The sequence below is a fragment of the Notolepis coatsorum genome (assembly GCF_963971535.1).
Source record: "Notolepis coatsorum genome assembly, chromosome: 8".
Taxonomy (NCBI): Eukaryota; Metazoa; Chordata; class Actinopteri; order Aulopiformes; family Paralepididae; genus Notolepis; species Notolepis coatsorum.
The window spans coordinates 63487837-63632015 of NC_140172.1; the positions used below are offsets into that span (position 1 = coordinate 63487837).

At 42.2% G+C, this 144179-nt stretch overlaps 3 protein-coding genes across 7 annotated transcripts; all 3 read right to left on the bottom strand.

Moving 5' to 3' along the window:
- Positions 1–11048: 11048 nt before the first annotated feature.
- On the bottom strand, positions 11049–53834 carry fam76b (family with sequence similarity 76 member B). 4 transcript variants are annotated; one of them, XM_084320798.1, is made up of 10 exons: positions 53407–53834; positions 26767–26831; positions 26208–26262; positions 25161–25316; positions 21349–21530; positions 19621–19671; positions 15988–16065; positions 15060–15192; positions 14870–14971; positions 11049–13076 (listed from the first exon to the last, which is right to left on the bottom strand). In XM_084320798.1, exons 1-10 carry the CDS (start codon positions 53491–53493, stop codon positions 12987–12989), a joined length of 999 nt encoding a protein of 332 aa, XP_084176924.1. In that variant the 5' UTR covers positions 53494–53834; the 3' UTR covers positions 11049–12986. The 4 variants fall into 4 exon arrangements, with proteins under 4 accessions (XP_084176924.1, XP_084176923.1, XP_084176922.1 ...); XM_084320797.1 differs by having other exon boundaries at positions 15060–15195; XM_084320796.1 differs by having other exon boundaries at positions 15979–16065.
- Positions 53835–57990: 4156 nt separating this feature from the next.
- On the bottom strand, positions 57991–98497 carry mtmr2 (myotubularin related protein 2). Of its 2 annotated transcripts, XM_084319921.1 has the most exons (15): positions 98283–98497; positions 84448–84514; positions 82147–82210; positions 81836–81930; positions 81305–81409; positions 79052–79156; positions 78458–78541; positions 76941–77090; positions 69724–69912; positions 68663–68848; positions 67216–67422; positions 65549–65641; positions 64635–64748; positions 62494–62670; positions 57991–61740 (listed from the first exon to the last, which is right to left on the bottom strand). In XM_084319921.1, exons 1-15 carry the CDS (start codon positions 98360–98362, stop codon positions 61579–61581), a joined length of 1878 nt encoding a protein of 625 aa, XP_084176047.1. In that variant the 5' UTR covers positions 98363–98497; the 3' UTR covers positions 57991–61578. The 2 variants fall into 2 exon arrangements, with proteins under 2 accessions (XP_084176047.1, XP_084176048.1); XM_084319922.1 differs by lacking the exons at positions 84448–84514; positions 98283–98497 and adding an exon at positions 82301–82313.
- A 406-nt stretch (positions 98498–98903) lies between these two features.
- On the bottom strand, positions 98904–117785 carry cwc15 (CWC15 spliceosome associated protein homolog; the record flags this gene model as incomplete). Its single annotated transcript, XM_084319973.1, has 6 exons — positions 98904–102267; positions 104208–104335; positions 105893–106006; positions 107650–107747; positions 108269–108381; positions 117655–117785. 6 exons carry the CDS (start codon positions 117783–117785, stop codon positions 102138–102140), a joined length of 714 nt encoding a protein of 237 aa, XP_084176099.1. The 3' UTR covers positions 98904–102137.
- Between the last annotated feature and the right edge of the window lie 26394 nt (positions 117786–144179).

Consider the following 144179-nt stretch of genomic DNA (forward strand, 5'->3'; position numbering starts at 1 on the left):
ACGAATCATTAAAAAAATATACCGTTAACTGGAATATGTTGTTTCTTTACACATATGTTGGATTATGTAATTGGTTTGTCATGACAAACCAATAAAAATCGCGAATTAGCCGGTGGCTACAACAACACACAGTAACTACATGCATCATTGTTTACAATGAACGGTGGGGCTAATCGAAAGGACTGGACACGGCGTGTTAAACAGCAATCAATTAATTTAATATAACAGTCCGGTTCTGTGTTTGTTTGTGTCTGTAGATTGTTGGCGAACAACTAACTTTAGGTTAGTTTAACTTGTCCGTGTCCAGTCCTTTCGATTAGCCCCACCGTTCATTGTAAACAATGATGCATGTAGTTACTGTGTGTTGTTGTAGCCACCGGTTAATTCGCGATTTTTTATTGGTTTGTCATGACAAACCAATAATTACATAATCCAACATATGTGTAAAGAAACAACATATTCCAGTTAACGGTATATTTTTTTAATGATTCGTTACGGCGAAATCAACACTTCCATTTGTATAAATTGCATTAAACGGAGCTTAGTATTCCTGCCTGCTTGAGGAGCTTGTCGCGGCTCATGCGCATGCACGCGCTCGGCCAATCAGAGCAATGCGGAAGGGCTTGTTGCTTGCCGAAAGGATACAAGCGGCCTGCTTGGCCTGCTTCTAAGTTCAGTGGCCTGACTGCATTAAAAAAGATTTTTTTTAAATTTTATCTGGCGACAATTTTTTATCTATAATATTTTTGCACAGAATTCCCATTCCCAATTGGGTCGACATGTATCTTCAGGTGGGCAACAGTAAAACGCTTCTTAGCTAGTAGAAGCAGAGGAACTGGTCATCAGGTTTCCCCGCCCCCTTTCCTACCTTTTCTCCTCCCATCTCCCAATAGGGAGGTGTAGTCTGACGTCACTGGTTGTTCCACCCGTATAGGGATTTATCATTGGGAAAATGGATTATCGGCTATTGTAACAATTCTGCCGCATGAACATTGGCAAGCTTTCCATTTTTGCACAAAATGAGTTCCCTTCTACCACTAACATGATTGTTTAAGCATTTTTGGTTGAAACAAAGGTTTTTTGAATAAGGTTTTTAATTTGTCGTAAAAAAATAACTACACTTACCACTAGGCAGCCTGTTTGTTCAGTACGCTATGCGTTATTTTTTTCCATAGCCGCATTTTGCGGAGACCCTCTCTGATTGGCCACTGACTGACGCTCTCTGATTGGCCACTGACATGTGCTCCCAATCGCGTGACGACGAGCTGTGTCTTTGCCCATTTCCGGGTCTAACAGCCTGCAAACTACCTAACGCCTAGTTTATCACTGGTTAAGCTTAGGCGACTCTTTCAAAGTTGGTTATGGTTATAGTTTGGAATCAGGGCTGGTGTTCTTTCGCCATGCTCTAAGACAAACTCTAACCTTAACCAACTTCGAAAGAGTGCCTAAGCTTAACCGGTGTAGAAACAGGCGTCACACGATTGGGCGCACATGTCACATGAAGTGGCCAATCAGAGAGCGTCTCCGCAAAATGCGGCTACGGAAAAAAATAACGCATAAGCTATAGACCACCACAACACTTCCGGGATTCTGAAATCGGCGCGACCCATTCCTAATCGATTAGAACTAAATCGGCCGAGATCAAGTCCCTTTTCCAGCATCTACTCCCCATACACATGCGCAGATTGTCAACGGAGTCTGGACGACGCGAGATGACGCACGAATGAATGTGGACTGTTCCATCAGAGGGCGGAGCTTCGGTGGTAGTGTGAGTGGCTACAGACCACTGCACTTAAATATAAACATTAGTCTACCTGGAGACTCAATGAGGTAATTGTAGATGTCGCCATAAGACGCGTCTGGCCATTTAGTGGGATAATTTTTTCATTATCCTGTTCGGCTGAAAGGACACAGACCAGAGAAAGACTTTCGTCTTGTTTACATCAGGGTCCCCCATTTTCAATAGTCCGTAATGACAGAAACAAGTATGGAGGTGGTGTTTGTATGTACATTCATAAGGACACCAAATTCATTAACCGTACTGACCTGAAACTATGGGTGGAAATTCTATTTGAAAGGGCTAAATCTGTTCTAGTCGGCACAATCTACAGACCGCCATATCAAACTGGCTTTTATGATACTCTGGATGTGTGCTTAGCTGGAGCTGAGGATGCTGAAAAGATTCTTATTGGGGATTGGAACACGGATATGCAACAAAAAGATGCACCCGTCTTCAAATCCTTCAATAGGTTTTGTGATCTGCAAGGCCTCAGCCAGCTGATCACCCAACCCACACGTATATGTGAATCAACTCAGACTACCATTGACCTCATCCTGACCTCTGACAAGTCCAAGATCTCCAATAAAGGGGTTATAGCATGCGGGTTAAGTGATCATTATATGATATTCTGTACCAGCAAAAAGCTAAAACATAAGGCCGGCTGTCACAAAACAGTCACATCTAGAGACCTCAAAACCTACTCTAGCGAGGCCTTTAACCTTGAACTGGAGAGTCTGGACTGGTCAGATGAGCTCAATGGTACACTGGTAGAAGAAACATGGCTTGGTTTCAAAACCAAATTTTCAACAACACTAAACGACATGGCCCCCCTAAGAACCACCAGGGTAAAAAATTGCGCTGAGCCGTGGATGCACTCCGAAATATTGGCCGCTATGAAAACCAAAGACAAAAAATGCTCTGAGTTTCGTAAAAGTCAGTCAAAGCTTACAAAAAGCACGAGCAGTGAACTCCAAGCCCACATGACTGAACTCAAACTGGAAAGAAACAGACTAAGAAACAACATAAACTCCATGATCAAAACTGCAAAAAAGAACTTCATCAATGACAAAACTGAGGAAAACAAAAACAAACCATGTGAACTTTGGAAATTACTCAACAATCAACTAGGCTGCAGTAAAAAACTTAAAACCAGATTCTCACACATAAACATAAAGACGGACAACACACTCATCACAGAAAAGCTAGATGTAGCCAATTACTTAAACATTTTCTTCACAAACATAGCCACAACACTGGTAAACAAACTACCCTCCCACTCAGGGCATTATGGGGTAGAACACATAGTAGCTTACTACAAAAACCTAGGGGTCCGCAAAGATGACTTTAAACTGGAAATGGTAACAACAGATGAGGACGGGTACTCAAAAAACTGAGCGCCCTCCAACCTAACAAGGCCACTGGCCATGACAACATCCCCTCCAAATTCCTCAGAGACTCAGCAGCTGCCATCACCCCAGTCATCACACACATAATAAACCTCTCCATAAAACAGGGACACGTCCCCAAGGACTTCAAAATTGCGAGAGTGACCCCTCTGCACAAAAAGGGCAGTAAATTAGACCCAGGCAACTACCGCCCTGTTTCTATTCTTACCTCCATCTCGAAAGTCATGGAAAAAACAGTCTACGAACAGGTTGAAAAGTACCTAGCGGAAAAAAATCTAATCTACGAATTCCAATCTGGCTTCAGAACATCCCACTCCACTGACACATGCCTTCTCTATTTGAACAACCACATCAAACAAGAGGTAGACGTGGGCAAATACTGCGGCATGGTCATGCTGGACCTACAAAAAGCCTTCGACACTGTCAATCACTCCATTCTGATTGACAAGCTAAAAGCAATTGGTTTTGATAGTCTATCAGTGAGCTGGATGCAATCCTACCTGGAGGGGAGAGAACAGATGGTGGAGGTAAACGGCACCCTATCTCCCCCCTCACAGTGAGCTGTGGTGTTCCACAAGGAAGCATACTAGGACCGCTACTGTTCCTAATTTATGCAAATGACATGTCGTCAGCTTGTGACTGCAACTTGTTCTTGTTCGCAGACGACTCAGCCCTGCTGGTCTCTGACAAGAACAAGTTAAAGGTTGAGAAAACCCTCAGCTCGGAACTAGGCAAAATCTGCATATGGCTCGCTGATGACAAACTATCATTACACATTGGCAAAACAGAGTCCATTCTCTTCGGTTCAAATAACAAACTCAGCAAGACCGACGGCTTCTCAGTTACAGTTACTTACTTACTTACGCCTGCTACCCCTTCTGGGGCATAGGCCGTCAACAAGTGATCTCCAAGCATCTCTGTCTTGAGCTGTTCTCTCCAGTTGGTTCCAGGTCATCTTCATGGTCTTGGTGTCTGCCTCCAGGTCTCTGCGCCAGGTGTTTCTCGGGCTGCCCCTTTTCCGCTTGCCCTGCGGGTTCCATGTTAGGGCTTGTCTGGTGATGGTACTTGCGGGCTTTCGCAGGGTGTGGCCTATCCAGCGTCATCTGCGTTTCTTAATTTCTTCTTCTGCAGGCAGCTGGTTTGTTCTCTGCCAGAGTTCGCAGTTGCTGATGGTGTCTGGCCATCGGACGTGGATGATCTTCCGCAGGCAGCTGTTAATGAAGACCTGCACTTTCCTGATGGTTGCAGCTGTAGTTCTCCACGTCTCTGCTCCGTATAGTAGGACTGCCTTGACGTTGGTGTTAAAGAATCTGACTTTGGTGTTGGAAGTCAGTTCTTTTGAGCTCCAGATGTTCCGCAATTGCACGAATGCTGTACGTGCTTTCCTTATTCGTGCTCTAATGTCAGCATCTGTGCCTCCCTGCTTGTCAGTAACACTGCCAAGGTAGGTAAAGGCTTCAACTTCTTCCAAAGCCTCGCCATCCAGCATGATTGCGTTGGTGTTGTTTGCTGCATTGGTCTTGAGGATCTTAGTCTTGCCTTTGTGGATGTTGAGTCCCACTTGCGCGGAAGTGGATGCCAAGTTGTTGGTCTTCTCCTGCATCTGTTGTTGGGTGTGCGACAATAGTGCCAAATTGTCAGCATAGTCCAAGTCGTCCAGTTGCGTCCAAGGTGTCCACTGAATCCCATACCTTCTCTGTGCTGTGGAGGTCTTCATTATCCAGTCAATGGCCAGCAGGAAGAGGAAGGGCGAGAGCAGACAACCTTGTCTGACCCCGGTCCTCATTTGGAATGCCTCTGTGAGCTGCCCTCCGTGGACAACCTTGCATGTCAGTCCCTCATAGGAGTTCCTGATGATGGAAACAATCTTGGCCGGCACCCCGTAATGTCGGAGAAGCTTCCAGAGGGTCTCTCTGTCTAGGCTGTCAAAGGCTTTTTCATAGTCCACAAAGTTTATGTACAGGGGCGAGTTCCACTCTATCTACTGCTCCATGATGATGCGCAGCACTGCAATTTGGTCTGTGCAGGATCGGTCCTTGCGGAAACCAGCTTGCTCATCGCGGAGTTGTGCATCGATGAGGTCCTTCATCCTGTTCAAGATGACTGTTAAAAACTTTCCCTGGCACTGATAGCAGTGTGATCCCTTTGTAATTTGCGCAATTGCTAAGGTCGCCTTTCTTTGGGATCTTGATGAGATAGCCCTCTTTCCAATCTCCTGGCACGTCTTCTTCCTCCCATATCTTCATGAAGAGTGGGTGGAGCATCTTCACCGTGGTTTCTATATCTGACTTCAGTGCCTCCGCAGGGATGTTGTCTGGTCTTGCAGCCTTTCCGTTCCTCAGCTGCTTGATAGCCTTCCTAATTTCTTCCCTGGTTGGTGCGTTGGAGGCTATGGGTAGGTCTGTGTCAGCCTGTGCGATGTCTGGTGGGTTCTGTGGTGCTGGCCGGTTTAGAAGTTCTTCAAAATACTCCATCCATCTGTTCTTCTGTTGCTCCTCTCCCGTTGTTATCGGTCTTCCCTCTTTGTCCTTCACAGGTCGTTCTGGTTTGCTGTACTTTCCTGCCAGCTTCTTGGTGATGTTGTACAGTTCTCTCATATTCCCCTCTCTTGCTGCTTGCTCTGCCTCTGTTGCCAGGTCATCCATATACCTTCGCTTGTCTGCTCTGATGCTCTTCTTTACTAGCTTGTTTCCTTCTGCATACCTTTCTTGTGCCTTGGCCTTCTCTGCTCCTGTCCGGCTGTTGTTCACTGCCACCTTCTTCTCCCTCCTCTCTTGGATCTTTCACAGACTGTCCCCTGAGATCCACTCCTTGTGCTGGTGCTTCTTGGGGCCAAGAACTTCCTGGCAGGTAGACGTTACTGCCTCTTTTATCTCCTTCCAACTGTTCCCCAGGGTGCACTCGTCCTCTTCCAACAGCTCCTGTAAAACTTGGAACTTGTTACTCTGAACTCTTCCAGCTTACTGGCGTCTCAAGGAAGCTGTGTTGTACCTGTGTCGTGTTGTATGTGCCGACATCCAGTTCTTTCTCAGCTTCAGCTTCAGGCTGGCTACGACAAGGTGGTGGTCTGAAGCCACATCTGCTCCTCTCTTTACTCTTATATCCTGCATGGACCTCCTGAATTTCTTGCTGATACAGACGTGGTCAATCTGGTTCTCGGTTATGTGGTCTGGCGATACCCAAGTGGCCTTGTGGATGTTCTTATGGGGAAAAACACTGCCGCCAATGACCAAGTTGTTCATAGCACACAGGTCCGCCAGCCTCTCCCCATTTTCATTCATGGCCCCCAATCCGTGTCTTCCCATTATATCTTCGTACCCCGTTGTCACTTCCGATCTTGGCATTAAGGTCTCCCATCAGGATTGTGATGTCTCTCTCTGGGTGCTTTTCTATAATGGACTGCAGTCTGTTGTAGAACTGGTCTTTGTCTGCTTCCTCGCTGTCATTGGTAGGAGCGTAGCACTGTATGATGTTCATATTGATCCTCTTCTTCTTGGTTCGAAAGGATGCAGTGATGATCCTTGGACCATGGGCTTCCCATCCTATGAGCGCTGTCTGTGCTGTTTTAGATAGCATCGGTGCTACTCCTTGGGTGTGGGAGGCATTGTCCTCTTCGTGTCCGGAGTACAGCAGTAACTCTCCTGAGGCCAGTCGTTTCTGTCCGGACTGTGTCCATCTTGTCTCACTTATTCCGAGCAGCGTGAGATTATAGTTCCTCATCACTGCTGCTACTTGAAATGTCTTCCCCGTCTCATACATGGTTCTCACGTTCCACGTACCGATATAGGCAGCCCTGGATGAAAGAAGGGTGATCGGCCGTGTGGCTTCCAGAGACTTCTGGCTTTCACCACATGGTGTCATAGACCTTCTTATCGAAGACCCTTCTCTTCCCTGGGCCAAGGTGTTGATGTCTTGTTTATCTCTTGTTGGCGTTTCTGTAACAATATAGTGTTTTACAGGGTGGGGATGTTAGCACCTCGCCCAACCCCCTGGAGGGCTTTTGGAGTTGGCTTGTTAGTCCTCTTCCCACGCCTATTGTCTTCCAGGTGATGGATTGCAGCCTCATACCACGTGAGGCCAGACAGGCTGAGGGTTGTGTACAAGCTGTCTCGGCACGTCAAGCCCAACCAACTCCTGCTACTGTGTATTGAAAGCTGCACTAGGCGAGCTAACCCTACCAGCAACGCAAGACAGTTACAGTGGGTGACAATATTGTCACAAGGAAAGATGAAATTACCTACCTGGGTTCCATCCTAGAGGCTAATCTTTCCTGTGACAAAATGGCATCCAATGTAATAAAAAAAGTCAACCAACGAACTCGATTCTTGTACCGGATCTCCTCTCTGGTAAACAAGAATACCCTGAAGACTCTGGCAGGAGCACTCATTCAAGGGTACTACGACTATGCTTGCACCTCATGGTACCAAAGCACCTCAAAGGCGCTAAAAACAAAATTACAAACATCTCAAAACAAACTGGTCAGACTACTGCTTGACCTTACTCCTAGAACCCACCTCACCCCTGCCCACTTTGACAACCTATGATGGCTTAGAGTAGACGACAGAGTACAGCAACTTGCAATGGGCCTGGTCTACAAGATACACTACACGACCAAGGTACCCATGTACATGTCAAAATACTTCCCAAAGGTCAGTGAATACCACGATCACAACACCAGAGGGAGCTCCACAAATCATGTTAAACCCAGATTCGGCTCAAACAAGGGACTAAACACGTTTCGCAATTATGCCACGTCAATGTGGAACGCCCTACCCAAAGCTGTAAAGGAATGTGAATCACTACCCACTTTCAAAACCACTCTCAAAGAACACCTACGGGGGACTGCAATTAGAAACTGGCCCCTGTAAATGTCCTAACCTAACCCCCTCCAATGTTGTCAATATTCCAATGTACAGTTTTGCTTGTACAGTGTTCCCCACCCACCCCTCCTACCCAACCAGCTCCAATGTACAGCCCCCCCCCCCCCCCCCCCAATGTAGTTTTTACGTCAAATGTATATACTCTTTTTGTATCACAAACAGTACTGTATTTGCAAATCTGGTATGTCATAAATGTATAGATGTAGCAGTACTGTCTATCTGTATGTCATATATGTACTGATGAATTGAAAATGGGGGACCCTGATGTAAACAAGACGAAAGTCTTTCTCTGGTCTGCATCCCCTTAACAATTGTGTGTATTGAGCTGTACTGTATTGTACCCATTCTGCAATCTGTTAATACAGTTTTCAATCAATTCAATATAACATATATGACACACACGACATACCTTTACGATTAATTGCGAATATATTCATGTTGAGCTATAGATTGTGGATAAATACGGACAGAAAGGTACACCATGCCAACGTTAATGCTTTATCTAAAACGAGCCGATTTAGAAATGGTCAATGGGGAAATACATTGCATTCCAGAGGGTGGAACAGGAAAAAACAAAAATTTAGTCACTATGCTAATTCCCTCCTAGACGTTATGCTGCCCTACTGGTCTGGGGAGGTTGTACCACATGCCTCCTCTGTCGTAATGGGGAGGGTGTAGACTACCACATGCCTCCTGTCGTAATGGGGAGGGTGTAGACTACATGCCTCCTGTCGTAATGGGGAGGGTGCAGACTACCACATGCCTCCTCCGATTCATGTGGAGTCACCAGCGACTTAATTTCACCCGACAGCTAGGAGTTTCACTGGGAGAGCGTAACGCGCCTGATGGCCTGGGGATAGAAGCTTCTTCTGAGTCTTTCTGTGCTCGCCTTGAGACTCCGGTATCGCTTGCCTGACCGCAGCAGTTCAAAGAGGCAGTTGTTCGGGTGACTGGAGTCCTTAATGATTCTCTTAGCCTTGCCCCTGCACCGCTTGTTTTAAATGTTCTGGAGGGTGGGGAGCCCCCCTCCAATTGTGCGTTCGGCTGAACGTGTCACTCTTTGTAGTCTGCTTCGGTCTTGTGCAGTGCTATTCCCAAACCAGGAGGTGATGTTGCCAGTCAGGATGCTCTCTATTGTACATGAGTAGAAGTTCTTAAGGATCTTCTGACTGACTTGGAACTTCCTTAGGCGCCTGAGGAAGTAGAGGCGTTGTCGTGCCTTCTTCACAACACTGTCAATGTGTGTGGTCCATGTCAAGGCCTCGGATATGTAGGCTCCGAGGTACTTAAAGCTGTTCACTCTCTCAACCGGTGCCCCGTCGATGCTGAGGGGGCTGTAGTCCTTGACCCCCGACCTCCTGAAGTCCACAATCATCTCCTTTGTTTTGCTGACGTTCAGGGAGAGGCTGTTTTCCTGGCACCATCCCACCAGGACCTTGACCTCTTGTCAAGTACGGGCAATCAAACCGGAGGTACCGCTGACACTGGGATTTTAAGACTTTGGCTGCCATGGGTTAAATTCATCATCAACCGTAGGTTGCCGGCTCTATTTGTCTATAGAGAAAGTCCCCTTCTTTGCAGGGCTATAACTTTTTAAATTCTATTGCTACATTGCCATTATTAGGGCCCATTCAAAGTCCTATATGTATTGTTCATTGTGTAGCAACGTTAAACTTTTTCATTCACATATTCATAGTAAAGTATGGTCTAATGTATAAGTATGTTTTCATCTCTTTCTGCAGCTTTCTCCAGAACGTGATCTATAGCCCCAAATACATTATATTGATGATGCAATACAGTTTTATGGCAATCAGCGAGATATAAAAAATTCCAACTAGACGTACTTCTAGAAGTTACTACACGTCATCTGATGTTGACCGGATGGGCTAGGGGGCTTTTATTATTCCGTGGGCAGCGTTATACCATTCATCTAATGTGGGTAAAATGTTAATAGCAGTTAGTATCGAAGACGGTAACTTTATACGCTAAAACTCACCCCAGTCTCCGCGCGCCGTTGGGCGATCATCGTAGAGTAGAAATGTTATCATTATGGGATGTAGATTTACCCGGTCCATCTCCAGCTTGTATAATGGTATATACGTCCAAATCATGTTGTTTATCGAGTTATTGGCAATCGATCGCTATGTAGTGTATCGAGATCGAGTCCTGTGACCTATTAGCGAGTGCCCGGAAGTAATACGGCCGTCCAGCACAACCTCTACGGCACTTCCTGTTAAGCGATTGCGCCGATCGGCCACCAGATGGCGCTCCTGAACCGCCAGAGAGCTCAGTGGGTCCTCCTGGTGGATCTCAGGCCAGCGGAGGGGACATATGAATCCGATCCCAGATTTTTGAAATATTGATATTAAAGACGCTGTAAGGCGTCTTCGGCAACTTGAGCATGGCCGGGAATGACGTGTTTAGGCGTTTCCCGGCACCCAAAGTGTTAAAGCAGTCAATGTTTTGACAGCTCTGCGGATACTGGACACCATAATACTGACATTATGGCCACTAAATGTGATGCACCATCAAATCTCCATTGTATAAGTTAAGAGTAAGACAAGTGGGGGCGGCTGGGTATGTGTCCTGGTCGTTGTAAACTGCGACTCGTACTGGTCGGTCGGGGCGCCTGTTCAGCAGGGAGGGGATCTGGGGAACTAGCGTGAACCGCCGCACACGTTACGTTCCCCCAGTGAAAAGCAGCTGGCGACTCCACATGTATCGGAGGAGGCATGTGGTAGTTCTACACCCTCCCCAGGCTGACAGTGGGGCAATGCGCGCAACGACCAGGAAGGGAATTGGCATAACGACTAAATTGGGATGGGTGAAAAATACAGAAAGCTCAAAAAAGTTTGTGCACAACATGAAACCAGTAAGGTCCCTGAACAGTAAATAAGCAAAACATTCAAATACTTGATGTTACTGCTTTGTGGTTTAAATGTAAAAATAAAATAAAATAAACACACAACACAACCTTTAATAAGCCTTTAACCAGTTTAATAAGTCTTAAAACATTGGGTTTGGAAAAAAGTACAAAAGTGATCCTGTACGCCACAGTATGAAACCAGCTCAGTAATGCAAGGTGAAAGGTGTGTTCCTTTTAAAAAGCATATTGTAGACGTGTTAATTTCAACTGGCCTTACCATACACACTCACTAAAACACATACAAGCATTACACTTTAAATACAGAGGCTGACCCCAGCAAATACCTTTACAAGTTGATTCTTAAAAAAAAAACATATGTCCAACAGTAACAACGCCGGTGTCTGGCAGTTAAAATCATGCAGTATTACAATCGTTCCACTAGAGAGACAAAACACTACAGCTGGCGCACAGCGAAATGTGTTCACATGCGCACAGTATTCCAGATACTAGCCGATAACCTCTCCTGACCCTCGAGTATTCCTGTATACATCGAGGAAACAACATTCCAAATGTTACCATAGAAACGTAACATTTAACATTCCTGAAAAAACCCTGACTGTAAAGAGGATCCATGTGTCCTCATTCTCCTGTCGATTGTAGGATCAGGAATACAAGTTTATTATTTATTTACCGGTTATTGTAAAAGGGATGTGGCGTTTGAGTGCCAAAAAAATTACGAAAACAGAATATATGAGTCCTGAATAATATGTAAATAATAAAATCTAAAATATTCATGTGCATGTGAATACACTCTGCGAGTATTAAAAAAAATTATTAAAAGTTTGTTGGTTGTTTTTCATACGGATGTCAAGAGAGCGCTCTCTGCTGCGGCCACGCTTCCCCATAGTTGCATACATTGTACAGGGCATGGACAAAACTAAAAAAACGACAACATGGAAAACAATTTTTTTTTGCTACGAAGTTATCGCAAAATCAAGAAACAAAACGTTTGCCATTGAGGCAATTTAGCCTGAATGAAGCAAGGTGTCTGCATACTAATATTAGATTTCTAAGTTATTTGAGTTTTATACTTTTAAACATACTTTGATAGCATAGAGTTCTTTGCATAGGACTCAAACAACAACAGAAACAAACCTAAATTAATACATTTTTGACAATAGCTTCGTAGCGACATCGTTTGAGGTGTTCTCGTTTTTACCCCATACCCTGTAAAGTTGAGCAGAGTCTCCACCAACCAGGAGAGCTTCTCTCCCCCCACAAAGAAATTACATCCATGGTTTAGAAAAATATAACTAATATAGTACACAAATTGCTATTGAAGAAACCCCCCCAGCCCAAAAAATAAATGTGATATTCTCTCTCAAATATGGTGAGAAAACTGAAAAAAAGAAGCTAAAAAATACACTTGAATAAATAAAATGACATCCATAGAAATCAAAAGTCAATACATGGGAGTTGACAAAATGCTATATCCACATATGCAAACCACGCCCCTTTGGCCCGGCAGTGTTTAAAATGAGGGCTCCTCCTCTCCGACCACAATACAAATTCATCCAGTGGCAAAGTAGTAAATTCAAAGTCCCATTAAAATATTTAAGATATATATATAATGTGTTCTATCATTCTCAGTCAGAAGTCGCAAGAATATAAATATAGTTGGTAACACTTTAATGGCCTTATTCCAGTGTATCAACATGTTTTAACTTTGATGGGGATTTAAAAAGACAAGACTGGGATGGTATGATATTTAAGATGTAGTTAGAAAGCTGTCATTCCTCTTTCTGACAGTGGATAAAAAGACTCAAAAGTGTGTCTGGGGGCAGGTGAACGTGACTGAAAATGATAGAGTGAGCCACACAGGAGATCAGGAGGATGGTCTCTACAGTTTCCATGTTATAGCATGGTCTCTGGGATTAACTAATTTAAAAAGACGTAACTGAACGCAATGGCAATGATTGAGGAAACACAGGGAGACGTTCACAGTGACTATGATGATGAAGGCCCTCTGTGTCGTTACTTTGCTGGAGCCGTCGTTAGGGTATCAGCAGTGAGCTCCCTGACCGGTCAAACTTCTTTCCTTTTGAGAGACCGGCCACCTGTTTCAACAAGTCTCTGTTCTTAGTCTGTGGAAATGAATAGGAAACTGGGTTAGAAATACACCGATATGCTGATGACCCTTCCTTTTTTAAAGGTAAACCCAGATGGAACCACGCGCAAGGTATACATTTTTGGTTGTGCATCAAAGAAGAAAATCGGCACACCGTATATTATGAAGAAAAGGCATATCTGCGCCATGATCACAAACGGCCATCAAGAACCGTTCCTTTTTCATGCAACACGTTTGTTGCCCCGGTCATTACAGATGCAACAGAAACCACCTAGACTGCAGTCTGTTAAATCCAATGTCAATTGACGTTGATCATTGGATTATATGGCAGCCAACTTGCCAAACAAGTTCTTACCTGCTAGCTAACATTAACCTACGTAAATTGTCGTCTGAAACTGAAATTACGCTCACAACACCACACAAAAGTACCCCATGTCCATATTTATGAGTGGTTCTCAAGAAAGCTGCAAGCAGCAATACTACGGGCCGAGTGGTCTGACCGTTCTGAACAGGCATGATGGGACTCGACTAGTTACGATGAATTTGCAATGGAAAATACAATTTATGGCCGTAGATGTTCTTTTTTTTTTATCTACTTTTTTCTCCCATCCCAATTTCGTATTGTCCAATTCTACCCTCCCCTGTCTCGAACGCTGTTAGGCCATGCCTCCCACTGGCCGGCTGCAATGTGGACGAAGCCTTGCATCACGTGTCCCCTCCGGTACACGAGGAGGCAGCCGACGCATCTTTTCACCTGCACAGCGCGATCTTTCAGCGGCGAGGGTCTGCGTGAGAGGGTCACGCCGCCCTCGTTGCTTCCTGATTCTGCTGCGCAGGCGCACCAACCGACCTGTAGGAGACGCTGTCCACAACGTCCGATCCCCACCCACCAGCTTCCCACCCCTAACACTGCCAATTGTGTTAGTATGAACGACCAGCCAAGCTGGTAGCAATGCCGAGAGCTGGGCTCGAACCCAGCATCTCCTGCACTAGTGGCGAGCGCCTTGCCCACTGCGCCACTTAGCCGCCCCATGGCCGTAGATGTTCTAACCAAAACTCTTTTAGTGTTGCAGACTATAAAATATATGAACAGATCTTGCTTCCTGATAAATGTACATGGGGAGGGATATGGGCAGGGTAGGTTACATTGTAATTATACCTGCGAGGGGGTATTGCAATTGCAGGTATGTGTGTCTGTCTGTCTGTCAATCCGTATCAATATTTTTCAAATCGGTCAATAAAATATTTCTTTATTTTATTTACAAGTTAAAAAAATATATATAAATATCAATTTCCATCATTGTCCATTGAAATCAATGAGGGTAAACATAAATGCAAGAGGGCACTACGACACAAAGCTTCACCCAGACTCCTGTAATCAGGTCTCTCATATTGTAGGTGAAATACCTATGCATTATTAGAAACATTCTTTTCCCAGCAAGTATTATAAATCTAGTGCTCTATGCACAAAATCTATTATTTACAATATATACAATATCTATTAAATCTCTTAGTTACAAGAAGATTGTGCTAGCTAGGCAACATTGTGTTTAAAGGTGAAGTATTTAGAATGTTCTCCCATTTGGCTAGATACTGTTTTTTGTGATATGGTAATACTGTTTTAGGGTTTTCTTCCAGTCAGATACTGGTTTTTGTGATATGGTAATACTGTTTTAGGGTTTTCTTCCAGTCAGATACTGGTTTTTGTGATATGGCAATAGTGTTTTAGTCCAATCTGACTTGCTGACAAGGCCTCAGGCGCTGCTTTCTGCCCGCAGCGTGTCAGCCGTGCTGTGCGGAATGTAATACCTGTTGCATCTCCATGGCCTCTCTGTGTACTTTGTCCATGTTGTTCATCTTCACTCTCATGTTGGACTCCTGGTATTGAAAGTCTGCTTTGATCTCTGTGAGCTGGGAAAGTAAATATACTAAAATCAATCAATCAGTACATTTTAAGTAAAGTGATGCAGCATCGGTTCAGGTGAGATGGTCACTGCACCTTGCGGTCCTTCTCTAGCATGGCCAGGTCCCTCTGCTGCAGGAGTCTCTTTAGTGCCATCACTTCCTCCTTCAGCTGGCTGATGAGAATGAAGTTGTCTGTTCCGCTAGAGTCCATAGACTGGGTAAGGGAACTGCTGATGGGGAGAACGGGACAGAGTTTATAAAGATCCACTGCAAGGCACTTCAGTAATTCAGCTCAGGGTAATACAATCAAGAGATTTATATGCTTTCTGGCACAGCTATGACACTGCAACCAGTGTGCTCTGGGTGTACTGGTGTTAACGGGTACAGTCGAGACCTGGCCTATTGTTGCAGATATCCTCCGTTAACATCTGAAGCTAAGTTGGTTCAAGTTCGCCACAAGCCTAAAGTTGTCCGAATTCACAAAAACCTGCTTGTTGAGGTCTGCCAATTTGTTTTACGTGAGCACAGGTGGACAGAGGAAAATATGTCTTAGGTTCAGCAGAGTAATGAGGAACCATGTAGAACAGTTTGATCAGGTAATTTTTCTCTCTCTTTATGTTTCGCTGAACAAATTAAAACCCTGTTGACGAGTGTATGCTGCCCTGCATTCGTCCTTTATATTATTATTATTACCTTTATTTAACCAGATAAAACATTAAGAACAGGTTTCTTATTTACAATGTCGATCTGGTCCAAGAGGCCCAGACAGGAATACAACAATATATATATTATTATTATAATAAAATAAAAACAGTTAAGAATCATACACAAACAAATGCACAGCCTATGTACAAAAAATATAAACAGGGGAGGAGTGAAAGTATGCGTGTGTGTACGCGCATGTGTATGCAAACAGATGTGTGCGTCTAGGTGCGAGTATGAAGATGAATGAGTGCTTGTATTGTTTTGTGTATAAAAGAAAATAGGAACAATTTAATAAAAAATTATAACACCTTCCGTACCTGTCCCCGTTGGATGGCTTCATCTCCAGTTTTGGTTTCTTCTTTGGAGTCTCCTTCTGGATTGAAGAGGATTTATGGCTGGAAAGACATGCATGATGTTATTGTTAGCCACCTAAATACAACCAGTACACCACACAGGTCACAACCACACAGGTCACAACCACAGTACACCACACAGGTCACAACCACAGTACACCACACAGGTCACAACCACAGTACACCACACAGGTCACAACCACAGTACACCACACAGGTCACAACCACAGTACACCACACAGGTCACAACCACAGTACACCACACAGGTCACAACCAGTACACCACACAGGTCACAACCAGTACACGACACAGGTCACAACCACAGTACACCACACAGGTCACAACTAGGGCTGGGCGATTCTTGCTCAAATGTGAATCACGATTTTCTCTAAGAATTGAGATCATGATTTTCTCACACGGTTCTTATTTTTTCAATAAAATCTTTTATTGCACTCTCTTAACACTATGGCGTCCGTCCACGTATATATACAGGTTTTGAAAAAGCGCGATGTGGACCAGAGCCACGAGTATATACGTGACGAGTTGTTATTGTTTTATTCCTTATTTATAGCGCTTCCTAGGTGCCCGATCCACTACCAGCCTCTTTTCAGATATTTGATTTTCTAAACATGCAGTACCGGCCAAACCCGCTTAGGGGCGCCATCGCTCCACTGCAGTATCATTGTGCATTTTTTTTTTTTTTTTTTTTTTTATTCTGTGGGCGGATCATACTTCCCTGATTCCAGCCGAACATCCTCCATCTTAGATTAGTTTGGCGAGAGGTTTTTTCAGCGTGAAATAATGGGATTTATGATTGGCCAATGTGCATATCGATCTACCAGAATCCGATGAGTGATGAGGAAATGCTGCCGGCAATCACATGGCCTGACGGTAGGATAATATTACCCCAAATTACAGCTGGATTGGACATTGTTTTATAACGTAACGTGATCGATCAGTGAACATGGCTGATTGAACGCACACTATATTGCTAATCAATAATAGTAATCGGCGTTCCCCGCCGCCCCCATTTCATCCATAGATGCTCTGTAATAGTCGGATGCTACGCAGTTTGTTTTATTTCATTCGTATATATCCAGCAGAAATGACGTTTGATATAACGGCGCCAACTAGCCTATTATCTCGCTCCCGGGAAAAAAGTCTAGACGGAAAGTGTGTTATACCCAGTGTTGTGCTAGTTACTGAAAAATAGTAACTCAGTTACTTTACTAGTTACTTCATTTCAAAGTAACTTCGTTACTGTACTAGTTACTTACACCCAAAAGTAATGAGTTACTGTGAAAAGTAACTATTTAGTTATTTAAAAAAAATAATAAAAAAAAAAGATTGCTCCCGAGTCCCATGCCCCAGATAGTACTCAAAATCGGTTGATCAACTTGACAGTTTCCATTCACATCACCGAACTCTGCTAAGCAATGTGGTCTAGATACAAACACAAATCTGACACAAACAAATGTTGTCCCGAGTCGATATAATAAGAAGTGCGCCGGTTGAAGGAACAGCCTTGATGTCGCCGGAGCGTTTCATTATAACCATTATAATTCAAGGGTACTACGACTATGCGTGCACCTCATGGTACCAAAGCACCTCAAAGGCGCTTAAAACAAAATTACAAACATCACAAAACAAACTGGTCAGACTACTACTTGACCTGAACCCCAGAACCCACCTCACCCCTGCCCACTTTGACAACCTAGGATGGCTTAGAGTAGACGACAGAGTACAGCAACTTGCAATGGGCCTGGTCTACAAGATACACTATACGACCGGGGTACCCATGTACATGTCAAAATACTTCCCAAAGGTCAGTGAATACCACAACCACTACACCAGAGGAAGCTCAACAAATCATGTAAAACCCAGATTCGGCTCAAACAAGGGACTAAACACGTTTCGCAATTATGCCACAACAATGTGGAACGCCCTACCCAAAGCTAGGGGTAACAGTACTGTATATTTGAATACCGTTTATGTCACAAATGTATCAGTACTAAATACCTATATGTCCCTATGCCATAAATGTCATGTATGTTGTGTATGTCATAAATGTCTATATGAATTGAAAATGGGGGACCCTGATGGAAACAAGACAAACGTCTTTCTCAGGTCTGCATCCCCTTAACAATTGTATGTATTGAGCCGTACTGTATTGTACCCATTCTGCAATCTGTTAAATAAAGTTTTCATTCATTCACCATCTTGCAAGTTGCAACGTTGTTTAAGATATCAATCAAAGCATTGCAACGTTAGAATAGTTAGGATATCAATTGTGCATGAAAGGACTATATTTATATTGTTTGATTAGTATTATGAGATTCCCTGGCAGATTTCGTAAAGTCAAAATCCGTTGATCAACTTGAGTTTCAGTGAACACATTGCACTCAACAAAGTCTGCGGTGGTCGAGATGTAGTAACGTTACGTTAGTCCAGTTGACTCCAGCAGCGCCTCAAACATGTTCTTTATCTCGTTTCCATGTTGTATATTAATTATCTCTCCAAGTAGTTGCTAAATGGTTTGTTAGTTTGTTACTGCGTTCTTTTTATGTAGATTCATAGCGAGCGTTTGTTTTGTTTACAATAGAGAGGGTCTATTTCTTTCCGTAGCCGCATTTCTGGTTTGCGCATTTCTGATTGGCCAGTGGCCAGACTCGCCTCGTATCATTCTACGCGGGTGGCGAGTGGATTTGGATGAGTGACAGTCCTCGTAGTTAACGTTAGACTCCAGTATCTTTGAGCCAAAACACAAATGACATAACTAAAACGTTATTTTCTTTTCGCGCTGCCATTATCAGTCAGGAATCTCAGGAATAGTAAACAAAACACGCCCCCAGCATAGCGTTCCCCGCAGCCAGGCAGACAGGATATGAGGATAATAATAATAATCACTACCGCTCGCTATCAATCTACGCCGTATATAACGCAAATAACACAGTGACGAACCATTCAGTAACGTAAGTAGCGTTACTGAATTTCAAAAGTAATGCGTTAAAGTACTAGTTGCGGCAAAAAGTAACTTCGTTTCTGTAACGCGTTACTTTGTAACGCGTTACTTTGTAACGTGTTAGTCCCAACACTGGTTATACCTTATATTCACGACGCTATAAAATGACAACCAACCGATGGATTTTTATTTTCTTTAAGCCATTATGAAGGCACGGTTTATGCACTCAAGTGACAATGAGAATGGACAGATACCAATACTATAAAGCATAGATATAGTTCAAACAAAACCAACACGTTTGTTTACATTCCGCGGTCCCCTGCACCATATTAGACGGGTCCAAGCCGGTCGTCAAAGTGTTAAACAGACAACATATCAAAGTGCTTGACTTAAACATAACATATATGAAAGTGCTTGACTTAAACTTAAAAGTCTCTTGTAACATACAAAATAACTCAAGTCAGAATCATCAGTTAAAAAAGTTAAGTAAAAAAAAATTCAATTTGATTTTTTATTAAAAAAATCATAATTTTTAAATGAGATTGATAGGTCTATGAATCGAGATCGCGATTTTATTTCGACACAGGTCACAACCACAGTACACCACACAGGTCACATGAAGAAGCCATCTCACCTCTGCTTCCACAGTCCCTGCTCCTGCTCGGGACTCAGGCTCCCACTCAGCCTGTAAAATAGAAATAGCTTAGATGTAGGACTTCTGTTCGTTCCACTAAGTCTACGAAATAAATAGCTTAGATGTAGGACTTCTGTTCATTCCACTAAGTCTATGAAATAAATAGCTTAGATGTAAGATTTCTGTTCATTCCACTAAGTCTATGAAATAAATAGCTTAGATGTATGACTTCTGTTCATTCCACTAAGTCTACGAAATAAATAGCTTAGATGTAGGAGTTCTGATCATTCCACTAAGTCTATGAAATAAAAAGCTTAGATGTAGGACTTCTGTTCATTCCACTAAGTCTATGAAATAAATAGCTTAGATGTAGGACTTCTGTTCATTCCACTAAGTCTATGAAATAAATAGCTTAGATGTAGGACTTCTGTTCATTCCACTAAGTCTACGAAATAAATAGCTTAGATGTAGGACTTCTGATCATTCCACTAAGTCTATGAAATAAATAGCTTAGATGTAGGACTTCTGTTCATTCCACTAAGGGTGTTTTCACACCTGTAGTTCGTTTGCTTTGTTCCGATTCAGGGACTATTATGATACAATTGTTGCACTTGATTCTTAGTTTGTTTGTGTTCACACGGACCAAAACAAACGCACGCGCGAGCAAACTATCACTCATTGGTCAGATTTTGGGGTGTGCCCCCCCCCCCCCAACCCTGAATCTCCACGTTACATTGAAATCGGGGAGGAGAGAGCGGGGGAGCAAATGAATGAATGTGGATGAGAGCCGTGATGTAAGTGGTTGCAGATACGGCTGTGGGGGTGCTAGAGACATGATCGAATAGTCTTTTATGCGCCTCAATCTCCTGAACACGGCGCGAGCCATTCCTAATCGATCAGAACTAAATCGGCAGCGAAAAAGCCCATTTTAAAGCACCTATTATTACCCATGCAGAAGCGTCTTATGGCGACATCTACAATTACCTCATTGAGTCTCCAGGTAGACTAATGTTTATATTTAAGTGCAGCGGTCTGTAGCCACTCACATTACCACCGAAGCTCCCCGATGGAACAGTCCACATTCATTCTCTCGGGGTGTGTGTGTGTGTGAGTGAGTGAGTGAGTGAGTGAGTGAGACCCGCACGGTGCTGCTGCTGTCACTACAGAGACCCCGGCTCCTCTCTCCTGCGCGCGGCTGACTGATATCAACGACGCAGTGTACCTCATCGCTGCTCCATGTTGACCCACGACGTATTATTATTAATTGTGTCGGTTTGTTAAATCGATTGCATTCTCACAGCGTACGAGTCCGCTTCGGGTTCGGTTGGAACTGCGCCGAGACCACCCTCTCCAGGTGGTCTCGGTCCGCTTGTTTTGTTCCGCAACAGAATGTAATTGCTGTGTTCACATATGCCCAACTGAACCGAAATAAGGGGTAAACGCTCCAGGTTCCGGAATAACAGCTCCAAACGAGCTAGGTGTGAAAACGCCCTAAGTCTACGAAATAAATAGCTTAGATGTAGGACTTCTGATCATTCCACTAAGTCTATGAAAAAAATAGCTTAGATGTAGGACTTCTGTTCATTCTACTAAGTCTATGAAATAAATAGCTTAGATGTACAACTTCTGTTCAGTCTGTAAGAAATGTAAATTCCACTAAATCTGAGAAATTAGCATGGCCTTTTTTGTGTGCATTTTTCCATACATTGTATTAGGAACCCGGCTTACTTGTGGTGAGAGCTGCTGTGTCTGTGCTGGTGGTGGTGATGCTGCTGCTGCCTGGAGTGGTGGTCCTTCTCGTTCAAGGAGGATGAGTTGGAGGATCCGAAGCCCTTCCTCTGCTCCTTGGTTTTCTGCAGGACCCGACGGTAAGACAGAGTACAGAGCCAGCATAGCAGCTTCCCATCCACCTAAACACAACACACAACATACTAAGGCCATGTCCAGACGAAACCGATTTCGGTCGTATCAGTCAAAGTATTTGATCGTATGCACCCTTCATCCACACGGAACTGCATTTCTGGGAGCCTGAAGACGCTATTTTCTGAAACCGGGTCCCAGAGTGGGAAATTCTGAAGACGCTGCCCTTGTGTTGCAGTCTTTACAAGGGATACACGTCTTTTCCTGAACCGATTACGCGATAGCCCACCTCTCCCTTAACCCGTATGTGCAAACTGCCAACATCACAACAATAATGGCATCGTACAGAGTAGTTGCGTTCGTGTTACAGAAGCTATTGAGCTTGATCGGGCTTTTACAGCTAAATGTACTGCGCCTGTACTACCACCATCGACAACAGATTGACATCTCCCTTTTAATCCGCATGCAAACCCAGTAGGGCTGCACGATTTTGGGAAATAATCTAATTGCGATTTTTCTGACAGATATTGCAATTGCGATTAAATTTGCGATAATAAAAAAAAAAAAGCAGCCCCACAGAGGTTTATTGTAAAATGCGGCTTGCATCTGGCCTACGCGGTGGGTCTTTTTTCCCCCGATTTGATAATTGCATCATTCCAAATCGCGATTTCGATTTAAAATCGATTAATCGTGCAGCCCTAAAACCCAGCCAAGAAACATGATACACATGTCTTATATGTCCAGATATGTCCTGGCTAGAAGTGTTTACCGGGAGGCGACTGTGACAAAATACACGATACTAGCTAGAGATTAGCGTCACATAGTGGGCCTTTTTCTGAAAACCCAAGTAGTAGCCAAGCACATACTGTTCCATAGCATACGCCTTCAGTTGATTATGACAAATCCTCTTACCTTGACGATTAAAAAGCCTCCATAATTTAGTAAATATTATTCCCATGGCTGGTGTTGAGCTGTAGCCAGCCAGCTAGTGTGGATGCTATTCAATGCTATCAACATTAGCTAAATAGCTAACCAACTAAATACAATAGACAGTGGTATCCCGAGGGAACGTTAAATGTTTGATAGTCGAAAGACTGGACACAGGGACAGTTAAACATCAATCAATAAATTTAATACAACAGGTAGTTTGAGCTGCTATATACGGCTTTGACACGTTCCGTCTCTCCTGCCGATTAAAATCCTCCTCATCAATTGCTGTAGGCTGTAGCTGCATTTTGTGCATGTGAGCCGCGGTCTCTCTCTCTCCACTCCTTTGGAAAGTAGCATTACGTTAGCTCAAAAGCCCAGAACCGGACTACAAAAAGTGATTCTGCCAGCAACAAAACAACGATATCACTTCCGGTCGGGGGGTTTCAAAATAAAAGAGTGACGTCTAAAACAGGAAAGACATTTATTTTGTAAATTTGTGGCACGCACTTATTTCTCGAGACGATTTTGATTTTACAGAAACTTTTTTTTTTAAATGAAAACGAAATGAAAAGACATGGCCTAATAGAACAGGCTGCACAAAGTAGAGGAGGGGGGGTCTTAGGCTAAATTAAAATGTGTTTAATTTCAGTATTATTTCATTCCGCCTGCTTTTATAGTCTGGTTTTAGAAGACAAGGTACAATCTGCACTGCAGTCAAACAGTGACCTCTAGGCAAAAGAGCCCTGCTTGGTATTGCACTTTGTTTACATGTTTAGTGTGATATGTGGGTTGGAGTTAAGTGGGTGTAGGGCAGGAGTTGCTCTTGCTGGCTGCCTGGCCACACTGCCTGGCTCCACAGAGGGGTTTCCCACTGGCCAGAGCCACACAAACCAGAGCACAGCGAGCTGCTGCCAAATGCTCCAATAAATTGAACTTTGAACCCCTGACCTTTCACAACCAACAACTGTACAGTAGGCTGTTCTGCCGGTTGTAGTCACTAGTAGAGACAAATTAGCCTACTTGATGAATTCATGATAGCCTACATTACATTAAATATTAGCCTACTTGATGAATTCATGATAGCCTACATTAAATATTAGCCTACTTGATGAATTCATAGCCTACATTACATTATATATTAGCCTACTTGATGAATTCATGATAGCCTACATTATATATTAGCCTACTTGATGCATTCATAAGCCTACATTAAATATTAGCCTACTTGATGAATTCATGATAGCCTACATTACATTATTATAACCTACTTGATTAAAGGTCCCCTGTCTTATAAATTGCCCTTTCCTGTGTTTAGCATTGTTTTCTAGCAATGGGGGTTTGTATCAATGGTCTCTAATTATCATTTGGCGGATTGCTCCAATTCAGTTGAGTCAGACAATATCCTCCCCCAGTGAACTAAGCCATTCTGATTTGACTCGCTCCCTGACGTCAGTAGGTGCTGCTGATCTGCATAACTAACGCCCCCTCTATGGTTGTAGCGCAACCATTCGCTCAACAACAGAGTGAGTGGAAATACAGACACTTCCTCAAACGGGTTGAAGGTGCCGACAGAGAGAGCAGAGAACGAACAAGCGAGAGAGAGAGACAGAGAGACAGAGAGTGACAGGAGCACCCCATACACACTCCCGACCGCACGCGTGGGGGGCAGGAGCTTCTCTCGGGGAAACACACACGCAGTCGGGAGCACTCGCATATCACGGTCAACCTGCTGCAAAATATCATTGCGCGCGCCCGTATTCCGATCCGTGCAATAATATTCACAGGGGTATATATTGTCATTTGAAAGTTACCAATGCATTGTCCCGTGGGATTATGCCCCCCCCCCCCCCCCCCCCCGCGGCGGAATTAATTAGTATCCCCCTAAATCTCTCTATGTCTGCCAGTGCAGGCTGTGGGTGACTGTCACTCAAAGCGCTTATGGGCGGAGCCCAGCCCAAAACAGCTTGAAATCTTGAAGTGGAAAAATGCTGCTTTAGAGTACTTGATTAGAAATACAAAAACAAAAAAAACATAGACGTGTTCCATAAACTGACTAGAGCCATATGAAATCAGTTTTATTTTTTTCCAAATTCCATTTTATTTTTTTCCAAATTCCGTTTTAATATTTCAGAATTCTGTATTTTGCTTTGTACGCTCATTTTACCATCAGAAATAGTGTCTAATAAGTGGGAATGAATAAAGGTCCACAATCTTAAATACTTCGAAGCTTCGTTCGATGGGCATGGGATTCGAATATGAAAATAAAATTCGATTAAAATAAAAAATAATATTTATTTTTGCAAAATCAACTCTGCCTCGCTTTGTTAACACTTTAACTGCCGAGGTTAAATTCATGATATACCATCCCTTGCCAGCTCTATTTAACATGGAGAAGTTCCCCTTCTTTGCAGGGCTATAACTTTTTAAATTCTATTGCTAGATTGCCATTATTAGGGCATCGCTATGTAGGAAGTGAAACTGCTGCCATGGAGATTTGTGATTGGTTGAGAGGCTACATGCTAATGTAGGCTAATGTAATGTTCATTGGACTATTGATGGCGTCTCTTTTTCTATACTAGCTCCTCGAGAGGTTTCAAATTAAAATGATGACAGGAGCTAATGTGCAAGTTGTTGTAATTGGATTTACAGCTAAGCTAACAAGTTACGGTGGAGTATGTTAGCTTGCTTTTCTTTTCTTTTTTTTTATATCCAGTTAACCAAAATGTTTTCTATTAGAATATTGATATTACCTTTCTCCTGCCCTCCTCCTTGCGGTCGAAGGCGCATTGTTGTTTGCACTGCTCACAGGTCTGCGGAGGTCCATACTTCTTCTCAGAGTTGGTGCAACGCTGACACTTAGTCCCTATGAACGCTGCAATGATGTTACAGTACTGGCAGGGTTTGGGCTGCAGGGGGAAAAAAAACACAAAATACCCAATATTAAAAAAACACAAAAGACGCTACATTAACAACAACATAAAAGACCCAACAATTAAAAAACACAAAATACCCAATATATTAAAAAAAAAAACACAAAAGACAGAACATGAAACCAAACACGAAAGACCCAATATATAAAAAAACAACGGTCAATTAAAAAAGAAAATACCCAATATTATTAAAAAACACAAAAGTCCCAATATTAAAAAAAACACAAAAGACCCAACGTTAAAAAACACGAAAGATCCCATATTAAAAGAGGGGGAAATGCCTCAAGACCCAAGGATTGTACCAATACATGTAAAGACAATTGACAATATTTTTTAATCAAAATTCTTGTCTATTCCTAGAAATAAACAGCTAAATTTTATCACTGACCCGCTGTGTATAAAAATACTATTCAATAAAATATACCAATAACCAGTAGTTGCACGTGACTGGGCCCTACAGGTGGACTCACTCCATATTACGGAGCAAGGATGAATTACACACCCTATCCTGGGTGCCAGGCAGAAGGCCCCTCCAGGTACTTACAGTACACCTCTTTACCACGTTCATCATTCATTCTAAAATAATCCCAATTCCTCCTCTCATCATATTAAAAATGATTCCATTAAATGTCCATTGGAAACATGGAGTTGAGGCTATTATCAAGGCCACTCTATTTTGTTGTTATTTATAGTTTGGTGTAAACACAAGACCCTCATAACACCCACTAACTAATTTATTTTGTTTGGAAATGAATCAGAAACCATGTAGTTTGGATGCCATTTCATTGTTCTTTAAACCTAGACACAACTAGAATTTATATTGAGACACAACTAGAATTTATATTGCAGAACGCTGAAGTCACTTACTGTCCCAAACTGTTTGACGTTCTGAGCACATTTCTTGCAGATGGTGTTCGTTTTACTGTAAAAGGGAAAATATTAATTCATCACATCAAGTTACAAACAACACAATTGTAAACCATTCCACTGTGTCATAATAAAGAGCTGGATGCATCTCACCACAAGTAAAGTATTATATTAAAAGGTGCTATAGATAACATTCAGCCACTAGATGTCACACTGGAGCACCATGTAATTACCATGCATGTAATTGATCCAATCAGGTGCTTTCCACGTGGGGGAAATGGGAAGTAGGGAGGGGATGCATGCATGCAACATGTAAACAACGTACATTTTTGACCAGCAAATTTTTTTTTAATGATAAATGAATTAATCAATAATGTTTTGGGGGCATCTCTCTAAAAGCTCTGTAGATATATATATATATATATATATATATATATATATATATATATATATATATATATATATATATAAAAGATTACTCTACATAATTTTTTTTCTATCTATAGCACCTTTAATTAAGTATATTATATGAAGTATGTTAAGAGTTGAAGAGTCACACCTTTCCTGCTGAAACTCTGACCGGCAGTAGGTACACTTCACTATGGGATGTGCGATGCGACACTCCTACACAAGGGGAAAAATGTATTTGTGATTTTTGCCAAGGGTGTGTGTTGACATTGTGCAATGAGAGGATATCCACAAAGCAGTCAGGAGAGCTGCAACCTCTCATGAGCCAGCCAATTGACATAATCTTCTCAAACCAAGTTTGTCCAAGGAAAGCAACAGTTGGGATTGGAGAACCGAGAAAAGAGGGCAGGGTTGGAGATGGACCAATTTTTTTTGTTTGTTCCATAGCTCTATCTTGGAACAGTTGCTGAGAAATCTTAAGAGAAACACATATTAAAAGATACAATACATTTCTGCATACACAGGACATGACATGGACAGTTGGACACACTTTGCCTTACACTTCAGACCCATGGAACACTGGAGTGGATTTGAAAAAGATACATTCCAAAATGTTTGTGCAGTAGGTTTAGCCTACTTCACTGACCAGGTGCAACATTTAGGTTTTTTGTCAAATACTGATAGCATTTTACTAATTAAAAATGCATTTAAATCAGTGAAAATAGTCTATTTGGCAGTTGTTCCAATTTTGCACAAATCTGACTAATCTAATTATAGTGCAACCACCACGACAGGGTGGGTTAATTATGAAGCATTTAGAAACCAGTATTTACCAATATGTATCATGGCACAACATTATATTTACTCTGCCATGTAATAACTCAGAGAAATATAGTAATGGTGATGTCAATAGGGCTTCAGGGCATGCAAGGCTTGAACATCTAAAAATAATAATAATTATAAAACATAAAAAACAGTCCAGTAGAGCTGTGGTCCTCAACGTGGAGCAGGGAAAATGGGTATAGGAAAATTGGTTTAAAGTCATTCATTCACAAGAAGTTAGCCCAATGAGAAAATGTACAAGAGTGACTATTCTGATGGTTTCACTCTCTAAACTGTTACAGTATAGATATTTTAAGTTGCTAGGCAACAGATTGGGGCATTGTTTATTTCATGTGAGCCATTGATACAAAGACTGCAGCAGGAAATTAACTTGGTCCCATTTTAGAATGTTTATGACTGCGGCTCCCTGGGACTAAATCTTATTAACCCTTTAATCGCCAATGACGTGTTTAGACGTCATTCCGCACCATGCGTAATCCAGCGTTTCCGTTAGCCGGTAATTACCGGTATTTGACCGACAAAATCTGTTGAAGTCCGACATATTTAATCTCTCCGGTCTTAATGTCCGGTGAAAATAATTCCCTGAGTCTAAGCACAATTTGATAATTTGAATTGTATTAAAATAGGCTAAAATTAAATAGCCTATGCGATGAACGAAACAATCATTACATTTGTTTCATCGTTGCTTCTAATAATGACAACGACGTGGTCAGCGAGAGCTTAGTGCTGGGTGTGCGAACTTTTGTGAAGCTGCAGAGCCGGAGCAGCAGCAGCACAATGCAGTACTCCAGCAGTACTCCAATTCAGCCATTTTCAATTCAATGTTGGGTGGGGGGCGCTGCTGTGCGGTCCCCAGAAAAGAGCCAATAACAGCTGAATCTGCTGCTCTGCATCGACATACTCTCGCAAATAAGTCATTGGGAGGTGGAGAGAGAGAGTCGTCACGCAAACCCACGATAATGTTGCCGTCTCTCTGCCAAATTTCTCATTCTTCGCTTGATATAATTAATACAAATGTCCAATATAACGGAATTCGTTAGCTCATAAAAATGTGATTATAAGTTATAATCACATTTTTATGAGCTAACGAATTCCGTTATATTGGACATTTGTATTAATTTATAACAGACTGTTGTTTATTAATGTCGGGCGACTGCCCACAGACACCTATTTGATTTAAAGTGGGCAGCAGCACGAGTCTCGGGACTTATTTTATTTGGAATATAATGACTTTATACGCAAAAGTAGCCTAGTTTTAAGTAAAAATATTATAAATCTACATGCCTTGATGATGTCATTCTTTTGTTTTGTTGTCATTCTTTTGCCTATCAATTGTTTTTAAGCTCAATAAACTCTGACCGGAATTTCTCTCATTTGACCGGTAGATTGAAATCTACCGGACACTGAGGCCGGCAACAATTTTTTCTAACGGAAACCCTGGCGTAATCTGCCAAATGACGTTTTACAGCGTCTTTGAGATCAATATTTCAAAAATCTGTCATGGCAATCATATTTCACCCACGGAGAGTTGACGGGTGCTGTAGATCTCCTCTCAACTCTCCAACGGTTCAAGACCGCCATCTGGTGGCCGATCGGCGAGGTGCCAAAACCGGAAGTGAGCGACCGGAAGTGGTGCTCACCCATATTTCGTCTGGCCACTCGCTATCGTTCGCAGGACTCCATCTTTATACACTGGATATCGATCCGTTGCCAATAACTCGATAAACAACATGATAAGATAAGATAAGATATTCCTTTATTGATCCCCTTGATTTGGACGTATATAGTATTATACAACCTGGAACTGGACCAACTAGATCGACATCCCATAATAACGATCTTTTTGCTCCACGCTGATCGCCCAACGCTACGAGGAAGCTGCGGTGAGTTTCAGCGTGTTTGATTATTATTATACATACAAACTGCTCTGATCTATATATCACCCATACTACATAAATGATTTAACGTCGGCCACGGACTTTTTCTGCTGCGAATGTCTCGAGTTGATGTCGTCATCAGTCCGCGCACGTTAGCAGTTAGCCAGAGCGAGCAGTGTATCCCATGACTATATACTAAATATTAGGGGTGCACCGATATATCGGTCGGGTATCGGTATCGGCCGATAAGTGCCTTGTTGACTGCTATCGGCCTATAAGCTCAAATGTGGCGATAGCAGTCGCCGATAAATAACCATCAATTTTTGTAGCGTCAAACGGCAAAAAAAAAGTTCACTCGCGACCTACCTGCACAACGCCCGCCGTCCCCCACACACACACACAAGCTACTGCATCAAAGTTACTTTATGATTAACAAGGCATTCGTTTTGTGGCATTAACGTTATATAGTTAGTGTTACACGGACAATAACATCAGCATATTATTATTACCCATAGCAGCAAGGCATTACTCCGAGTCCGTTCATTAGCTACCGGGAGATGCAAGACTAACGTTACTGGTGAAAATGTGATTTGCGTTGGAATACTCCTTTGCCAACTTGCTGTACTTTGCTTGCAGGTCTGCAGCCATTATTGCTGGATTATGAATAGCCCCAACTTTAGCCAAGGTAACGTTATGGCTAAACCTTTAACAATAGTTAACGCTAGCTTTCGGTTAGCTGTTCAATGCTATTAATAACACAACTCCCCGTCAACACCCTCCCTCGGGAAGATGGCATTTAAGAAAGTATCTGCTGTTAAAATGACACAAACATTCGTTTTGTGGCATTAACGTTATATAGTTAGTGTTACACGTTCAATAACAAGCATATTATTTACCCGAAGATAGCAGTAAACAAGGCATTACTCCGTTAGTCCGTTCATAGCTGAGTTCCATTCCGTTGCTCATTCCGTACCAAACTACCCATTCTGCAATCTGTTAATAAAGTTTTCAACCAGACAAATGTATAGAAAGGCTTTGTTTTATTATAACATTTGTTGCAGTAAAATCATTATGTCTCATTTGGTCATGCTGTGGAGCGCTGGTCGGCGGGCCGGGCAGCTAACGTATTAGCTCCGTTAAGTTTGTTGTGCTCTGGGGCGGCTAGGTGGTGTAGTGGGCAAGGCACTCGCCACCAGTGTGGAGACGCTAGGATTCGCGTGTTCGAATCCAGCTCTCCACATTGTTTTCAGTTTAGCTGGTCGTCCGCAGTAATACACATTGGCCGTAGCCGTATTACGGGGAGGGAAAACTGAATGGTGGGGATCGGGCGTTGTGAACAAGCGACTCCTACAAGTCGGTTGGTGCGCCTGCGCAGTAGAATCAGGAAGTGTCGGGGGCAGCGTGAGCCTCCCACGCGTTACTCCTCGACACTGAGAGATCGAGCTGCGCAGGTGAAAAGATGCGACTGCTGTTACCTCAAGTACCGGAGGGGACTTGTGCTATGTATGACTTAGTCCACATTGCAGCCGGCTTGTGGGAGGCAAGAAACAGCGTTCGTGACAGGGGAGGGTTGAATTGGATGATACGAAATTGGGATGGGAGAAAATATAGAAAAATGGGAGAAAAAGTGGATCAAAAAAAAAAGTTTGTTGTGCTCTCGCAAACATGCCCGAAAGTAGAAAATGAATAAACGCTTGCCGATTGGTGGTAAGGACAGCAGGAGGTGGGTGCTAGCGGTAGGGCTGGGCGATATAACGATAACGATAAATATCGCGATATATTTTAATAATCGATATCGAATATCGAAATTAAAAAAAAATCGAAAAATCATTTTTTTTTTTTTTTAATTTTTTTTTTACCTGCAACAGGGCAGTTTTAAAACCAGAGACAGTGGACAGACTTGTCTTTCTTGCCTGCAACTTAAAGTAATGGCTTTGCTTGTCCAAATGACAATACTGACCAAATTCAGATTTCTTTTTCTCTTGTCCATTTATTTTGTTTGCTTTCTAATTTAAAATACATTTTGAAACCGTCTGTACACAGTAGGCTATGTCTGCTAGCAGAACTAGACTCCAGTCAGGAGTCACAGTGCACATGTGCGGTGGTTTGTCCACCAAAAAAGCGCCAAAAGATCGAAAATAAACTAGCAGAGCCAGAACTGTTCAACTCCTCTGGAGCCACAGCCAGCAGAGAAGCCGGTTTACTTTAGCTTTTAAACCAGCTGCAGCCTGAGAACTGGAGTGTGAGGGGATGTAACACTAAAGATGGCGGCAATGACAAAGAATTGCTGCAAAATAAACATACATCTGTTGTTAAAAAAAAAAAAAAAAAAAAAAAAAAAAAATTATGCTTATAACAATTCGATAATTATCGATATCGAGAAATAAAATAAAATTATCATATCGTTATCGCGATATGATTTTTTTCCATATCGCCCAGCCCTAGCTAGCGGTGTGGTGTAATTGGCCGAATCGACTGTCAATCAAAATGGTTCCATTGCATTGGTTGAAAGCTCTGGTTGAGAGAATAGTATCCCGCTGCAGGCCGCCAGAATGGTTCCATTGCATTGGTTGAAAGCTCTGGTTGAGAAAATAGTATCCCTCTGCAGGCCGCCAGACGATACTGGGAGAGAGATAGTGATACCATAAACATATTTCTTGATGTTTCCTTTTTTTAAGTAAGTAAAGAGGCCTACAAATACAAACACACATACAAATATACAGTAGTTTCATTAAAAAATAAATAAAAATTTAAAAACTTTTTTTTTTTTAAATTACAAATACTTATATACAAATATAGGTATCGGTATCGGCCGATAGTGTTAGTTGAACAATCGGTATCGCGTATCGGTGGCCAATTTTCATATCGGTGCATCCCTACTAAATATCCCTAAAATACTCTGTTCCGCCCCAATACATTGCAACGACGTCCACCGTATACCACACACTACTATAACCGTGGCATCAGAATTCACGCCACATACATACTCGGCACGTAAATATATAAAATAGCGCCGTGCAAGCTAATTATCCTAGCCAGCCAAACTATACAATTGCGCCGTGCAAGCTAATTATCCTAGCCAGCCATGTTTCCAAATGTACTAAATATCACTAAAATACTCTGTTCCGCCCCAATACATTGCAACGACGTCCACCGTATACCACACACTACTATAACCGTGGCACCAGAATTCACGCCACACACATACTCGGCACGTAAATATATAAAATAGCGCCGTGCAAGCTAATTATCCTAGCCAGCCTCGAGTCCTAAACCAAAATAGTAGCACATCTGGAGCTGTGGTGCGTAAGCACGTCATCACGTAACGTTGGTTGTTGTTAGTGAGCGTGCTGAGCCGAGGCTGAGCGGAGCCAAACTTGGAAAATCGATATATCGAAACTTTGCGACCACGTTTCATGTTTATTTCGAGGAAATAATTTATCGCAATATTTATCGTTATCGTTTTATCGCCCAGCCCTATGTTGCTACATCCTAAACGATAGATACTTGATGTTGAATGGGCCATAGTAATGTCAATTTAGCAATACAATTAAAAAAAATTATAGCCCTGCAAAGAAGGGGAACATCTCCATAGATTTACAGTGGTGGCAGAGAAGGGATTAAGATCAGAATAATCTCTGGCAGATAAAGCAAGCAAACACCTTGCTTTGCCTAATTCTGAGCCAGGATTTAAAAAAATATATATATATCAATGTTAGAGATTTAAGCAATCTAGAGCAACATGCCGTTTAAAAAAATATATATTATGTACAATATGGCCATGTAGCTATGGAACATGATTTTCTTTTTCTTTTTACAGAATTTACATGAAATTATTTTGCATTTAATCTCACACATTCAAAAACAGTTTTACACACATTTGTTTAGTTTGACAGTTATTAAGAGTAAATTCGTTTGAATATGGCCACCAGTGATGTCATCTGGGACATTGAATCCTTGTGTTGCGTTAATTACAGCTCAATGTAGATGAAAAAATAGCAATACTGTGTCTTATACATTATTTCATGACAGCTGCAATTAACACAACACAAGGATTCAATATCCCCGATGACATCGCTGGTGGCCATATTCAAATCCATTTACTCTTAACACTTTCGATGCCGGTCATGTTTTCCTTTTTACCCCCTTGAATGCTGCCACCCACTTCAATGTTAGCGTTAAAAACGCATAATCTATGTTTTAAATTATGGCTATGTGTCTAATCTGCCCGTCGCTTATCAATGACTTGTTTGCAGTCAACATTGTCGAAACGGATTTTTTTATTTAAATTTTTTTTATTAGTTCATATCCTTTTTATAACATTTCAAAAAGCTATCGTTCTCTCGAAAATTTTCGGAAAATAGAAAGATCCCCCCCATAACCGGCATTTATTGGAATATTCTCGAATACACTAGACACGTCGTCATTTGTCTGCCCATTTATGAATCGTTTTCAAATAAACGCTAGATTATCGATAGTATATGTGTACTTATGCACGCTATAGAAGCGAGCTGAGAAATCGATTATTTTTTTTATCTACTTTTTCTCCAATTTTTTTTCTCCCATCCCAATTTCGTATCGTCCAATTCTACCCTCCCCTGTCTCGAACGCTGTCTGGCCATGCCTCCCACAAGCCGGCTGTAATGTGGACGAAGCCATACATTGCACGAGTCCCCTCTGGTACTCGAGGTAGCAGTCGTCGCATCTTTTCACCTGCACAGCGCGATCTTTCAGCGTCGGGGGTCTGCGCTTTGGAGGGACGCCGCCGCCGCTTCCTGATTCTACTGTGCAGGCGCACCAACCGACCTGTAGGAGTCGCTGTCCACAACGTCCGATCCCCACCCATCAGCTTCCCACCCCCTAATTAGAGTTGTTCCGATACCAGTATCGGAAATGCCGCCGATACTGCCTAAAATGCTGGTATCGGCGAGTACCCTCTAATTCTGCGCTCCGATACCATATGACGTAATTATACATTATAAAACAAACGTGTGTTTAACCGACCGTGAATTAAATTATCAATGCCGTTTGTCATTTTAACAGCAGATACTTTCTTAAGAGCGGTGTTGACGGGGAGCTCTGATGGGTTCGCTTGGTGGTGTTATTAGCATTGAACAGCTAACCGAAAGCTAGCGTTAACTAACGTTAAAGGTTTAGCTTGAACGTTACCTTGGCTAAAGTTGGGGCTATTCATAATCCAGCAATAATGGCTGCAGACCTGCAAGCAAAGTACAGCAAGTTGGCAAAGGAGTATTCCAACGTAAATCACATTTTCACCAGTAAAGTTAGTCTTTTCATCTACCGGTAGCTCATGCTAGCTAACCTAGCTCACGTTAACGTCGTCACTAGTGATCGACCACTTCGCGTACACAATTAATGACATGTTGCGGACAGCCATATCGGTGACAATGTTTAGCTTTTAGTGCCAAATGATAAGAGTCTGAGGCGGAGTCTCAAAAGAGAATGTTGAATATTTATTGTGCAAAAATCACAACAGATCCTCTGCTACTTAACGGAGCCCTGTGGAAGCAAGTGCAGCAACGAATAATGTCTGTGTGGAACTAATGTGCCAACAACCTTTCCGTGGGTGAACTCATTGAGATAGTTTTCAATTACTGATACTAATACTAATCTATACAATCACCTGTTGAATAAATACCATAAATTTATAGTTATTACTAAAAAACAGTATATATAAAACAGTAGCTGTATATATAAAAAAAAAAGTTGTATAATTCTTTTTTAATTTTTATAATGTATGCACTGGTATCGGATCAGTATCGGTCGATACCCAAAGCTTAGGTATCGGAATCGGAAAGGAAAAAAATGGTATTGGAACATCTCTACCCCTAATACTACCAAATGTATTAGTATGAACGACCAGCAAAGCTGAATGCAATGCAGAGAGCTGGGCTAGAACCCAGCGTCTCTTGCATTGGTGGTGAGCGCCTTGCCCACTGCACCACCTAGCCGCCCCTGAGAAATCGATTCTCTCATTTCCTCAACATCACACACACGGGACATGCTGTTATCTCAGTGAATACTAGGGATGGGTACCGAATTCGGTACTTTTGAGGTACCGAACCGAAACACGTCGGTACTACCGAGTATCGATTCGATTGCTTTTTTCTTTTCAAGTCAACATTCACACGCACAATATATGCTTACCTAGGATTTGACTTGATTCAACAACAAAGCAGTCGGAGCAATGGCAAGCCGAAAACGGACGAAATTGTAGTTATTTGAAGTTTGGATTATTTTTCTCACGCTAATTTTTTTGAGACTAAAGTACCGAAAAAAGGTACCGTTGGGTACCGGTATCGATTCACAGGTACCGGTACCGTATCGGTTCAAATGTGAAAGGTACCCATCCCTAGTGTATACAGCGGATTATCCTAAAACTGGTAACATAGACTCCTTACCTTAGATCAGATATTCTCCAAAAAGATAATTCAAATTCCTGTTCGCCATTCCAAATATCGATCGCGTTTTTGGTAGATTATTGGCTGCTGTAAATATATATTCCACGTAGGGCTGGGCGATAAAACGATAACTATCGCGATAAATTATTTCCTCGAAATAAACATGAAACGTGGTCGCAAAAAGTTTCGATATATCGATTTTCCAAGCTTGGATATCAGCACACGCACTAACAACCAATCAGTGAAGGAGATGGCGACAGCGAAGGAAACCCGCAGTGCACCTCTGGGTAGGAAACAAGGCTGACTAGGATCATTAGCTTGCACGCCGCTATTTTATAGTTTACGTGCCGAGTGGGTGTGTGGCGTGAATTCTGAGGCCACGGTTAGAGTAGTGTGGGGTATGCGGTGGACGTCGTTGCAATGTATTGGGGCGGAACGGAGTATTTTAGGGTGATAGTTAGTACATTGTCATGGGATACACCGCTTGCTCTGGCTAACTGTTAGTTCCATTCTTATAATGCATAATGATCCAGTGGCGGTAGGTTGCCCCCTGGTGGAATATAATAATCTATGCACTGGGGTGTTTAGTATACTGCGTAGAAGAACGTGCGCGGACTGATGACGACATCAACTCAAGACATTCAGTTGTTTTGGTTGTTTGAAATCACGCGGCATAATCACAAGAAACATTCATTCAGACTGTGTTGGATATAACAAAATGGATTTATATGGATTATGGACTTGGACACATTCATGGAGAGTTCAAGCCGGGACCACAACGCTTCTCAAAGGGTTGGCTCGACACGCGACGGCTCTCCAACTCGTCTCCGTTCTACCGCTGCAAAACAAGTGAGTCTATTAATAGCCCGTCGGCGCCAGGCACAAGAAGTTAATTAAGCCTGACAGAAATTATATCGACGTTAATTATCGATAGTGATATGAAAATTATTTTATCGCGATAACGTTTTTGGCCATACGTTTCAGCCCTAATTCCACGCTGCTTTCCAACTCGCGATCACTTCCCTCATCAGATCCCTCGCCAGCATAATGGAGCTAGTAGGCTCCCCCCACACAGATCCAGCAGTATGATCGAATGGCCTGCAGTTACACAGGGATAGACGATAGGGGGCAGTATTTTCCTATCTGAGCTCCTAGAGAGTAGTGTTGTCACGATACTGGAATTTCGACTTCGATACGATACCTTGAAAAGTATCGATACTTCGATACCATTTCGATACCAAAAAAATATATATATATATTTTTAAACAAATTTAGCTTTTGTTGCTGGTTGATTCTCCTCAGCTTCTCTCTGGTACTATAAGATAAGATAAATATAACACTTTTAAAACCCTGTTTATCTTTAGATCACACATTTAAAAATAACTGTTCATCTCACTTCAATCATTTTTATTGCAGAAAATTTTTCTCAAGCAGACAGATGTAAACACTGTAATCTGTGTTGCATGTACCTGACAAACTGAACTGTTTGTATTACAGTTAGTAACAGTTTCGATTTTTATTTAAAGATAACGAGAGAGAGAGAGAGAGAGAGAGAGAGAGAGAGAGGCTATGCTCGGAGCATTTTAGTAACGTTACATTTTCAACAAGATTGCTATTTAAACACTTCATGGAAACGGGGTAATGTTAACCTTATGTTGACTGTAGTATTGTATGACCTCGACATAACGTTTAAACGTTAACGTTACTCCGTTTCCATGCAGTAATTATAAAAGTGGCCAGCTAAGCTAACGGAGCTAACGGCTAGCAGTAGCTAACGTTAGCTGAAAGCTGTAACGTTACTAACAACGAATCAGCTGTTGATATTATGCGCCAGTAGACAACATATCATGTATTAAACTAGAGTTAATGGTTTAATGCTTCAGTCACAGTGACGTTGAAAGAGCAGCTGTCACGAACCTCTTTCATTTCTTTATAGAGAGATCCTCGTTGGCACTGCTCTGTAACACCGCTTGCAAATAGCATTGGTGCATCTTTAGCTTGTCCTTCGTTGTTTACTTCAAACTAGGGCTGGGCGATATGACGATATTATATAAATATCGGGTACAGTTCATTAACAATACACTTTTTCAACGTATCGTGGATATCGTGATGTTTTGCCCAATAGGATTGTGTCGCATCAATCTGGTCCACACGTTACTCGTTCATATCTCAGCCTGTGTTGAGATATGCCCATTCCGCGGTCTGTTAATAAAGTTTTCAATCAGACAGATGTATGGAAAGGCTTTTATTATAACATTCGTTGAGGTAAAATCATTATGGCTCATTTAGTCATCCTGTAGTGCACTGGTCTCCTACTAGTCGGTTGCGGGGAGCTAATGTAAGTAGCTTTGTTGATGTCAGCACACTGGACATTCAGGAAGTCAAAAACGAATGGCGCTTGCCGATTGGTGCTAAGAACAGCAGGGCGGGTGCAAGCGGTGTGACGTAATTGGCAGACTCGACTGTCAATCAAAATTATTCTGTTGTCCGTCAGAATGAATGAATGAAAACTTTATTAACATATTGAAGAATGGGTACAATACAGTACAGGAGGATGAAGACCAGAAAAAGACTTTCGGCTTTTTTACATAAGGGTCCTCCATTTTCAATTCATCAAAACATTTAGAGACATACAAATATACAGTAGTTTCATAAAAATGCTAAAATGCTATTGATTGATTGATTGATTGATTGATTGAAAACTTTATTAACATATTGCAGAATGGGTACAGTACAGCTCAATACATACAATTGTTAAGGGGATGCAGACCAGAGAAAGACTTTTGTCTCGTTTACATCAGGGTCCCCCATTTTCAATTAACCACATTTCATATCTAAATGATATAATATCTCATTGCTAAATATATGCAATATATTATAATCTAATAATCCAATAATCTAAATCTAATATATAATATAAAAATGCTAAATGCATGGGTATTTTATTTTGTCTTTAATGTTAGCTTGCAAACTCAAATACCGTCTTGGTAAGCCTCATAATGAATCGTTTGGGGTAAAAAAGAAAAACATCGTGATGTGTATCGTGTATCGCCGAAAGGTCAGAAAATATCGTGATATCATATTTAGGCTAGGGATGTCCCGATCCGATCACGTGATCGGAATCGGCGTCGATCACGTGCTTTTCAGAGTATCGGGGATCGGGAAAAAATAATAATAAAAATCGGCAGTCAAAAAAAGAATTTTTATTCAACAAACATGACCATGTCCACGTCTTAAACTCATACGGAGGCCTTAGTTTTGGTTTTAAATTACATATAATATATCATCATTAATGTATTTATTGTCACACAGAGCAGAATAATTTTCCACAACAATTCCCCTTTAATTTTCACCGTTGCAACAAACACCCCTTTAATTTAGACGCTACACGCTACACGCTACACGCGGCTCGACCACAACAACAACAACACGTCGCTCCCGAAACACGGTTAATATCCACTGACTTGAGCAGCTAGACTTAATGTCAGAGGTTTGGAACTAAGCATTTAAAAATAGAAAGTCAAGCCAGTTGCAATGTTTGCAAGGAGGACAGCCGGCTGGAGGCGAAGTTTTCAGACTAACTTTGAGGATAACGTTACGTGACTGAGGATGATCGTCGGCGTTTCAGACCAGAATGGACCATTACGTAAGTCGAACACTGAATGTATACTAATGTGCAAACATATATTGAAACTTTTAATATTTCAGAAGCACATTTCTCAGGGTGAATGTAATAACAAACGCCTCCGCGCTCGCGCCCCGGATATAGGCAACAGATGGGCTTGTCTCGCTCCACCAGTTTCTGACAAATGCGTCAAAATTGATTACTAATGTGAAAGATCGGATCAAAACGATCGGATCGATAGATATTTAAAATCACATGCTCGGGATCGGATCGGAAGCAAAAAAAGGCGATCGGGACATCCCTAATTTAGGCCATATCGCCCAGCCCTACTTCAAACCCGAAGTACCTCCAAACAGCACTTCTGCTGTTTTCTTTATCCACAAGCACAAGTTGCGGAGGCTCTGCATTTGCCATCTTCAGCTAAAATGTTTGTTTACAAACTGAAGACGGCTCTGTGAGGGAGAGGGCTGGAGGAGGCGGAGGGGCAAGCGTGCTCTGAACAGCGTGTCAACAACTTGCGCTAGAACACTCGCCAACTGGTACCGATACTGCAGAAAGTATCGGTATTTCGGGAAATGAGTATCGAAACCATTTTAAATATTCAGTATCGATATGTATCGATACTTCGATATTTTTGACAACACTGCTAGAGAGTCTGCTGTACCAACGGGAGACTCGGTTGATGAAATATGAATTCAGATCGCTAATAAATAAAATAAAAACTACAATTCGCGTCGTCGGCACTCAACGGGGGGCATGAAAAGACGACAATACATGTCACTGGCACTCAAAGTGTTAACACTTGAGTGCCAGCGACGCTTTATGTCATTAGTTCATGCCGACCGTTTAATGCCAGCAACGCTATATAGCGTTTGTTTTGTCGTTTTTTTATTATTATTATTAGCGATTTGAATTCATATTTCATCAATCGAGCCTCACGCTAGTGCAGCAACCTCTCTCTGAGCTCCATTGGGAAAATACTAGGGGTGGGAATCACCAGTTTCATCACGATACGATACCGATTCTTTGGACAACGATACGATATTTTCCGATATCACAAAGTCTGCCACGATACGATTCAGGTGCCTGCGATCGATATGAGACGAAATTATATGCCCATTTAACACAATCAGTAACATTTAAAAACAAAAAAAAAGGCAATGGAAATATCATTTGACATTTTTATTTTTGATCTCTTCCAGACATTTAAATGAAAAACAATCTATTGTTTTTAATACAAATAGACCTCCTGTTCACTGTTTTTGGTTCGTTTTTCTTTTTTCTCTCGATATTAATATAGGGCTGGGCGATATGGCCAAAAACGTTATCGCGATATTATAAAATTATTTTCATATAACTCGATAAATCGATAATTATCGTCGATATAATTTCTGTCAAGTTTAATTAACTTCTTATGCCCGGCGCCGATGGACGGGCTATTAATAGACTTGTTTTGCTGCTGTGAATGTCTCGAGTTGATGTCGTCATCAGTCCGCCTTCTTCTACGCACCAGTGCATAGATTATTATATTCCACCAGGGGGCAACCTACCGCCACTGGATCATTATGCATTATAAGAATGGAACTAACAGTTAGCCAGAGCAAGCGGTGTATCCCATGACAATGTACTAACTATCACCCTAAAATACTCCGTTCCGCCCCAATACATTGCAACGACGTCCACCGCATACCCCACACTACTCTAACCGTGGCCTCAGAATTCACGCCACACACCCACTCGGCACGTAAACTATAAAATAGCGGCGTGCAAGCTAATGATCGTAGCCAGCCTTGTTTACTACCCAGAGGTGCACCGCGGGTCTCCTTCACTGTCGCCATCTCCTTCACTGATTGGTTGTTAGTGCGTGTGCTCATATCCAAGCTTGGAAAATCGATATATCGAAACTTTGCGACCACGTTTCATGTTTATTTCGAGGAAATTATTTATCGCGATAGTTATCGTTTTATCGCCCAGCCCTATCCTATTCACTGTCACAGCGCTGTATTTTGGCTGGAAAAGGCATATTGGGAGTCAGAAGGTGCAGTACCGGCCAGATCCTGTTAGGCGCCGGTTACACCTTTCGTTTCATTTTCGTTTCATTGTCAGATGAGTTTCGCCGCAACGTGGCAGCCTCGAGTCACACTTTCGTTTTTGTCACCTGAGCACACTGATGTAGTAAACTGCCAAAGCAGTAGGTGGCAAACATGAAGGCAATTTCAACCAATCAGAAGTTAGGGATGGGTACCGAATTCGGTACTTTTGAGGTACCGAACCGAAACACGTCGGTACTACCGAGTATCGAAAAAAAAAAAAAAAACTTTTTTCTTTTCATGTCAACGTTCACACGCACAATATATGCTTACCTAGGATTTGACTTGATTCAACAACAAAGCAGTCGGAGCAATGACAAGCCGAAAACTGTCGAAATTGTAGTTATTTGAAGTTTGGATTTTTTTTTTACGACTGAGGTAGGTAAATTAAATTTCTTGAGACTAAAGCAGGGCTCTACAGTGCGACCATATTGCTCGCATATGCCCCTAAAAATATGTGCGTGCGAACATGCAAAATCAAGTACTCGCACGGTGTGCGAGTGGGGCCAGCGAGTGCAGAGTACAGCCTCTCATTCGTCCTTTTTTTTCCTCCGCTGCGAGAATCGTTAAAAACTACAAGTCCCACAGTTCACAGCCACATAAACTTTCCAATCACAGTAGTTTCCTGTGGTCACGCGACTGGAAACCGAAAGTAATGATCAGCGGCTGCGTCACTGTCTGAGTCAAACAATAATACAGCCATGTCGAAGCCCATTCATTTTTATTTTGCGCGAAAGATACCGGAGAATGAGAAGTCAGACGAGGCAGCTCATGTTACAGAGGTGATGGTTAACGTTAACCAAGATACTGGCGCTAGCCAGCATGCTAGCGAAGTTGGCCAAGCTAGCGAGGCTACACCCACTGTAGCACCCAATGTAGCCACTGTAGCTAGCGAAGCTACACCCACTGGAGCCGGAGGGAAGACATACAAATTTAACGTGAATTGGCTAAACATTTCCCCATGGCTAGAGTTCGAAAACAATGTCATGTTTTGTAAATATTGCAAAGTAGGATCGATGCATTGCGATGCATTGTTACACCCCTACAACTGGCCCACTGTGTATGTGTGTACAGCTAACTTGGCTAGCGTTATCAACCGCAGAGGTGGGCAATGGGTCCAGCTGTAACGCCGGACGGCCAGAGTGCAAGCGGTGTGGCAATAGGGTCTAGCTGCATCGCCGGACGGCCAGAGTGCAACGGTGTGACGTCGTAATTGGCAGAATCGACTGTCAATCAATGGTCTACCTGACACGCAAACTACTGTACTGGAGGTGTACAGTATTTCAATAGGCAACCCTGAAAGGATTATTTTTCTAAAAGAGCAACACTAGCTCCCCCCTCTACTGATGGCCCTGGTTGTAAAGCCAGTGTCTCCTTTTTCCTTCAATATCACTGCCTTTCTTATTAGGCCTAGTTGTTGGCTACAACTTTGCCATAGTAGGCATTAATCACTTAATTAATAGTTCAAATGTCTGTCCCATTCCCGTTTGCACACGCAGATGATACACACACACGCACACAGTGGGCCAGTGACTTTGGTGGTATGTGCTATTGCACAGATGTGTCCCGTTTGCACATGCACGCACAGTACAAATTAGGGGTGGGACGATACATCGATCCAGATCGATACATCGATGTAATTATCAACGATCGAATCGGATCGATGCAATGTAATAAGATCGATTCATATCGATACTCTTATTTTGAAAATCCTGTGGCGAGTCTCATATCCGCCCAAGAACAACAGCAGTAGCTCCGTGTGTGTAGACGTTACAGCATAGCATTCTCCCTTTCTGTGTGTGTGCGCGCGTATTTGGAAAGACCAGATGAGGTCAGAGGAGTTTGATGTTTAAATGTTATTTAAACAGAAACAATATAATACATAATAAATGTAGGCCTATACATGATCATGCAACATCAACAAATTGTTGTAGGAACGTTTTGGGAGAGGAAGGTAGGGAGGGGTTTTAGGTTGAGGTTTGAGTTCCAAAAAATGGAGCTTAAAGTTTAAAGCTCAATATATCAAAACGTGGCACTTTACAGTGAACAGGAGGTCTATTTGTATTAAAAACAATAGATTGATTTTCCTTTAAATGTCTGGAAGAGCTCAAAAATACAAATGTCAAATGATATTTTCGTTACCTTTTTTTAGTTGATCTAAATGTTACCGATTGTGTTAAATGGGCATATGTTATCATCTCATATCGATTGCAGGCACCTGAATCTAATCTAATCGTATTGTATCGTGAGAGACTTTGTGATATCGGCAAATATCGTATCGTTGTCCAAAGAATCGATATCGTATCGTATCATGATGAAACTGGTGATTCCCACCCCTAGTACAAATATACATTTATTTTTGAAAAAAAATAAAAACTCTGTTACTTGACATATTTTCACTGTGCTCCTACATATTTTTGGGTGCTCCTAAATTTCTTTGTGTGCTCCTAAAATTTTTCATTTAGGAGCACCTGTGCCCCTAGTGAAAAAGGTTAGCGTAGAGCCCTGTAAAGTACCGAAAAAAGGTACCGTTGGGTACCGGTATCGATTCACAGGTACCGGTATCCAGGGGAGGAAATTAGGCCACTTTACTCGCCAAATGCGAGTATTTTTTACGTTTGGCGAGTAATTCATGAAGAGCACTCGCCAGTCTGGCGAGTACTTGTAATTACAAAACAAACAAAAAAATCATTCTGCAATCTGCTGATTCGCTCACTGGCACAAGCCGAACTCTGACTCCCCCCTTGATTCCTCCCAATCCGACCATAACCAATGAACATCATCGTTGTACAGATGCGCTCTAAGCTCCTCCAATGAACACTCATTTTCTAGAAGATGCCGCCCATCTAGGGGAAGTGGACAGATCACTGCGAGCGGACCTACAGACTCCTGCCACCGGCAGCCGGCTTGACAACGTAGACAAACTTAGACAAAAACACATCAGTGGATGAAAATAATTGCATGTAGTGTCGTCGCTTTCGGATATCAGTGCGGTCTGACATGGGGGCGAACAATAGCATGCGACGCGTCTCATTCGAGTCGGATGAGAATGACAAGTCAACCAGGCACCAGCATTAGCCGGCTAGCTACCTAGCATGTAACAAGCTACCATAACGCGCGTTCAACATAGTGGACAATACTGAGCGGCTTTGCTTAAATGCAGCCGAGTGACATTTTATTATTACCGGGTTTCCCCCCATATCACCACTCGCCCATATGCCCTTCACAACGGTGATGTTGTCATACTTGGCATTCAGAACACACCTGCTGAACCCCTAGCGTTGTCGATTCGGTTCCAATGTATTGTCATCTTACAGCACAAGTACAGTACAACCAGAATACATTTGGCATACAACCAGAGTGCAAATGTAACAAGTCAAGTTGTTTTATTTAGCTATTACATTACAGTGAAATGCTTGGTTCTTTCACTGCCCAACTCAGTCCAACCTAGACCAGTCCAACCTAGTCCAGTCCAGCCCAGCATCTTTCACTGCCTAGTTCAGCCCAACCCAGTCCAGAATAGTTCCCTCTTTCATGTTAATATGTGATATCCTAATATTTTGAAGAGTAGAGACAGTGTGATTAATACATGTTGTATGCTAATATTGTGAAGAGTAGAGACTGTTATTAATGTTTTATGCTAATAAATATTTTAAAGAGTAGAGACACGGTGTGATTTTTACTATGATTGAAAATCAATTTAGACAAAGACATACAAAGAAGTAATTATTACAATTAGCGTTTTTTTTGGGCTGGTAAAAAATCAGTTTGTCTGGTAAAAAAAATCAGATACTCGCCAGTTGGCTGGTAAGCCAAAAAGTTAGTTTCCTCCCCTGCCGGTATCGGTTCAAATGTGAAAGGTACCCATCCCTATCAGAACTTGAATGTGCCTGCAAAGCAAATGTCAACAAGGCGGGCGCCTATGGGCGCCACCATCTTTTGCCTATTTACCCAGTGCAGCACTTCTTTTTCAGCAAAGTCTAATAAAAGTGCAATAAACAAAACGGATACATTCACTGTGTGTTCTGCCTGTCATTTGTTGATGAAACAAAACTAACAACACAAGTGACCACCAAGAGCGGATAGTTTAGTCTAAAAAAAGATCGGTAGCTACATTGTTAGCTGCATGCTAACGTCAATGGAATATGCCATTCTAACAGTATAGCATTGTGGCTAGAAGCTAACGTTAGCTCACGCTAGTTAGCCAGCACCAAACTGATGATATCGGGAGCTATCAGTAGTTAGATAACATTAGAGACAACGCTGTGTGTATTAAACAAAGGTGAATAGATGACTGGGCCATTTTGTTTAATGCTTGTTAAGTTGAAAGAGGAGCTTTGAGCTAACAGGGTCTGATAGCTAGCCAGTGGTAATGCTAGCAGAATGAATGGATGTAAACTTTATTTAACATATTGCATAATGGGTACAATACAATACGGCTCAATACAAACAATTGTTAAGGGAATGCAGACTGTTGTAGCTTGGACTGGGATTAGGCCTGCCGCGATAAGCAATAAATCGATTAATTGCCGCGATAATTAAAATTAATGCAATGATTTTGACGGGCGCGATTAATTGCTATTTGCGCGTTTGTTTTAATGAGGCGGAACCAGTGCCCCTTGTCAGTCACTGTCCGTGTTGGGAGGCGGGCCGCTGGCTTTACTACAGAGCAGAGAGCACAGCACAGGAGCTCCGTGGGGCAACACCACATAGCTTAACTACATTTCTCAATAGTGTTGCTCCTTTTAACCAAGTAGCGTTATTTGTAGTGTAACGTTAGCGTTTTAACGTTAGTAGCTAACGTTAAAACTAACTTAAAGTTAGTTGTTCACCAACAATCTCAACATTTGTTTTATCATTAGCTCATGTCGATCTACTAGTAGCATCAGCAAGCTAACGTTAGCTGGCCCCAGTCCACTAGCAGCATGTCGATCTACCAGCAGCATCAGCAAGCTAACGTTAGCTGGCCCCAGTCCACTAGCAGCATGTCGATCTACCAGCAGCATCAGCAAGCTAACGTTAGCTGGCCCCAGCCCATTAGCAGCATGTCGAAGTAGTAGTAGCATCAGCAAGCTAACGTTAGCTGGCCCCAGTCCACCAGCAGCATCAGCAAGCTAGGATAATAACAACAATACTTCCGGTCCGGTCGGTGGGCTTCAAAATAAAAGTTTTGGGAAATAAATTTCTCAAAAAAAAATTCTCTAACCGGTCGCAATAATATCGCTTATCGCGATATTTTCGGGGGCAATTAATCGCCCAGCAAAATTTGTTATCGTGGCAGGCCTAACTGGGATCCTTATAACAATAACTTGACAACACATGGTAGCTGCAGCTATTTGGGACACGGAGCTATGTCCCAAACACACACACACACACTGTTGTCACAGGAAGGGCACGCAGATGGTATCTACTGCGCATGGGCGTTTTCGCAACAACGGCTCCGTGAAGGCTACACGACTGTTGTCGGCGAGTTTTTGGCATTGCTCAAAAAACGCAAACACAATTTAGCGTTTCAGCTGGGGCCACAACGTATCCAATAAAAAAACACCAAAAAACGCATTTCTGTGTAAAAGGGACATGAAACGCATTCAAAAACATAAAAACGAGCACAAAAACACTGTGTGTAACATGCCCCTTAGTGGGGCTATCTCGAGAATGCAATAATCCCCCCTCCTTCCCAGTCCCTAGTGGACCTCTGCTGTTCTCTTAGCTTAGTTAGCTTACGCTAACGCAACATTAATTTCGGTATTTAACGCAACGTGGGCATAAAGGAATGGCGAGGATGGAAAGCATGTTAGATGCATTTGAAAAAAACAACAGGCACTTATTTCGGGTCTCAAAATAGGCGGACTCTGAAGCAATTCTGTCTAACGTCTACACACGCTGAGCTGCGCTGAGCTAATGTTGTTGTTGCGGCCCGGCGGATATGCTCAACAGGGGATTTTCAAAATAAGAGTATCGCAATATGAATCGATCTTTTTACGTTGCATCGATCCTATTTGATAATTGATAATAGATCGATCTGGATCGATGTATTGTCCCACCCCTAGAAAATACCACCCCCTATCGTCTCTCCCTGTGTAACTGCACCCCATTGGATTAGACTGATGGGGGGGGGGGGGGTCCAGTTTCCTCATTCTACTTTTCGGCAAGCCATCTGAAGAGATCGAAGTGATTGCAGAGCCGGAAAACAGCGTGGAATACATATTTACAGTACCCAGCGCTGAATCAATAAACGCAATCGATATTTGGAACGGCGATCAGGAATTGGAATAATCTTTTTGGAGAACATCTGATCTGAGGTAAGGAATCTATTTTACCAGTCTTAGGATAATCTGATCTGTTTACACAGAGATATCAGCGTTTGCCCTATGTGTGTGTGCGCGCGCGCTGATCAGGAAATGAGAATAGATTTTTCAGCTCGCTTCTCTAGCGTGCATAAGTACTAGGGATGCCCCGATCGATTGGCCAGCGATCGGTATCGGCCGATATTCAGTATAAATATGAGATCTGTGAATTCCAATAATGCTTTATTTTCGCCGATCGTGAAAACCGATCGAAAAACATGATCCAATTCTTAGCGGAGATCTAACTCGCTGAGTTCTGTCTCCGACACAGAGCTACAAACTGCCGCTCCTCCTCCTCCTGCCCCTCCCTTACCCGTGTAAACACAGAGGAGGCTCCTCTGCTCTAGTCTAGTGCGGACCTCCGTGAGCTAACGTTAGCTACCTAGCTATCGTTACTGTTTAAACAAATTTACCCAGTCAACTAGGGGTGGGACGATATATCGATCTATTATCAATAATCAAATAGGATCGATGCCACGTAAAAAGATCGATTCATATTGCGATACTCTTATTTTGAAAATCCGGCGACGCAACGTCATCGCCCCGCGCCCAGTGTTGTGAAACTCAAACTCCGTTTAACATCAACAGCTGCCAGTAGCGTCTAGAGCGTCACTACTAGAGCAAGACTAGTGTGCCTATTCTGTGACCCAAAACATGTCCCTGCTGTTTTATTCCACAACGGGTCCAATGCATCTAACCTGCTTTGCAATCCTCGTCACTCCATTATGCCCACTTCGCGTTAAAAATCGAAGATAACGTTACTTTAGCGTGAGCTAACAAGCTAACCCAGAGCCATAGGCAGAGAGAAGTGGGGACTGGGAGGGTGCATTCTCGGGGATAGCCCCACTAACAGGATCTGGCCGGTACTGCACCTTGGGACTCCCAATATGCTTTTCCAGCCAAAATACAGCTCTGTGACAGTGAATAGGATATTAATAGAGAAAAAAAAATTAACCAAAAACAGTGAACAGGAGGTCTATTTGTATTAAAAACAATAGATTGTTTTTCATTTAAATGTCTGGAAGAGCTCAAAAATAAAAATGTCATGATATTTCCATTGCCTTTTTTGTTTGTTGATTTAAATGTTACTGATTGTATTAAATGGGCACATAATATCGTCTCATATCGATCGCAGGCACCTGAATCGTATCGTATCGTGGCAGACTGTGTGATATCGGATAATATCGTATCGTTGTCCAAAGAATCGATATCGTATCGTGATTAAACTGGTGATTCCCACCCCTACAGTCAACTATTCACTTTTAGTTTAAAACATGAGGCATTGTCTAACGGCTAGCTACTGATATCAACAAATGCTCCAGCAATAGTCTAGTAGTGCATGTTGATACCTCCGTTAGCTCACGTTAGCTCCCTGTTCAAAACTAAATGTCCATTTGTATAAATTAGGTTAACTCGAGGATGGTATTCCTGGCTGCCGGCATTATCGCGGCTCATGCGCATGCTCGCACGGGCGAAACGAGCGTAGATCGCTGGCCAATCAGAGCAACGCGGAAGGGAAAGTTTGTTGCCGAAAGGATACAAGCGACCTGGACCCCCATTTGATAGTATTGTCCCACAGACCCCCCCATCTGTCAAGATATTTGATGTGATTTAATCCAGAATTAAAGTTTATACTGTAGGTAGGGAGATAACAGGGGAGAGCAGAATAGCCACACATACATTCTCTCATTGTACCAACTTATTGAGAAGAAGTGATTAGTGAATTAGTTCCCTATTTTGAGAACCACTGAAATAGACTAACTCCATGACGACGAAGATCAACTAGATACCTGTAGAACTAGATAGTAGATACCACTCTCCCATGCAGAGCAGTCTCTACACCGGTATGTCGATCTGCAAAAAGTTAACGGACTATCTTTCCTGAAACCATCCCTTTATGGCTGCGTTCATAGACGCGTGATTACGAAACCAAGCCGCATTTCCCGGAGACGCTCTCTGATTGGCCGACGCCCGTTTCTACACTGGTTAAGCTTAGGCACTCTTCGAAGTTGGTTAAGGTTAGTTTGTCTTAGAGCGTGACGGCAAGTTCTTTCGACGGTTAAGCTTAGGCACTCTTTCGAAGTTGGTTAAGGTTAGAGTTTGTCTTAGAGCATGGCGATAGAACGCCAGGTAGTTTGCAGGCTGTTTGGCGTGGAAATGGGCAAAGACACAGCTCATCACGGATTGGGCAAACGCGTCAGTGGCCAATCAGAGAGCGTCTCCGAGAAATGCGGCTTGGTTTCGTAAGCATGCTTCATAGACACGGTGAATAAACAAGGCTGCACAGACGCCGTGGAATCTAATTATTTTACTTTTTCCAATACATTTCCGCTTCTTATTTATAAAAAGAGGGTAAAAAATATAGGGTGAACAATAGTACACTATTATTTATTAACACATCCTGCGCCAAGAACGAGTTACGTCGTTTTTGCCCGCCATGCGTTGAACGCCAAGAACGACTTACGCCGTTTTTGGGATCAATATTTAATTTTTTCGTCATGGCATTCATAATTCATCCAGCCAACCTCCGGACTCCAGCGGGACCCTGTATGAGATTGCAACGCCTCAATACCACCACCTGGTGGATGGTCAGGCGAGTTACACTCTCGCCAAAACCGGAAGTGCCGATCGGTCCGATTCGGTTGCGCCCAGGGGAGGAAATTAGGCCACTTTACTCGCCAATTGCGAGTATTTTTTACGTTTGGCGAGTAATTCATGAAGAGCACTCGCCAGTCTGGCGAGTACTAGTAATTACAAAACAAAACAAAAAAATCATTCTGCAATCTGCTGATTCGCTCACTGGCACAAACCGAACTCTGACTCCCCCCTTGATTCCTCCCATTTGCGCCACATAATAATCAGACCATAACCAATGAACATCATCGTTGTACAGATGCGCTCTAAGCTCCTCCAATGAACACTCGTTTTCTAGAAGATGCCGCCCATCTAGGGGAAGTGGACAGACCACTGCGCGCAGACCTACAAACTCCTGCCACCGGCAGCCGGCTTGACAACGTAGACAAACTTACAAAAACACATGAGTGGATGAAAATAATTGCATGTAGAGTCGTCGCTTTCGGATATCGGTGCGGTCTGACATGGGGGCGAACAACAGCATGCGACGCGTCTCCTTCGAGTCGGATGAGAATGACAAGTCAACCAGCATTAGCCGGCTAGCTACCTAGCATGTAACAAGCTACCATAACGCGCATTCGACATAGTGGACGACTATACTGAGCGGCTTTGCTTAAATGCAGCCGAGTGACATTTTATTATTACGGGGTTTCCCAGCATATCACCACTCGCCCATATGCCCTTCACAACGGTGATGTTGTCATATTTGGCATTCAGAACACACCTGCTGAACCCCTAGCGTTGTCGATTCGGTTCCAATGTATTGTCATCTTACAGCACAAGTACAGTACAACCAGAATACATTTGGCATCCAACCAGAGTGCAAATGTAACAAGTCAAGTTCAAGTTGTTTTATTTAGCTATTACATTACAGTGAAATGCTTGGTTCTTTCACTGCCCAACCCAGTATTGATTGATTGATTGAAAACTTTATTAACAGATTGCAGAATGGGTACAATACAGTACAGCTCAATACACACAATTGTTAAGGGGATGCAGACCAGAGAAGGACTTTAGTCTTGTTTACATCAGGGTCCCCCATTTCAGTCCTGTTTGCTTAATGCCTTGTCCACTTCCTCCACACTCCAATATGTTATATATATGAATTGAAAATGGGGGACCCTGATGTAAACAAGACGAAAGTCTTTCTCTGGTCTGCATCCCCTTAACAATTGTATGTATTGAACTGTACTGTACCCATTCTGCAATCTGTTAATAAACTTTTCAATCAATAAATCCCTTCAACCCTGCTCCTGTCAAACCTGCTCTTTCCATTCCCTCCATCATGTCCCCCCTTTCTGATGAATATTTCCTGCACTTAAGAGTCAGACACACATTCCTAGTAGTTGAGCTGTGATGAATGAAAACTTTATTTAACAGATTGCAGAATGGGTACAGTACAGTACGTACGGCTCAATACATGCAATTGTTAAGGGGATGCAGACCAGAGAAAGACTTTCGTCTTGTTTACATCAGGGTCCCCCATTTTCAATTCATTTTCAATTCATCATTCAGTATAACCTAGACCAGCCCAACCCAGCATCTTTCACTGCCCAGTTCAGCCCAACCCAGTCCAGAATAGTTCCCTCTTTCATGTTAATATGTGATTTAATGATGTAATATTTTGAAGAGTAGAGACAGTGTGATTAATTTACTATGATTGAAAATCAATTTAGACGAAGACGTACAAAGAAGTAATTATCACAATTAGCGATTTTTTTTGTCTGGTAAAAAATCTATTTGGCTGGTAAAAAAAATCAGATACCCGCCAGTTGGCTGGTAAGCCAAAAAGTTAGTTTCCTCCCCTGGTTGCGCCATACAAACCGGAAATGGATGTAGGAGATCGGCGTAAAATAATTGGGATCTTTCTCCTCCAGTCTCATCGGCGAACGGTAAGAGGACACTAACGTTATTTTCAGCCCGATTGCATTTCACTGCAAACCATCTGATCAACGTAGCAACCCATACTAAATAAAGCAGTTACTGACTATCAAGGAATTATAAACAACGCCACCCCCCTTTCCTTCACGCATGATGAAGCATAATGTATACCGATCATATACATTTGAATTTTTTAATGTAGCGTGTGTAGGAAAGAAACGCCAATCTATCATATGCGTCAGGGCCTATAACTCTCGTTTTTGGAATTACTGCTATACTGTCTAAACACACTTATATTCTCGACGGTATTAACACAACAATGTATGAATGAAAAAATATAACGTTCCCACATCCTGAACGATAGATAATCGATGTTGAATGGGCCATAGTAATGTCAATATGCAATACAATTTAAAAAGTTATAGCCCTGCAAAGAAGGTAAACAAGGGCTTTCAAAGGTGGCAGACTGGGTATATTGATGGATATAACCCCTGGCGCCCAATGTGTTAAGGGGAAAATAATACGAGTAATAGGTAGCATCGGTTCATTTACTTCCTCTTTGGGGATAGAAGTTTGGCCGTGTTTAAGTAGGAGTGGAGATGTGCCCAGCAGAACGTCTTGTCGCCCGAAGCCGCTTTAACGAAAGGGACAGTGTCGCCTCGCGTGTGGTATTATATATATATATTATTATCTAAAACAAGGTGCCAACATTAGCATCCCCAGGTTGGAGTCGGACAGATACAACGGTTACATAATCCGAACCACGCAGACTAGCAACAACAATCACATCCAAATATAGATACCGTCGTATAATAATAGTATAATAATAATAATAATAAATTTAATTTATATAGCGCTTCTCAATGACCCGAAGTCGCTGACAATAGTCGGGAGCAAAGTAAAAACAAAGAAACAAAGTAGGTCGTGTGTTCATTACGTGTGCGTGTTGAGTCAAGAGTTGTTCCATTACGTGCTGCTTGTTGTGTCAAGAACTGTAACGTTAGCTCGGTATGTTAGCAGGGAGCTGCCTCACGGATAAACACCCCCCCCCCCCACACACACACACACAGACCTTGCACAGTTGCTGTCCCTGCGACAGTTCTTCGAACGGGTACCGCTGGTTACACTTGGTACAGGCGTAGAGAGCCGACGTTGCCATGTCGTTAACTAAACCACGGAACTAAAACAGACTCTGGTCCAGCTGAGCTGATAACGTGATGCTTATCTCCCAGCAGCCAGTAGCGAGCGAGCTAACGCTAACCAGCGAGCTAGTAGCCTCGGAACAACTTAGCTAGCAAGAGAAGAACAATAAACTCCACTCTCTACAATCACCCTCGGTGGATTATGTTGCGCTGAGCGGAGTGACTTGGCATCGATGATTAAATATGCCGTCATAGAAGTGACCAGATATCAGAAATGAAACTATTTAAATCAAGTTTCCACCGCTCTTGCAAAGAAAGCTATTTTCCTGTGTCCATTATTTTCTTCTGTGTATCTGTTCACGACGTTGTCATTCTAACCGGAAGTGGGCAACAAACACAGAAGAAAGAGAAGCCCGTCGTGACGACACATCCGGGCGCGGCATTCACAGTTTGAAACAGGGGCAACCAATCAGATCCGCGAGTAATATGTTTCAAGAATAATTATGTTCATTGTAAACATGCAGCTGAATATTGTCTTGAAGCCTGACAAACTCAAGACAACTCAGACAGATTCAGATTCCTTTATTGTCACGGCATTCAGTACCTTACAGCAAAAAAAAGAGTGGAATTCACTTTGTTGTGGTTCCTCGACCAAGGTAGCAGCATCCAAGATAATATAAATCAAATAAAATTAGCACAGAATAAAAATAAGATAAAATATGACAAAAATAAAGATGACTATATAGTTCTAAAAAAGTGTGCAGTGCAGATAACAGGACAATCGTAGTAGAACACAACTGTTCCTGAAAGTGAACCAGGGAGGTGGCAAAAACAGTGATTATGTATGATGCGTTTGGGGAGCTGGGTGGACTCATTCAACTGTATAATAGGTAAATCACTCAGAACCGTTCTTGCAATCAGCAGCATTTTCAGAATCAGCATGTTCTTATTCTTAACCCATTGAAGTGTACAACCGCACTGGTGAGAACTGAATATTCTAATGATGATTTACAATAAAACACAAGATACTTATGCCTAGTGTACTCTAGACTAGTGAAAGTTAGATAAAAATAATTGCAAAATAGAATTCGGAAGAAACTTGAGGGAAAACAAACACTTCTCTTAAGCAAAGGTTTGTTTGTCCACTACTGGTTATGGCTAGGTTGGTGCTGGGAAGGGAGTGCTTATCATCCAGTTGTGCACAGCCTTGTTATTTTATTAGATTAAAATGTATAGTCATAGAGCACAACTACAGTACAACGACAGTAAAGTGCATTAACAATATATATATATATATTAGGGCTGTCAGTTTATCGCATTAATTAGATTAATTCATTACACAGCAAATTAATCGCGTTATGAAAATTAACTCAAAATGTATAAAAAAAATAAACTTAATTCCACAAGAACGTAGAATACACATTTACAGACTTTTTTTTAATATGGACCATTTGCATGTTCTTGGTATCTGATAGGGACATCTATGGATCTCAGGGAATGTATTCCCAGTGTCATAAATACTGTGTCTGTTACTAGGCTTGAGTAAATTGTAATGAACCAAATGAGAATATCAATAAAAAAAAAATGTAATCTTTATCTTTGACTGTGAATGCTAAAATTGACCAGACCTGAAAAATCTAAGCAAATTAATAAATGGAAGATGATTAAACAGAAGGTTTTGTAGATACAGTACTGAATTCTGCCATCCGGACACATGCAATTTGAAATATGATTATAGAATATCAGGAATAAAATAGTTATGCGATTAATTAATTACAAATCCTGTAATTAATTAGATAATTTTTTTTTAATCGCCTGACAGCACTAATATATATATATATATATAATGTACAATTGATTAAGTGTGATATATATAACAAGCTACTTGTAATATATGCTAAACTGATGTATGTACAGTATAATTATGCTATACAGTGATACAAGTATAAATATGTATAAAAGGTGAAATGGGTATAAATCAAATCAAATGTGGGCGGCTAGGTGGTGTAGTGGGCAAGGCACTCGCCACCAGTGTGGAGACGCTAGGATTCGCGTGTTCGAATCCAGCTCTCCACATTGTTTTCAGTTTAGCTGGTCGTCCGCAGTAATACACATTGGCCGTATTACGGGGAGGGAAAACTGAAGGGTGGGGATCGAACGTTGTGAACAAGCGACTCCTACAAGTCGGTTGGTGCGCCTGCGCAGTAGAATCAGGAAGTGTCGGGGGCAGCGTGAGCCTCCCACGCGTTACTCCTCGACACTGAGAGATCGAGCTGCGCAGGTGAAAAGATGCGACTGCTGTTACCTCAAGTACCGGAGGGGACTTGTGCTATGTATGACTTAGTCCACATTGCAGCCGGCTTGTGGGAGGCAAGAAACAGCGTTCGAGACAGGGGAGGGTTGAATTGGATGATACGAAATTGGGATGGGAGAAAATATAGAAAAATGGGAGAAAAAGTGGATCAAAAAAAAAAAAATCAAATCAAATGTATTTGTAAGGGCCGACAACACACGTTAATGTCCCCATGGGCCGGACACAAAAACACCATAAAGTCCACATTTTTTTAAATAAATGCAACACTCCCAAACATACCCCACGCGAAGGTAAGGAAAAACTCACTAAAACCTAGCAATAGGAAAAAATGCATCACAGGCAGTGTGGAGGAGAGAAACCTTAGAAGGGCCGTTCAAGGGGGGATCTCCCTTCTTAGATGTCGGTGATAGTAGTGTTGCAGACTGACAGTTGGTAAGCATGCACTCATATGTGTAATGAAACACAGATAAGTGCATGCAATAGCAACTGAACATTTTGAAAGATTAAAAATAGAGCTGATGGTGGATCTATTTGAGGCATGGGGGCGGCACAGAGAGGGTCGCATCCTCCCGGTCATCATCACGGGACGTCCAACACTCTGGTCATCACTACGAGACAGCCACTCACAGGGAGAGGGAGACGGGACAGGCGTTAGACAGTTCGTGTGATTGTGATGGGCGGATATAGCAATAGATACATAAGCATATTATGTGAATAGAATAGAAGTACTTAACCCAGCAATGAACTCAACGTCTAAACCACGTTGACAGACCACGGACAGAAGACGGCAAGAAACTGATCCATGGCCTCGGTGGTGCACGTAGAACAGTCACTGCAATCTTGGCCCAAGCCCCCGAGACATCCACCACCTTGGTCAACACTACGAGAGAACCACTCAGAGATGGGGGTGGGGGGGGGGGGTTGGGGGCACGGGTTAGAGAGTTCCCATGTTTGTAGTGGGCGGAGATGGAGCAATAAATACATGTAGTGAGCATATGCATACATGGTGACAGTAGAATCAAAGTCTATAAGAAAATTGTGAAATTGAGTAATAGATAGAACTACTGCAAGCGTAACTATGTATACAGGATGAGATACAAGACAATAGCTCAGGGCCGTATGTCCCGGGGGGCAGGAGAAACCACTCAGAATTGGTCAGGGCAGAGCAGGTAAGGTTCAGCGCTGCAGGCCAGACAGATATACTATGGTAGTAAGCCATACTCACCAGTGGTATAACTATTAAGAATAGGTATATACAGATATACTGTAGCTATTATACATGTATGTGAACAGGGATATATGCAGATATATACAGCAGTTGTAGATAAATATACATATGGTATATACAGTATAATGGAATTATTGTACATGGCTATCATACAGGTATATAAACAGTAATATATGTGTAGAATATTGAATGAGGTAGGTAGTTATGATTACAGTTGTAGACAGTGGGACACATCTCCCTCATCTAAATCGTTAGAAAGGCTTTGTGCGACTCATAAAAAGTGAAATAAAAGGCTAATTACATTCCTAATAGCAATTCTAGGAGTATGAGTTTCAAGTTTCTTTAATAGTTGTCATACAGAAGTACAGAATACTTTTATACAAAATGCTTCTTACTGTTACGCTCCAGAGACTGTGCTAGACAAGATAAGTATGAAATAAAATAGTATAGCATGTAAAATAGAAGTAAAAATAGAGGTCACAGTGTTCAGTATAGACATATGTACAATGTTCGATGCAGAATAGAAGTAACTGAGTTACCATACAATATACAATATACTATGCAATGTACTAATATACAATACTATATAGTGCAAAGCAGAAATGGGATGAGGTACAATTTAGGTACAATTTACAGTAAGGTGTACGAGTTGTAGTGCAAATCCTTTACCAATAAATATAAAGTGTGTTTAGGTGATCTAAAGTGTGGAGAGTGGGTGCTGCAGTGTGTTGTTTGTTTAAAGTGAGTGTGTGCGTGTGGATGCGTGTGCTGTGTGCATTTGATGGTTGTTGCATAGTGTTTATTGTTCGTTGAGCAGCCTGATGGCCTGGGGATAGAAGCTTTAGTCTACACACCTTTAGTCTACAAAAACAGTTTTCTTTGCAGGCGTCATACATCACCACAAGGAAATAACCACACACTTCCATTTGTTTGTCTATAAAGCATTTTACTTTTATTAATTTACAATGGGAATACATTTGAGCAGTTCTTTGGCATTATAAATAAGAGCAGTAAAGTATGAAGACCAGTTGATGTCTGCACTACGCTAATTGCTGAAGGCAAAAGAAAAAGTGCTTACCGCATTGGATTATAATACCTGCAATATCTTTGCAAACACAAGCAGAATGTTTTTTTGCATTGATCTGTGTGAGAAAAGCGGTCACGTTAGCGATATATTTGCAATTTACGTAAGGATTTACAATTAGACATTGTAGATACATTTCTAATACCAGGTGTACATGAAATGTGAATAGATCATATCTAGATACTGTAACTTGATAAAGGGTAATTCCTCCATGTCATGTTCAGATGGTTCCTTGGTCTGACGGTAGTTTAAGAACTACTAAGAAATATATGCCCTGGTTTTCTGAAAATAATCACCGCAAAATGACACTAAATTAATGGGGATGGTAGGGGCAATCACAGCCCCTAATGCAAGGTATTAAGGGTAGTAAATTGTCCTTCCTAATTTGAAAAGGAGGCCTAAAACAAATAAGCCCCAGCCCATCACTGAATCTGACCAGGCAGACCATGATCTGTTTTCAAACCTAATTTACAGAGCCGATGCCAATTAGAATATTTTTGATCCAGTCTTGAAAGAAGGCACTATTGATCACAAGTTTAATGCTGAGATTTTACTGCAAGTTATTTACTGCTAACGCCACCACATCTCCACTGTCACTTTGAACGATGGAACCCAGGTGAACCCTACAAACAGAGTGTGAACGATGAAACAGCTTCCCCAGGTGAACCTTACAAACAAGTCAAGTTTGTAAGGTTTGAAACCTTACAAACAAGTCAAACAAGTTTGGTTCAAAAGTGTTCACATATGCACCAGAAACACAGAGTAAGACTGGAACAAACAAAACAATTAACCGGACATGTTGTTATGTGTTCATTCAAAAACAAGGCAAACATGTTTGTTTACATTCATTAAAGTGAAAAACGACCCCAAGAACTCAATCTAACACGCACTCTACTATCCCTAGAAGGAAAAAGAAAAAGTGTTGAATCCCATATTAATTAAAACGTACGTTAAGACATGCTCACCAGTCAATATTAGCATTCTGAGTCATCAGTTTTCAAGTAAAGCCAACATGACAATTAATTGTGAGAGCGAGGAGCAAAACACCTGCCTGTTTTGTGCAGCTTATCAGTATATAGGAACATCCTCACCCAACTTATGACAAAGAGACAAAATCATAAATACAAACCTAGTACAAATCGAGAATACAAACGTTAACTTGTTAAAAAAAAAAAACGTTACAACATCTTACAAAACTCTACAAATTATTCAACAGAGGAATGTATATGCAACTAAACACGTACATACTCACACAGTCACGCGATTTTGGTCAAAACATTTTCAATTCAAAGACTTAAGACCCTTCTCATCCAAAGAGGATCTACAATTTTTTAACATTAGAGGCTAAGTAGCGTTCCAGTCTCCCATCGACATTCACAATTCAGCGTCCATCCACTCCAAAGCTGTTAAGTAGTTTCTAGTCATTATTAGTGTTCTGACCACAGCAAAAAATTAAATAGAAACGTAGGAACATACTTCTTCGCAAATTACTAAAAAGCCTTGGCATTCAGACAAATATTTACTCAGCTCTTGCAAAGTGGAGGAATTAACACTATGGGTGCCGGCCAGAAATCCGGAAAATGACTGTGGATTGCCAGCGCTATTCGTCTATGGAGAAATTCCCCTTCTTTGCAGGGCTATAACTTTTTAAATTCTATTGCTACATTGCCATTATTAGGGCCCATTCAAAGTCCTATATGTATTGTTCATTGTGTAGCAACGTTAAACTTTTTCATTCACATATTCATAGTAAAGTATGGTCTAATGTATAAGTATGTTTTCATCTCTTTCTGCAGCTTTCTCCAGAACGTGATATATAGCCCCAAATGCATTATATTGATGATGAAATACAGTTTGATGGCAATCGGGGCGATATAAAAAATTTCAATTGGACGTACTTCTAGAATGATCTACGTATGATCTGATGATGACCGGATGGGCGGGGGATCGTTTATAATTCCGTGGGCAGCGTTATATCATTAATCTAGTGTGGGTGATATGTTCATCATAACAGTTTATATGGAATACGATCAAAAATAATGCTGAATCTTACCGTATCCTCCTCGCGCCATTGGGCGATGAGCGTGGAACAGTCATTTACCTATTATGGTATGTAGAAATATCGGGTCCATTTCCAGCTTGTATAATAGTATATATGTCCAAATCATGTTGTTTATCAAGTTATTGGCAATCGATCGCTATGTATTGTGTCGAGATCGAGTCCCGGTAGCCAAACAGAGTGCCCGGAAGTAATACGGCCGACCAGCACAACCTCCATAGCACTTCCTGTTTGGCGATTGCGCCGATCGGCCACCAGATGGCGCTCCTGAACCGCCAGAGAGCTCAGTGGGTCCTCCTGGTGGATCTCAGGCCAGCGGAGGGGAAATATGAATCCGATCGCAGATTTTTGAAATATTGATATAAGGACGCTGTAAAGCGTCCTCCGGCAACTTGAGCATGGCCGGGAATGACGCTTTTAAGCGTTTTCCGGCAGTCAAAGTGTTAACTGAATATTCATATTCAGGCTGTAATCAGATTGGACGCCTTTTTCCTGCGCTCAAACGCGAGGCGGTGTACATAGAGATTAGAGAATCGAAAGTGCATAAAGCGCACCAAGCGATAAAATACTATTGCTACCTCAGCTAACGTTATATAAATTACATACTGTACATTACTACCATTAGCATTGATAGCTAATGCTAACTAACGATGGCAACTATCGATACGTTTTCAACATCGACAGCTTTCAGATTTCTCTTCAGATACCTCAGATATTGTAATCCCTCCCCTCGGTTGATTTGATCGGTCTGTCAACAAGGTGACATTGACATCGGTGCGCTCCGCGGGTAGAGTTGAAACCTTTTCAACGGAGAGCGCCCGGAAAAGAGTCGCTTCAAAAAACGCGATGCGCGTAGTTTGAAGGAGACACGTGCCTGTCCCGACAATAGAAAAAAAGGCGCAGGTGTATTAAAAAATGCATCCAATGTGATCACAGAAGTGTATAAGGCCTGCTTAGCTTTACTGCTTAATCTTTTATTGTACTTATAACTAACCTAATAACTTAGGAAAATAACCTGATAACACTGATTGTAGTTGGGCTTATATGCTGAAAGCATATGAGTGAGTAGTGCTTGTTTAGTCAGTTTGCATGTCCTCTAGACCCGGCCAGAGGAGCAGAGTATATGGCTATCGTGAAGTGATACGAGAGGCAGTTCCGTTGTGTGCAGACGAGACACTTTAGGGCCTCAGCAGTGGGCGAAGCAGAGAGCTGGAGAGACGCCTGTGAATCTTTTTCTATAGACTTGTCGTAGTGATGGCTTCCTCAAGCGGCGCGTGAGTGTACGTCACCCTCCCTGAGTAGGGCTTCGTCACACCGCATCCTCTACCGTGCAATCTATTGCATATAAAGGGCGTGGCACCTTTCAACAGATGGGCCTCCCGTTTTGAGGCCACACCTGTGACCCGTCCCTGTGAGGTCAAACAAAGGTCTGCACCGGTGTGATGGAGCGCGTGGGCGATCCCGCCCTCTCGGAGGAGGAGGCGGAGCGATTGGTCACCTCTCGCTGTAGCTCTTCCACCCTCTTCTGCAGCTCCGCTCGCTTGGCCAGCAGCTCCTTGTATCGCTGGTGCACAGGTTCCTGGAAACAAGAAAATACCTTTGTGATGAGGTTCCACCGTCCACTAGGATCCATACAAGCTCTCCCCAGATGCACCAAGCTCCCGGTAGCCCCGCAAAAAACAACAACTTGAATTACAAAAACATTTCATATATTTAATATTATTATTAATATTATTATGAAATTTAAGACGTTTTAATACCTTTCAGGGCCTTAAATTGAGAATTATGAATTTTATCATTTTTAAGACTTTTTAAATACCGGTGAGTGCAAAATCTTGGAAGACAATGTGTTACTTCTAGCATGATTATATTAATGTGGGACACTGGAAAGCAGATTGTTAACATAAGGGCTAAAATCTCTCTCACATCCTGTTACCAGGTTCGCACAACAGTTCAACTTTTGAATAAAAAGAGACGGCCCTACAATCTACTTGTGTCTGGGCCGATCAGACATAGCAGTGGACCATCACAAATTAGCTGCATTTATAGAGCACTTTTATACAAAGCGCTTTACAACTTATGCCTCACATTCACCCATTCACTCACACACCGACAGCGGAGGCAACCGTGCCAGGTGCCGACCTGCTCATCGAGAGCAGTTAGGGGTTAAGTGTCTTGCTCAAGGACACTTCGAGACGCTGCCTGGGAGGAGCCGGAATCGAACCGGGTACCTTTATATTACCAGACGACTGCTCCATCTCCTAAGCCACTGTCGCTCCATAAATACACCCATGTATGGGGAAACACGATGCAGGGGGCTGCTTCAGTATACCTGCGGCCTCATGCGAGGGTTCCAGCGGATGTAGTAGCCCACCCAGAGCTCTAGGTGACGCAGGCTGACCACAGGGAACAGGACGTGGTTAGAGTAGTTGACGTACAGAGGGTTGGTGAACTCCTCCAGCTGGCTGTTGATGTAGGACCACAGGGACACCGTCCTCTTGGGAATGTCCTGGTGGAATGAAGAATGGACCCCATCTCAAACTCTGGCCCCTCTTTTTTCTCTTGGTCCTCCAATCACAATCGTTGCTTTTCCTCGGACAAGGAGAGCGACGGTTGCGACCGGAGGATTGAGAAAAGGAGAGTGGGTTTGAGATAGATTATGTGCTGTGGCGACGTGAATGCATCACATCAATTCTATACATTTTAGGCACTTAAGTAGCTAACAAACTGTTTTCCCTTTACAAGAGAACGATCTGATTCACAGAGAGAAAGAGCAAGTAGAGGAGGGCGGAGGGGTTGAGGGGAGGACACGTGGAGTGGTTAGGCACTAGGGCTGGACGATTAATCGAGTTTCAACTTCAATTATGATTTTGGCTTCCCACGATGAAAACAAGATAAAACGATTATTGTGGCAAATGTCGTGTTGCTCTCTTTCGGTCTTGGTTGTAAATGCAGCAGACCCTTCCTTCACAGCAGCGGCAGAACCGAAATCAATAAAAATCTAAACGATACCCAACCCTACTGAAAAAAGTCACTGTACGAAGAATTTTCACTGTGCTCCTAAATGTCTTTGTGTGCTCCTATATCCTTTCATTTAGGTTTATTCTTTTTTATTTTTGATCCACTTTTTCTCCCCATTTTTCTCCCATCCCAATTTTGTATATCCAATTCTTCCCTCCCCTGTCTTGAACGTTGCTAGACTATGCCTCCCACTGGTCGGTTGTAGTGAGGACAGAAGCCTTGCATCACGTGTCCCCTCCGGTACACGAGGAGGCAGCCTGTCGCATCTTTTCACCGCAGCAGCTCGAACTCTGTGGCGAGGAGTAACGCGTGGGAGGCTCACGCTGCCCCCGTCACTTCCTGCTTCCGTCGCACCGGCGTCACCAAACCGACCTGTAGGAGTCACTGTCCACAACGTCAAATCCCCACCCACCGGCTTTCCCACCCTCTAACACTTGCCAATTGTGTTAGTATGAACGACCGGCCAGCCGGTAGCAACCGCGATGGTAGCAACCCAGCGTCTCCTGCGTTAGAGGCGAGCGCCTTGCCCACTGCGCCAATCAGCTGCCCTCATTTAGGTTTATTCATGTGTTTTTTCATATCATGTGCTCCTTTTGAAAAAAAAGTAAGCCTTAAGCCCTGTGATCAAATCAATGAGTAATTATGTTTAATAATCGTGATTTCAACATCAATCAAAATAATGGTGATTTTTGTCATAATCAAGCAGCCCTAGTTAGCACTGATGCCTCACAGTGAGAAGGTCCTGGGTTCAAACCCCAGCAGGGGGCCTTTCTGTGTGGAGTTTGCATGGGTTTCCTCCCACACCATAAAAAGACATGCATGCTAGGTATACTGTATATTCCTGCCATTGCCCTTGACCAAAGTACTCGGATTACAACTGGAGTTGGTCCCTAGGCGCCGCACTGTGTGGCTGCCCCACTGCTCCTGATATAGTTAGGATGGGTCAAATGCAGAGGACAAATTTCCCCAAGGGGATTAATAGAAGTATTATACATACATTATTTTACAACAGGTATTTTATTTAGCCTTTCCATCTTCCCTCCTGGGGAGGGTGTAGACTACCACATGTCTCCTCTGTCAGTCTGGGAGGGTATAGACTACCACATGCTTCCTCTGTCAGTCTGGGGGGGGGTATAGTCTACCACATGTCTCCTCCGATACAAGTGGAGTTACCAGCCGCATCTTTTCAATTTCACTGAGTTTCACTGGGAGAGCATAACGCGCACAAAGGTTCATGCCATCTCCACCAGATCCCTTCCCTGCTGAACCGTCTTCCCACCTGCAAACACTGACAATTGTGTTCGTAGGGGCAACTGACCAAGCCGGAATTGAACCCAGACTCTCTGCGGTGGTAGGAGAGTGCCTCTACACTACCCAGCCACACCCTTACAACAGATCTTGTGTCAATCATCACAATCACACATTCAGAACGCATTGAAGCAGTCCTCATACCTCTTTGACCCTCTGCTGCTCGCTGTTGCACAGGAACGTCCCAAACAGGCAGCTGTACAGGTGCTCCAGGATGGTGACCAGGAAGTATTCATTGAACTCAAAGGCAGCAGGAAACTACAGTCAAAAACAAAGGTTTGTGTTTAATCAAGTGTGATCAAGTTGAAATAAAGAGGTGTTCCCACCTCGGTACCAGATATACAGTATTATAATATATATATATTGTATATATTCGATTTTATTATATATTTATCTTTTATCCATTTGGTAAATGGCTGCTTTTTTATATAGCGCTTTTATCCAAAGTGCTTTACAATTTGTTACTCACATTTTACCCATTCATTCACACACCGACGGCGGAGGCAACCATGCAAGGTGCCAACCTGCTCATCGGGAGCAATTAGGGGTTAAGTGTCTTGCTCAAGGACACATCGACACGCTGGCCGGGAGAAGCGGGAATCGAACCGGGAACCTCCGGATTGCCAGACGACTGCTCTACCTCCTGAGCAACTGTCGCCCCGTTTGAATATATCTGCATATATCCCTGTACATATAGATATATCTATATCTGTATATATCCCATACTACTCTTACTAGTTATACCACTAGCCAGTATGGCTTACCAATTACCATAGTATACTTATATCACCTATACCTGTATCACTGTACATAATTATACTGTACATACATCAGTTTAGCATATATTACTTAGTAGCTTGTCTCATACATACACATATATATTATATATATATATAATATATATCACATTTAGACACTTGTCTTGTACACTATATATTGTTAATGCACTTTACTGTTACCTTTGCACTTGGGTTAGATGCCAACTTTTTCCCGTTGTACTGTACTTGTGCTGGACGATACATTTTAATCTAATGTATTGTAATGTTACTGTTGCCTACCTGGCGGCTCATCTGCCAGACACAGTCCATGAACTGAATGAAGACAGGAGAGCGGTCTGCATCTGTGTGGTTCTTATCCCCGTGGCCCACCCTCTGGAAGGAAGCGAACAGGAGAAGTAAAAGGACACCATGTTAGAAAACTATGTAGGTTAGAAACTAGGGATGGGCATCGATTTTAGATTAAACAAATATATAATTTATGCAAATATCGTTTTATCTCAGAAAATATTTTTTCCCTTGTTTTTTTACTGGCACCTACATACACTGTGTAGTGTATTGAGAATGGGACCCTATTAACTGTTACACTGCTGAACAGCATGCTGTGTACAGCTCGATAGCTAGCCAGGTAGCATAACAGTCTGTTAATTATAATTAACAGCTGGGAGAACACTGAAGAAAGATGAAGAAAGAGACTGGAGATGTTACATGGTTGCAACGTTTTGTACGTTTGCCATATTGTTTCACTAAGCTCACACATTTCAAGCATCAATGATATAACTTTTGGAATGAATGCTTTTGTTCCTGGAAATAATGTTAGCCTGCTGCAACGATAAATGACCCTGACACGTCGTTCACATCCAGACTATAAACCTGATATTTTTTGGAATGCAAAGCAACTCAAAGCGGCAGTGTCACTCACTCACATGTTCACTCACTCAGGATTAGCCACTCTGCCCCTAGTGGCGTCTCACAGGCATTTGCGTACGACAAATTAGCTTCACATCGATGACACCGTGTGCCCTTGTTTAGAGGTGCTATAGATAACATTCAGAGCACTAGCATGTAATTTATCCAATCAAGAAGAAGAAGAAGAAGTCTTTATTCATCATGCAGTGACACACACACATGCGCTGGGCGGCACACACAGGAACACACACATGCAATTTTTTGGGGTCGCCGCTGAAATTTAGTCTCTGCGCTTGACCCATCTCATCGTCCTTCCCCCCCAAGGGCAGCCGGGAGCAGATAGGGGCTACGGCGTGGGCCCGCGCCCCGGGGACCAATCCAAGTGCTCCTGTCCGTCTTCGTCAGGGAACGTGACAGCGTTAGCGATCTGTTGTGCATGTTTTTCCATTGGGTTTATCTTATCGGGAGGGGAAACCCTTGCGAGCACGGGGAGAACATGCAAACTCCACACTGAAAGGCCTGGGAGATACCCCACCTGGGTACCTGGCAACGAGGAAACCTGGTCCCCAAGCGGGAATCGAACCCTGGACCTTCTAGCTGTGAGGCGACAGTGTTAACCACTACACCACCGTGCCGCCGCCGTGCATTCCATGTGGGGAAATGGGAAGTATGGAGGGGATACATGTACACAACATGAAAACAACATTCATTTTGGACCTGCAACATTTCTTTAAATGATAAATTCAATAAATAATGTTTTGAGGAGAACTGCAACTGCAACTTTCTAAAAGCTCTGTGGATGCATTATTAAAAATAAATAAAATCATTACTCTACAATACATAAAAATGCTGCACCTTTAAATACGGATCCACACGGGTCAGAATTTCAGGTCTGTATATATAAGCAGAATTCCTGATTTTCCTTGTGGAATTCTCATTCTTGAGAAGGTTCATGACAGACTTTTAACAAAGCCTGAACTCAGCAACAGCATAACCAGAATCATGGCATAATAATATGTTGCCTAAAAGCTTGTATTTACCAGCTGAAAGCGGTGGCCAAAGCTCAGCCACTCCTTCTCCAGCAGCACCTGGAAGCCTCTGACAGTGCGGTAGTAGCCGTCCAGCATCAGCATCGCCAGGGAGGTGAGCTGGGCAGTGCGGTCCCAGCCGTCGCTACAGTGCACCACCACTGAAGTCTTTCCAGACTCCACCTTGTCGGCAATCCGCAGAGCTCCTGCCAGGATCAGCTGGAGATTATGGCATTAAAAATAGCTTTTCATCTTTATTTCTACCAGATCAGAGTAATTTGTTAAATATATATATATTTTTTTATCTACAGTATTTATTAGATTTTTAGCAAATGGGTACTATTCACCACATAAGTTTGAACCAATTAAAAGTCAACTGAGTAAAATGTTCTGCTAACAAAAGCGTATTAATTCTTTCCAAATACTATTTGAGTCAGGTATTTGACTACCTTCATTATGATCTCACAATAACAGTCCACATCCTCACTGTGTGTCTGTCTGTCCTCACTGTCTGTCTGTCGGTCCTCACTGTCTGTCTGTCTTCACTGTCTGTCTGTCCTCACTGTCTGTCTGTCTGTCCTCACCGTCTGTCTGTCCTCACAGTCTGTCTGTCTGTCTGTCCTCACCGTCTGTCTGTCCTCACTGTCTGTCTGTCCTCACTGTCCGTCTGTCTGTCCTCACTGTCTGTCCGTCCTCACTGTCTGTCTGTCCTCACCGTCTGTCTGTCCTCACTGTCTGTCTGTCCTCACTGTCTGTCCGTCCTCACTGTCTGTCTGTCCTCACCGTCTGTCTGTCCTCACCGTCTGTCTGTCTGTCTGTCCTCACTGTCCCTCACTGTCTGTCTGTCCTCACTGTCTGTCTGTCCTCACCGTCTGTCTGTCTGTCCTCACCGTCTGTCTGTCTGTCCTCACCGTCTGTCTGTCTGTCCTCACCGTCTGTCTGTCTGTCCTCACCGTCTGTCCTCACTGTATGTCTGTCCTCACCGTCTGTCTGTCTGTCCTCACCGTCTGTATGTCTGTCCTCACTGTATGTCTGTCCTCACTGTCCTCACTGTCTGTCCTCACTGTCCATCTGTCTGTCTGTCCTCACTGTCTGTCTGTATGTCTGTCCTCACTGTCTGTCCTCACTGTCCATCTGTCTGTCTGTCCTCACTGTCTGTCTGTCTGTCTGTCCTCACTGTCCGTCTGTCTGTCTGTCCTCACTGTCCGTCTGTCTGTCTTCACCGTCTGTATGTCTGTCCTCACTGTCAGTCTGTCGGTCCTCACTGTCCGTCTGTCTGTCTTCACCGTCTGTATGTCTGTCCTCACTGTCAGTCTGTCGGTCCTCACTGTCCGTCTGTCTGTCTGTCTGTCTGTCCTCACTGTCCGTCTGTCTGTCTGTCCTCACTGTCTGTCTGTTCTCACTGTCCTCACCGTCTGTCTGTCCTCACTGTCTGTCCTCACTGTCTGTCTGTCCTCACCTTGATGTGCTCGAGCCAGTGCGTGGACTCCAGGTTGGACAGCCAGTGGGGCTCCTGGATGTTGGGGTAGACCACCTCCTTCAGCTTGCGCAGAGACTCCCTCATCACGTGGATGTTGTGGATGTCCAGGAACACCAGCTCAGCGTTCTGATACGCATCTTCACTCTCAAACCCACCGCCTTTCATCTGGAGGGGGGACACCAGACCGCTGCCATCAGCACGTAAGATGGACTTCTAACAATGATGGTCCATTCATGGACAAGTTAGTTGCTTTAGTTCTTTTTGTGTCCTTTTATTATGGTTTCATTATTGCTTTAGTTCTTTGTCCTTTTATTATGGTTTCATTATTGCTTTATTTCTTTTTGTGTGCTCTTAATGATTTTATGATTATTACTCTGATGGGAAACCGTGCCTGAGAAGAAGCCTCAGCAATGCTGCTTTAACTTTAGTCAAATGTCCTCCACTCATGTAGATTTTTCTTGAGCAGGATGAATATAAAAAACTTTATATTTAACAGGCCTTATTGAACCACAGAGGTCCAGGTTTAACAGACCCTGTTGAACCACAGAGGTCCAGGTTTAACAGGCCCTGTTGAACCACAGAGGTCAAGGTTTAACAGACCTTGTTGAACCACAGAGGTCCAGGTTTAACAGGCCCTGTTGAACCACAGAGGTCCAGGTTTAACAGGCCCTGTTGAACCACAGAGGTCCAGGTTTAACAGGCCCTGTTGAACCACAGAGGTCCAGGTTTAACAGGCCTTGTTGAACCACAGAGGTCCAGGTTTAACAGGCCTTGTTGAACCACAGAGGTCCAGGTTTAACAGACCTTGTTGAACCACAGAGGTCCAGGTTTAACAAGCCCTGTTGAACCACAGAGGTCCAGGTTTAACAGACCTTGTTGAACCACAGAGGTCCAGGTTTAACAGGCCCTGTTGAACCACAGAGGTCCAGGTTTAACAGACCTTGTTGAACCACAGAGGTCCAGGTTTAACAGACCCTGTTGAACCACAGAGGTCCAGGTTTAACAGGCCCTGTTGAACCAGAGGTCCTGGTTTAACAGACCTTGTTGGCAGCAGCGTTGACACTGGGCCTGGCGTCGAAGATGAACAGTTTGTGGGACTGAGCGTTGGCGTCCATCATGGCCTGCAGGTACTTTTCGTCCTCCTTGCTGCGCTTGCCGTTCACCCCGACCAGCGGCTGGCTGCAGCGGGTCACTGTGGCCTGGCTCTCCGGGTGGATCCAAGACAACACCTAATAATAATAATAAATAAAAAATTTATAGCGCTTTTCAAGAAACCCAAGGTCGCTTCAGACAGTCAAGAGGGCTAGGGAAAAGGGGCAATAGGGGAAAACGGGGGGGGGGGGATGAGGGGCAGGTAGAGGGATAATGAAAGCTAAATCTAATCTAAACTAACTAGTGGGGAAAGCCTTGGTGAAGAGGTGTGTTTTGAGAGCTGCTTTGAAGGTGTCCAGGGTTGGGGCGTTGCGGATTTTGGGGGGGGAGAGAGTTCCAGAGGGTAGGGGACGCCACACTGAAGTCACCGAAAGTCACTGAAAGTCCGCAACCTGTTGCGAGGGATGGAGAGGAGACCCAGATCAGAGGATCGTAGGTTCCGGGATGGTGTGTGCTGGTGGAGGAGATCAGACAGGTATCGGGGGGCGAGGGCATGGAGGGACTTGTAGGTGAGGAGCAGGAGTTTGAAGGAGATGTGGAACTTGACTGGGAGCTAGTGGAGGTGTATGAGGGTGGGGGTGATGTGTGTGATCCTAGACGGCAGCAACCAACGTTTTATACATTACCAGGTTGTGTGTCACGATTTCTTAGGTAAAAACTGCTCAAGAGCTGTGGGGTAATCAGTATTTTACAGCACCAGCACTGTGCCCGCTTGGTCCAATTAGAACTCTGGTACCATGTTACTGAAGTCCCCATGTTGTTAAATAGTTATGTCATCTTTTTTAGGGCATTTCTGCTTTATATACACAAGACAGTGAGTGACGGGTAAGCAGAGGGAGAGAGAAGGGGAATGACGTGCAACAACACAGGTCTCATACCAGAACCTAGAACACTGTGATTAGCTGGTATAGACCTTACTGTTGTGAGAGACACACTAGCACAACACACAAACACAAGAAATACTAGAGGGAAAAGCTGAAAAAAAGAAAAGGTACTCTGGTTGTTACCAATGAAAGCACCATAACCCAAGTACAAAGAACAGTTACTATGGTTCTGAAGGATCACTTACAGGAATCCTGAGTTACTATGGTGCTGAAGGGTCACTTACAGGGATCCTGAGTTACTATGGTGCTGAAGGGTCACTTACAGGGATCCTGAGTTACTATGGTGCTGAAGGATCACTTACGCAGGGGTCTCAAACTCGCGGGCCATTTGCGGCCCGCGGGATGATATTTTGCGGCCCCCTACTTGACATCAAAGTGTAGTGTTAATGCTGCCCGCGCGCAACTGTTTGCAGAGTCGTTGGGCGAGAGTTGGACGATTATGGGGCTGCGGCACTGCAGATCCAATGATCCGCACGGACGTTAGACGGTGTTGCACTCGCTACACCCAGTCTGTAAGCTAATAGCATGCAGTCGCAGAGGCGTCTCTACTTTTCGTAGCTCCATTTCTGCAGACCCCTCTCCGATTGGTTGAGCCCATTTCTGCAGACCCCTCTCTGATTGGCCGAGCGAGCGCATGCGCATGAGCCGCGACAACAGGGTATCTGCAGGTTTAGCCCAGTCAGATTGAAAACTTTTTAATACTTTTTAATGCCACTCAGAATGAAATTTAATACCAATTTCACAATAACAAAATGGCAAAAATCACACAATGACACCAATTAGTTTAAGTTTAGGGACACATTGGTCCAAAGATGTTTATTAAAACATAAAGGAGTAACTGGATTGGATGAAACGAAGGAGTGACAAACATAAATATCTCTCCGTTTCTCTTTATGTCAGAAGTCACCTCGCTGGCAGACTGCCGTCCCTCTCTCTCTCCTGTCTCTCTCGGTCTCTCTCTCATGTCAGAAGTCACCTCACTGGCAGACTGCCGTCCCTCTCTTTCTATGTCTCTCTCTTCAGGGGTTTTGCTGCCACTTCCTCCATTAGAACAGATTAGATTAGATTCAAATGTATTGCCATTAAAAAGCACTTAGTAGTTGTACAGTACAACGAAAAGAAGTTTGGCCTTCAACCAGAGTGCAACTGTAACAGTAAAGTGCAAAAGTAATATACAATGTACAGGTGATTAAACTGGGTATATAGCATATATTCATTAGTACTACTATTGAGTAATAGTGCTAAGCAGATGCATGTACAGAGCTGTATTAGAGTAGTATTAATTAATGTGTACAGTGATACAGGTATAAAGACACTAAGACACCCACCCACCCTCTCCTAATGTACAGTCTCCTCCCCATCATATGTATATATTTTCTGTTAGGATCTCTGGGTAACAGTACTGTATATTTGCATATCGTATATGTCACAAATGTAACAGTACTATATATACCTGTATGTCATGTATGTCCCTATGTCATAAATGTCATGATGTCACATACAGTATGTTCAGTTGTGTATGTCATAAATGTCACTATGAATTGAAAATGGGGGACCCTGATGTAAACAAGACAAACGTCTTTCTCTGGTCTGCATCCCCTTAACAATTGTGTATTGAGCCGTACTGTATTGTACCCATTCTGCAATCTGTTAATAAAGTTCTCATTCATTGAAGTCGTACTAGCCAGCCAGCAGCGTAACTAAGAGTAAGTAAGATACATGTACAGATATAGATATAGTATTAATAGGTTGAATGAATGAATGAATGAAAACTTTATTTAACAATATTGCAGAATGGGTACAATACAGTACAGCTCAATACACACAATTGTTAAGGGGATGCAGACCAAAGAAAGACGTTTGTCTCGTTTACATCAGGGTCCCCCATTTTCAATTCATAGTGACATTTATGACATACACACAACATACATGACAAGTTGCCGGTAGTCCTACTGTACCTGAGATGGCGCAGCTGAGGTGGAGGCTGCAGGGGCCGAAAAAAACCGCGAAATACTAGTTTGCAGGCGGGTTTTGTTAATAGAGGTATGCTTAGAGCTCAGCATGTGCGACTCGACTGCTTTCACTCCCACCGTCCCCAGTTTAAAATCTTGTTTTGCTGCGTTTGCAACAGGCTTCGCTGCTAACGTTACGTTAGCCCCTTTCGTGACTGTGATGCACGGCCAAAGCATATTGGCGTGCATCACAGTCACGAAAGGGGCTACATTAGCTATAGACTCCGTTGCTGAAATAGTTCCATGATGCAAACACTGGGTTGTCGAGCCAGTTCTCGTAAAATGTGCACTTTCCCATAACTAAACGCAACGTTAGTGCTTGCTAACGTTAGCTATAGACTCCGTTGCTGAAATAGTTCCCGACAAACATACCTCTGTTGGTTCCGCCCCATTCCGGTGAACACCGGTCTGCGTAAATAAAAAGTCCGACTTTATCTCCCGTTAACCGTTTTTCCCCAGATTTCATAATGAAACATAAGATGCCATGGCATTTTATCTTTCCTGTCTATGGCATTTTTTAAGACCTCTGAAAGATGGATTTAAGACATTTTAAGACAAATTAAGGCCTTAATAGTTGATAAACACATTTAAGACTTTTTAAGGATCCGCGGACACTCGCGCCTCTAGCCAGGAATCGAAACTCCGTTAAGCTCCAGAGAGAGAGGCTGAAAACCCACAGTTCTTGCCCGACGGATGGGAGCCGAATCCCGGATCCGAGTTTTCTGATGAATACCCTAAAACATGGAGGTCGCGAACGCAATTTATACGCATGGAAGTATAGATTACGCCATAACGAATCATTAAAAAAATATACCGTTAACTGGAATATGTTGTGTGTGCCTTTACACATATGTTGGATTATGTAATTGGTTTGTCATTAAAAACCAATAATAATCGCTTGCATCGCCGGCTTCGCTGACCAGAGCTCTCTCAGATTCAAAGTTTTAATTGCAGCCTGGAACATACATGTTTCGGAACCAATGTGTAACTAGACAGTTACAATATAACATTTATATTAATTAACCCAGTTAATGCCTTAAGAGAGTCTGGTGGTCAATGTCGGATTGCTACGGAAATGTTGTGTCTTACTAATAATAACTAATTCCTTGGTCAATAGAAGTCTCTGTGATACTTTCTGAATATGATTTGGGAACATCAAATGGGCAGGGTTATAATAGAAGAAAGACAGTGTAAACAATATAATTAACTCTGAATATAATAATGAGGAAAAAGAAACAGGATACACAACAAGGTGCATGAGATGAGGTTATATGTAGAACATGGTACAGTTACAGTAAGTCGGGAGTGCGTCATGGTACAGTTACAGTAAGTGGGGAGTGTAAACACTAAACAGTGATTCAAACCCCCTCAATGTACAGTTTCTGACAGCTGGGCTGTGTTGAACTTGTCACGTGAAATAACGTTATGTGAATAAACCGCGAAATAACATAACGTTACAATGTACAGTTTCTGACAGCTGGCTGTGTTGTGAAATGTGCATAACGTTATGAATAAACCGCGAAGTCACGCGAAATAACGTTATACGTGAATCTGGTAGTACATTTCTTTTTATCTTCTTGATATGATAACATTACATCCGCCTTTTGCCATCAGAGAGGGGCTTCGCTCAACCAATCAGAGAGGGGCTTCGCTCAACCAATCAGAGAGGGGTCTGCAGAAATGGGCTCAACCAATCAGAAGAGTCTGCAGAAATGGAGCTACGAAAAGTAGAGACGCGTCGCAGAGGCTCTGGCTAGTAGTAACGTTATCATGTTGTGATTTTCTAAGCAAAATAAATATTCAACATTCTCTTTTGAGACTCCGCCTCAGACTCTTATCCTTTGGCACTTGGAACTTACTGTACTTTGCTTGCAGGTCTGCAGCCATTATTGCTGGATTATGAATAGCACCAACTTTAGCCAAGGTACCGTTAGCAAGCTAAGCTAGCTGACCTAGTTCGTCTCCCCGCATTGCCATTTGATAACGTTAGTCAGCTAACGCTAGTCAGTAGCTACTTGACTTAAATACGATTCACCGTGGGTGCATTATTGTTGATAGACGGACAGTGTCAGGTCCTGGAGAAAGGACAGGCCATCATCTGATTTGATGTAACATTAAAGCGGATGTTGTTCCAACTAGCTAGCTTTTCAGCTGTTAATGCTACAGTATAATAACACCAGCAAGTGAAACACATCCCGTCCGAGCTCCCCGTCACACGCTCTGTCGGGGATAGCCCCTTTCGTGACTTTCGGTTTGCAAGCCTGGGGCTTTTGTGACCGCAGTCACTGGCTTTCGCATCGGGATCATCCAGGAAAACAACAACCAAGCGTGATCGCAGGGCTCGGGGTGTGTCATAAATATATCAGATCTGAATTTCAAAGATACCCAGCGTACAATATGGGTTTAACACAGCTTCACGATGGGGTCTGGAAGCTCGGAGTTGCTAATAAACAGTTTAAAACATTGTTACTCGACGAGTGGTATTTACAGACCGAACGTCCATCTCCGCCGTTAGTGTCACAGCGCATGCGCACCAGGCAGCTAATGCCGCGTTCACGTTACGTGGGAAGAAGCGGAAGAACCAGAGGACATCTCGTTGCTACAACTAGGAAGCCTTCACGCTTTGACTCTATATATATCTATGGATGAAACGCCCACATCCATACTTCCGCAATTCGTGACGCGAAGTGGGAGATATCGGGGTCTATAAAAAAATCCCATATGTCCTAGTAGGAATTACCACTAGGAGGCTGACGTGAATGGTTTTTCGCTTCTTCCCACGTAACGTGAACGCGGCATTAGCTGCCTGGTGCGCATGCGCTGTGACACCAACGGCGGAGATGGACGTTCGGTCTGTAAATACCACTCGTCGAGTAACAATGTTTTAAACTGTTTATTAGCAACTCCGAGCTTCCAGACCCCATCGTGAAGCTGTGTTAAACCCATATTGTACGCTGGGTATCTTTGAAATTCAGATCTGATATATTTTTGACACACCCCGAGCCCTGCGATCACGCTTGGTTGTTGTTTTCCTGGATGATCCCGATGCGAAAGCCAGTGACTGCGGTCACAAAAGCCCCAGGCTTGCAAACCGAAAGTCACGAAAGGGGCTATGTCGAGGACAATGGAATTTAAGAAAGTGTATCTGTTGCTAAAATGACAAACAGCATCACACTTTAAAACACGTTGATTTTATAATCATCACTCTCTGCAGGAGATAAATGACGTCATGCGATCGGAGGCTAGAATTTCCGATACTGGTGAATGAATGAAAACTTTATTTAACAGATTGCAGAATGGGTACAAATACAGTACGGCTCAATACACACAATTGTTAAGGGGATGCAGACCAGAGAAAGACTTTCGTCTTGTTTACATCAGGGTCCCCCATTTTCAATTCATAGTGTGGTCTTCAATTCATATGCCTTTTCATAGATAGATAGATATATTTATAGACATTTTACAGCAGCAAGCATGCAAACTAAACGGATGTCCTGATGAATTGAAAATGGGGGACCCTGATGTAAACAAGACGAAAGTACTTCTCTGGTCTGCATCCCCCCAACAAGTGTGTATTGAGCCGCACTGCACTGGTATCGGAACAACTCTAATTTTAATGCAACCTTTCCTCAAAATTCAGTGCTAAGAACCACAAAAATAAATGGAATGAAATCATCATATCAAGCTGCAAGCAGAATTATTGTTAAATCTATGTCACAACGAGAAAAAGCAACCAAGTCCTCACTCAGTGGCAAGAAGCCATTCTCTCTCTCTGATGCATACATAATAAAATACTGTATGACTGGAGTGATGGAGACCATGTTTGAAGGCAAACAAAAGCAAATCCCTCTCAGATCGCACAGCAACCAGAATAACTGAAATACTGGCTGGTGATTTGCGATAGCTTTGTGATAGAATAAAAAAAATGCACAGTGCATTTCCATAGCTGTGGATGAGTCCACTGACACCACTGAGAAGCCTATGTTCTGCAGAACCGTTCATGTTCTGAAGAACTGTTCATGTTCTGAAGAACTGTTCATGTTCTGAAATGTTATTGCTAAAGATTGAGAAGATTGGATCAGTTGTACTTTTTTTGTGGAATATTTGATGCGGCCCAGCCTCACCCAGACTCTACCCCCAGGTAAATTGAGTTTGAGACCCCTGACTTACAGGGATCCTGAGTTACTATGGTGCTGAAGGGTCACTTACAGGGATCCTGCCCTTGGCCCTGAAGACAGCCACTCTCTTCAGCTCCTCATCTGGGATGTTGACGGGGACCACCAGAGTGGAGGGGTAGGTGTCACACAGCTCATAGTGGTCGTTCACCTTAGTCACCCTCCAGCTTTCATTGGGTAGGCCCTGTCACAAAACATGTATGTTACAGCTCCTTGCCCTGTCACAAAACACGTATGTTACAGCTGTCTGCCCTGTCACAAAACATGTATGTTACAGCTCCTTGCCCTGTCACAAAACATGTATGTTACAGCTCCTTGCCCTGTCACAAAACACGTATGTTACAGCTCCTTGCCCTGTCACAAAACATGTATGTTACAGCAGTCTGCCCTGTCACAAAACACGTATGTTACAGCTGTCTGCCCTGTCACAAAACACGTATGTTACAGCTCCTTGCCCTGTCACAAAACATGTATGTTACAGCTGTCTGCCCTGTCACAAAACATGTATGTTACAGCTGTCTGCCCTGTCACAAAACATGTATGTTACAGCTGTCTGCCCTGTCACAAAACATGTATGTTACAGCTCCTTGCCCTGTCACAAAACATGTATGTTACAGCTCCTTGCCCTGTCACAAAACATGTATGTTACAGCTGTCTGCCCCGTCACAAAACATGTATGTTACAGCTGTCTGCCCTGTCACAAAACATGTATGTTACAGTTCCTTGCCCTGTCACAAAACATGTATGTTACAGCTGTCTGCCCTGTCACAAAACATGTATGTTACAGCTGTCTGCCCTGTCACAAAACATGTATGTTACAGCTGTCTGCCCCGTCACAAAACATGTATGTTACAGCTGTCTGCCCCGTCACAAAACATGTATGTTACAGCTGTCTGCCCCATCACAAAACATGCATGTTACAGCCATCTGCCCAGTCACAAAACATGTATGTTACAGCTGTCTGCCCGGTCACAAAACATGCATGTTACAGCCGTTTGCCCTGTCACAAAACATGCATGTTACAGCCATCTGCCCCGTCATAAACACGTTATGTTACAGTTGTCTGCCCCGTCATAAACACGTATGTTACAGTTGTCTGCCCAATATCGGAAATTCATACACTTTATTCCTATCATGGTCTAAGACAGTCCAAAAATATTACCGAACAACTCTCCCAAATCCAAAAACTAGAGCATTAAAACTCAAACCTGTGATGTCATCATGTATAAAGTCTGAAGCTGCTGCATAGACAATGAATTGGGAAAGATGGTAAAGATGACACAGAGCACCCAGGAGAATGTTCTGAGTTCATGGTACATTTCTGTTTCATAACTGAAACATTACTGAAGAATAAGTCTTTCAGCTCCAGACTTTATACCCGATGACATCACAGGTTTGACTCTTCTCTGGTCTCTGACTTTGAGGGAGAGAGTAGCTTGTGTTCACAAATATTGATTGAACTTTCCTATAACATGGAAATAACATATTGGAATGAATCTGAATGTGTGTGGTGTTCTTCGCCAAGGAGTTTGAGCGTGTCACATTAAATACCTGTCTTTTGTATTCCGAAAGAGGGTCATACACTTTCCAACCGTTCTCTGGGAAAACCTGGCCATACTCAAAGGCAAAGAGTTGCTGGGGAGAGATTTGATCTTTATTTATCTCGAACACAACAAACATAGAAATCAATCACAGTAAAGACAAAATGAAAACATAAACAAATTAGTCTGTCTTCATCCATAGAAAAACAAAGGAGGATGAGTTTGAGAAGGGGCAGAAGGAAGCACAGCTTATCTAGTCCTGCCCCTTTCTTACAATATCATAACATTTAAATAAAACTATCTTACTACCTAAGAGAGAGAAGGTAAATGAATGAAGGCAAAAAAAAAAACATTATTTTTTGTTTTGAATAAATAAAAATAATATATGGTTCCTCAGTTCTGCATTTGTCCATCAGTGCTTTGCTGTATCTATTTCTGAAATGTGCAATGTTATTGCTGTTTTGTTTCCACTTGTAGTCCATTCCATAAAGCTCCACAACCTGAAATGCACTTGCTTTTAAGAGATACGAGGGGAAGCAGTCAGTTGGTGATCAGGCCAGATTTAAAAGGCAACAGACATGTCTTAGAGTAGTGACTAACTCACCAGGCCATTGGAAACAGGAAAGGCAGATTTCATCAGCACCTCGAAGATGGACTTCCTGAGTGTGTCCTCCATCTGCTTGTGTGCAAACCGCAGATTACGGATATCCTGAGGCGAGGCAGAGGAACAGGTCAGTGCAGAATAGGGGTAAGGGACAAACTGATTAACCAGAAATCACCATTCTAGTGTGGGTCTCTTTATTTCATTTCAAACCTTTATTTCAACTCGTAAGACACTTTGATTGATTGATTGATTGAAAAGTTTATTAACAGATTGCAGAATGGGTACAGTACAGTACAGCTCAATACATACAATTGTTAAGGGGATGCAGACCAGAGAAAGACTTTCGTCTTGTTTACATCAGGGTCCCCCATTTTCAATTCATCATAACATATATGACATACATGACATACAGATAGACAGTACTTCTACATCTATACATTTATGACATATCAGATTTGCAAATACAGTACTGTTTGTGATACAAAAGTGTCCAGAAAAAGAGTGTATATACATTTGACGTAGAAACTGTACATTGGAGGAGGTTGGGTGGGTGGGGTGGGGTTGGGTGGGTGGGTGGGGGCTGTACATTGGAGGTGGGGGGGGGGGCACACACATTTTACACTGTACATTGGAATACTGACAAAGCCTTACTTGGTAATTTACTGTACAACTAGGTTAGGACATTTGTAGGGGCCAGTTTCGAATGGCTGTCTCACGTAGGTGTTTTTTGAGAGTGTTTTTGAAAGTGGGTAGTGATTCACATTCCTTTACAGCTTTGGGTAGGGCGTTCCACATTGATGTGGCATAATTGCGAAACGTGTTTAGTCCCTTGTTTGAGCCGAATCTGGGTTTAACATGATTTGTGGAGCTCCCTCTGGTGTTGTGATCGTGGTATTCACTGACCTTTGGGAAGTATTTTGACATGTACATGGGTACCTTGGTCGCGTAGTGTATCTTGTAGACCAGGCCCATTGCAAGTTGCTGTACTCTGTCGTCTACTCTAAGCCATCCTAGGTTGTCAAAGTGGGCAGGGGTGAGGTGGGTTCTAGGAGTCAGGTCAAGCAGTAGTCTGACTAGCTTGTTTTGAGATGTTTGTAATTTGTTTTTTAGTGCCTTTGAGGTGCTTTGGTACCATGAGGTGCAAGCATAGTCGTAGTACCCTTGAATGAGTGCTCCTGCTAGAGTCTTCAGGGTATTCTTGTTTACCAGAGAGGAGATCCGGTACAAGAATCGAGTTCGTTGGTTGACTTTTTTTATTACATTGGATGCCATTTTGTCACAGGAAAGATTAGCCTCTAGGATGGAACCCAGGTAGGTAATTTCATCTTTCCTTGTGACAATATTGTCACCCACTGTAACCGAGAAGCCGTCGGTCTTGCTGAGTCTGTTATTTGAACCGAAGAGAATGGACTCTGTTTTGCCCATGTAGTGTAATGATAGTTTGTTGTCGGCGAGCCATATGCAGATTTTGCCTAGTTCCGGGCTGAGGGCTTTTTCAAGGTTACCCTCATTTACCCACTGAGGTTACCCTCATTTACAGCGTTGACAAGCTTACAAAACAAGACACAATCGATTAGCAAATTCATACATATAGGCACAACAAATAAGAATAAACAATAAAAATCAGCTAAGACAGTTACAAGTCGACACACAGTGGTCGGAGATAATACTTTAAAATGCAGCAAAATAAGGAAGAACCTTCAGCTTCAAGGTCAATTGGAGGTCATTCCAGGTGTTGGAAGAATCAAAAAGGAAAAAGCTGTTTTTCCTAGTTCAGAGCTAATTTCAGGAACCCTAAGAAGCAACCACTCATTTGAATGTGTAGAATAGGTTCTAAGATTCCATTCCAACAGTGTAAGAATTATACCAATAAGGGCTTTAAAATATTTTTAAATACTTAAAAACGTACTTCAACTACACCCTTCCCAATCACAACGCATCAGGATGCCTCCAAAGCCACGCCCTGCTAGGTAGCTAGCAGGCAGCTATGTGTTAGCAGCAAGCATTTGTGTATGCATGCAGCTGTTATGCGCATGTGTCACTAGAACAGCTCTCGTTCCAATCATTTGACTTGGTCATTCGTTTGATTGGATGTCATTGTTTTAGCTCCAAATGTCAAATGTAATTTCGGCGTCAAATGTCTAAAATTTTGCCAAAAATGTGTGGCCGCCTATTGATCCTTTAAAGAGAGAATATTTTAGTGAATGATTGGACAACAGAGATGATTCTAGGCTACTTCCACCACTGGCTCACCTTACAAACTAACCCAAAGGACACATCACCACGACTGGACGCGCCTCCAATCTTCTCCACCCGACTCACCACCCCCAGAGGCAGGTCCAGCACAAATGCTGGCTCCTAGAAGCAAATAAACATCTTAAAAGTGCTGCAAGTGTAAAATAATAGCTCTACACTCCAACAGCCATCACTGACTTTGGTCAGTAACATGGGTCTCCCAGTCCCTCCGTTCTGCAGTAACTTTATCCAATCTGGAGAGAGAACTCCACACTGCAAAAATAAGAAATAAAAACTAGTTTTAAGCAAATGTGTCCTTGAAACAAGTAAAATAATCTACCAGTGCAGTAAGCTAATTTGGCTTGGCAAGATCTCTTGAAATAAATTAAAATATCTAGGGTTCTCTCTCCTGATTCGATAAAGTTGGAAGGGATACCAGAAATGTATTTTATGTCTACTGCAGAGCGGAGGGACTGGGAGACCCATGTTACTGACCAGACAAACACCTTTAATAACCAAATATTTTTTATACAAAATCAACAAGCCTACCCTGTCCATGCATTTGAAGAAAAGCCTGTAGTTGGTGACCGTCAGCATCCCCCGCAGCGGCCCGATAAAAGGACAGATGTACGTGACGTCTTTAGCTGGAGAACCCAGGACAGAAGTCTGAAGTTAAACTGCTTCCAGTCCACTGAGGTTAAACGACTTCTATTCTAAATAAACCACTACGGATAAACTAGTTCCAGTCTAAGTAAACCACTGAGGTTAAACACCACAAATTACTCAAATTGCTTTCAACATGGGAATGGGGCCGATTCTGATTCATCATTGGCGCACGCTTGAAAGAGAGGCACACTCACCCATATCTTGCACAGCTTCGTTTGGAAGTAACTGTGGCTCCTCATTGATGGAGTCTCTAAGCACCTGTTTGACACATTTGATACGACACATAAGGAAACATCATTCAAGGATTCAGGGAGCACTTTCTTTAGGATAAGAAAATAAACAATATACCTTGACAGTAGCTTTAGGCCTCACCTGATAGAAAATAGGAGAGAGAGTCAAACATCCCAATTCATCGTAGTTGCTTTGACGAAGCAAAGTACAGCAGTCATCAAGAGACCAGTGTTGGGCAATATGTCCATATTTAATGTTTATCATCTATCCGTGTTGTCGTATTGTGGGATTTGTTTCATATTGTGCATTGTGACATGCAATTTGTCTAAAACTAAACTATTAAGTCAGATTTCTCACAATATTATATCTGAAATATTTGAGAATGTGAATGTGAATTGCCATTTACACTTTCATGTTTACATTTACATTTAGTTATTTAGCTGAATGAATGAATGAAAACTTTATTTAACAGATTGCAGAATGAGTACAATACAGTACGGCTCAATACATACAATTGTTAAGGGGATGCAGACCAGAGAAAGACGTTCGTCTTGTTTAAATCAGGGTCCCCCATTTTCAATTCATAGTGACATTTATGACATACACAACATACATGACATCATGACATTTATGGCATAGGGACATACATGACATACAGGTTAGTACTGTTACATTTGTGACATATATGATATTCAAATATACAGTACTGTTACCCATAGATCCTGACAGAGTATATACATATGATGGGGAGGAGACTGTACATTAGGAGGGGGTGGGTGGGTGGGAGAGAAATATACATACGGTGGGGAGAGAATATATACATACGGTGGGGAGGAGACTGTACATTAGGAGGGGGTGGGAGAGAAATATACATACGGTGGGGAGAGAATATATACATACGGAGGGGAGGAGACTGTCTATTAGGAGGGGGTGGGGGGGTTTGGACATTTACGGTGGCCAGTTTCGAATTGCAGCCTCCCGTAGGTGCTCTTTTAGAGTGTTTTTGAAAGTGGGTAGTGATTCACATTCCTTTACAGCTTTGGGTAGGGTGTTCCACATTGATGTGGCATAATTGCGAAACGTGTTTAGTCCCTTGTTTGAGCCGAATCTGGGTTTAACATGATTTGTTGAGCTTCCTCTGGTGTTGTGATCGTGGTATTCACTGACCTTTGGGAAGTATTTTGACATGTACATGGGTACCTTAGTCGTATAGTGTATCTTGTAGACCAGGCCCATTGCAAGTTGCTGTACTCTGTCGTCTACTCTAAGCCATCCTAGGTAGCCAAAGTGGGCAGGGGTGAGGTGGGTTCTAGGAGTAAGGTCAAGCAGTAGTCTGACCAGTTTGTTTTGTGATGTTTGTAATCTTGTTTTTAGCACCTTTGAGGTGCTTTGGTACCATGAGGTGCAAGCATAGTCGTAGTACCCTTGAATGAATGCTCCTGCCAGAGTCTTCAGGGTATTCTTGTTTACCAGAGAGGAGATCCGGTACAAGAATCGAGTTCGTTGGTTGACTTTTTTTATTACCTTGGATGCCATTTTGTCACAGGAAATATTTGCCTCTAGGATGGACCCTAGGTATGTAATTTCATCTTTCCTTGTGACAATATTGTCACCCACTGTAACTGAGAAGCCGTCGGTCTTGCTGAGTTTGTTATTTGATCCGAAGAGAATGGACTCTGTTTTACCCAGGTGTAATGATAGTTTGTTATCAGCGAGCCAGGTGCAGATTCTGCTGAGTTCTGAGCTGAGGGTTTTTGCAACCTGTAACCTTGTTCTTGTCAGAGACCAGCAGGGCTGAGTCATCCGCGAACAAGAACAAGTTGCAGTCACAAACTGACGCTTTTATCCAAAGCAACTTACAAGTTCTGTACGACAAGTCATCAGGAAGGGCACAACCCTATCAGCTGAGTAACAATGTTCATCAAAGTGTTGAGTGCTACAGTGTAGGTTTATTAGGACAAGTGCATGACAGTAAGGTTAGTTAGGGTGGTTAGATTTATTTTAAAAATTTTTATTTCAGATAGTGGTTGAAGAAGTGCGTCTTTAGTTGGCGGCGAAAGATTGGACGGGTTTCGGCTGTCCTAACTGGGGTGGGTAGTTCATTCCACCATGTTGATATTGTATCACACTTTCTATAATCTAATATGATGATCAACATCAGTTGGATTGTCCACCATGTGATTACTCAAACCTAAGCAGGTATATGGTGATATATTCTGTATTGTCCAGCTCTACGGGGGAGACCATAAATCAGGGCTACTCACTCGTAGCTCCGGGGACAGCTCAGTGGAGTTGACTTGGGCAGCCAGGTCCGAACGCGACGTGGAGGTGCTGATGAGAAACAACATGAAGATGGGTTTTTATTAAAAAGTCTGAGACAAAACCATGCGTGCATCATCATTAACTACATTTCTACCTATCTACTGCGTTCACTGTCTACAACTGCCCTAGACTGTAATCATAGAAATCATAACTACTACCTCATACTATAGTCTAACCATATACTGTAACTCTGTATGATAGCATGAACAATATTGCGGGTATGTCTTTATAACTGTATCACTGTACATAATAATACTACAACTCTGTACATACATGATCTGATTAGCACTATACTCAGTAGTACCAATACTCAGTAGTACCAATTTATATCACCCAGGGCCCAGTAGTTCAAAACCTTTAATCCCTGTCTGATCAGATTTGGATTTTGGGTCCTTCAAAACAAAAAAACAGGATTAGGATCACTTTGATATTCGATCAGATCAGGAAATCGAATCCAAGCTTTAATCTGGATAAAATCTTCAAAACGGGTAGTTCAAACCGACAACACAGGATTGGGATCAGTTTGATACCAACATTTTTTATTATTTTGATCCCACCAGAGGTGTGGATTTCCAATGGATTACCAGAGCAAAATTGACAATACAATTTATTTTAAAATATGTTTCAATAGAAATAAGGTGGCAAAGTTTGTTAACTGAAATAATACAAATTCTTTAGCCTCCATGGCAAATCCATTTTATTTTTAAAGATTCTGTCCTGTTTGTGGTGGCCTATTTAGTTTTCAACCGAATGTTGATGACATAAATGTTTATGGTCATAAAAGTATCACAACAAAGATTGTCAATAACAAATGTAATTTAAATATCTTCAACAAAAAAAAGTCCATCATCTGTGATCACCTTCAGCAAACTGAAACCTCATTTAGAATTCAGCTCTTCAAAGCACACCTGGGCCCCGTTCCCCGTACCTGGCTAACTGAGTTAGCCGGATCATTTCCAGCATAGCCTGACTTAAGCCAGACCTTTCCATTCCCCGACGCTCGATTGTCTAAATCACCATGACAACAGATCAAAAAGTTTGAGCCTGGTCGAGGGCAGGGTTAAGTTCAGTTAGCTGGATGAACTATGGCCACACCCGCGCAAAGAAATCCCAGCTCCCTTCCTGAAATATTTCTCACAGTCTAGAGTAGATCCCATTATGCCATTCTGAATTATGTTTTTGTGCTTTGTTTGAAATGTAAAATAATAGGTCTGCATCTGCAGTAACGCTGATAATAAATCATATTCAGCCTATGAATTTACTTTGTCCTATATAATGCACATCATATTTATACGGATACGGCGCTCGCGAGTCGCGTCACACAGTTATTTTAATAACGGACTAAACGGATCATTGCAAATGTGAATCCCGCTGGGATATTTTTAATGAATGAAACCTATCGGGTATTTGGCTCTGATTAGTTTAATATTCTTCGCTGTGTATTTGCTTAACGGAGCACCCGGATGCGTTTCATTCAAGCTGAAGCGTCTATGCGCGGATTGTGGATATGAATTATGAGGAATCTGAATCTGTGGAGTATTTAATTGTATCACTGTGACAGTGTCACACGTTATTGTGATATTGTAACTGGGATTAAAATATATGAGGAGATGCGCTGTTTGATGGATTTGATGACGTGATGTGACTTGATCAATTGAATGAGCCTTTGACGTTTTTGATGAATGAATTTGAGAAAATGCATTTATCTTTTCAAGCACTGTTATCTGATGATGAACATGAGGTGTCACTGGTATAAACCAAATGGTAATCAATTCAATGCATGTATGGATTAGGTCCGAAACAGATTAAAACCTGATTAATAGTGTAACTGCAAGCCTCCCTCCAAGCCTCTCTTTGGAAACCATGTATTTATATAGTATAATACCTAAGCACATACAGATATCCTCATGATATAATTCGTATCAATTAGATATACTATTTGGGCTTGTTTTTATCGTTATTCTGAAAGAGCTGAAATAATTATTTTCGCTAGCAAGATCTCATTTGATTATTCATTCCATAAGCCTATACTGCCAGCAGGCACGCCCATTCTGCAATCTGTTAATAAAGTTTTAAATCAATCAATCAATCAATCAATGCCGTTAGAAGATCAGGATTTCTGCTATCGACACTTGCTGTCTTTTCAGCTGAGGCGGGCGCGCGCAATTATCCTAAGTCTCAAGTCTGGTTCAAATGAACGAGACTGAATCCACCTTCGAGGAACAGGAAAATCCCGGATCCAAACATCGGGTTAATTGAATCTGGATAATGGGACTCTTGATCGACTTAGTTGAACCAGGTACGGGGAATAGGGCCGGATGATCCAGCTGCCTTTGAATTGATGTTTTCTTTTTGTTGTTACCCTAGTAACAACAAAAACTGTGTCAAACTCATTTTCACAGAGGGCCACATCAGCATTATGTGGTTGCCCTCAAAGGGCCAAAGACTGTATAAATGTTAATGTAATGTAAAATAAATGTAGCTACTCATTTACATATTGTTAAACATGTTGTTTCTGTATTTATTACTTATTCAAGTTATACATATTGCATATGCATTTGCATAGATGTAAAAATATATGTTAGCTTATGTTATTTTAACAAATAATTTTAGTTTATCAGAAGCCCATATTACTCCATCAATCAATGATCAAACCATGCAAGTAAATAACAAAGAAGAAGATCATCAAATACAAGCTATGACATTAAGTTTGTTCAAAACCTTTTTGTCACAGTCAAGAGGGGCAGAACTAACAACTGTGAGCTGCAAAGAACACGTGGGACAGATGTAGCAGATGTTACAAAAACAAATGGCTGCACACAACCTTGCAGAGGCCATACATCCAACTAATGGAAGATAGTTTAATTAACTTTAATTAACAGATTGCAGAATAGGTACAGTACAGCTCAATACACACAATTGTTAAGGGGATGCAGACCAGAGAAAGACTTTCGACTTTTTTACATCAGGGTCCACCATTTTCTATTCATAATGAAATTGCCATTATGTGTCTGCATGAACACACAACTGTAACTGTACTCAAAAATAACAAAATAAGGGTTGTCTCAGTTCACAACTATATTGGTCAAGTTTTGGGTGGGACTTGTTTGCGTCCCTACAGCTTCTTATTCAATTGAGCGAGATGCTCGGTTATGTCACACAGCCAGTTTGCATAGGAGTTCAGACAATATTTCTTCAACCCTTTGTTACCTATTCCGCCTGGATCTTTTTTGTATTTTGGGCTGTAAAATTGTCAAAGAATGTCAGAGGAGTAAGTGCTTTTGGCTTTTTTCCTTTGTTACTTCATCAATACCTCAGATGTTCAACATACATGTATGTGTAAGAATGTGTAATAACTAAGGCTGTCAAAGTTAAAGCTTTATTAACGCATTAACCCACAATTATTTTAACGCCGCTATTTTTTAACCCAAGATTAATGTTAATTTTTTTTTTCTTTTTTTTTAACAGAGCTCTTGGGGGGCCACATCAAATGACGTGGCGGGCCATGAGTTTGACACCTATGCCCTAGTGGGAGATTTCTTTTTTAATTACAATTCCAGTATGATTTTATGTCCTTTATGTATTTAAAAAATATAATTAGACATTATCAATGTCTCTGCAATGTGGTCTCTTGTCTTCTTTATTTTTTCATATCCTAGATCAATTGGTAGGATTAAAGCACTGGTATTCAGGATCTAGTCATCTTGAAAAGTCTGAATCTGGATCAGGGTGATCCTATCCTGAATTGCTTTGAAATACCGGGACAAAATCTGACCGAGTTGTCTGATCGTGGATCACAAAAAATGGGATTTCAAAATCTACAGGATCCGATTGAGATTAAATGCTTTGAACTACTGGGCCCTGTACATTATATATTACTATTGCACACTTTATTGTTACATTTGCACTCTGGTTGCCAAACATCTTTTTGTTGTACTGTACATTTGAATCTAATCTAATCATTACTTATATACACAGTATCCCCTTCTATTCTTGATCTACACGTTGGGTTGTGGTGGCCATGTGGTAGGGTATGTAGCATCCATCTATACGTTGGGTTGTGGTGGCCATGTGGTAGGGTATGTAGCATCCATCTATCTACACGTTGGGTTGTGGTGGCCATGTGGTAGGGTATGTAGCATCCATCTATCTACACGTTGGGTTGTGGTGGCCATGTGGTAGGGTATGTAGCATCTATCCATCTACACGGTGGGTTGTGGTGGCCATGTGGTAGGGTATGTAGCATCTATCTATCTACACGTTGGGTTGTGGTGGCCATGTGGTAGGGTATGTAGCATCTAGGGCTGACCTTCGAATTTTTTTTTGGCAATCGAAGCTTTGATTTTAATTCGAAGCTTCGAATTAATTTTTTTTTCTTATGTTGTGGGACTTGTACAGCACTTTGGTAAACGTTGTTTTTAAATGTGCTCTATAAATAAAGTGGATTGGATTAATGAATTAAGTAGCCCCCTTCGTGACTGTGACGCAGCCAACACGGCTGTGTGATTTAATTCAAGGTGGATCACTGTTGTCGTTTGAACAACTTCAGATTTCATGGGAACTACCAATCCCCCAAATCAAGAATGTTTAAGATGAATGAAGTATTTTTGATTTTGATTATTTGAAATATGGCCTGTGTAGACTAAACTATGCACAGAATTATGTCAGTCTACAAGGTCCGGATTCTACATGGTCCGGCAATGTAGACCTTGTAGACTCCACTACAGACCAATTATCAGTGAATGTTCATGCATTTTTAAGAAGGGCTACTTCCACAAAAAAACAAAGAACTCACCAAAACATCTCAGTAGCACCTTATCTAAATGTTCTATTTCATATATGGAGATTCATATTTATTTATGTATTGCATGCATTTCTACATTTTATTTCCTATTTTGTTTATTCATCCCAGTATCTTTCTTTCTTATGTGTGGAATTCTACAATGCATTTACATTCACATTTACATTTAGTCATTTAGCTGACGCTTTTATCCAAAGCGACTTACAAGTTCTGTACGACAGGTCATCAGGAAGGATAAAACTCTATCAGCTGAGTAACAATATTCATCAAAGTGTTGCGTGTTACAGTGTAGGTTAGTTTATTAGGACAAGTGCATGACAGTAAGGTTAGTTAGGGTTAGATTTTTTTTATTTAATTTTTTTAATTTTATTTCAGATAATGGTTGAAGAAGTGCGTCTTTAGTCGACGGCGAAAGATTGGACGGGATTCGGCTGTCCTAACTGGGGTGGGTAGTTCATTCCACCATTGTGGGGCAAGGACTGAGAATAGGCGTGTACTTAGGTGGTGTATATGTGTTTGAGGATGATATCCTTCAAATAGGCAATAGTGATTATATAATTTGGGCAGTGCTGAGCTGGGTTCCTTTCCTCCAGTGTATTTGTCCCCCGGCCCCACCCAATGGCCCCATGCGCGCACACACACACACACACACAGAGAGAAGAAAAAAATTAAATTAAAATTTTGAAAAAGAACATTTTGATTTTTTTTTTTATGTTCGAAGCTTGTGCCATCGAACGAAGCTTCGAAGTATTTAAGACAGCCCTAGTAGCATCTATCCATCTACACGTTGGGTTGTGGTGGCCATGTGGTAGGGTATGTAGCATCTATCTATCTACACGTTGGGTTGTGGTGGCCATGTGGTAGGGTATGTAGCATCTATCTATCTACACGTTGGGTTGTGGTGGCCATGTGGTAGGGTATGTATTAGCATCTATCCATCTACACGTTGGGTTGTGGTGGCCATTGAGGGCCATAGGGTATGTAGCATCAGCATTGTCAATACCTGGAGATAACTTTTTAACCATTTCCTCCTGTACCCACACCCCTTACCCTAAAGCGAGTGTGTATCCTATTCCATACCCCTGCACCCCTTACCCTAAACTGGGTATACACATATTGTTACAAAGGATCAGATTAAACCGAATATATATATTTATTTATTGATATATATTGCATAGTATTTGTATATCGTTTGATATCCCCTGTATATTCCTTGTACATATACACAGAATATCCCTTTAGCTTACTACAGACCATAATATTTCATTCTCCTATTGGACAGCGGTCCACCGGCGCCAGGGACCGGCCTCCGGAGTCAGGTTCAAAGTCACCGTCAAGACGTGTCTGGACATGCCCGGCCTTGCCCAGGGATACGCGACAGAAATGAGATTGGCACTAGTTTGTTCACCGTGCGTATAAATACGGCGCAGGTGAATACAGAAGTCCCTTAGCCCTTAGTATGTTACCCGATAAGTTGAAGCCTCACCCACGATACAACGTGCGGTGAAGTATGGCCTGTTTGGCCCCAGAATAGAGCATTGAGACCGCGTGCGAATTAATAACTGAATTGTCAGAGTTTGGCGCTATACCGTCGAGTGCGACATATTTCTATTAAGTCAATAATAGTCTATTTGTGTATAGTGTATCGTGCGGTTAAAGTTCTACAGTGACCAGCATCTCCAACGCTTCCTCGTATTAGCTAGAGTTCTTATCCAGGCTGGGCTGACCACATGGCGCTTTCACCCGAGGAGACCTAGACGAGAACCGTATGGACATGTACACTGGATTAATCTACCCGACGACTACATAGCCCTTTGCGGCTGGAATATATTTGCTTTGGTCCCGTGATTTATGGAGCGGATAATCGCCGACGCCTGCACGTGTTGGATTTACCCCGCGAGGAGTCAAGTCGAGTCGGCGCCTCAGAGAGCCTGAGGCCGACTAGCTTTCTTCACTGTGGAGCTACAGTCTACGGAGAACAGCTGTATTCGTCTGTGGATCAAGAGGCTATTGCACCGGCTCCTGTACCTAGAGTCTCCTTAGTCATCGTTGACCAGACGTTCTACTACCGACAGATCTTCTACCCCTGCTGGCTTACAACCAGGGGGAACCCCTTCCAGTATCTCCCGCTATATTACTAGTGTACCATAGATATAATTCCCTAAGATTCAGGTTGTATAATTACCTCCTGCGTAACCAGAGAATGGACATTCATTATTGATTTGCCTACGCATATTCCTTTGCCTTACAAGTGCATTCAAAGAATAATGTAAAGTATATTATGTACCCTTTGCTCCATTAAATACTTGATTATACCTTTGTGTGGAACCGATTTCATTGTGGGAAGTGTTCATCATATTCATATATCGTGTACTGTATGGCCAGTAATTAAAGTACATAAAGCGGTAGTGGTTTAATGATACCATACTTATCAATACAGTCAGGGAATTGTACCCCTCAGTTACACATATGATGACCTTTTTATTTTACCCCCATAATTAGCAAAGATGTTTGACAATGGGAATGGGTTTCTTCATTGAGCGCTCATTTGGCACAAGTATCTTGTGTTTTTATTATACTTTTATTAATTTATTTTTTTTATATAAAAAATAATTGTCTGGCATAATGTTGACTAGTAAAGGTCATCATTTCACTGATCACTTTAATATTGAGAAATGTATCATTGTTGCTGCATCCTCTCACCAGGCTCCAATACAACCCAATGGAAATGGTTGTAAACCGTACATCATATTCAAAGTTATGAGTTTCATAGGCCAGTTATGCGTGCAACTGGGCAACCTAGATGGCACAAGGCCTATGAAACTAATTTGTGTTTGATATATGATGTACAGTTTGCAACCATTTCCTCAGTGGAACACATGAAGACACGTCTAATTATACTGTGAGCTTCCTATTTTGGAAAAGGACATGTATTGTGGTTTTTGTAGGCTATAAAACACTTGGCCCATTGGATTGGAATGCAGCACAGTGCCAGGTTTCTCAATACCAAAGCAATCCATGAAATGATGGCCTGTACTAGTCAACATCATGCCAGACAACAGACATGTTTAAATTGGGTGGAGAAAGTAGACATGTGAACCTGTCCAAAAGGTGCTGTAAGTGGTATTTTTTTATAAGATACTGATAAATAGCTCTACATTCTGACAGCCATCACTGATATAGTGTTTGGTCAGTAACATGAGTCTCCCAGTCCCTCCGCTCTGCAGTAATAAAATAAATGTTCTGGTATCCTGTTCCAACTTTATCAGGAGAGAGAACTCTAGATATTTTTTACTTATTTCAAGAGGTTTTGCCATGCCAAATTTGCACTAGCAGGTTATTTTACTTGTTTCAAGCACATATTTGTAAAGCGCTTTGATAAAAGCCGTTATATAAATGCAGTCCATTTTTTATTTTAGATCGTTTGTTTCTTCATACACAGAACGCAGGGTATTTTCTGCAACAATGGAAAACAAATACGCAGTCACCTCAACCACCAAGAATTCTCTCTGCAGAAAGTCAGAGAAAGAGTAAAAACACTCATGGGAAATGTATTGATAACACCAAGACAGTAGCGGCCAGCAGGCGCCACAATTACACAGTATCACTTTAATAAAGACAGATCCCTGTCCTGTCTATAGCAAGGTGGTAAAAATGTTACTGGGGGCAGCAGTAGCCTAAAGTTACCGGTTTGTATCCCCCAGATTAGCGGTATAATCCAGGAGTGGGAAATTAATTGAGTAGCACCCTCCCGGCCCTCTACAACTACCATGCAAGAGACCTTGATAGGGGTGTAATGATTCGACCTCACAACGATTCGATTCGATTACGATTCTTCAGGCAACGATTCAATGCATCATGAAATCTCTTCATTTGACCACGATTCAATTCTATTAGATTCAATTAATTTCGATACATTTTTGATTAATTTTCTATCAGTTAATTCCCCAAAAAATGTTGAATACACAAATGTGGCTGGGGGAACTGATTCACTCAGCATGAATGGACTATAGGTCAATAAAAACAATACACACAAAAAGAAAACATTAAAAAAAAAAATTATTTCGATTAAAATCGATTCTAACATATTCAAATCGATGCATCAAATCGAACACATTAGAATCGATGCATTTCGATTAATCGATGCATCGTTACACCCCCTAGTCCTTGAGCAAGGCACTTCCAGTTCCCCCACAACTGCTCCAGTGGAGGTCCTTAGTCACCAACAGTAGATGACTGTGTTGTAATGGGTAGTAATCGCCGTAGGCGCTGATTATTCGCCACGCTTCCGTGAGTCTGCCTCAGGGCAGCTCTGGCTGCAATTGTAGCTTACCACCACCGGTATGACTGTGTATGAACGAATAATGGACTCTGTAAGCGCTCTGGGGTCACTGGGGTGTCATGAAGAGCGCTATATCCAATCCATTATTATTATTAGCTCCCAGATGAGAGTCTACCTGTAGCAGGGCAGTAGAGGTCAGGACTGTGTTGTAATGGGTAGCTCCCAGATGAGAGTCTACCTGTAGCAGGGCAGTAGAGGACTGTGTTGTAATTAGGGATGGGTACATTTCACATTTGAACCGATACCGGTACCGGTACCTGTGAATCGATACCGGTACCCAACGGTACCTTTTTTCGGTACTTTAGTCTCAAGAAATTTAATTTACCTACCTCAGTCGTAAAAAAAAAATCCAAACTTCAAGTAACTACAATTTCGACAGTTTTCGGCTTGTCATTGCTCCGACTGCTTTGTTGTTGAATCAAGTCAAATCCTAGGTAAGCATATATTGTGCGTGTGAACGTTGACATGAAAAGAAAAAAGTAAAAAAATAAAAATAAAAAAATTTGGTTTCTCACTTGATTCGATACTCGGTAGTACCGACGTGTTTCGGTTCGGTGCCTCAAAAGTACCGAATTCGGTACCCATCCCTAGTTGTAATGGGTAGCTCCCAGATGAGTCTACCTGTAGCAGGGCAGTAGAGGACTGTGTTGTAATGGGTAGCTCCTAGATGAGAGTCTACCTGTAGCAGGGCAGTAGAGGACTGTGTTGTAATGGGTAGCTCCTAGATGAGTCTACCTGTAGCAGGGCAGTAGAGGACTGTGTTGTAATGGGTAGCTCCCAGATGAGTCTACCTGTAGCAGGGCAGTAGAGGACTGTGTTGTAATGGGTAGCTCCCAGATGAGTCTACCTGTAGCAGGGCAGTAGAGGACTGTGTTGTAATGGGTAGCTCCCAGATGAGTCTACCTGTAGCAGGGCAGTAGAGGACTGTGTTGTGATGGGTAGCTCCCAGATGGGAGTGTGACTGTAGCAGGGCAGTAGAGGACTGTGTTGTAATGGGTAGCTCCCAGATGGGAGTGTACCTGTAGCAGGGCAGTAGAGGACTGTGTTGTGATGGGTAGCTCCCAGATGGGAGTGTGACTGTAGCAGGGCAGTAGAGGACTGTGTTGTGATGGGTAGCTCCCAGATGGGAGTGTGACTGTAGCAGGGCAGTAGAGGACTGTGTTGTAATGGGTAGCTCCCAGATGAGAGTGTACCTGTAGCAGGGCAGTAGAGGACTGTGTTGTGATGGGTAGCTCCCAGATGGGAGTGTACCTGTGTTAAGTCTAGGTACAAGATGTGTTTGAACCCTTTAATCGCCAAGGACGACTTTAGACGCCATTCCTCGCCATGCGTAATCTGCCAATGACGTCTTAAAGCGTCTTTGAGATCAATATTTCAAAAATCTGTCATGGCAATCATATTTCACCCACGGAGACTTGAGACTTGCTGTTGATCTCCTCTCAACTCTCCAACGGTTCAAGACCGCCATCTGGTGGCCGATCGGCGAATCGCCAAAACCGGAAGTGGTGCTCACCCATATTTCGTCCGGCCACTCGCTATCGCTAGCGGGACTCCAGCTTGATACACTGGATAGCGATCCGTTGCCAATAACTCGATAAACAACATGATTTGGACGTATATAGTAATATACAACCTGGAAATGGATCGCATATATCAACATCCCATAATAGCGAACTTTCTGCTCCACGCTGATCGCCCAACGCTACGAGGAAGCTGCGGTGAGTTTCAGCGTGTTTGATTATTATTAAACATACACACTGCTCCGATCAACATATCACCCATACTAAATAAATGATTTAACGTCGGCCACGGACTTATAACCCCCCCCCCCCCCCCCCCCCACCTCCGGTCAACAGCAGATGATGAGGCATGACGTGTAGGACCTTGTACAATTGAAATTTTTTTTCTGACGTCAATCGGTATCAAACTACATTTGATGATCTAATATATGTATTTAGGGCTATAACTCACGTTCTGCAGAATGCTGCAGAAAACAATAAAAACATGTTTATACTTTAGACCGTATTTTAGTATGAATATGTGAATGAAAAGTAGAACGTTGCTACATCCTAAACGATAGATACTTGACGTTGAATGGGTCATAGTAATGTCAATTTAGCAATACAATTTAATAAGTTATAGCCCTGCAAAGAAGGGGAACATCTCCATAGACAAATAGAGCTGGCAGAGGACGGTATAAGGATGGATATAAGCGTGGCAGAGAAAGGGTTAAAAGGCAATTGTAGTGTAAACACACTCCTAAGTGATTTCACTTCCACTTCGCCACCTGAAATTGGATAATTTTCAGGTGGTGGAATGGATAAGATCATGGCGTTTAACATACATGGTCACATGGTGCTGGTGATAAAAAAGGGCTGGCTGACCAACAACAAGTGTTTTGCCATTCACAGTGGTTAGCACTGCTGCCTCACAGCAAGAAGGTCCTGGGTTCGAACCCCTGCAGGGGGCCTTTCTGTGTGGCGTTTCCATGTTCTCCCTGTGTTCACGTGGGTTTCCTCCCACACCATAAAGACATGCATGTTATTAGGCAGGGACTAAATCAAATCAAATCAAATTTATTTGTAAGGCCCGACAACACACGTTAATGTCCCCATGGGCCATACACGTCTTCTTTAAACAAGTCAAGAAGAAACATAACAATAAGTCAAGAACAGAACAAGAACACCATAAGGTCCAACGAATTTAAAATAAATGCAAATAAATGAAAGAATGCAAGCACTCCCAGACATACCCCACACGAAGGTAAGGAAAAACTCACTAAAACCTAACAATAGGGAAAAATGCTCCACAGGCAGTGTGGAGGAGAGAAACCTTAGAAGGGCCATTCAAGGGGGGATCTCCCTTCTTAGATGTCGGTGATAGTAGTGTTGCAGACTAACAGTTGGTAAGCATGCACTCAAGTGTGTAGTGAAACACAGATGAGTGCATGCAATAGCAACTGAACATTTTGAAAGATTAAAGATACAGACTACAGATGAAAACTAGCTCATTAGCTAATTCTGGCACATTTACATTGATGTGGAAACTGAAGATGTTGATTAACACTTTAACTGCCGGGAAACGCTTTACAGTGTCATTCCCGGCCATGCTCAAGTTGCCGAAGGACGCTGTACAGCGTCTTTAATATCAATATTTCAAAAATCTGTGATCGGATTCATATTTCCCCTCCGCTGGCCTGAGATCCACCAGGAGGACCCACTGAGCTCTCTGGCGGTTCAGGAGCGCCATCTGGTGGCCGATCGGCGCAATCGCCAAACAGGAAGTGCTGTGGAGGTTGTGCTGGTCGGCCATATTACTTCCGGGCACTCGGTTTGGTTGCCGGCACTCTGGCTCGTCACATTATATAGCGATCCATTGCCAATAACTCGATAAACAACATGATTTGGACGTATATAGTATTATACAAGCTGGAAATGGTTCATCAGGATAAACATCCCATAATCGAAAACGGTCTACACCACGCTGATCGTCCAACGGCGCGAGGAAGATCCGGTAAGATTCAACGTTATTTTTGAACGTGTTCCATATAAACTGTTATGATGAACATATGACCCACACTAGATGAATGATATAACGCTGCCCACGGAATTATAAATGATCCCCCGCCCATCCGGTCATCATCAGATCATACGTAGATCATTCTAGAAGTATGTCCAATTGAAATTTTTTATATCGCCCAGATTGCCATCAAACTGTATTTCATCATCAATATAATGCATTTGGGGCTATAGATCACGTTCTGGAGAAAGCTGCAGAAAGAGATGAAAACATACTTATACATTAGACCATACTTTACTATGAATATGTGAATGAAAAAGTTTAACGTTGCTACACAATGAACAATACATATAGGACTTTGAATGGGCCCTAATAATGGCAATGTAGCAATAGAATTTAAAAAGTTAAAGCCATGCAAAGAAGGGGTACTTCTCCATAGACAAATAGAGCCGGCAACCTATGGTATATAATGAATTTAACCCATGGCACCCAAAGTGTGTGTACTATCCCTGGGTAAAATAAATAAATAAACTTAAACAAACATAATGTGCGTTGCTAAAATACGGGTAACAATGTCATGGATTAAATAACTAACTACTATCCATCTCTGAATCTCATGGACCAAGTTGCATTTGATGCACACCAAGAGTATTATCCAGAACATTCGTTTATGTTGTGATTGGTGTTTATGGGCGTGGCCTGAACATCCTCCAACTCCAAGCAAAGCCTTCGAAAAGGAACTCGAGCTTAGACCTGCTGCAGGACCCTGTGGTGAAGACAGGCTCATAACACGCTGGCGGCGTAGGGTTGTGCTATTTTGACTCGGTTGAAAAGTTCATTTGACTCAGCATTTCGCGACGTGTTTAATAGGATTATAACATTATAATAATAATTCCACCTAAAAATGTAAACCATTAACATACTTAACGATAGCTTAACTAGCCGTGAAACGTTTTTAGCAGCGAACAGGCCGTTATTCAGTGGGTTTGTCATCTATTTACGTTAGCGGATAGTAGTCATAAAAACGTAATATATACTGTTAGTTAATTCAAAACTACTCCACTTGACTTGGTTATACAGGAATGAACGTTAGCGAACATAATACACTCACTTACCTGGACAATGAATCAACACTAGGCTGTCTGGACGAGGACCGCTTCGAGCCCAGACTGTCGACGCTACCACTCTTCTCCATGTCAACTTTGTAAACAAAAGTTTGAAGTAACTATTACAGTGGAATTGTATGAGGGAAACGAGGTTGATCCGCCGTCAAATCTTAAATCCTTCCGTATTGAAAAGTAAATCCCTGTGAATAGGAAGCTGCCATCGTTTCCCCCGACTAGTGTCAAGCGAATGCTTCCGGTCTGTAATGGTTGTAACGTTTCACAATAAAGGTCCCTGTAGGCCCCAAATCACATGCCAAAATAAGCATCAAGGAGTATTTTGTGGTAAAGGTGTGAACCTGTGCATTGAGCATTGTTACATTAATATAATATATATGAATATAATTAAGCATCTGGCATATCATTGATCACATTCTAAACAGGTATAGACACTCCTATTTGCTATTGTCATGTTTCATGTTTGCTTGTCTAGTTTTCGTTGGCGGGTGCTAATTTGCATATTTTACAAGTAGGCCTATGCCTGACTCCTACACACTTGACACAGTACATGTTTCTTCACACACCATACATAGCAGAATGTAAAAATGTAAATTACAGACAAGAACGTTTTAAATGTCAAACTTTCACATTTATTGAAATTTCTTAAGCAGTCTGCATTTATATTATTAAAAAAAGAAATCCTATCAGGCTGTGAAAAAAAGAGACATCTCATTTTAAACTACCGTTGTTTTTGTCTCGTCATGCTGTCGGAAAGATGCATAGTTACATGAGAAATTAAGAGAAATAAACTAAAAGACAAATCAAACCAATCTCCGCCAGGTGGCATGCCTTCATAATAACAGCAATTTGTTCAGTTTCCACCTGTCCACTACTTCTGTCCTAATATAGCTAGATAATGCAATAGCTAGTATTTTTGTCAACTGGTTGCTCATGATTATGAAAAGGCACTGGGCTATGGGGGAGGGGGGGAGAAGGGATATAATAAAGAAATTTGATTATTACTTTTTTTTGTCAAAAGTGAGAGCTCTACAACCAGCTAAAAATGAGGTCAGTCCAGTCGACCTAAACCAAAAAACGAAAGTTACTGCTAACTGTGTAAATATGGCACAGCAACAGATGGGAGTTGCTTTGTAACCTTTGCCCTCAGCATGACCAATAGCAAACTGAGAATGTGAATAGAAGGCATTCATATTAAACATAATATTATGTATGAATATTATTAATCATAATATAATATTATATATGAATAGTTTACCTGGTAATGTCTTGGCTAACTTGATGGGCAAAACTCTAGCAGTAATAACGCAATCCAGTGTCCTTCTCACACATTAATTTCTTCCCTGGGTGACTTGCTGGGAGCTCACTGAAGTCCTTCATACTCTGCCTCGATTAAATGTGGCATAGCATCCATTTTGATGTCCAATTTAAGGGAATGGCCATAGCCTGTATTACAATCCCCTGCAGGTGACGAGCGCCGTTAGCTCAATAACTCTCTCCACTACCCGAGGCTCTGAGCAGCAAACCTGTGTAGTGTCACCCTCTTATGTTCAGAAGGTGTAACTTCATACTGAATATCTATTTCAGCGGTTCTCAAACTACGGGTCGCGACCCAAAGTGAGGTCGCGGGTAGGTGACAGTGGGGTCGCACATTGGCAACAAAAAAAACTCAAGATAGTTTTCCACCCGGGAGCAGGGTTTCCGTTAGCCGGTAATTACCAGTATTTGACAGGCAAAATCTGTTGAAGTCCGAATATTTTAATCTCTCCGGTCATAATGTCCGGTGAAAATAATTCCCTCTAAGCACAATTTGATTATTTGAATTGTATTAAAATAGGCTAAAATTAAATAGCTTATGTGATGAACGAAACAATCATTACATTTGTTTCATTGATGCTTCACCAAGCAGGTCTAATAATGACAACGATGTTGTCAGCGGGAGCTTGGTGCTGGATTTGCGAGAGCATGCAGCTGCAGAGCCGCAGAACCCACAGAGCTGTGCCCGCACAGTGCAATACTCCAATTCAGCCATTGGCAATACAGCTGTTAGGTGGGGGGCGCTGTTGGGTGGTCCCCAGACCGGACCTGAAAACACAGCTGGCTCTGCAGCTGCATGCTCTCGCAAATTCAGCAGTGAAGTCGTTGGGAGGTGGAGATAGTCATCACGCAAACCCACGATAATGTTGCCATCTCTCTGCCAAATTTCTCAGTTCTTCGCTTGATATAATTAATACAAATGTCCAATATAATTATAGAATAGAATTAGAATTCTTTAGCTCATAAAAATGTGATTATAACAGACTGCTGTTTATTAATGTCGGGCAGACTGCCCACCGACACCTCAAGTCGGCAGCAGCACGAAGTCTCGAGGGACTTATTTTATTTGGAATATATTAATGACTGTATATACACAAAAGTAGCCTAGTTTTAAGTTAAAATATTATAAATGCCTTGAGGATGTCATTCTTTATATAGCCTGCCTATCAATTGTTTTTAAGCTCAATAAACTCAGACCGGAATTGATCCCACACTGAGACCGGCAACAATTTTTTCTAACGGAAACCCTGCCCGGCAGCTGTGTGTATTTGCCATGTCTCGCCCCTTCATCAATGGAGGCCGACACACGTATTCCAATACACATCTCACTACACTCTGCGCATTTATAATGGCGGGAGGGGGGTCTGGTCTTTTGTGTGTAACCTGGAGTCGCAATGGATAGGTTTGTTGTCAGAAGCATTGCTGGTTGGCCGCGATGAAATGAGCTCTGCGCTGAAGTGAGGTGGCTATCTCGAGGAGTATTCGCCTTTGTTAACTCGGAGAAGATGCACGGATTTTCCTTGCAGACAAAAACAACACATTGGCAGAGAAATGTGCTGATAATAAGCTGGAAACTCCGTTAGTGGCACTCCAGGATAATCAGCAGAGATTTGGGGGTATTTACTCAGCTTGATGGCTTTTTGTAGGAACAGAATGCAGGAGGCGCTCAATGATCTTTTGTGTGACGAGCTACTGAAAGTCAAGTTCACTGGACAGCTCCTCGCAAAGTTCTGGATATCAGTCCGGAACGAGTACCCAGTGTTGTGTAATGCTGCGCTGATAAAGCTTGTCCCCTTCGCATCGATCTCTGTGAGGGCAGATTTTCAGAGTAGGAGCGGATCTCTGCCAAAGCGCACGTGAGCGCATTTTCTTTTCATGTTCTGGCAACATATTTTGGCTAAATATGCCTAGTTTTATAAATGTGTATACAGAAACAATTCCATTGCTTTTGTTGATAATATTCATTCATTTTCATTTTCTAAACAACGTGTGCTTTTATTTTGATATTCCTTATTTCCATGTTGAAATTACACAATACATTAAGTGTGGGGTCGCCAAAAAAAGTTCTAAATAAAATGGGGTCGCGGTATAAAAAAAGTTTGAGAACCCCTGATCAATTTCAATGGACAATGGTGGAAATGTATTCAAATAAAATATTCCAAGAATTAATTAAGAATCCTTGGCCTGCTGTCAGCACATACCACAAATATTAGGCTGATCGGCCCAGTAGTGTGTGAGATTAGCTGTGGACAGACAGATACAAACACAGCCGCCTGATTGAGATAGAAAAGAAAAGCCAGGGAGACACTGAAAATGCAAATCAATATCAAACCCAAATTCAGTTCTTTCTAGGTTCGCCTGAAAGGTACAATTATTTACACAAAATATTCTAAAGTTTGGATGTAAAGTGACCAATGTTTCATGAATAAACAAAAGATCAATTTCCCATTCTTGGGTTCAATGGTACATCCAGTCACTGATGAAAATGTCCACTTCAGATTGGAGGGAGAGGAAGAGACAGCTTCGGGGATCCTACTTTACATATTTCTCCATGAATTTTTTGTGAAACTCAGAGCGCAGGGTGTCGTTGATGAAGCGCTTCTCCTTGCGTGCATCATCCACTCCCTTGGCACAGTTCTTGAACACAACGTCATCATCCCACCTTAAAGAGGGAGAGAAAAGAACAACAATATCAGCAACCCAGTCACCCCATGTGACAGTTATAAATAAATAACATGATTGTTTCCTTGAGGGCGCTGCCTATAAGATCTTCTATTGTTTTGGAATGAGGACTGTGTAGACTCAACCACATACATTTATTAACACATTGACCGCCACAGCAGGGGGCGCTAATACCCCATTCATTGCCAGGTCTTTATTCAATGGATATAGTTTTAGACTGTGTTTGCGAGTGCTTAAAATATATCTTATATTATATCTATGGGTCTAATAACGCCGTCGGGTCTCAGTGAGCTGCTTCTAGTCAACATTGCCGAGACAGATTGTTTTTTCATTCGTACATTTCCGTTTTATACCGTTTTGAATAGAGTATGGTTTGGGTGTTTTTCAGTAATTCCAGGAAAAGGCAAGAAAAATGCATTTGACTGTAATCCAGTCATCACGTTGTAATTTTTCAGCTGATTATCTAGTCATCCTGAAATCAACGCTAGATTATCACTATTATGTCTCCTTGTCCATACATGAAATGCCCCCCCCCCCCCACCGCAGCAAACTGTAATAAGCACATACACTAACACACAGATCGCTTTGATCGCGGTAGAAATAAATGTCAGATCAACGATCAAATTCATATATGATGTTCCTACCTTGTATCTGATGTAATGCAAAAGAGATAATCCAAATATCTTATCGCAATTCCAAATAATGCTTGTGGAGGTCCGCACCACACTACCGACCGTTTCACAATGATGGGCGGGCGGGCGGAGTTACTGATGCCATGGTTGTATAGAAGTGGCTCGCCTGAATATTTAAACCCCGCCCGCCCGGCTCAGATCGCCTCCTAAAAGACACAAGCCCATTTTCAATGAGATGCAATAGCTCCGCCTGGCAGTAGAGGGCGGTGTTGACCGTCTGCCAGCTCAGACAGGGTCTGAAGACTATACCAGAGGCTGCGGCTATGAATTATGAATAGATATAGCGAATAAACGGGCGGCTAAGTGGCGCAGTGGGCAAGGCGCTCGCCACTAACGCAGGATATGCTGGGTTCGAGCCCAGCTCTCTGCGTTGCTACCAGCTTGGCTGGTCGTTCATACTAACACAATTGGCAGTGTTAGGGGTGGGAAAGCTGGCGGGTGGGGATCGAACGTTGTGGACAGCGACTGTACAGCAGAATCAGGAAGTAACGGGGGCAGCGTGAGCCTCCCACGCGTTACTCCTCGCCACTGAGAGATTGCGCTGTACAGGTGAAAAGATGCGACAGCTGCCTCCTCGTGTACCGGAGGGGACACGTGATGCAAGGCTTGGTCCTCACTGCAGCCGACCAGTGGGAGGCAATAGCAACGTTCGAGACAGGGGAGGGGAGAATTGAAGGGAGAATTGGCGAGGCGAAATTGGGATGAGAGAAAAATTGAAAAATAAGGAGAAAAAGTAGATACAAAAAAAAGATATAGCGAATAAACGATATAACGATCCCAAAAACGAGTAAACTCGTTGTTGGCGCTATTCGATTGGCGACCAATAACGAGTTAACTCGTTTATGGCGCAGAATGTGTTAAGGCACGTAATTTGTCGATAATGGTTCTTGATGGCCCTCACACTCTTGACGGGCCATCAATGAGGACCGTTTAAACCCACTTCAAAAAATCTATTAACGTGTTAATTCCACATAATGGTCTATCTATGGTCATCATGTCTACATGATCCTCATTACAAAACAAAAGTCTTACAGATGGCACCTTAAGTAGACCACTCATGGTGTGTGTGTGTGTGTGAGAGTGAGTGAGACACACAAGACAGACAGAGAGAAAGAGTAAGGGTGAGAAAGTGAGAGATACAGTGAGTGAGAGTGAATGAGAGTGAGAAACAGATGGTGAGAGAGAGGGGGAGAGATAGAGACACAGACAGATAGAGTGAGTGAGTTACCTCCTCTTGACACTGAAGGTAGTGGGAGCCAGGTTTAGCTGCTGCTGTCCTGCCAGATTGATGAGAGGATTGCCACTCAGGATATTCTCCATGCGGATCCTCTCCTCCTCTGCCTTCTGCTCCCGCTCCTATGAAAAGACAAGGAACATATGGCTCAAGATGGCTTGCCATGATATTGTCATGTAAACATAATATATGTTTTGTATTTATATATGTCTACATTTCCCCATACTTTGTATGTTTGTTATATTCATGCTATTAAGTTATTATACTGTTACATCCACCAAGGAGGTTATGTTTTCATTCCCATTTGTCCCCAAACTTAAAGCCAGATTGTCATTATATTTGGCATAAAGGATCCTTATGTTCATACCAACAAAATTATTATATTCAGTTTTTAGTTATCCACAGACCCAGTAGTGTTGACTAGTGGTATTTCTCATTTGTGTTTGCGTTATCGCTCGCTTTAGCCTCTGTAAGCTTGTGTTGTAAGGTGGGGATGCTGTTGCTTTAAGAGCGAGACATTATGGGATATCATATTTATGCTACCACACAAGTAGCTCCATTTAACTGCAGGTGTATATAAATATAGCAGGGGTACACGTGGTTCCAGCGGAGGGCTTCTGAACCACCACACCATCTCTAGGCAGTGAGCACAGCATCATATAGAGTTACTTGATGATAGAAGCTATAAACAGGGTGTCTACAGGTAATAGCAAGTTGAATATAAGACTCATTAAGACCCTTTATTGCCACAGTTGATTTAATATCAAGTTTACACCACTCAAATAAGCTTGCTTAAAAATCTAAGTTGAGACATCTTGTGATGTGTTAACAGTGTAGTTGTAGTACTGTGGCTTCTGTGAATCAGTCTTGTTTAGGCTATATGTACTTGTAGTTCTACTGTGGCTTCTGTGGGTTGGCTGGTTTGGTTTAGGCTATATGTACTTGTAGTTCTACTGTGGATTCTGTGGGTTGGCTGGTCTTATTTAGGCTATTATGTACTTGTAGTTCTACTGTGGCTTCTGTGGGCTGGCTGGTCTTGTTTAGGCTATATGTACTTGTAGTTCTACTGTGGCTTCTGTGGGCTGGCTAGGCTATATGTACTTGTCATTTACACCCCAGCTGTACAATTACAGTGGTTCTCTGTTTCATATATTACACATGGCTTTTAAATAAGTAGGTAAATGCCCATCCTAAAAGCAAAATGAGAATCGTCTGGCAGTCTGTTGTCATAGTAAATCTAATGGCCAACTTCCTCTTGGTTGATAAATCCCGACTTTTCTGTGCAGACATTCTAAATTCTGTGCGTAGGAATGAAAATAGAACACTTTCTACGCATTATTGATAAATGAGGGCCCGGTTCTGTCAGACAGGCAGGTGATACAAAGCTTTACCAGGTCTTTATGAGTTCTGTCAGACAGGCAGGTGAGACAAAGCTTTACCGGGTCTTTATGAGTTCTGTCAGACAGGCAGGTGAGACAAAGCTTTACCGGGTCTTCATGAGTTCTGTCAGACAGGCAGGTGAGACAAAGCTTTACCAGGTCTTTATGAGTTCTGTCAGACAGGCAGGTGAGACAAAGCTTTACCGGGTCTTTATGAGTTCTGTCAGACAGGCAGGTGAGACAAAGCTTTACCGGGTCTTCATGAGTTCTGTCAGACAGGCAGGTGAGACAAAGCTTTACCTTGCGTTCCTGCTCGTCAGCCCGTTCCTTCTTGATCTTCTCCAGTTCCGCCAACAGCGCTGCAGTGTCATCGTCATCGCTGTCATCATCAGAGTCCTGGTCCTCATCCTCGTCCTACAGCCACAGAGACAACATCAACAAGTCAGCTTAAAGCAACATACATGATACATTATTTTTGTGTGTGCGTGGGCACATTTTCTCTTATGAGATCTGTAGTTGTAATGAAATAATACAAATATGAAAGGTCACATTACATGAAATGGAAATGGTTCTCATTCCAACAAACAAATATCTTACTGACCTTTAACGAATATTTATCAACAAAGACTATGAAAAGATAATTTGAATGATTAAGTATCACCATGTCAATAAATGTTTTTATCAGCCAACCTGCTTCCTAGTGCTTCCAACACTATACATGGCAATTTACAGAATCATTTACCATTTTATCTCAAATGTGGAAAAGGAAAGCCTTTTTTGTTGTTTTTAACTTACCAAAAATAATTATTTTGACAAACGGTTCTGTAAATGACAAATGAAAAATGTACTCCGATTTAATCAACTAAAATAAATCTTTTGATCTTTCTATATGACAAAATTACCAAAAGTCATAATACAAAAATGTGTATTTATGTACTCATATTCTCAGAAAACTTAAATTCTGAGAAAAACTACTTATTTTTCTTTCTTAACTCATTGACTGCCAGCTATTAGACGGGGCCCGTCGTAGCAATGCCACGCTTTAAAAAATACAAGTGTGTCACTTTGTTTGTAGAGCTATAACTGTATTCTATATTATAGCTATGGATACAATACTATGGCCCATTTGACATCAACTATCTATCCTTCAGTATGTGAAAAAGAATAAATGTTTTCATCCATACGTTCCCATGTTATACCGTGGTGAATATAAGTATGGTTTTAGAGTGGTCTGGGGTAATTCCCGAAAGGCTGTGTTATAGCCTCATACACGAATCCTACTCTAAGCGATTCCGTTTCTTGCCTGGACACACGCTACTATTCCCAAATCAAATTCATTATGTTCCATCATGAATGCATGAAAGGGGAGGTCATTTCTGATTATTTGATTGCCAGTAACGGCATTCGTATTGAACACTAAAAACGCTTATCAGCCCGATCAGTATAAAAGCATTGCAAGATCAAGCTAAAATTGACGTCAGATAGTCCTTACCTGTGATCGGGAGTATTCCAAAAATAATATTCCAATCGTTTGATCGCCATCTGGTACATCCAATGTCCATTTGGTCCACGGCATAACCCACCACAACATATGGATCGGGGATATTTGACGCCCTTCAATGGAACCGGGAGAACCGCTCGACTGGCCCAACCCAGAAAACTGTGCCGGTGACATTTGACCGTTGCACAGGCCAAGATATAAGGTTTCAAAGGGTGCTCGATATCGCCGTCTAGCTGGATGCGGCTGGTATTGCACTTTGGCGATCTCAAACTCATTCCCTATGGTAACACCAAGGTCCCTGGATGAATAATGAATACAAATATCGAATAAACAACCAAAACCCGAGATATCTCATGTCTGGCAGCCAACGCATGTCGAGTTAACCCGACTTATCTCGGGTTTGGCAATTAAAGAGTTAAAAGGAACATTATGGGAAATTCACATACAGTCTTCTCCAGAGTCAGACAAGAAGATAGATACCAATTTCCTATAATGTTCATGTTACTTTAAAGTGCTCAACACGAGTACCAGCTACAAACAAAGTGCAGGAGCTGACCTCTGTGAATGGGTCATCAGCATCCAGACTGGCTGCAGGGATAGCATCCAGCCTGGGCCTCTTGGAGGACGATGATGAAGAGGAAGATGTGGTGTGATCTGGAGAATCGAGGACACAATATTTCAAGTGAACACATCTCACATTAATATCGATTTTGTTTCATAAATGCAAGATTTAAAGAAAATATCATGAAGATTTCCCTCAGGGCCCACAGCGAGACCCACCAATGGGTAGGGCTGCTCCATTATGGCAAAAATCATTATTTTGATTGATACTGAAATCATGATTATTAAACACAATTACTGATTGATATGAGATAAACATCATATGAGTTTATTGAACTTTAACACTGGTGTTTTAACATGACAACTTTCAACTTTAAATACAGCTGAAAAACAAGAAATAAATGAAAATAAATAAATAAGTGGGAAAATATATAAAACAAATATTCTATAAGAAATTATAAATATCATCAAATATCACCAACTAATATGTTGTAGTGCACTCACTGCCACAACCTGCTGCAAACTACTAAATGATCTCCATTATCTTGTTTTCATGATCGTGGGAAGCCAAAATTGTAATTGAAATTGAAACTGGATTAATGGCCCAGCCCCACCTCTGGGTCCCCTCTCTCTGGTCTTATCACGGACTGCCACACGCTCCCTCTCTTCCAGCTCCCGGCGGAAGTCACGGGCACGCACATCCTCAGGGGCATCCTGGGTAGGTTGCCTGAAGGTAGTGTTATAGAAAATATTATATGTTTCATCCTATTACATCATCTGTACAGCTTACTGGGCATGTTCATAGCTCTGTTTAAATACATATTCTCTGTACAGCCTTGACTAGTTAATATAGTTTAACTAGTGTACAGCTTCAGCTAGGGAAAACATTCTAACAAAGTGTTCTTTAGACAACAACCCAAGGCCCAGGACATATATAGATATGACATATTCCTGGAAAACCATTTTTGTCCTTGTCTCCAGTCTTGTGTCAGACACGACAAAACCCATAAACCCATCTTTGTTTTCATCTTTGTTTTAATTTGTCATTCCCAGCTGGTGTATTTAATTGTAAGTCTGACCAGAGCTCTTTCTCACTTTCTGGTCAGATGCTCGTGTTTCACTTGTCTCCGATTGTAAACTGGGATACATTTCTGTGGCCACAGAAATAAAACGATGTTCTTTTGATACAATTTGACTCATCTGAATTTCTACAGTTTCACCGTTTGGCTCCTTTTTAAAATGGTAGATTTCCATTCTAAACAAGAGAGCTGGCACTGTGACGTGCTTCTGTGCTTCTTAAAATTCCATTTTATTATCTATTCTATTTTACTCTATTATTATTGTATTTTTTGCACAATCAAGGCAGGCATGGCCACCATCATTTCACTATATGTCTTGTGTATGTATGTGACTAATAAACCTCTTGAATCTCTCCTCACCTCGGAGAGGCACTACAGTAATCTCAATTCTGGGTCCAGCAGGCTCAGGAACAGCTTCTACCCCTCAGCTCTCACCTTGCTGAACTCTGCACCACGGTGAGAGCCCTGTACTCATACCTAATGTCATTATATTACTTAATCCAACCCATAGTTCATTCATATACTGTATTCATACCTTTTTTCTTTTTGCTCGACAATCTCATTTTACTGCAATAAAAATTATTGGAATGAAGTGAACAGACTGAAAACATTATCTTATTAGATAAAACTGAAGATGTATATATTTATATTGCAGATGTTAACACTTTCAGTGCCCAGCAGGGGGCGCACATTTAGTGCTTGAATGCCCACCATCCACTGCAATGTTAACGTTAATATCGCCTAATATATGTTTTAAATTATGGCTATGTGTCTAATCTGCCCGTCGCTTATCAATGACTCGTTTTCCAGTCAACATTGTCGAAGTGGATTGTTTTTTTATCAGTTCATTTCCGTTTTATAGCATTTTGAAAAGCCCTCGTTTTCAAGAAGAAGAAAAAATAATCCCTGATAAACGCTGATGTACTGTAATATTCTAGAACGTTGTCATTTTTCGGCCTATTTATAAATAGTTTTCAAATAAACGCTAGATTATCGATAGTATATTATGTGTACGTGTGCACGCTGGTGCCGCGCGCTGAAAATCGATTCTCAGTTCCTGATCACTCTTTTTTTTTTTTTATTATTGCAAAACAAAAATTATTAAAAGTCAGTACTCAACACACAATGCATAATGAAACTAACAATCAAGGTGGCTAAAATGACATGAAAGTACAGAAACAGAAAACAAAAAAAAGTCTATAATAATATTTTACCGTATACAGTGTATATCCAACGAAATTACCAATTATACCAATGCCTTATACAGGATATACCCCTAATACCTATTTTCTAAAACCCTACACACATATGCTCCAGCTCGAACCCCCCCCTCCCGGACCCCTCCTTGGATAGTACCTCCATTATCCCTCACTCCTAACCAGACACTACCATTATAAGCTAGCTTTTATTCTCTCCACCACTTCTAACCACATTGACATTTTGGATTCGTTGAGACCCAGAATTCTTGCTGTAGATATTTCTTGATAAATCACATCGAGATATGTAAGAAACCAAACCTTCCGGCACATTTTTTCCGGTTGAAACCAGCGTGATGCGATCAGTTTTTTAGCTACTGTGATACTCGATAAAACCAATCTCTTTAGCTGTGGATTTACTGCAAACTCAAAAACATCATTCAATAGTAATACAGAGGGGTGTACTGGTATATTCCAAGATACGAAAAAATCTAACCCTAACTAACCGTACTGTCATGCACTTGTCCTAATAAACTAACCTACACTGTAGCACTCAACACTTTGATGAACATTGTTGCTCAGCTGATAGAGTTGTGCCCTTCCTGATGGCTTGTCGTACAGAACTTGTAAGTCGCTTTGGATAAAAGCGTCAGCTAAATGACTAAATGTAAATGTAAATGTACGAGTTTTGATAATTGATGAGTCACATCTTTCCAGAATGCCTTAACTGGTGGGCAGTCCCAATACATGTGCATAAATGTCCCTTCGTCTCCATTTGTACATTGGGAGCATTTTGAGTCTTGTTTAAGACCCATTCTGTTCAGTCTTATAGGAGTCAAGTATGTCCTGTGAATATAGTTAAGATTGATTTGTTGATGGTCCGGGTTCCTTGATGTAAGACGGACATTTGGTCTGGTATATCCCTCCTCCAGATAGAGTCTAGTTGGAGGGTTTCATACGAGGACGTTAGTAATTGATAATAAAAACCTGATACAAAACCTCTCGATGTTTCTCTTTCATAGAAGAATTTGTGGTATCTGTGGTGTTCAACTGGTATGTCTAATGGAACACCGTGAGACTTCAAACATAGGCGTAACTGTATGTAAAAAAGCCATGTGGACTCTGTGAGGTTAAACTTTGTGCATATTTCTCCATAACTACAAAAACCCTGGTTATTAAAAATATCCCCCAATGAGTGTATGCCTTGCTCTTCCCATATAGGGAATCTTATAGGACGTTTTTCAATTAAGAGTGCATTGTTATTGAATAAGGGAGTGTGATTATGCCATTTTTGTGGGTTAGGGTATTTTTTGTGTGTTTCGCGCCATATCCGGATTGCATGGGTAATTATGGGGCCAAATTTCCGCTCACAGTGCTTGATTGGTAGTTTAGTGTGTGCTATGTCCTTCAGTCTATGTGGGGCTACTATGTTTTCTTCCAATTTTCTCCAGGATACCAATGCCTGGGGATCAAACCATATTGTCAATGGTCTTAATGTGTATGCCTTAAAATATTGGAAGAAATCTGGAACTGCCATGCCACCGTCTGCTTTATTTCTCTGTGCGGTGGATCTTTTTATGCGAGGTGGTTTGTTATTCCAAATAAATTTGTATGTGGAGGAGTGTAATCTTTTCCAGTAACCCTCTGGAGGGGGTAACGGTAGCATTGAACTGATGAAGTTGATTCTAGGTAGTACATCCATCTTAACTATTGATACCCTTGCCTGTACTGAGTTTTTAAGTTTTGCCCACCTGTCCAGGTCGTCTTTGATTTTGTTCTGTATTTTTGTGTAATTGTGCTTCACCGTTTGTCTTATGGTGGGAAATATTTCCACACCCAAGCATCTAAAATGTTTTACCATAGGTATCTCACCTGGGAGGGTTGTATCTTTTTTTGCATGGGTGTTAAGTGGAAGGAAAGCCGACTTCGGCCAATTTATTTTAAATCCCGATAAATCACCAAAGTTCTCTATCAACTTGAGTAGATGAGGCAATGTGGTGTTGGGGCTTTGCATGAACAATATTACGTCGTCCGCATATAAACTAATTTTATGTTGTGTGCCCTTGATTACGATTGGTTCTATGGATTGGGATTGTCTTATATATTGTGCTAAAGGCTCTAATGATAGATCGAATAGTCCGGGACTAAGAGGGCAACCCTGTCTGGCTGAGCGTGATACCGAAAAGATTTTGGAGATGAATGTACCTGTTGTAATCATGGCCGATGGGTCTTTGTATAATACTTTAATCATATCAATGAATCCTTTTCCTAACCCCATCCTTTCTAATACTGCCCATAGATACGACCATTCCAGCCTGTCAAAGGCTTTCATAGCATCCAGGGACAGCATCGCCTTAGGTATGGTGTCTTCTTTGTCTGCATCTAGTACGTGCAGTATTCGTCTTATGTTATCAGTGATCAGGCGACCTCTTATGAAGCCAGTTTGGTCCGGATGAACTAAAGACGTCATATGCTTTTGTAATCTGATGGCTAATACCTTAGAGTACAGTTTGACATCGGTTCCGAGGAGGCTTAAGGGTCTGTAACTACCGCACTCGGTGGGGTCTTTGTCTTTTTTGAGAAGGACTGAAATGAGTGCAATATTGTCGTGTTTATGGAAGCTCCCCTCCTTGACTGAGTATAAGATCATATTTAGTAATAAGGGTCCAATTATGTCCCAACAAGAAAGGTACATTTCTGATGGGATACCGTCTCTTCCAGGAGCCTTACCATTTTTCATTTCGGATATGGCCTTCTTGAGTTCCTCTAGTGTGATCGGTGCTTCTAACTGTTTAGCGTCATCCTCCGAAAGTTTAGGGAGAATAATTTGATTAAGATATGTGTCCATTTTGTTTTGATCAAAAATCGTTTCTGATTTATATAAGTCGGAGTAGAATTCTTTGAATGTATCGTTTATTATTTTGGGATCCGTTTCAAGTACTTGTTGTTTTCTAATGGCAGTTATATCTGCAAATTTTGCATTAATTCTTAATCGCATGGCTAATAGGTGACTAGGTTTAGAACCTTGGGAGTACTGCTGTTGTCTTGTGCTGCGTATTTGCATTTCCGATTGTTGTCTGTATATGGCATTGATCTGTTTTTAGTACGTTAACTTGATTTTCTAGTCTAGTTGAGTTGTTGTATTTTAAAGAATTAAATAACGTTGAGTAAAGCGTTTCCAGTTCAGACAGTTTTGTGCATTGATTCTTGCGCATTATGGAGGAAAATCTATCAGTGAAATCCTTGATCATACCCTTTACCGACATCCATATTATTCTGGGGTCTTGCACCGAGTTTGCATTCTCCCGTAGGAATACTGTGAGAGCTTCTTTGAGTTGTGTAATGAATTCCTTGTTATTAAGTAGCATCGAATTAAAACGCCATCTTGGGGCCCGGGAAGATAGTATACCAAATGTTGCTTTTAGGAGTAAATAACAGTGATCTGATAGTGCATTGGGTATCATTTCCACTTCATATTGATCAAATAGTCTCGGGGATGCAAAGACATAATCAATTCTGGATAATGTGTTATGTCTCGCCGATCGACAAGAGTACTTTCGGGTCGTGGGATTAAGTGAACGCCATAAATCATTTACACCTGTAATCTTTGACCAATCCTTTAATGCTTGTTTAGATGAATTTTTTTGTTCGCTGGAAAAGGCGAGGTAAGATTGGATTCCAAATGGCATTAAAATCCGCACCTATTATAAATGAGTAATCGGGATGGTTTAACATTTCATCGGTTAGTGTAGTGAAGAAACCCTCTTCGTACAAATTTGGGGCATATACCGCTGCCAACGCTATTTTCCTGTTATTGTGTACAATCCTAGCTATAGTTATACGCCCATCCGCATCCGACCATACCCCCTTTAATTCAATATTTAACTTACGTCTGACGACTATGGCTACACCTCGAGTTCTCGTACCAAAAGAAGAGTGACTAATATTATGGTATGTGTTATCCGCTAACGTATCTATGTCTTCCTCTAAAATGTGCGTTTCGCTTAGTAGAGCTACGTCCACATGTTCTTTTTTCATCAGTGTGAGCACGCTTTTGCGTTTGTGTTGTTTGTTTATCCCACCAGTGTTCCATATCATTATATTCAAACTAGCCATAATCTATGCATGTTTTTGTGTAGTTTTTGGTAATGCTTCTGGAGTGCGAAGCTACAATAGATGTACATCCAATTATTGAGGTCCCGTTGAGAGCCGAGCTTAAAAACATATATATATACAAATAAAAATCCCCTATTTTCCCCTCACCCAGAGAGTCGTACAGGCCTGTGTTCCAAAAACACATCCTCCGCGTATGACTCCCTCCCTTAGGCCACCGGATTGCCCAAACTGAGCTTTGTAATCCTAATCTTCCTATGCTAATTGCCATAGGATCTAACATTTTCATTCTAATACAATAGAATGTCGCTTTTGGTCTTGCGCCTTCCCTTACTGTAATGAAATATTATGAAAAATGAAAAAAAAAAAAAAAAAAACTTTCATCGATATATTCATTTGAACCCTCTACTAACTTATGTAGGAAACATCAGAAAAAGGGAAAAGATTGTAGAGAAACATTAACACCTTAATATGAAGAATGGGAAAGAACAATGTAAGATAAAAGAGAAAAAAAAGAGAAAAATAAGGAGTGAGAGATACAATAAAACTCAACGTGGAGAAGCCACTAGAACAGAATTGAGTAATTAGATAAAGGAGAAGAATAGAGCCTTTTAGAGCTACAATGTGCCAATCTCTACATCAGTGGAGTGATTACTTAAATTGTTAGAATAACCTTGTTGTGCTCATACGTTTAGGTGTGGTTGATTTTTTTTAAAAAGTTTTATTAAGGCCTGATTAAACTTCAGTCAATTGATCATATGCTTATGCTTATACACACCGGATGTTAGAGTTGCAGGCCTTCGTTGTTATGGTGCATTATATTCTAGAAGGTTGTAGAATACACTAGTATATACTAACAGACTGTTGTTATGTTCCAGAATGATCTTCCTACCCAGGGTTCATGACTACTAGTATTTTCGGGAGATTTCTAAGTGACCCAGAGCAGTCGAGCGATAAGCCCAGAATATTCCAGATTGTTCTTATTGTCAATGATATGTTCTTGTCTCCACGGAGACCAGAGGTCTGAAAATATAATGCATTACGAATCATATTATACACAATATGCCTTGGTGTAGCCGGCATGCATATCATCTGCTACTTTTGTTGAGCCCGGATAAAGTCATTCTAATACTGATATACACAGAGAAAGAGAGCGATGAGAAGGCTTATCTGTTTTCAGACAGTGTTTCGTTCTGCCTTGGGGGTTCTGCTCCATGTCGATTCCAGTATTCCTCGGCTTCTTTAGGCGTGTGTAATCCTACCCTACGGCTGTCCCTGCCCACGATCGATAACAGCGCCGGGTATGCTAGCCTTGGTCTGAGGCCAGACATGAACAATTTCTGCATCACCTCCTTGTAGGGGACGCGCCGAGCGATGGCCTCTTTGCAAAGATCCTCGTAGATAAATATTGAGTGTTCACCATGTTTCAGCTTCCCCCTTTGGTTGCGAGCAATTTTGATGATGTCATCTCTTATTGCCGTCTTCCGCAGAGTAACAATGATGACTCTTGGCCCGTTGCTTCTTTGATCCCGAGTACCGATTCTGTAAGCTTGGTCCACTGTCGGCACTGTGTTTAGAAAGTTGTTACCCAAAATCCCTGATAGCACTGTTGGAAAGTTGTCGTCTGCGCAATTGACTGCTTCATCAAGTCCTACAATGCGGATGTTATTTCGCCTGTAGTAGCGTTGGGTTTCGAGTAGCCTCTCCATCGCTTCATCTTTAACATCTTGTATTTTCCTCCGGCATGCCTCTTCCACCCTTTTTATCTCCTTTGTTACCTCTGTCATCCCAACGTTGATAGTGTTCTCGTTCACTTTGACTGCCCGTGTAATATCTGTCACCGTATTCTCCACTGTCGTGATTCGCTCGGACTGTACAGCGACCGCTTTCTTAACTTCTTCTAATTTAGCATCGATGTGTTCGAATTTAGAATCTATGTGTAATTTGAAAGCGACCATCTGTTCTTTCATCAGGATAGTCAGTGAGTTGAAGTCGGGTGGTGTAATTGCACTGCTTGTGTCAGTTGGTGATATGGGTGCAGTGAGGGATCCGATGGATTTGTTTGCAATTATCTTCTCAAAATCACCTGCTTTATCTCTCACGGTACTTTTTCCTGTCGTTCCTGTTATGTTGACATCTATTGTCTCCCTCTCGGGGCCAATAGTCGATGGTCCCGGTGTATTCTCCTCTATATTCCCCTCGTCGGGGCTTGTCACCGACGGATCTGCAGCAACGTCGCCTGTTATTTTTCTTGAACGTGTTTCAATCTGCGCCGTTGGAATTGCTGTTTCTTGTTTCTTTCCAATCTTTTTCTTATCCTTATCCATGTTGTCTTTTGATATAGTTAGTAGAAGGTCTTATCAATACATACGATGTGGTCTAATCTCTTTTGGTATTGTCCAAATAAGGTTTTTAAACTAAATTAACGTTAACGGGAGCGGAGCTATTACCAAATGCGTGCGCTACATAATGCAGCTAAACCGTTCCTGATCACTCTTACAGTCAAACAGCCATATCACATTATAGGGGAAAAGCTTATATCTCCGTGAAAACGGGTCTGATTATCCTAAGACTGGTAAAATAGATTCCTTACCTGAGATCAGATGGTATCCAAATGGATTATTCCAATTCCTGATCGCCATTCCAAAAATCTATCCTTTTATTGATCCCACACGTATACTCTAAAACACATATTACACGCTGTGCTGAGGGTCCAGGATGGGTCTGATCGGCTCCGGTTGCATGCGTGAGAGGTAAAATGTGGATTCCGGATTTTTCCCCCCCGTCCATTTTCATTGAGTCTAATCCAAAAGGGTGCGTTGCCATCTGGGAGACGATAGGGGGCGCTTTTTTCACATCTGAGCGCCTGGTGGGGCAGGCTTACCAACGGTAGACTCGGTTGATGAAATATGAATTCAGATCGCTAATAAAAAAAATCAAACGAGAATTCTTGTTATGGGCATTCAACCCGCGGGGTGATAACCCGAGAAATCTCGTTATGGGCATTCAAAGTGTTAAGAGAAACAAAAGATCTGTCGCAACTTTTTCATTAAGATCCATTCTTCTTTTTTTTGTCATGCAGATTTAAGATCCAAACCATTGTTCTTTCTTTGTCATGTAACCCTGATGAAGGCATGTTACAGATTTTTCTCCATTTATTGCAGATGTTAACAAAGTTTACCATTGGGGAGATCATTTGCAGTTGAAAAAAAAAATGCATAAATCTCAATATATTGCGATCATTGCACGGGTTCACATGCCTTCGAGCAACATTGTACTTTTGTACTTATTTTATGCCATTCTTAAGTCTGCACGTTTACATTGCACTACTTTCATTGTCTTTTATACCTATTCTTGTGTTTGCAGTTTATGCATTGTTTATTATTCTGTCAATTTGTGTGCTGATTTTATGTTCATTTTATACTATATATACTAGTTATTCATATTTATTAGTTATATTGCAGAAATGTGTGCATTGAAATGTCTGTAAAGTCTCGATGACATTGAAAATGAGGGTGACCTCAATTCTTTTCGAGAATAAATAAAGGTTGATGATGATATATATGTATATACAGCATTTAAAAAGCATCTCATACCGGGGTATTCACTGACCTGTACTTGAGCTTGGTGTGACCGGGAAGATCGCGACTGGAATACTGCTTCGACAGCGCACTCAGGTCCCCTTCCCCCTTCCCCCTCCCCCCTCTCGCGGGTTCAAACGTGGGCCTTGCAGCTGTGGTCATCTTTGATGGCTCTGTTGGGTGAAACAGAATAGTGGAATTGCAATCAAATGCAAACTATGGGCTTAGTAAACAAATCAACCTGTAATTCTAAACCTTATGGCTGGTCCCCAGAGTTTGCTGGTAACAGGGCAAATCTGCATTTTGCTATGATGCCCCTAAACTCATGGAATGAACTCAAACAGTCATTACAGCTTGAGATTATCCACTCTGTTGCAGAGTTTAAAACCTTGATCTCCAACCTTTGTCAATCAAGTTGTACGTGTATCCTTGCTTTTTGCCTCGTCTTGTCGTTTTCTGAATTGATGGTATTTTTTTTGCTTATTTCTGTATGCACACTCGACGTGACTGTAAATGAGGGAAACCTCAGTTGCCTTTCGAGTTTAAATAAAGGTTTGAAATGAAATGAGGTCTGTTCAAAATACTGGTAGTCTATCCTGAAGCTTAAACCTGGCTGGCACTATATAACTTTCACATTTAACATTCCAATGGCAGTACCCTGTGGCCATGAGGGGAAACTGCTTAGTACACAAATGAAATGACAAGAGAAATGACGAGAATAAATTATTCAAGCAGGGCAACTGTGTGCAGTTTTTCCTTTGTGTCGTTTGACCTAGCAACCAAATTTAGTGTACAGAACACCGGTTATAGAACCACCAGGGCAGGGGTTCTCAAAGTCTTGATGATGAGGGCCAATTTAGGGACCCAACATTAGGTTGAAGGTTGCCCCAAAAACAAAACTAAAAAACTAAAATGATTGTTGTGCAATGGGCCATTGGCTCCACCATCTTGCCTCCACAACGGAATCTTTAACAAAGGTCAAACTTTCAATCTAGCAAAAATGGCAATAGCTGAAATCACTAGCCAACATACAAACAATGGTCCTCATTCTCAAACGTGTTCATAAGTACCTTTGTAAATATCTTGGAAAAAAAATGCCGTACTTGATATGGTTCTACAGACATCCGTGGAATTAAATAATTAAATGTATGATGATAATAAATACAACAATTACGTTTTGCTTTTATAGTCATGACTCGATGAGGAATCTGAGCATTACACACACACACACTCACCTGCTGCATTAACCCAATTGCGCGATAAAGTGGAATAGACTAACAATAGGTTAACGAATTCCATATCATTAACGATGCAGCAGATATTGTGAGGATACTGGGATACTGTACACACACACATGTGCGCGACAGCAATGTGTGACTCCAAATGATAATACACTTTTATATAATCTCCCAAAATTAGATTAGATTCAAATGTATTGTCATTTTACAGCACAAGTACAATACAACATCCAACCAGAGTGCAAATGTAACAGTAGAGTGCAACAGTAATATACAATCAAGCCATTTCTACACTGGCTCTTAGATGTGCGCAAGCAATGTAAGAAATAAATAAAACCAACAATAAATAATATCATAGAGAAGACAGTATATGGCATATTAATACAGAATATTCTACTATGCAGTAGCTATATCCGCTGCGATCCGTTTAGTTCTTATTTATTTAGTTCACACTGTGTAATGCTCACGATGCCTCATTGAGTCAGGACTATACATGCAAAAACGTAATTATTAATGATACAAATATTGTCATAATAATTATCATTGTAATTATTTAATTCCACGGATGTCTGTAGTATCTGCAATCCCCAATGACTTGTCCCAAAGAAAGCTGTTGAAACCACAGGCTCACACCGGTCTATCCGATTTACGACTGCCTTTCGTAAATCCTACATAAATCCAGAGAATGCCCAATAAGTACGTAAATTGAGTTACGAAGGAATTCCTTGGTTACTTTTACGTATGTCCGTTCGAGAATGAGGACCAATGTAACCTGTCTCGTGAATGCAACCAGCCTAGCAAGCTTTCATTCCTAACTTGAAAGTGTTTTACCCTCTTAAAAGCAAAGTACTCTCTGTAATGTTGTGGGTTGGTTTAAAACTGTATTAGAACCAGACCAAATATAACGCAAGCATTTACACCTTAACAACTCACACTTTGAGAATGCCTGCACTAGGGGGTCCTAGCATACGTGAAGAAGACACCTGAGAGAAGCTAGTCTACAAAAGGGAGCCAGTAATGGTCTGATTAAAATGCGACATTTAAACCTAAAGTTAACATTGGATAGCTAGAGGACAATTCTGTGAAACATTAATCGTTTTAACGTGTTTATCAACATAAAGGTTTGTCAATGTGCTTGTTGCCGAGCCAATAACAATGCCAGCTAGCAACTAGCGTAGCGAGGTAGCTCAAATTAACTCAGTAGCTTGAACAGCTGACCAGTAAATAACTAATACATTGAGAGTAAAAAAATAAAATAAAAAAAGGTTATTGCCAGCTGTGCAGTGTATGTACATGTCCAGGTGTAGACTAGAACAGACTATGACTAGAACAATCAAAGGTGTAGATTCTGTATAGACGAAGAGGATGAATTGAATTGAATACGATTAATTGAAAATGGGGGACCCTGATGTAAACAAGACGAAAGTCTTTCTCTGGTCTGCATCCCCTTAACAATTGTGTGTATTGAGCTGTACTGTATTGTACCCATTCTGCAATCTGTTAATAAAATGTTCAATCAATCAATCAATCAATCAGGAATCCTCTACATCTCCTTGAGTAACGTTACTGTCCGACTGGGACAATGTTGGGAGTCAAAACAGAGTTTTTTCGGACACAAAACTAGAGCAGCAACGTTTGCCTAGATTTTCCCAATAAGTAAACACTTTAGAGTGTTTTTAAAACAAGACTAATGTCTAGAGCAGGGAGGGGCAACTGGCGGCCCGCGGGCCGCATGCGGCCCTCACCGACGTTTCATGCGGCCCCAGGCCAATATATATATAAAAAAAAAAAAAAAAAAAAATTATATATTTTTTTTCTTTTTTTTTTTGTATTGTATTCGACTAAGAAGAGTTGGCAGTCGACTATGGCTCCTTTCGATCGATTAGTCGACTATTTGATTAATAGGGGTCAGCCCTAGTGTGGACATATGAAACGCTGTTGAAAGTGCCGTGCAGCAATATGGGGGTTTTGATAAACTGTCGGCTGTTGTTACCGATGGAGCACCGGCAATGAAAGGAAAACGCACAGGATTCGCTGGGCTTCTAAGGCAGAGTGGCGTTGAGTGTCCAATGCTGCACTGCATTATACATCAGGTAAGTTCGCTAACATAATTTCCATCTATTGTGGGTCACTAATAATGACCAATGCGAATCGAGTGTAGTCAAATTATATGTGAGAGTCGTTAAATCGTTTTTCTTTTTTTTTATCTGATATAGGAGGCTCTCTGTGCCAAGAAGCTTGACTATACAGCCATGTTATGGATTTGGTTACCAAGGTTACCAATCTAATTCGTGGAGGCAACAGGTCACTAAACCATAGAAAGTTTGTCTCCTTTTTGGAAGAGATGGACACTGATTATGGCGACTTGCAGCTACACACAGAAATCCGATGGCTGAGCCGTCGGAAAGTACAGGAGCGACATTGAAACACTGGAAATGCAATTCAATGATCGGTTTGAAGATTTCAACGGCATGCAGTCACGGATAGCACTGTTTGCCGGCCCCCTCACCGCTACGGTGTCAGAGCAGCCCCCACCGTTGCAGCTTGAACTGTGCGAGCTACAGTCAGATCCTTTTTTTCAAGCAAAGAGAAATGAGAGGGGAATTTCATTTTGGAAACTGCTACCTGAGCCCCGCTTCCCACTCCTCAGGGACTTTGCCCTCTCTATGGCCAGTATGTTTGGGAGCACATACATATGCGAGAGCAATTTCTCAAACATGAAGCACATCAAGTCAAAGGAGAGAAACAGGCTGTCGGATGAAACATTATTTCATCTGATGCAGATTGCATGCACAAACATTGAAGTTGACATTCCTGCTATTGTGCGCCAACAAGAGAGACCACAAGTGTCTCATTAAAGACAGGGGGGGAGGAGATGATGAAGAGGTGTAGAGGGGGAGGAGATGATGAAGAGGTGTAGAGAGGGGGGAAGAGATGATGAAGAGGTGTAGAGAGGGGGGGGGAGATGATGGAGAGGTGTAGAGAGGGGACCATTATTATTATTATTATTATTATTATTATTATTATTATTATTATTATAACCATTATTGACCCACTGTGGGGCGAGGGTGAATGTCATGCCAGTTTGATAAAGGGTCAATGGGAGGCATGTAGTATTGCACTTTACTTTACTTGCACTTTACTTGTTTACTTTTGTAGTGTTCAGATAACACTAATAACACAAAGACAAAGCAGCATTCCTGCTGCATTTCACTACAACAGTAAATCAAAAGTGCAATAATAAATGATTTTGTTAAATGTATACACTTTTATCCTGCTACTAAACAAAACATTCCTGAGTGCTTCATATCCATAACATGCATTTCAGTGTTATAATGTTTTGTTTAGTAGCAGGATAAAAGTTTATACATTTAACAAAATCATTTATTATTGCACTTTTGATTTACTGTGAAATGCAGCAGGAATGCTGCTTTGTGTTTGTTGAGCAGTGGGCTTTAAGTTCATACATTTATTTTATTAGAAGCCTTAATTATAATTGATCATTTTTGTATATATTTGGGGTTACACAGCAATACTTTTAAATTCAGCTGTTTATAAATTCATAAAGTTGAAATTGCATTACTAAATGCATTTGAAATGGAATAAAAACAAAGTTACAACAAATTATAATTGTTTATATACCTTGTGACTATTAGGGCTATTTGAGTGATGGGGTACTACTGGCGGGACTGCCGATAAACAATGCGGCCCCCCAGATTGATTGTGGACATTTTGTGGCCCTCACCATATACAAAGTTGCCCACCCCTGGTCTAGAGTGAGGAGCCAGGAAAGGAGGCAAGACACAGATGTTGATTTTGTAAGGGGGCATTCTCTGACTGTGGTGTTGCACTCAGAATGTATTTATATTTTTGTTTCTTGGTGTTTGAATGGGAAAAGTGCCACTTAAGGAACATGCCAACATTTCTGGGAAATGTGCTTACCATCTTCTCCAGAGTCAGATAAAAAGATATACCAATTTAATTATGCTAGCTGGTCCGTATACGGCATACGCTTCGATTATTTGTGCTAAGCTAGGCTAGACAGCTGTCTATGATCATTCGAATGGCACAGTTTAGAGTGGGTTTCCTCTTTAAAATGCAGACAGGTTAGTTAGGACTGCTGACTGTGGTTCTGGCTGTGGTTTGAGTGAATTAGAGCCCACTTGGTCTGAAAGGATCCAGCTTGCCTAACAAGCCTAGTCTTGTTTGGCTAACGTTAAAGTCACTATCTATGCTGTTAGCTAGCTAAACTTGATGAGATCATTATTGTAACTTGGTCGGATTCGTTCAATATAATAAGCCAATAGCCATCACCGTCCAACTATAGTAAACGAGCAAACGTCTCATATTTCAGACGTATGCAAGGTAACGCTATTTCAACCACGTAAGTTAACAGTTAGTTTAGCAAGTTGTTATTTTTCTCTCATAACTAATAGCATTAGCTAGCACGTAGCCTAACGTTGACATTTTGGGATGTAACTAAGTGGGAAATTGGGCAAAATGTCAACATGATAATATCACATAATGTTACTTTGATTTATTTCACGTTCAAGTACAGTTTTTGCGAATGAAAACTTAAAGTTAACAGCAATAAAAGTTACAAACCTTCTCACACGAGGAAGATGCTAGAGAAAACCAAAACAGTCAGACCGGTGACTTGTTCTTCTATTTTCGCGGCGGATCGCAAACCAGTTTGGTGGAAAGCGCCCCCTGCCGCGCCGGAGAAGATGGTACGCCAAACACAGTGTAATTTCACGTTCACGTTTTGTTTTATTTGTCACTGTTACGTATATTACAGTGAAATTCTTGGTTCTGTATGAGCCCCCTGAGAATGTGCTTCATACAGTAAAAAGGTAAAACGAACAAGGTTAATGAGGACAAGTCGAACTTCGAGCTGTGAGGCGACAGCCTATCTTGGAAACGTTTACTACTCTAAACCAGGCTGGAGCACCCCATTTTGGGTGAACCAATGTGGGTGGTGGGTCATTGGGGACAAACAAATATTAACACTACTTCAAATATTGGTGATTTGCCAGTATGTGTCAAAATAATAATGAGCTGAAATAGTTCAGATTCAGATTCAGATTACTTTATTCACCATATTGTACAGGTACAAATGGAACGTGATTCGACATTACAGTGCATGATTTTTTTCACAATAGGAATAAACATAATAATAAATAAATAAGTGCAAAACAGGACAGAACAGTGAGACAACAATAAGACCGTAAAACAGCGCCCACTAATGGATCTCTTTGGAAAGTGTTCAGGAGGATGTTTGTAATGACCCCAGGATGTCAGTAGGAGGCAGTCGTGAGCAACTTCCTAAACCTGTTTTCCCTGTATTATTGTGGCAAACTCATGAAGAGTATGTTATTTTTAAATTAATAACAGGGACGGATGTTATGGTGGATGCTACTTGTAACATACTGTGTGTTATCTCACTACACCACACTAATACACTGATGTGATTCGCTTTCTGCATCCGTCGCGTCCCAATGGAGTTGCCGTAGGTCGCGACTGTCAATCAGAAATAAACAACATGTCTTCCAGCTAAGTCGTGTCTGTGTCTGTCAAGTACATTACATGGTGTCAGAAGCTAAAATAAAATAAGAGAAAATGGCATACTCGCATTTTGAACACACCAAGATCGACTGGGAGGCTCCTGATTTGTATCAAGAGTTTGGGAGATTCAGAAGTCACGTCGAGTTCGTCTTTGAGGGTCCGCTCTCGGAGCTAGCAGCTAAGAAGCGAGGCGGCTGGCTAGGCACGTGGGTCGGCGAGCAAGGCAGAGAAATCTACAAGAAGTTAGCCTGGGCTGAGGGCGAGAGAGCAGATCCGTCTAAAGTGCTGGATAAGTTTGCCAGCTACATCAGGCCAAGAAAAAACAAGCGGATAGCCAGGCATCGTTTCAGGCAAAGGAAACAAGGACCAAGTGAAGGTTTCGACAACTTCGTAAAGGATTTTAGACTCATTCTCATGGACTGTGAGTACCCCAACTCCGACGACGTGCTGGTCGATGCAATCATCGCGGGAGTTAGAGAAAAACAGGTCCAAGAACAACTATTGGATAAAGGGGAGGCGCTAACACTACCTAAAGCTATAGAAATTCCCCAGCAGTTTGAATGGTCACAAAAACGGATACAAATCGTCAGAGAAGAGGATTCACAAGTCTCAGCAGTATCTGTTAAGCCAAAATACACAGTGCAAAATAAGAGAATGTACAATGAAGGACAGACAAAACCTGTGTATCAGAAGAAGGCTCCAGAAAACCAACAGGGAAGCTGCGCAAGCTGTGGGAGAGACCCCCAGCACAAGTGGAACATGGGGAGGTGTGGGAGAGACCCCCAGCACAAGTGGAACATGGGGAGCTGTGGGAGAGACCCCCAGCACAAGTGGAACATGGGGAGCTGTGGGAGAGACCCCCAGCACAAGTGGAACATGGGGAGCTGTGGGAGAGACCCCCAGCACAAGTGGAACATGGGGAAGTGTGGGAGAGACCCCCAGCACAAGTGGAACATGGGGAAGTGTGGGAGAGACCCCCAGCACAAGTGGAACATGGGGAGGTGTGGGAGAGACCTCCAGCACAAGTGGAACATGGGGAGGTGTGGGAGAGACCCCCAGCACAAGTGGAACATGGGGAAGTGTGGGAGAGACCCCCAGCACAAGTGGAACATGGGGAGGTGTGGGAGAGACCCCCAGCACAAGTGGAACATGGGGAAGTGCCCAGCTAAAGGCTCAGAGTGTTCCTACTGTCACAAACCCAACCACTGGATGGCAGTGTGGGAGAGACCCCCAGCACAAGTGGAACATGGGGAAGTGCCCAGCTAAAGGCTCAGAGTGTTCCTATATATTCTATATATATCTATGGTTCCTACTGTCACAAACCCGACCACTGGATGGCAGTGTGTCGCAAGCTTGCAGTTAGTTCTGTGAGTGTTGAGTCAGATCAGGATGACAAAATTCTGAACATAAATCTAGCACAGACAGATAACCCGGAGAATGATAAATGGACAGTAGACCTAAAAATACTGTCTCAGCAAGTGCCGTTTAGGATCGACACAGGCGCTAAGTGTAATACACTAACCGTAGACAGCTATCAGTCACTAATGCACACAGGTGAGCTAAAACTCTCTAATAGAGTACTCCGCTCGTATACTAATCATAAGATTAAGCCTGTAGCTGCAGTTGATCTACAGATAGCATACAAAAAGTGTGAAGTGAGCGCCGAATTTGAAATAGTAGACAGCGCAGGAGAATGTGCTCAGTGGAGCTTCAGCAGAGGCTTTAGGCCTTATTGCTCGTCTTGACTCACTTCAAAGCAGTGTAGCCACCACAACACAAAGCATACCAGCTGGTCTGGATGAGTTTCCAGAGCTACAACGTACCACACCTTGCCAGGAAAATACACTATCAAACTGGATGAAGATGCAAAGGGTGTGGTCCACGCTGTCCGTCGACAGCCAGCTGCGCTCAGAGAAAAGATAGTAGAAAAGCTACATGAGATGGAGAAAGATGGCTTCATCGCCAAAGTTGAACAGCCCACAGAATGGGTTAGCTCTATGGTAGCCGTAGTCCGTAATGGCAAGATAAGAATCTGCATAGATCCAAGTGATTTAAATCAGGTCATAAAAAGGGAACACCACAGGGCGGCTGGGTGGCGCAGCGGACATTGCGCTCGTCACCAACGCAAGAGACTCCGGGTTCAAATCCGGCTGTCGGCGTTGCCTCCGGCTTGGGCCGGCCGTCATACTAACTCAATTGGCAGAGTTAGCGGGTGGAAGTCGATGGGTGGTAATCTGGACGTTGTGGACAGCGACTCCTACAGGTCGGTTGGGGGACGCCTGCACAGCAGAGACAGGAAATGGCGGGGGTAGTGTGAGCCTCCCACACGTTACACCTCGCCAATGAGAGTCCACGCTAGCAGGTGAAAAGATGTGACAGGCTGCCTCCTCGTGTATCGGAGGGGACACGTGATACAAGGCTTCTATCCTCCTTACAACCGGCTAGTGGGGGGCATATGCGAGCAACGTTCAAGACAGGGGAGGGAAGAATTGGCATAGCGAAAATTGGGATGGGAGAAAAATAGGAGAAAAAGTGGATACAAAAAAGTTAAAAAAAAGGGAACACCACCCAATGCGCACCGTAGAGGAGGTGGTTTCAAGAATACCTAATGCTAAAGTATTCTCAGTGTTAGATGCTAAATCAGGAGCTACAAGCTACAATCTGAGACTCAACTTGTCAAATGTCACATCCGTCAAGCATCAGTGCCGTATGTGGGACATCTGATAACAGCTGCTGGTCTACAGCCAGACCCCGCAAAAGTGGAAGCGGTTCGGTACATGACGCCACCGACAGACAAAGAAGGTGTCAAACGCTTTGTGGGCTTTGTAACACATTTGTCAAAGTTCATACCAAACCTCAGTGAAGTGGATGCCCCGCTGCGTCAGCTTCTCAAAAACGACATGGAGTTTGCATGGCAGCCAGCTCAGCAGCAAGCCTTTGACAGGCTCAGGAAGTTGTGCACGCATCCTCCAGTGCTGACGTTTTTTGATCCTGCAAAGCCTGTTGAGATACACAGTGATGCAAGCAGCAGTGGATTAGGAGCTGTCCTGCTCCAGGATGGTCATCCAATAGCATTCTCCTCGAGGTCACTGACTGACGCAGAGACGCGTTATGCGCAAAGGAGAAGGAGATGCTCTCCATTGTGCATGCATGCATCAAGTTTCACAACTACATATTTGGAACACATGTCACAGTGTACAATGACCACAAGCCACTCGAAGATATTAAAAAAAAAAAGGCCACTCCCATGCACATTCAGAGAATGCGTCTCTCGCTGCAGTGGTACGACTTTACAATCAAGTACAGAAGAGGGAAAGACATGGAGCTGCCCAACACACTATCCAGAGCACAGCTCCCAGAGAGCACACCTGAGTTAAGCGGACTAGAGTGTGTCTCCATGCTCAACTATGTTGCAGTAAGTGACCAGAAGTACACAGAGCTGCAAGACAGCACAAGAGAAGAACTAATCTGTCTCCAGCAAACAATTCACCACGGCTGGCCTGAACACAGACGGGAAGTGCCCATTCATGTTCAGCCATATTGGGACTCAAGAAGTCAGCTAGTGCTGATGGAATCATCTATAAAGGACTGCGTATAGTAGTGCCCCCCACCATGCGTGAGCACATGCTAAAGCTCATACACCAGTCTCACCTAGGCATGGTCAGAAACTGTAGCAAGTGTGCAGACTTTCAAAACAAGCTGCCCAGACAACCCCTCAAACCAACTGAAACACCAGAGCTGCCATTTGAAGAGGTAGCATCAGATCTGTTCGAGTTCGAAGGCAAGCAGTACATCCTACTTGTGGATTACTACTCAAAATTCATTGAAGTAGATGTACTGAAAGACATGCAAAGCCGCACCGCCATAGAGACTTTAAAAGCTCAGTTCTGCAGACATGGCATTCCTGCCACTCTTTGCACAGACAACGGTCCACAATACTCCTCAGAGGAATTTAAGGACTTCTGCAAGAGCTATGGAATATCACACAAAACATCTTCACCACACACGCCGCACTCAAATGGTGAAGCAGAGCGTGCAGTGCAAACTGTGAAGAGGCTTTGGTGCAAGGCACCAGACAAACACCTTGCGCTGATGGATTACAGGACGACTCCACTAGAGACAGTAGGATTGTCACCAGCTCAGCTACTCATGGGCAGGAGGCCACGTGATAAGCTGCCTGCTGCTCCTGAGCTACTTGCACCAAGAGGATATGACCCCCACAAAGTCAGGCATCTGCTGGACACGAGCAAAGACATTCAAAAGTTCTACTACGACCAAAAGAGAGCAGGCAATTCTTGTGTTGCTCTTCAGCCTGGAGATGAGGTTAGGATGCATCCTGGCAACGACAAGTGGTCCCCTGGAGTAATAGTGAAACCCCACAGTGCTCCGCGCTCCTATGTTGTGGACTGTGGAGATAGAGAGTACCGCCGCAACAGTCAACATCTTCGTGTGAGCACTCCAGCCGCTAACCATCCTCGCCGCTTGGTACAGGAAGAACCGTGGACTGAAACATTAGGCCCACCCGCCGAGGAGTTACAACCTCCAGCTCTTCCTGGAATACCCTACTCCCCACCCAAACCGCCTCCGAGCCCCACCCGTGCCCAGCCACCTGGACTGAATGTTACAAGGCGGGGCCGAGTTGTTAAACCTCCAGATAGACTCAATCTTTAAGTGAGTTATGCCATGGACTGAATCTATAAGTGACTGTTCTGTTTGCACTTTAAGTACACTCATTTTCAGGTTATTGGCAAAGTCATTAGCTAAAGTAAAGTTCTCACAATGACTGTTATTTCGTTAATTGTTATAGTCATTATAGTACTACAGTTGGATAGTTTGTTTCTAATTAAAGTCTAATGATCTAGTTAGTGTGAAATAATTTAAAATAACAAACAAGCACTAAAAGAAGGGAGATGTAACATACTGTGTGTTATCTCACTACCCCACACTAATACACTGATGTGATTCGCTTTCTGCATCCGCCACGTCCCAACGGAGTTGCCGTAGGTCGCGAGTCGCGACTGTCAATCAGAAATAAACAACATGTCTTCCAGCTTCCAGTCGTGTCCGTGTCTGTCAAGTACATTACACTACTATCTCCACACGACACTAGAGTCTGTCTTCTTGTAGCCTAGATGCCTAAAATCAGTATTGTGACTTGTCAGCATTTCCATTAATCATTCAAGATACTTATTAACTAAACTGTAGAGAATAATTAACTGACCACAACAGTGTAAAGAGGCAGTTGTTTTGGTGACTAGAGTCTTTGACTAATCTCTCAGCCTTGGCCCTGCAACGCCTGGTGTAAATGTTCTGGAGAGTGGGAAGCCCACCTCCGATGGTGCGTTCATTTGATCGAGCTTGCAGTCTGTTCGGTTGTGTGTGGTGCTATTCCCAAACCAGGAGGTGATGTTACCAGTCAGGATGCTCTATTGTGCATGAGTAGAAGTACTTCTGTGACGGGGTCCTTTTTCTCCCTCGTCCAAACTCACACAAATGATGGCGTAGTCGGAATCAAAGGTGTTGAGGTTGCTTTTATTGCCGGCCATCCACGGTGCAGAGGTGACATTTCCAAAACAATGACTTAATCAAAATAACAAAAATACTATACTACCTGCAGTCTATCAGATGCGTTCCACAATAACGTCATCATGACAGACAACACTTACTGTGTGGCGCTTCCCTAGTTACCCATTTTGCAACCGTTATCTATTGAAGCCCCACACAGAGACAAACAGACTAACAAAACACTCACGGCGCTTCCCTCAGTCACCTTCATCGTGAACTGACCTAATGTTGTGCGGAAGAAATTACGATGAATATTGTTTGATGCCTTGTTGGATATGAATTTGGATAAAAAAAAACACAAAAACAAAAGTAAAGTGAAATAAGTTCATAAAACAATTTTCATAATATTAAGATAATAATAAGATGGGGCGCTCCAGTGGCGGCTGGGTGGTGCAGCGGACATTGCGCTCGTCACCAACGCAAGAGACACCGGGTTCGACTCCGATAATAATAATAATAATAATAATAATAATAATAATAATAATAATAATAATAATAATAATAATAATAATAATAATAATAATAATAATAATAATAATAATAATAATAATAATGAAAAAATTATGGAAAACAATAGGAAATAAATCTAAATTAAAAGTGCAGTTAAACATAAAAATACATATCTGGTATACATTAATATCAAAGATTGATAGTATTTTAAGTTGCTTAAAAAGAGGAGCAGATGGTTCAATGTGATTAGAAGTAGTGGCAAGCCTTATGAATTTCTTTTGCAATATAAAAAGTTTATGAAGAGAAGTAGGAAAAGTACTGCTCTTCACTAGCTCCTCAAAGCACTTCATGGCTATGGAGGTGAGAGCTACAGAGCGATAGTCGTTGAGGCAAGCAGGTGTGGGTTTTTTGGGTACAGGGACAATAGTGGACTTTTTCAAACAGGTTGAATATTATATATGTCAGTGAATACTGGGGCCAGTTGGTCGGCACAGACTTTTAGGACGTGTCCGGGGATGCCGTCCAGTCCTGCTGCTTTCCTGGTATTCACTTTCTTGAAGGTCCTCCTCACATCACACTTCTCACATAGTGTAGAGAGAGAGAGATATAATCTTCACTGAAATAGTTGCAGGTAAAACAGCGCCCACTAATGAATGTCTTTGGAAAGTATTCAGGAGGAGGCAGTCGTGAGCAACTGCCTAAATCTGTTTTCCCTGTATTATTGTGGAAAACCCATGGAAATTATGTGGATTTTGATAACCATTAATTATTTAACAGTGAAAAAGTATAAAAACACTGGGCCATAAAGAGACTGGGTCATAAAGAGACTGGGCCATAAAGAGACTGGGCCATAAAGAGACTGGGCCATAAAGAGACTGGGTCATAAAGAGACTGGGTCATAATAAAGAGACTGGGTCATAAAGAGACTGGGTCATAATAAAGAGACTGGGCCATAAAGAGACTGGGCCATAAAGAGACTGGGCCATAAAGAGACTGGGTCATAAAGAGACTGGGCCATAAAGAGACTGGGCCATAAAGAGACTGAGCCATAAAGAGACTGAGCCATAAAGAGACTGGGCCATAGAGAGACTGGGTCATAAAGAGACTGGGTCATAATAAAGAGACTGGGTCATAAAGAGACTGGGTCATAATAAAGAGACTGGGTCATAAAGAGACTGGGTCATAATAAAGAGACTGGGCCATAAAGAGACTGGGTCATAAAGAGACTGGGCCATAAAGAGACTGGGCCATAAAGAGGCTGGGTCATAAAGAGACTGGGTCATAAAGAGACATAAAGAGACTGGGTCATAAAGAGACTGGGTCATAAAGAGACATAAAGAGACTGTGTCATAAAGAGACTGAGTCATAAAGAGACTGGGTCATAATAAAGAGACTGGGCCATAAAGAGACTGGGTCATAAAGAGACTGGGTCATAAAGAGACTGGGCCATAAAGAGACTGGGCCATAAAGAGACTGGGTCATAAAGAGACTGGGCCATAAAGAGACTGGGCCATAAAGAGACTGGGTCATAAAGAGACTGGGTCATAAAGAGACTGGGTCATAATAAAGAGACTGGGTCATAAAGAGACTGGGTCATAATAAAGAGACTGGGTCATAAAGAGACTGGGCCATAAAGAGACTGGGTCATAAAGAGACTGGGCCATAAAGAGACTGGGCCATAAATAGACTGGGCCATAAAGAGACTGGGTCATAAAGAGACATAAAGAGACTGGGTCATAAAGAGACTGGGTCATAAAGAGACATAAAGAGACTGTGTCATAAAGAGACTGGGTCATAAAAAGACATAAAGAGACTGGGTCATAAAGAGACTGGGTCATAAAGAGACATAAAGAGACTGTGTCATAAAGAGATTGGGTCATAAAGAGACTGGGTCATAAAGAGCCATAAAGAGACTGGGTCATAAAGAGACTGGGTCATAAAGAGACTGGGCCATAAAGAGACTGGGCCATAAAGAGACTGGGTCATAAAGAGACTGGGCCATAAAGAGACTGGGCCATAAAGAGACTGGGTCATAAAGAGACTGGGCCATAAAGAGACTGGGCCATAAAGAGACTGAGCCATAAAGAGACTGAGCCATAAAGAGACTGGGCCATAAAGAGACTGGGTCATAAAGAGACTGGGTCATAATAAAGAGACTGGGTCATAAAGAGACTGGGTCATAATAAAGAGACTGGGTCATAAAGAGACTGGGTCATAATAAAGAGACTGGGCCATAAAGAGACTGGGTCATAAAGAGACTGGGCCATAAAGAGACTGGGCCATAAAGAGGCTGGGTCATAAAGAGACTGGGTCATAAAGAGACATAAAGAGACTGGGTCATAAAGAGACTGGGTCATAAAGAGACATAGAGAGACTGTGTCATAAAGAGACTGAGTCATAAAGAGACTGGGTCATAATAAAGAGACTGGGCCATAAAGAGACTGGGTCATAAAGAGACTGGGTCATAAAGAGACTGGGCCATAAAGAGACTGGGCCATAAAGAGACTGGGTCATAAAGAGACTGGGCCATAAAGAGACTGGGCCATAAAGAGACTGGGTCATAAAGAGACTGGGTCATAAAGAGACTGGGTCATAATAAAGAGACTGGGTCATAAAGAGACTGGGTCATAATAAAGAGACTGGGTCATAAAGAGACTGGGCCATAAAGAGACTGGGTCATAAAGAGACTGGGCCATAAAGAGACTGGGCCATAAATAGACTGGGCCATAAGAGACTGGGTCATAAAGAGACTGGGTCATAAAGAGACATAAAGAGACTGGGTCATAAAGAGACTGGGTCATAAAGAGACATAAAGAGACTGTGTCATAAAGAGACTGGGTCATAAAGAGACATAAAGAGACTGGGTCATAAAGAGACATAAAGAGACTGGGTCATAAAGAGACTGGGTCATAAAAAGACATAAAGAGACTGTGTCATAAAGAGATTGGGTCATAAAGAGACTGGGTCATAAAGAGACATAAAGAGACTGTGTCATAAAGAGACTGGGTCATAAAGAGACATAAAGAGACTGGGTCATAAAGAGACATAAAGAGACTGGGTCATAAAGAGACTGGGTCATAAAGAGACATAAAGAGACTGGGTCATAAAGAGACTGGGTCATAAAGAGACTGGACCATAAAGAGACTGGGCCATAAAGAGACTGGGTCATAAAGAGACTGGGTCATAAAGAGACTAGGTCATAAAGAGACTGGGTCATAAAGAGACTGGGTCAAAAAGAGACTGGTTCATAAAGAGACTGGGCCATAAAGAGACTGGGTCATAAAGAGACTGGGTCATAAAGAGACATAAAGAGACTGGGCCATAAAGAGACTGGGTCATAAAGAGACATAAAGAGACTGAGTCATAAAGAGACTGGGTCATAAAGAGACTGGGCCATAAAGAGACTGGGCCATAAAGAGACTGGGTCATAAAGAGACATAAAGAGACTGCGCCATAAAGAGACATGGTCATAAAGAGACATAAAGAAACTGGGTCATAAAGAGACTGGGCCATAAAGAGACATAAAGAGACTGGCAGTGGGTCATAAAGAGACATAAAGAGACTGGGCCATAAAGAGACTGGGTCATAAAGAGACTGGGCCCTGTTATGTCCCTCAGGCTGTACTACAGCATCTATTCACTACGTGCTCCGCCTACTGTGGGCATAACAAGGCTTTCTTGTGCATGTTGATATAGGGGATGTTGAACAGAGTAGGATTTATTTAGCCTGTTTACTGATTCGTGGGGCATTTTCAGGGCAATTTCAGGGCAATTTCTTTTCAGGTGATACTACTTTATAACTGTGTGTAATGTATTGAGACTTATTTCCTCTCACTACCTGGGATGTAGTGGAGGGTAAACCCAACTAAACTCAGTTTACACTCCTTTTTACTAGTGAAATAGAGTTTACTCATTTATTTAAGCTGATACCAATGTTAATGATTGAACTTTATAGTATGGAGTTACCTGCAAAAAAAAATATATTTGTGTGGAAATAGAACAACAATGCTACTATTCTGAAAAAAAGAAGACGAAAATAAACATCACTGCTTACTACCTCACAACTAAGTCACCTAATTATCTTGCATGGCTTTTGATGGTAAATTTGTCAAACAAGAGATGCAGACTGATCACAGTGCAACATAGGGCAGAGCTGGACCAGGGGTGTGGTACAGACAGCAGCTGTGGAGCGTGCTGGGGGTGTTTGTATCATACCTCATAGAGATTGCAGACATTTTTGTCATACAGCAACAGTTTTATTTTTTCTCTGTGTGTGTTGTGTGCCGGATATGGTCTGGTTGAGGCTGGTTTGCCTTGAATGAGGCAGATTGACAGGGGAGGTTATGCTGGATTCCAGAGACTACTCATGTGCTGACTGTTAAAGCAATGATGTGTGAGTGTCTATATGTTTAGTATTGCAATGATGTGTGAGTGTCTATATGTTTAGTATTGCAGTGATGTGTGAGTGTCTATATGTTTAGTATTGCAGTGACTTGTGAGTGTCTATATGTTTAGTATTGCCGACAGAGGAGACATGTGGTAGTCTACACCCTTCCCAGGCCGACAGAGGAGACATGTGGTAGTCTACACTCTCCCCAGACCAACATAGGAGACATGTGGTAGTCTACACCCTCCCCAGACTGACAGAGGAGACATGTATAGCCTACACCCTGCCCAGAAAGACAGAGGAGGCATGTGGTAGTCTACACTCTGCCCAGGCTGACAGAGGAGACATGTGGTAGTCTACACCTTCCCCAGACCAACATAGGAGACATGTGGTAGTCTACACCCTCCCCAGACCGACAGAGGAGACATGCATAGCCTACACCCTGCCCAGACAGACAGATGAGGCATGTGGTAGTCTACACTCTGCCCAGGCTGACAGAGGAGACATGTGGTAGTCTACACCCTCCCCAGACCGACAGAGGAGACATGTGATAGTCTACACTGTGCTCAGACCGACAGAGGAGGCATGTGGTAGTCTACACCCTGCCCAGACAGACAGAGGAGGCATGTGGTAGTCCACACCCTCCCCAGACCGACAGAGGAGACATGTGGTAGTCTACACCCTGCCCAGACCGACAGAGGAGACATGTGGTAGTCTACACCCTCCCCAGACCGACAGAGGAGACATGTGGTAGTCTACACTGTGCTCAGACCGACAGAGGAGGCATGTGGTAGTCTACACCCTGCCCAGACCAACAGAGGAGACATGTGGTAGTCCACACCCTCCCCAGACCGACAGAGGAGACATGTCTACACCCTCCGCAGAACCGACAGTATGGCAGCGCAACGACCAGGACTGTGACACACACAGGGAATTGACATAACGACTAAATTGGGGGGGGGGGGGGGGGGAATGGAGGACACTACATCAAAAATGTCAAAAACATCAAAACATCCAACTAAAAACATGTTCTAAACACATCCAACTAACACATAGGGGGAATGCTGCTCTAGTTTTCATTTCAAACCTTTATTTATACTCGTGAAAGCACTGAGGTTTCCCTCATTTACAGTGATGACGAGTTAACAAAGGACACAAAGGACTAGTGAATACAGTAACCATGTGTAGTGTTAGTGAATGCAGCCCCAGGCTTGACTCCTCCCCCAACCGATTCCCTAATCAGGGACAGTTTATATAAGGTGCCTGTTGGTGTTTTTCAAGTTTCAAGTTTCAAGTTCAAGTTCAAGTTCAAATTTCTCTTTATTCATTTTTATTTTTTCTCTGATGAGTTTTATTTTAATTCTCACTTTTTTTTTTTTTTTTTTTTTTTTTTTATGGTGTTAGTATTTTTCTCCACTCTTTTCCTTTTTCTGATGGTTCCAACATAAGTTAGTAGAAGGTTCAAATAAATATATCAATGAAGGTATATTTTTCATTTTTCACACTATTGTTATTACATTAATGGGAAGGCGCAAGACCAAAAGCGACATTCTATTGAATTAGAATGAAAGTTTTAGATCCTATGGCAATTAGCATAGGTAGATTAGGGTTACAAAGCTCATTTTGGGCAACCCGGTGGCTTAAGGGAGGGAGTCATACGCGTAGGATGTGTCTATGGAACACAGTCCTGTACGACTCTCGGTGGGAGGGGGGATTAGGGGATTTTTATTTGTATATATGTATGTTTTTAAGCTCGGCTCTCAACGGGACCTCAATAGTTGGATGTATATCTATTGTAGCTTCGCACTCCAGAAGCATTACCAACAACTACACAACAACATGTATAGATTATGGCTAGTTTGAATATAATGATCTGGAACACTGGGGGAATAAATAATCAACACAAACGCAAAAGTGTGCTCACACTGATGAAAAAAGAACAGGTTGACGTGGCTCTGCTAAGCGAAACGCACATTTTAGAGAAAGACATAGATACGTTAGCGGACAACACATATCATAACATTAGTCACTCTTCCTTTGGAACAAGAACTTGTGGAGTTGCCATAGTCGTTAGACGGAAGTTGAATATTGAATGTAGGGAGTATGGTCGGATAACTATAGCTAAGATTGTACACAAGAACAGGAAAATAGCGTTGGTAGCGGTATACGCCCCAAATTTGTACGAAGTTGGTTTCTTCACTACACTTACCAAAGCAATGTTAGACCTTCCCGATTACTCATTTATAATTGGTGCGGATTTTAATGCCATTTGGAATCCAAGGATGGACAAATCTTACCCCTCCTTTTCCAACGAACAACAAAATTCATCTAATGCATTAAAGGATTGGTCGAAGATTACAGGTGTAAATGACTTATGGCGATCACTTAACCCCACGACCCGGAAGTACTCTTGTCGATCTGCGAGACATAACACATTATCCAGAATAGATTATGTTTTTGCATCCCCGAGACTATTTGATAACTATGATGTGGAAATGATACTCAATGCATTATCAGATCACTGTTATTTACTCCTAAAAGGAACATTTGGTATACTATCTTCCCGAGCCCCAAGATGGCGATTTAACTCGATGCTGCTTAATAACAAGGAATTCATTACACAACTCAAAGAAGCTCTTACAGTATTCCTACGGAGGAATGCAAACTCGGTGCAGGACCCCAGAATATTATGGATGTCGGTAAAGGGAATGATCAAGGATTTCACTGATTTCACTTTTCCTCCAAAATGCGCAAGAATCGATGCTCAAAACTGGCTGAACTAGAAACGCTTTACTCAACGTTATTTAATTCTTTACAATACAACAACTCGGTTCGACTGGAAAATCAAGTTAATGTACTAAAAAAAGAGATTAACGCCATATACAGACAACAATCTGAAATACAAATACGTAGCACAAGACAACAGCAGTACTCTCAAGGTTCCAAACCAAGTCACCTATTAGCTATGCGAGTAAGAGTTAATGCAAAATTTGCAGATATAACTACCATTAGAGCACAACAAGGACTTGTTACAGACCCTGAAAAAATAAACGCGACATTCAAAGAATTCTACTCCAACTTGTATAAATCAGAAACGACCTTCGATCAAAACAAAATGGACACATATCTTAATCAAATTAACCTACCTAAACTTTCAGAGGATGACGCTAAACAGTTAGAAACACCGATCACGCTAGAGGAACTCAAGAAGGCCATATCCGAAATGCAAAGTGGTAAGGCTCCTGGAAGAGACGGTATCCCAACAGAAATGTACCTCTCTTGTTGGGACATAATTGGACCCTTATTACTAAATATGATTTTATACTCAGTCAAGGAGGGGAACTTCCATAAGAACGACAATATTGCACTCATAACAGTCCTCCTTAAAAAAGACAAAGACCCCACCGAGTGCGGTAGTTATAGACCCTTAAGCCTCCTCGGAACCGATATCAAACTGTACTCTAAGGTATTAGCCATCAGATTACAAAAGCATATGACGTCTTTAGTTCATCCGGACCAAACTGGCTTCATAAGAGGCCGCTTGATCACTGATAACATAAGACGATTACTGCACGTACTAGATGCTGACAAGGACGACACCACGCCTAAGGCGATGCTGTCCCTGGATGCAATGAAAGCTTTTGACAGGTTGGAATGGTCGTATCTATGGGCAGTATTAGAAAGGATGGGGTTAGGTAAAGGTTTCATTGATATGATTAAAGTATTATACAAAGACCCATCGGCCATGATTACAACAGGTATAATCACCTCCGGAATCTTTCCGGTATCACGCTCATCTAGACAGGGTTGCCCTCTTAGTCTCCGACTATTCGATCTATCATTAGAGCCTTTAGCACAATATATAAGACAATCCCAATCCATAGAACCAATCGTAATCAAGGGCACACAACATAAAATTAGTTTATATGCGGACAACGTAATACTGTTCATGCAAAACCCAAACACCACATTGCCTCATCTGCTCAAGTTGATTGAGGACTTTGGAGATTTATCGGGATTTAAGATAAATTGGCCGAAGTCGGCTTTCCTTCCACTTAACGCCCCTGCAAAAAGAAATATAACCCTCCCAGAAGAGATACCTATGGTAAAACACTTTAGATGTTTGGGAGTGGAAATATTCCCCACCATAAGACAAACGGTGAAGCACAATTACATAAAAATCCAAAACAAAATCAAAGACGACCTTGACAGGTGGTCAAAACTTAAAAACTCAGTACAGGCACGGATATCAATAGTTAAGATGGACGTACTACCTAGAATCAACTTCTTCAGCTGAATGCTACCGTTACCCCCTCCAGAGGGTTACTGGAAAAAATTACACTCCTCCACATACACATTTATTTGGAATAAGAAAAAAACCACAACGTATAAAAAAATCCACTGCACAGAGAAACAAAGCAGATGGTGGTATGGCATTTCCAGATTTTTTCCACTATTTTAAGGCGTACACTTTAAGACCATTGACAACATGGTTTGATCCCCAAGCATTAGTATCCTGGAGACATTTAGAAGAAAATATAGTAGCTCCACATAGACTGAAGGACATAGCATACACTAAATTATCAATTAAGCAATGCGAACGGAAATTTGGCCCCATAATTACTCATGCGATCCAGATATGGCGTGAAACACAAAAAAAATATTCTAACCCACATAAATGGCATAATCATACTCCCTTATTCAATAACAATGCACTCTTGATTGGAAAAACGACCTATACGATTCCCTATATGGGAAAAGCAAGGCATACACTCATTAGGTGATGTTTTCAACAAACAGGGTTTTTGTAGTTATGAAGAAATACGCAAAAAATGTAATCTCACAGAGTCCACATATTATTTTTACGCAGTTATTGTTATGTTTGAAGGCTCACAGTGTTCCATTAAAGATACCAATTGAACACCACAGATACCACAAATTCTTCTATGAAAGAGAGACATCGAGAGGTTTGTTTCAGATTTTTATCATCAATTACTAACGTCCTCGTATGAAACCCTCCACCTAGACTCAGTCTGGAGGAGGGATATATCATATACCAGACCTGGAAAAAGATTTAGATTGGCAAGAAGCCTGGGCAAATGTTCGATTTACATCAAGGAACCCGGACCATCAACAAATCAATCTTAACTATATTCACAGGACATACTTGACTCCTATAAGACTGAACAGAATGGGTCTTAAACAAGACTCCAAATGCTCCTTATGCACAAATGGGGACGAGGGAACATTTATGCACATGTACTGGGACTGCCCACCAGTTAAGATATTCTGGAAAGAGGTGACCCAGCAATTATCAAATCTCTTAACTCTGAATATACCTGTACACCGCTCTGTATTACTGCTGAATGATGTTTTTGAGTGTGCAGTACATCCACAGCTAAAGAGATTGGTTTTATTGGGTACCACAGTGGCTAAAAAGCTGATAGCATCACGATGGTTCCAACCGGAAAAAATGTGCCGAAAGGTCTGGGTTATTACATATCTCGATGTGATTTATCAAGAAATATCTACAGCAAGAATTTTGGGTCTCAATGAATCCAAAATGACAATGTGGTTAGAAGTGGTGGAGAGAATAAAAGCTAGCATATAATGGTAGTGTCTGGTTAGGAGCGAGGGATAATGGATGGATTATCCAATGGGGGGTCCGGGAGGGGGGGGGGGGGGTCCGGGAGGGGGGGGGGGGGGGGTACGAGCTAGAGCATATGTGTGTAGGGCAGTGTTTCTCAAAGTGGGGGGCGCGCCCCCCAGGGGGGGCGCAGAGGCATGACAGGGGGGGCCTTGAGATTTATAATTTTTTTTTTTTTTTTTTGATTACAGAAAATTATCACTAAAGTGCTATCTGTTGCAGCTGCACTGTTCTCCATGAAAATACCATTTCTCAAAATCTGAAAATCATTATTTAATAAAACACAGAAAACAGAAACAAGTTACTCTGGATAAAAAAAACCTTTACAGACAACATTGAGACAAAGCTTCCTGACACATCTCCATCCAAACTCTTGGAAGAACTCTTTGAAATCTCATCTGATACCACCTAGAGAGCTAGTTTCAGAGTGTGGTGCTGAGTACCAAGTATCTCATCTCATGGCCCACCAAGTATCTCATGATGCAGCAGTTAAGGTGTTGATACCATTCAGCACCACATACAGTATCTGTGTGAAGCTGGCTTTTCATCCATGACAGCTCTGAAAACAAAATATAGGGCCAATTTGAAAGGTCACGATATTGGTGTTATTTCAATAAATTTAAACATGGCCCATTTCATGACTATTTTGTTGGGGCGAGGGGGGGGGGGGGGCCAAAATATTTTGGTCCGCCAAAGGGGGGCCTGACAGAAAAAGTTTGAGAAGCACTGGTGTAGGGTATTAGATAGCAGGTATTAGGGGTATATCCTGTATAATACATTTAACTAAATGGTGATTTCATTGGATGTGCACTGTTAATAATGCTTGTATATCTTATTGTGTGTTGTCATGTTTGTTTATATGTTTGTTTAAAAAATAATAAAAAAATAAAATACAAAAAAAGTTCAAGTTCAAATTTGTTTATAAAATACATGTACTTTATGGTGAAATGCTTGGTTCTGTATGAGCCCCTGAGAGTGTGCTTCATACAGTAAAAAAGTAAGTAAAAGAGGAATATACAATATACAATATACAATACAATATACAATCCTCACTCTTTGCCTCCGGTCCTCCATCTCTGTCGTGGCTGGTAGTGTTTGGTGTTACAGCATTGATCCAACGTGTCGGCTGAGCATATTGTGTGACAGTGTTGGAACCCCAGTGTTCAAGTTTCAAGTTCAAGTTTCTTTATTAGTTGTCATACAGAAATACAGAATACTTTTGTATGAAATGCTTCTTTCTGTTTTGCTCCTGAGAGTGTGATAAAATAAAAAGATAGTATAAAATAAGTATAATATAAGTATAAAATAGAAAGTCAAGTATGTAAACAAGTGTAAACAAAACAAAAATGTTCAATATACATATATACAGTATATACAATGCAGAAGGTAACTGAGTTACAACAATATACAATAGCTTAGCTTGTGGTGCCACCTTGTGGTGGTGAGGTGCAATGAGGTATGAGATGATGTGCAAATCTCTTACCATATAAATATAAAGTGTGTTAAGTGTCTAAAGTGAGTAAAGTGGGTGCTAGAGTGAGTTGTTTATTTAAAGTGAGTGTGTACGTGTGGATGTGTGTGCTGTGGGTGTATTTGATGGTTTGTTACATAGTGTTATTGTTCATTGATGGCCGGGGATAGAAGTGTTGTCCTGCCCACCCTTCTGAGTGAACCTGTGTGTTAACATCCCGTACCAGAGGTGGTGACTAGTGAACCTGTGTGTTAACGTCCTGTTCCAGAGGTGGTGACTAGTGAACCTGTGTGTTAACGTCCCGTACCAGAGGTGGTGACTAGTGAACCTGTGTGTTAACGTCCTGTTCCAGAGGTGGTGACTAGTGAACCTGTGTGTTAACGTCCCGTACCGGAGGTGGTGACTAGTGAACCTGTGTGTTAACGTCCCGTACCAGAGGTGGTGACTAGTGAACCCGTGTGTTAATGTCCCGTACCAGAGGTGGTTCTATGTCGTATAAGCTTCCGCTCAGCGTCTACTGCACATATTCTCACTCCAGTGCTGTACACTGAATAAAAACTCACAAAATGTACCTGACTTATGTAATGTAATGTGACATTTGCCCTCGTCACCAACGCAGGAGACGCCGGGTTCGACTTCGGCTGTCCCCGTTAACCAGTGTTGCAGTCCTCTCAGCCTGCGTTCAAGGTGTAGGTAGGAGTCCTACCGGACTTAAACACTTCTTCTTTCCTTCCCTTCTAAATGTTTTGTAATAACAATGTTTTCCAAAACGTGTGTTGCTGCAATACATTGAGGATATGACGCGTGTTGTGTGTGAATTGTCTTGTCACTGGTATAGCTTCTCTCTACCTAGAAAATCGGCGTTGTTTTTTACGTGTGTAAAAATGAACTGGTTTAGTTGTGATGAGAACATGTGTGTTCATGTAATGTTAGTAACGTGGTTGAACTCACAACTAAGTGGGTTAATTAACCTGTGAAGCTATGCTTAGTGACATGTGATTGAGGAATAAATTCTCTCAGCCTGTGATGACAATGAACAGCGTGTTCACATATTAACAGGGGTACCTGTTCAACCTGGTCGTATCAAGGGTAAGGTAGGGAGGGGTGACCCCCCCGGTTTTTTCCCTGGGGCTTCCCCCCCTCCTCTCAAACATGTTTTGTTTACAATATATTGTGTCACTATGTTTGTGGGGATACGATGTAACCCTCAGCTTAAACTGCTGGGGTTGTGCTTCTGCTTGAGAAAACGATTTTTTTCCTAGGGAAAAGGTTGTTTGGTCACTGTCATATGTGCTTAGCAAGGCCTGTGGCCATTACATAATCGAGGACTTATGTCTCTCTCGTTATGAAAAACAGCGTTCCTCTGTAGTAAGAGTGTTGCCCTTTTTTGTTGTGATGAAGGGTTGTCTGTGTCGTTGAGATCCACAACTGGGTTAGGTTTCCTGGTCCCACGCCCTGAAAGATTGGGCGTGTGCACCGCGGAAATTCCCCCGCCATAGAGTACGTCACTGGGCGCGTTTCTATTGGTAAGGCTTCCGTGAGTTGTTCAGGTTCCATGTTATGGTTCTGTTTCAGGGAGTTTTCAGAGCCTCCTCCTCACAGAGCTCTTCTTCAGGGAGAAGAGCCTTCTGTGAGTTCGGACCCTCCCTCCCAGTAATAAAAGAAAAGAGGGAGCCTCCTCAGAGTTTCAGAGCCTCCTCCTCAGATTGTCAAGGTGAGTAGAACTTCGAAAAGGAGTTCTGCTCTGTTGTATGTGTATTCGATTCAATTCAATTCGATTATTGAGCTTGGTGGGTGATGCAACGCAGTAGAGACGTGGTTCTTCTGCGCTGCTCCCTACTGGTAGTGTGTGTATTGGGTCAGAGCCTCCTCCTCTGGTGTTTGGAGTCTTCTCCTCGGGGAGTTCAGAGCTCCTCCTCGGAGAGTCCTAACCCAATTGTTACATAGCTCAATGCTGCAATATGTCTTTCCAATCTATACAGCTCACGTGGGAAGTCTCTCTGGGGGTTCCCCGTCCTCTCCTTTTTGGAGTAGGTTGACGGGGTATTGTTTAGGGTTTCCCTGACTCCTCGCCTTACAGGTCTGTTGAGTCATGGGTTTCCCCCCGTCATAGGGGTACGTCGCTCACCGTCCCCTCTTATGAAGTGTGGTTGACGGGGTGGTGTTTACCCTCAGCCGCGTCGCATAGGACGCATGTCCGTATTATTTTTAATTTTTTCTAAAAAATAAAAAAT

What these genes read in the sequence shown, in the direction of transcription:
- fam76b (XM_084320795.1), bottom strand. Translation starts at nt 53,493, where the DNA reads ATGGCAACGTCGGCTCTCTACGCCTGTACCAAGTGTAACCAGCGGTAC. An exon ending in AGGGACAGCAACTGTGCAAG is followed by an intron (nt 26,832 to 53,406) that starts GTCTGTGTGTGT and finishes CCCCTTGTGTAG; the next exon opens with GAGTGTCGCATCGCACATCC. An exon ending in CACAGCAGCTCTCACCACAA is followed by an intron (nt 19,672 to 21,348) that starts GTAAGCCGGGTT and finishes TCTATTTTACAG; the next exon opens with GCTGAGTGGGAGCCTGAGTC.
- mtmr2 (XM_084319921.1), bottom strand. Translation starts at nt 98,362, where the DNA reads ATGGAGAAGAGTGGTAGCGTCGACAGTCTGGGCTCGAAGCGGTCCTCG. An exon ending in CCTTTGGGTTAGTTTGTAAG is followed by an intron (nt 79,157 to 81,304) that starts GTGAGCCAGTGG and finishes GCCTCGCCTCAG; the next exon opens with GATATCCGTAATCTGCGGTT. An exon ending in ACTGGCTCGAGCACATCAAG is followed by an intron (nt 67,423 to 68,662) that starts GTGAGGACAGAC and finishes CATAATCTCCAG; the next exon opens with CTGATCCTGGCAGGAGCTCT.